Source organism: Thunnus thynnus, chromosome 18, assembly GCF_963924715.1.
Source record: "Thunnus thynnus chromosome 18, fThuThy2.1, whole genome shotgun sequence".
NCBI classification, from domain to species: Eukaryota; Metazoa; Chordata; class Actinopteri; order Scombriformes; family Scombridae; genus Thunnus; species Thunnus thynnus.
Window position 1 is genome coordinate 15,895,572 of NC_089534.1, and position 121,896 is coordinate 16,017,467.

The 121,896-nt window shown below is 39.2% G+C and overlaps 10 protein-coding genes and 1 long non-coding RNA gene across 21 annotated transcripts; 6 read left to right on the plus strand and 5 right to left on the minus strand.

The window, feature by feature from the left end:
* The first annotated feature begins 3,127 nt into the window (after positions 1-3,127).
* Positions 3,128-10,755, plus strand: zc3h14 (zinc finger CCCH-type containing 14). 3 transcript variants are annotated; one of them, XM_067572398.1, is made up of 17 exons: positions 3,128-3,272; positions 3,578-3,620; positions 5,947-6,061; positions 6,200-6,240; positions 6,375-6,543; positions 6,664-6,985; positions 7,070-7,233; positions 7,790-7,890; positions 7,981-8,139; positions 8,414-8,491; positions 8,657-8,813; positions 8,920-9,125; positions 9,248-9,386; positions 9,494-9,633; positions 9,912-9,994; positions 10,166-10,272; positions 10,536-10,755. In XM_067572398.1, exons 1-17 carry the CDS (start codon positions 3,237-3,239, stop codon positions 10,537-10,539), a joined length of 2,064 nt encoding a protein of 687 aa, XP_067428499.1. In that variant the 5' UTR covers positions 3,128-3,236; the 3' UTR covers positions 10,540-10,755. The 3 variants fall into 3 exon arrangements, with proteins under 3 accessions (XP_067428499.1, XP_067428501.1, XP_067428500.1); XM_067572400.1 differs by having other exon boundaries at positions 9,915-9,994; XM_067572399.1 differs by having other exon boundaries at positions 7,073-7,233.
* A 5,965-nt stretch (positions 10,756-16,720) lies between these two features.
* eif2b2 (eukaryotic translation initiation factor 2B, subunit 2 beta) lies at positions 16,721-19,752 on the minus strand. Its single transcript, XM_067571638.1, has 8 exons — positions 19,479-19,752; positions 18,848-18,968; positions 17,927-18,078; positions 17,617-17,780; positions 17,426-17,521; positions 17,211-17,348; positions 17,063-17,129; positions 16,721-16,926 (listed from the first exon to the last, which is right to left on the minus strand). Exons 1-8 carry the CDS (start codon positions 19,648-19,650, stop codon positions 16,769-16,771), a joined length of 1,068 nt encoding a protein of 355 aa, XP_067427739.1. The 5' UTR covers positions 19,651-19,752; the 3' UTR covers positions 16,721-16,768.
* Positions 19,753-19,856: 104 nt separating this feature from the next.
* Positions 19,857-21,898, plus strand: LOC137168837 (uncharacterized). The gene is made up of 2 exons (XR_010924347.1): positions 19,857-20,085; positions 21,589-21,898. It is a non-coding gene; the product is annotated as an uncharacterized lncRNA (long non-coding RNA).
* Positions 21,899-24,916: 3,018 nt separating this feature from the next.
* Positions 24,917-30,633, minus strand: tmed10 (transmembrane p24 trafficking protein 10). The gene is made up of 5 exons (XM_067571640.1): positions 30,407-30,633; positions 29,063-29,183; positions 28,531-28,604; positions 26,476-26,602; positions 24,917-26,327 (listed from the first exon to the last, which is right to left on the minus strand). Exons 1-5 carry the CDS (start codon positions 30,581-30,583, stop codon positions 26,206-26,208), a joined length of 621 nt encoding a protein of 206 aa, XP_067427741.1. The 5' UTR covers positions 30,584-30,633; the 3' UTR covers positions 24,917-26,205.
* A 6,598-nt stretch (positions 30,634-37,231) lies between these two features.
* On the minus strand, positions 37,232-40,412 carry fosab (v-fos FBJ murine osteosarcoma viral oncogene homolog Ab). Its single transcript, XM_067572713.1, has 4 exons — positions 40,120-40,412; positions 39,472-39,693; positions 39,242-39,349; positions 37,232-39,124 (listed from the first exon to the last, which is right to left on the minus strand). The coding sequence occupies exons 1-4, from the start codon at positions 40,249-40,251 to the stop codon at positions 38,468-38,470; spliced, it is 1,119 nt and encodes a 372-aa protein (XP_067428814.1). The 5' UTR covers positions 40,252-40,412; the 3' UTR covers positions 37,232-38,467.
* A 161-nt stretch (positions 40,413-40,573) lies between these two features.
* On the plus strand, positions 40,574-52,377 carry LOC137169487 (protein c-Fos-like). 4 transcript variants are annotated; one of them, XM_067572710.1, is made up of 6 exons: positions 40,574-40,862; positions 41,728-44,112; positions 44,930-45,066; positions 45,635-45,850; positions 46,470-46,577; positions 46,776-52,377. In XM_067572710.1, exons 2-6 carry the CDS (start codon positions 44,028-44,030, stop codon positions 47,481-47,483), a joined length of 1,254 nt encoding a protein of 417 aa, XP_067428811.1. In that variant the 5' UTR covers positions 40,574-40,862; positions 41,728-44,027; the 3' UTR covers positions 47,484-52,377. The 4 variants fall into 4 exon arrangements, with proteins under 4 accessions (XP_067428811.1, XP_067428810.1, XP_067428812.1 ...); XM_067572709.1 differs by having other exon boundaries at positions 40,574-44,112; XM_067572711.1 differs by having other exon boundaries at positions 40,574-42,610.
* A 5,467-nt stretch (positions 52,378-57,844) lies between these two features.
* On the plus strand, positions 57,845-68,836 carry LOC137169489 (jun dimerization protein 2-like). The gene is made up of 5 exons (XM_067572714.1): positions 57,845-58,003; positions 59,096-59,148; positions 66,324-66,541; positions 67,099-67,203; positions 67,718-68,836. The coding sequence occupies exons 3-5, from the start codon at positions 66,347-66,349 to the stop codon at positions 67,907-67,909; spliced, it is 492 nt and encodes a 163-aa protein (XP_067428815.1). The 5' UTR covers positions 57,845-58,003; positions 59,096-59,148; positions 66,324-66,346; the 3' UTR covers positions 67,910-68,836.
* An 835-nt stretch (positions 68,837-69,671) lies between these two features.
* Positions 69,672-74,771, plus strand: LOC137169114 (leucine-rich repeat-containing protein 74A-like). Of its 6 annotated transcripts, none has more exons than XM_067572106.1 (14): positions 69,672-69,878; positions 70,255-70,441; positions 70,636-70,811; positions 71,206-71,313; positions 71,464-71,557; positions 71,674-71,723; positions 71,864-71,945; positions 72,617-72,702; positions 72,805-72,999; positions 73,150-73,245; positions 73,396-73,524; positions 73,742-73,846; positions 74,006-74,091; positions 74,700-74,771. In XM_067572106.1, exons 2-14 carry the CDS (start codon positions 70,282-70,284, stop codon positions 74,713-74,715), a joined length of 1,383 nt encoding a protein of 460 aa, XP_067428207.1. In that variant the 5' UTR covers positions 69,672-69,878; positions 70,255-70,281; the 3' UTR covers positions 74,716-74,771. The 6 variants fall into 6 exon arrangements, with proteins under 6 accessions (XP_067428207.1, XP_067428208.1, XP_067428205.1 ...); XM_067572107.1 differs by having other exon boundaries at positions 69,672-69,869; XM_067572104.1 differs by having other exon boundaries at positions 69,673-69,878; positions 70,238-70,441.
* Positions 74,772-78,472: 3,701 nt separating this feature from the next.
* Positions 78,473-87,008, minus strand: LOC137169116 (dihydrolipoyllysine-residue succinyltransferase component of 2-oxoglutarate dehydrogenase complex, mitochondrial-like). The gene is made up of 15 exons (XM_067572109.1): positions 86,695-87,008; positions 83,750-83,783; positions 83,428-83,464; positions 83,134-83,198; positions 82,969-83,043; positions 82,829-82,884; positions 82,619-82,727; positions 81,619-81,777; positions 81,382-81,452; positions 81,117-81,214; positions 80,759-80,889; positions 80,508-80,581; positions 80,279-80,362; positions 80,003-80,170; positions 78,473-79,704 (listed from the first exon to the last, which is right to left on the minus strand). Exons 1-15 carry the CDS (start codon positions 86,755-86,757, stop codon positions 79,570-79,572), a joined length of 1,359 nt encoding a protein of 452 aa, XP_067428210.1. The 5' UTR covers positions 86,758-87,008; the 3' UTR covers positions 78,473-79,569.
* On the plus strand, positions 81,376-95,055 carry LOC137169902 (prospero homeobox protein 1-like). The gene is made up of 6 exons (XM_067573313.1): positions 81,376-81,512; positions 87,392-87,542; positions 87,932-89,302; positions 89,791-89,892; positions 90,459-90,653; positions 94,888-95,055. The coding sequence occupies exons 3-6, from the start codon at positions 87,953-87,955 to the stop codon at positions 95,053-95,055; spliced, it is 1,815 nt and encodes a 604-aa protein (XP_067429414.1). The 5' UTR covers positions 81,376-81,512; positions 87,392-87,542; positions 87,932-87,952.
* ylpm1 (YLP motif containing 1) lies at positions 93,831-119,856 on the minus strand. Its single transcript, XM_067572102.1, has 21 exons — positions 118,953-119,856; positions 117,506-117,724; positions 114,764-114,952; positions 113,935-114,449; positions 111,078-113,669; positions 110,701-110,824; positions 110,362-110,506; positions 110,172-110,261; positions 109,886-110,066; positions 109,455-109,645; positions 109,056-109,210; positions 108,899-108,961; positions 108,644-108,763; positions 108,351-108,527; positions 108,187-108,270; positions 107,988-108,071; positions 107,635-107,709; positions 99,736-99,787; positions 98,893-99,014; positions 98,527-98,713; positions 93,831-97,888 (listed from the first exon to the last, which is right to left on the minus strand). The coding sequence occupies exons 1-20, from the start codon at positions 119,523-119,525 to the stop codon at positions 98,567-98,569; spliced, it is 5,898 nt and encodes a 1,965-aa protein (XP_067428203.1). The 5' UTR covers positions 119,526-119,856; the 3' UTR covers positions 93,831-97,888; positions 98,527-98,566.
* Between the last annotated feature and the right edge of the window lie 2,040 nt (positions 119,857-121,896).

Consider the following 121,896-nt stretch of genomic DNA (forward strand, 5'->3'; position numbering starts at 1 on the left):
TAGATAGTATGCTGCCAGAGTGATAAATCACATGACATGATCTTTGAAGAGGTCACCTGTCAGAGCGTTGTTGTTTATGACACGTCTGCACCATCAACCTGCTGTTTTTGTGGCTACATGTACATCTTGTCACTGCACCAGCAGATAATCATTCAACTTTACTGCCAAAGTACATAGAATGAAAGTAAAATGTTGTGATCGTACAATGCAGTACGAGATATAGACATACATGGTCAAAAACTCCACATAGTACCTCTACTTTAACATTTTCACAAGATATATGTAATTTTCTTTGTTTTACTATGGCAGCAGCAAGAATGATGGCCATGTTGTTCAGTAATTTTAATGATATGCTGATACATTTGTATTGTTTGGATCTAATGTTCTTATTTGATCTCTTAAAGCTGCATCAATGTGTGTGGAGCTTTATAACGTCTTTCAGCACGTTATTTTTTGTTTCCTGGCCTGCAAACTCCGTTCTGACCAACCTCATTTCTAGGAAGCTGCTGTTATCAGCAAAAAAGTAATGATAAACCAACTGTGTGTTATGTGCCCGGCACCAAATGTACCAAATAGACATATTAGCATCTATTTAATGAACATAGTGGAGCATTTTGCAGCTACAGGAGTTGGTAGAGACTAAAACGGAAGTAAAACAAGAGTGAATACTGGACTTATATTTGACAGTTGGACAGAAAAACAACTCAAGTACATGTTGTGTCTGTTGGATAGGCAAACAGGCAACTATTTGCCTAAATGTCAGTCATAACAAGTTTTCATGAGTTGATATGGTATCAGTGCTGTTCTTCATTTTGTGTCCAAACAATCATTTAATGTAGCTTTACAGGTATATTTTATATCGTTTATGTTGTTATATTAAAATCTATAAACTAACTAGAGATAATAATGTCAAAGATGAATGTGGAAGCATGTTATTTGCAACTTTAGTAGCATGTTTATTAGTACACAGACATTTAGGTATTAATTGAGGTATCATGATAACATAACGGTACATATTTTTTTGACTGCATATGGTCTACATGTGGGCATCGGGTTTGTACAGGTCACACAATAAGGAAGTATACGTTCTGGATGTAAATACACTCCGCCTCAGAACATGTAACAGGGCAGACTGGCTGTGTGTGTGATGCTACAGGCACTGTTTTGGTTCTGCTTATGGATGTTGTTGCAACACTATTGTTGCAGGGTCACTGCACAAGTCCTGCCTCTCACTTGATCCAAGTAGGCAAATGAACAATGACATAGAGCACCTTTCTGCTCTGAGATGAAATGCTCCAAGGTTTCAGCTGGGGCCATTCAAGGTGCTCTGTCAGTCCCTTTTAAAGCAGATAGAGAAGGCCAACCTTGACCTTGATATACACATGTAAGGCCAAAAAAAAAACAAATCTTTTTATGTATAAATAAATGTGTTCCTCTATTATTATTTATGCTACAAACTCACATTCATTTTGACTGAACCTGACAGGAAAAGACTGACAATACTTGACACAAAACAGCATCCGGCCAAATGGTAAATTCTCATACAGATGTTTGATAAAGCTCAGTGGGCTGCAGTACAAGTGTCCTTCACCATGTAAATTTAAATAATGGTATGATAATAATGATAATAATACTGGGAATAATGTATGAGGATTGATAAGAAAAGTCAGTGAGATAACTGAGGCACAACATGAAGTGAAATGTGTGTTTTGACACATTAAACAATTTGTGCATCAGCTTTGATTAACACAGACAGTGTGAACAAAGCAGACAGTGAAATGCAGCAGACGGCCCTGGCTGAGAGTGTATTAGACGCTTGTCTAGACAGTGAGCAAGATCCTTCCCGTCATTGTTGGTTGGCATTGAAGTGCAGCAAAACAGGATATCATCTTTGAGAGAAAACATAAAGCTATGGATATTAGAGAGTGAAACACACATAGAATAATATACAGCAAATAAATGTGATTTTTGTCTTTTTAAATTAATTTAGGCTGCATTTGTGTAAGCAGGCAATGTCCTGAAATTTAATAGCAGATTTACTCTTCTTTATATCTTAACAATGGCATTCAGTATTTTAACAAAACATGGGCTGGGCTGATTACCTTGCAAGCCTTACATGTTTTATTGTCACATTGCTGTGGTCCATAAGATTCAAATGGCTCTTTTGGACATGAAGAAACTGATGATGACTTCAAAAAACTGATGATTACATCAGTTTAACATAATTAAGATTAGATGTAGTGGCCTAACTTTAATCCTTTACTTTGTGGGTCTATCTGTTTGCTTACTGACTTGTGCTTCAAACTGTGTGTCTTGACTGTCTGTCAGTTATCTCAGATTTAGGTTTATGAATCAGTTTACATTATTTACTGTAACTGAAACAATTAATCTGAGCCTTAGGGGGGGGGGGGGAAATCACAGTGGTGCATTGAATGGTCTCTTGTGCCATCTTGTGGAAAGAGCAGTCAGATTTGAATTAGTTTCTGTTCTTATTTTTCTTTTTGTCTATGCAAAAAATGTTAGAAATAAAAACAAGTTTGTTCTCCTGACTTAACCTGTTCACGGAGATACATGCGTCTCCACATCCTAGACAGACTCAGCAGAGATGTAATACTACGATCAAAGATTATTTCCTAATGATTACAGCGAGAATCTTGCGACAACATCAGTATTACAAAACTTTTGCACTGTTGGTCCATCACGTAAAAATTGAATCAAAAATTGTCCTGATTTAAGTTAAATCACTTCTACCTTCATGCATGACACCCTGTTATTGTATGAAGGAAGCAAAACAGGAGTAACATCAAGTCTTATACTATTTAAGACTGGCAATTGACAGATCTTCATCACACTCTCCCTTATCGGAATGTCTCTTTTTTGATAAAAAAAAAAAAAAAAAATCAATTATTCTTCATTACCTATCCAGTATTTCCATTTTTTATTTTTATTCAGCAAACAGTATTCATAAATACCGTTTGTCTAATTTTTTCTCATGTTTTAAACCATTATTGATGATATAATTCATATAATTGTCTCTGAAGTGTTTTTCAGCTCGTGGCTCTAGTGTAATGTTACTATTTTATATATTTGTGATTTTGAGGGTTTTTTCCACGGATTGTCCCTTTTCGGCTACCTTCATCGGTCACGTGATCATATTTGTCCGTGGTGGTTAGCGGGGGAGCTGGATAAACAGCTGCTTCTTTTACAACTTATTCGTTTGGAAAAACACGACAAGAATGGAAATCGGGACGGAGATCAGCAAGAAAATCAGAGTGAGTGACGTTACGTTGTGTGTTTGAGTGATTTTTCGGCGTTAAAGTCGCTGAAACAGACGTTGCTGGCTAATATTAGCCTGTTAGCCTGTTAGCTTAGTTTGTCATCAGTCGTGCAGAGTGGGAGCGAGGTTTCTGTTTACAAGGCCGACCAAGGCTAATATTACACTATCTGAGGAGTCAGCCAGCAGGCAGATTAACAGGCGTGCTAGCAGCTGTTTTTGTTAGATTTTAAGGTAAATTAGGTACTTTTTGCTACTGTATTATATCATTGTATTGTGTGCTGTGCTCCTGGTCTGTTGCAGGCTGCTATCAAGGGCAAGCTTCAGGAGCTCGGTGCCTATATCGGTAAGTTAATAAACTCACAACATTAGTGCTTATTATGAGCATTGACTGATACTTCAATCAAAACACGTCGCTGTTGTTAGCTCCCGATTCATTCGGGTTCAGGGGAAAGTTAAGGGAAACAAATATTGGTATTCAGCGACTGATTCTCCTTTTTTCACCACTTACACTTATGAAACAGTGTTAGACATCATGACAAGAAGCCTTAACGCAGTTTAAACCCAATGCCAGATTTGTGAAAGCTTTCATTTGTAAAAACTGAAAAAAGGGCGATTTCACGGATATTTCTCCATTCAGACCACATTGAACTAAGTCCAGATCAAAAATGACTACATTTAGACTAAATCTTAACAATAATAATAATAATCTAATCCAGATTTGACAAGTCTAATTTGGTGGTTTTTGATCTGGATCTATTATAATGTGGTCTTGATGGAGACGTATCAGTGAAATCGCACCTTTTTTGTGTTTTCACAAAGAGAATCAAGGTTTTACAAATCTGAAACTGGGTTTGAAAGGTAGAGTCAGTCATTCTGGAGAAACATTGTTGATATTTGAACCAAGCACTCAAACAAATACAGAAGCTCTGACCCTCAAATTCATGGACGCGCATTGCCGAGGCAAAAAGAGAAATATGGCGGAATCCAGAGCGATGCATCAGCTGTAGAGTCACTTCTGTTCCTCTCACACTTTATCACAAGAGAAGAAACAGTTTCGTCTCATGTGAGCACAACAGTCCATCCACACTCTCCGCCTCTCTGATGACTCCCCACTTGTCACTCCACCTGCGTTCAGTCCCTAATTCATAAATTAATTGAACACATGACTGAGGTTGGTTCAAACACTGCCACTATTCACATATCATATCATAATACTGAGGTTTGGAAGACATCACGCATTTAAGCCACAATTCAAAAAAGCAAGACTTTAGATAAGTTGTATTAGACACTGGTTTGTTATTACGATTTTAATAGTTAAGATTCCTTCATCCATCATCTCCCTCCCTCCAAAAAATACTGGAAAAAAACTGAAAGCTTTAACTTAACTGTTTGTCTAAATATATAATGACATTTTCTAAACCGTTAACATTCAGCATTCATGTAAATGTAGCTGCATTCACTGTCCTTAAACACATATTCACCTGTTGAGCAACATTAACACATAAAAATATGTGTGCTTACTGTAGTAACCTTACATTAGGTGTTACTTTAATGTCTGACATTAATATCACAAACACAATAACAACATCACTGTTGACTATAGTTAATGCAGCTCAGTTTGACACTAGAAACTCCGATTTATTTAGCTAACATTGAATGCACCTCACTGGCTGCTTGTTACAGAAGGAGGAAAACCTTAATTTTGTTGTATTTCTTAAGTGCATCATATCGTCACAACTTTATAATTAACTTAAACAAGTTGTTGCGTGAGTCATGACAGCATCCGTACCCGCTTTGCATGGGATGTGCAATGACAATAATAGTCACCCCCAAACCTTAGTTCTGGGCTACTGAGTTCCCTCACTTTACCTTGCTGTAATTGCAAACACTATTAACCCTAACATATACTAATATAAATTATCTGTCAGTTACATTCAGAAACAAGATATGAGGTACTGAGTATATTGTTGTGTCACACTGGATGTAGCTAGAATAACAGGAATTTATAAATTCCTGTTAAATAAATATATTTATTTAAAAAAAACAACCCAATAAAGGGAGACTTTCTCTCTTGGAGGCCGAACAGCAGGTGCTCGAGCCCCCTTTGAGGTCTATGTATGCACATTGCTAGTTCAGCGTCTCTGTCCACAGAAGCAGCCGGACAAACTGCCTTCACCAGCAGAAATTTACTGAACCAAAATGGTTTGCATGTCGGCTCCACAGGAAGAAAATGACAGTGTTTGTGTTTATTGATTCATTGATACAGTTAATAAGTTCAAAATACATATACAATGGATATTAATAATATTTAATATTTTGTCCACTCCATTAACATACATGAGGGGACGGCAAAATATTTGGAACACCATTCAATATAATAAACCCCAGTACACCACCCACAACAACTTCAATATAAACGTAAAGTAGAATTGTCACATTTCTGAAAATGTCAACAAAAACTGAACGTATAAGCCTCGTAAAAGTAGAATTCATGGCAGAGCTGTTGTATTGGAGGTGTTTCTAATGAAGTGGCCGGTGAATGTATGTGTAAGTGGTGAAAAAACAGAGAATCAGCTGCTAAATATCATTATTTATGTTTCCCTTAAGCCTGAATTGGAAGCTAACTTCAGCATCATAATTAAAACTGACATGGCGTTTCATCTTTTTAGATGAGGAGCTTCCTGACTACATCATGGTGATGGTGGCGAACAAGAAAACCTCTCAACAGATGGCTGACGACCTCTCCCTTTTCCTTGGAAACAACACTATCAAGTTTACAGCCTGGTATGACACAAAACAAAATGTCTTTTATGTCAAATCACATTTTCCACTCTCTTCTTCTTGTAGCGCCATCTGTCCTCAACACTTAAAATACAATTATTCTCAAGACTGCTCTAATCTGGTTTGTTGATTGATTTTTAGGCTGCAGGGCGTCCTGGAGAAGTTAAGATCTGTTGCAGTTGGTAAGTCTATCTCTACTGGACACATCCCTGGTATTCTTGCATTTTCCAATCTGCTGAAGGGGAAATTGTTTTATAATTATTGTCCCAGACGATCTCATGTTTTCTTCCTCTTCTTGTCTACGTGGTTGTTGAAGAGCCTGCATCTCTCAGACACCAGCTGCAGTCTGACAGTAGTACTGTGATGGGGAAGACTCCATCGTCAGTCAGTGAAGACAGCAGAGAAGAGTCAAAGGTGTTGACAGTGTCCAGCTCACGCTCTGATAGGACTGAAGCACGTGTGTCTAGTTCCGCTCATGAAAGCAGGTGACTAAAGCAGAAATGTCTTAATTCTGAATGTTTTTCCTTCCTTCACGTTTCATTGTCTAAGGCTCATGCCAACACTACACGAATGTAAAACACAAATATTCTGCTGCTTCTTATCAGGAGGGGGCCTATAGAGAAGAGTTCCTCTCGCCTTACCTCCACAGTTAAGCCCCTCATGGAGCCGCTCCCCTCAGAGGCCGTTATCGACATCAAACCAGAGATGGACGACGACCTCATCGCTGAGGACCCTGTAGAAATCAGCACCAACCCGGGACGATCGCGCGGGGCAGCTAGTAGACCAACAGCTGAAATCTACAGACCGTGTCAGAGCAGGTTTACATCGGTAAGCTCTGCAGACACGTGTCAGCCCACAGAAGGATCTTCTCACACCAGGCAACAGGACAGCAGAAGCAGCAGAACCTCTAGAAGTGGATCCAGTAAGGTAATGTTGACTGAGTGAAAGCGCTGCGGGTCTTCTGCTCAGAGCAGGATAATGTAACATTAATATTCTGTCTCCACCGTTCAGCAGGAGGAGTTTTCACGTAAACGTAAAGCACCAGTTGCGAGTTCAGTGGTGCGAGTGAATCGGGCGGCAGATGAGGACAGTGATGACGTTGAGGAGGACGATACAAGCTATGGAGGAAGAGGCCTGTCCAGCAGAGTGTCGCTTCCCTCCAAACCAGAACGCAAGTCAGTGTCAGCACCTCATATCATACTTTAAATAACTGTTTTGGTTATTGGGCTTTCTTAAAGTCTTCCTCTAGTCAAACTATGTTTTTCTTCTTGTTCCCTCACTTTGATGTTTGAGCTTCACTGTGCAGAAAGATGTGTGTGCAGAGTTTGACCCTAGAAGAAGTACCTATGAGTATGATTTGTGACATCACAACTACTTAAGAGCCAGTCATGGTCCAGTATGCAACTCACACGTGTGTGATGTGGAAACTTGAAGCCTCCAGTGCACAAACACTGAGAATGGACTTAACAATGAAGTAGGAGACATCTTGTGTCCAGCAGTTAAACCTCAAGATAAAAGATAAAGTATTTTTATATGTTTGAAGCAGATCTTTAACTGCTGTACTCAAAACTCAGGCCTTTTTTCCTCCAGTGGTGATAAACATGACATACAGTACCAGCCAAAACTAGACACAGTTTCTCATTCAAGTCAATGGGATGGCAGAAAAATATAAATATTTAAGAATACTCCAGTTTGTAGGATTTAACAGGATTGTAATTTCATTTGTTTCAGACCTTCTCTCCCACCAGCCAAGCAAGCTAACAGGAATCTGATACTGAAGGCCATCTCTGAGGCCCAGGACTCAATCACCAAAACTACAGCCTACCCGACAAGTATGTTGCACACCGCCGTGTTAGAAACATTATGTGGTTTTATTCTAGGCGGTCATCATCACTTTCTGATGTCGGCTGTTCCCCTCACAGTACCACAGAGGCAGACTGTTCCTGTTGCGCCTCGTACTCGCTTAGCCAGCAATGAGGAGATGACTGCAGCCATCCAGCTGGTCCAAGAACACCTCCATAGCCTGGCCCCCAGGGTGCGGACCTACACCTCTGCAGAGATACCTCCATCCAGATCTCTTGGTATGTACAAAGTTGAACCGCCGAACAACAACACCCAGCCACCCAAAGTATTACAGTTAACACACGACCTGTTTGTCACATAGATTTTGAATGTCCTTGCATAATCAATGTATGACAAGATATTTCACTATGTGCAGCGCTGACTAATGCTTTCCAATGATTTAACACCCAAAATAGTTAAGTTCTAGTGTTTCTTCAAGTGATAATTAAATTAGATATTTAGACTACAGGACAAAATTCAGTTTTTTATATTTTTTGTTATGTTTCCCATCAGCTCCAGCCAGATCTTTAGCTTCACGTCTTCAGTTGGACTTAGCAGAGAGCAATGATGGACGAGAACAGAGCGACTATGGTGAGTGTTTGATTTGTTTTGCTTCATTTTGTTTTTGTTGGGCAATTTCAGTAAAATGCTACATTATTTGTAGTTTGTTCTCCCAAACAAACGTTATCAATATCCCAGAAGATTCTTCAGTGATAACAACAAGATATCTGTGACCATATTTCTGTTTGTCTCTAGGTGTGGAGGTCGCCGCGAACAACGAGTCAAAGACATTCGATACCCGCTCCTTCATAATGAGTCGGCCACAACTGGAAGAACCTCAAATCAGAAGCCAGCAGCGTCTTCAAGCCAAAGATGAAGTCCTGCCTGCTTTACCACGCACCATCCAGGCCAGGTACACACAGATGTGCACTATACGAGTACATAAACTGAAGTGCGTGTCATTTGTCCTCACATATTTTGTTTTGTCCTCTCCTCACTGTGGATTTTCTCTACACTAGTAAGGAGAGAGTTGACTCTGGCAGCCCCAAGTTCATCGTGACATTAGACGGGGTACCGAGCCCGCTGGGGAACTTTGCAGAATGTGACATGGAGCTGGATGACGTGAGACCACCCACAAAGGTCACTGAGGCAACTGTTCATGTCAACAGGGAGTCTAAAGTTAGCGTCCTTCACAGACTACAAGGCGGAGTTACATCACTAGAAGGTACGGGGATAATACTGCAATAATGACAATATACCTTATTTAAATAGCATATTTCTAAACAGGGTTACAAAGTGCTTTAGTAAAGAGATAGTAAAAGTCTTGTTTTCTCCTTTTTTTAACAGAGGATGTGATGGATGTAGACATGGCAGAGGATGATGGCGCCCCGTTGAAGAAACAGAAAGTGATGGAGCGCTGCAAGTTCTGGCCAGTGTGTAAGAGTGGAGATGAGTGTCTGTACCATCACCCGACGACACAGTGCAAGTGAGTAGTTTTGTTGAACTGCAAAAACGACGGAGGAGTTTTCAATCGCTCAGCGCTGACTTATTAGTCGATATTCATGATTTAATGTGTTTTTGTTTTTTCCAAAGGACTTTTCCCAGCTGCAAGTTTGGGGATAAATGCCTTTTCGTCCATCCCAACTGTAAATATGACGCCAGGTGTACCAAACCAGAGTGTCCCTTCACTCATGTCAGCCGCAGAGGCCCAGCGGCTCCTCCGCCCCGGCCAGGTGCTCTCACTCTCATTACCTCCTGTGATTAACTCTGTTCTGCATGAAAAAATCTGCTAGGCTTTTTTTTTTTTATTCCTTTTTATATATTCTGTGTGAACATTTCAAACACAGAATAAAAGTGCAGTTAATCAGTAAGAGTTCATTCAGACTCCACAAAGAAAGTGTCTCCATGAACCCGGTTGTGTCTGTATTTTAGCCGTCATTGTAATTTCTTCAGGTTGGTGTTAAGATCTTCCAGTCTGTGTCTCTAACTTTTTGACTCTTTGTGTTTACAGCAGCGCAACCAATGCAAACCACTAGTGTGTGTCGCTTCTTCCCGGCGTGTAAGAAGATGGATTGTCCGTTTTATCATCCAAAGGTAAAACATCTGGAAGTATCTGGGAAGTGTTTCTTTTTTATGCACATAGGGTTTGGTAAAAGGGAACAGACTTCAGTTAAAATTAATTTCCACTCATGCTTTCATTGAGGACAGTATAAACAAGCCATGAAATGAAGTTTGATTTTTCTGAATTAATTTGTCTTTTCACAGCCTTGTCGCTTTGCGGGCCTCTGTAAACGATCTGGATGCACCTTTTACCACCCAAACACAGCTGTGCCTCCGAGACACGCTCTGAAATGGACAAAGACAAATAGCAGGTGAACAGAAGGGGGGAAATACAAAGTGAAATAATAATAATACCAAGTTTCTATATTGTTGGGAGCTGCTGTGATATACTGAGCAAGTAGAAAAAGAGGACTCAACCAATGTATGACAGAGAAGATTGTTAAAGTAATGTTTTAAATGTCATCATTACATCTGATTTGATCATGTACAGTATATAAGACATGTTAAGGCTGAAATGCATCTTTGTTATATTACTTTGCAGCCACTAATGGTTTTCTGTCTCTCTGTCTCGCAGCTAATAAAGTCCAGGGAGTCCGACTGAAGTCTGATGATGTGAAACTGTGGAAGATGCTCTGTAATGCTGTCTACGAACATTCATTTTTAGATTTAAATGTTTAATTCTCATTTCTGTTACTGTATTGTTTGGACCGGTTTTTAAGAAAAGTGTTTTGTAAGTTGTCAGGTTTTTGCTGATGTTCTGAGAACATTAAAATACATCATGATGATGAACTCAACGTTTATCTCCTCATTATTTGTCTTTTGTTCTTTGAAATGTAGCAGATGATAAAATGCAGAATATGGAAGTTCAAATATAAACAATGTACATTGAATGAAAAAGTTTTCATTCACCGTTAACATTTGGAAAAGAGGCAGTTGTTACCTACTGATAAACTATGAGATGCTGACACACAAATGAAGCCTTTTTTTTAATGAATATGCTGTATGATTGATGAGTTTTTATTCTACTAAAATGTGGAAGTCAGAGCTTAAAGTTCTCAAAGGCATCATGTCTGATTTCAGGTATAGAGCAGATTTAAATTCATATAATACTTAATTCAATACATTGTACACATTTCAGGCTCACAAATCTTTTCTTGCTTTAATTCCTGGTAAGTTAAGAAATTTATTAACAACTATTAAAATACAGTATCCAAACTTACTTTTCCACACCTGACAATTATATATCACATCAGGGTCACTATGTAGCATTTTCTTACATTTTTTCCATTTGTATCTTCCATATTGTGAAGGTTTGAGTGTGTGTGTCTCTCTGTAATCAAGATCAAGGTGTAAATGTGGGTTTTTTTCAATATTGTGTCTAATTTGTGGGATTTTTGTAATATAAGATGATTACAGAACTGTAAGTGAGTCTTTGGGAGGTAGTTAGATAGCCTTAGTTGGTGTTTCCTGCAAAGTGATATTTGAGAAGACTTGAAAGAACAGAAGGTATTCTCTTTACCTCACTTTATTAAAAGGTAAACATAATACATTTATGTTCAAAATGAAAACACAAGCATTAATTCATTTGTAGATTTCTCTGTGTAGCTACTCAAGACGGGCTGATGAAGGTAAACAGTTCAAACAGGCGAATCAGCACATTACAGATGCAGTAAATTATTATTCATATTATTCAAATTCACATAAACACATCAGCACATTTTAGTCAAGTTATCTCATAGTTTGAAGCTGCTCAGTCTTCATCACTGCAGCTGCAGTTTTGCTTCTCTCTCTTTTTTTAAGGCTTCAAAACTTCTTTATTGGACATTCTGAACATACAGACATTCAGCTTTAGATATTGTACAGTTTAAGATTTCAATGCTTGAAAATGGTAAATATCAATCAAATAAAATATGAGAAGGTTACAGATTGGGATATAATACATATATATTTGTAATAAATAAATGAATAAAAATCTAAACACAATAAACAAACAATAACATCGGTAAGTCAATATAACTTAATCAGGGGTTACAGAAGATAAGTCATTGAAGTACAGCAGCGTATATTCACTTTTTTTGTTCTTCATAAGAGTTAATGTATCTATGTACCATCCTCAAGTGTAAGATTTGTCATGTAACTCAAAGGTTTATTATTTGTTTAGAATTTAGTAATAATGTTTTTGGCGTAATTGTAGATATAGAAAGTCCAGTCTTATTATTAAAAAAACTTTTCTATGTGTTACTAGGGGCAGTAACAAAACATATACATAACTGTTTCTGGCTCATCGCCACAAATGGTCACACTTCACATCTATGTCAATAAATCTGGAAATTATTACGTTACATGGGTAAATGTGATGTAAGATTTTAAAATGAACTTCTCCAACCTTGTTTGAAATACAGAATTGTAAACATGTTTGTTCCAGTTTATGTTATCTACTTGTGAATTCCAACAAGATTTTCTTTTGGGTGAAATTTTATTATAATTTGATTTTCTTATGTGTTTGTTTGTACATTTTATGTCTGTTAATTTTATCCCACCAACTTTTAAGCAACTTGGACATGAATATTTTGATAACCTATTGACATTTCATTAAGTCAATTATACCCGTAGGAACATCCCTTATTACAGAAACCAATTCTTTGTATCCAACTAGAAAATATTTGCCTTTTAAGAAATTGCAGTTTAGCTTCCCGCCGCTGCAGCGTGCTTCCTGGTGACGTCACGTCAGCAATAGTCAAAAGCCCTGTGAGCGTATGAGCTGATCGCCGGGTGCGGTGGCGCGCGCCTGTAATCCAAGCTACCGGGAGGCTGAGGCTGGCGGATCGTTTGAGCTCAGGAGCTCTGAGCTGCAGCGGACTATGCCGATCGGGTGTCCGCACTAAGTTCGGTATCGATATGGTGCTCCTGGGGGAGCCCGGGACCACCAGGTCGTCTAAGGAGGGGTGCACCGGCCCAGGTCGGAAACGGAGCAGGTCAAAGCCCCCGTGCCGCTCAGTAGTGGGATCGCGCCTGTGAATAGACGCTGTAGTGCAGCCTGAGTAATACAGCGGGACCCAGTCTTTTTACACTCTGTACACTCACCCACAAACTGCTGTCACAACACACACACTCAAACATCACATCTTTACATCACACAGCAGCTTCATCACCGCTTCTTTACCTTCTTTATTCCCCTCAAACTGCTTCATAAAGCAGCTGCTCTGCTCGTCCTACACCACCTCCACCTGGAGGACAGGAGACACTACATCAACCACAGAAAATACTGCTGCTGCCCTGCAGGTGGAGGCAAACTAAAACTACAAACATTAAACAGCTTCCTGATCAGTTCATCATAAAAAACACTTTCCATTCACCTTTATCAGTGTGTTTGTGATAAAAGTTTCGTTCTAGTGAAATGTGAAACTATAACCAAGGTCATAAACCATCTGAAACCACAAATAACTCAACAACATATTTACTTTTTAGTAAAATATTACAGTAATTAAGGCCTGTTTTATTAAAGGTGTTGATACGACCTCCTTTATTCTGTGTAAGAATAAAATGTGAGTCAATTTGCTTTTGGTGGGTTTAAACACGACATCAAGGACTCAAGTGTTAAAAAAGAGCTGTTGACATGTTAGAGAAAGTGCTTCAACCTCACTTTGTTCTCATCATGTATACAAACCTTTCTTTCTTTACTTCTCTGTAGTTTATTTTATTAAAGGCTATAAAGACACTGAGGCCTTATATACTGAATCTGTACAGTATGATGTTCACAGCTGTGTCAAAATCCAGCAAACATGTTGACTGTTGTTTTGTCTCACAGTGTTAATAGATAAATAGATAGATAGATATTGACTTTACTGTCCACCTCAGCGGAAATTTTTCTTTGGCTTCTCCCAAAGTACAGTTTAAGTACATACACTACACATAGCACAACACACCATTAAAAAACATAAAACATATACAACATAACAACAGGCAGGTGGCAGCAGATAGGTATAAATAATACCAGAGAGCAAATCTGATATAATAACAAGTGTTCCCTGATGCAGTCACTCTTAGTTCAATGCCTGTATGTCAAAGGGAATAAAATACTTCTTTTATATGTTCCTGCTGGCCCTCGGGGCCCTGAATCAACAGCCAGACGGGAGCAGCTCAAACTCTGAGTGTAATGGTTGTGTGGTAACTCTAGTTATATGTTTACCCTTCCTGTTTACAGCACTTTCAAATATGTTAGAGTTGTTTTTGTGACTTGCCAATCACCCTCCCTGCAATGTTAACAATTTTGGAGAGCTTCCTTTTGCTCTTTACACTCAAGTTGCCGTTCCCAGCTCTTATGTTAAATGATAAGATGCTTTCAACATGGCCCCTGTATGTCAATTCTAGTACGTGTTGGCTAACGCCAAAGATCCTCAGCTTCCTGATTAAAAACAGTCGCTGATTGGCTCTCTTAAAAATACTCTCTGAGTTCTCATTAAAAGTCAGAGTCTGATTAATGATTGTGCCCAAGTACATAAAATGTTCTACTTCTTCTCCAGGCTGGTTATTGAGTATGACAGGGAGGATGTTACTGGTTCCCTTTGGTTTTGTTTGTATTATAAGTTATTTTGTTTTGGCCACATTAATTTCCAGTATTATTAATTTGCAATAGAGTGACCTGGCTGAAGTAAGCCTCCTCCTGTATAGAATTGTCTTTCAGGAGACCAACACTGCTTGATTTTTATTTGAAAGTAAAAGAAAAAATGTAGATAATGAGGTTTGATGACATAAAGGTCAAGACTCTGTCATAATTTCATTTCAGTCAAACATCTGTGTAAACTTTCAGGGGAAAAGTTCACAAAAATCATCAATCATGAGGTCAAAAGTCATTCAGTGTTTTAAGATGTGATCTAAAGTTTTTTCAAGTTGAACTGTCAATTTGTGACCATTTTGTGAACTCATCAAAACCCTCCTCATGTGTTTTTATTGTATTCATAATTTCTCCGGTCAGTTAATGTAGTTTTTGTGTCGACTCAGAGCAGAAATCAGGTTGTTTCATGTTGTGTTTTGTCTGTTTTACTTTGGTTTTGCTTTGTTGGTCTTTTCTTTCTGAAAATCTGACTGATATGAAGATGTTGTGACTTGTTTTGATTGTGTGTCTGGTTTCTGATCTGTACTCTGGTTACTGTTCCTCACAGCAGCTTGTTGAAGCAGGACAGTCTTTGACGAGAATATAATCACGTGCAGTTTGTTTCACTACAGAGAGTCTGATCAGTACAAACAGACACACTGATGTTTTATCAGTTTAGTAAATTATTCCAGTGCTGCTCAGTCTTCATCACTGCAGCTGCACTTTTTCTCTTCTTCCTGGTGACGTCACTTCAGTATCAGTCAAAAGCCCTGTGAGCGTGTGAATTGATCGCCGGGTGCGGTGGCGCGCGCCTGTAATCCAAGCTACCGGGAGGCTGAGGCTGGCGGATCGTTTGAGCTCAGGAGCTCTGAGCTGCAGCGGACTATGCCGATCGGGTGTCCGCACTAAGTTCGGTATCGATATGGTGCTCCTGGGGGAGCCCGGGACCACCAGGTCGTCTAAGGAGGGGTGCACCGGCCCAGGTCGGAAACGGAGCAGGTCAAAGCCCCCGTGCCGCTCAGTAGTGGGATCGCGCCTGTGAATAGACGCTGTAGTGCAGCCTGAGTAATACAGCGGGACCCAGTCTTTTTACACTCTGCACACTCACCAACAAACTGCTGTCACAACACACACACTCAAACATCACATCTTTACATCACACAGCAGCTTCATCACCGCTTCTTTACCTTCTTTATTCCCCTCAAACTGCTTCATAAAGCAGCTGCTCTGCTCGTCCTACACCACCTCCACCTGGAGGACAGAAGACACTACATCAACCACATCAAACACTGGAGACCAGCGGTTCTCAAACTTTTTCACGTCAAGGACCCCTAAACCGACACATATTAGACCACGGACCCCGATTTCCCGATTTTTTGCTTTTGTTCATTGCTTCATTACATCAAGTATATGAAACCCATGACCAAAATAGTTACATATTCTGTCATTGTGTTACTAATGGATGGAATTATAGTGAAATAAATTATTCCCCTTTTTGCTGGGGACCCCCTGGAGTCCCTCTCAAGAACCCCTGGGGGTCCCCGGACTCCACTTTGAGAGCCATTGCTGTAGTCAATGCAAAACATCTCTGCTGTGAAGCAATTACTCAGTTTTGTTCAGTCTGTGTTTATGTGGACTGAAGTGATATTTTCTTTTTATCTCACATTTATCTGTCGGTTTGTCCTGCATACAGACTGTATCAGTTATTCTGAGTGTTTCATCCCATTGCAATAACTATCACTATTTCATTTTATTTCTAAATGTAAAACATTGTGTTGTGTGGATACTGAGCTTTGATTACAGAGAAATAACTTACGCATTTTGCAAAACTTTAGTGTCAGAGGAGCTGTATGGAACTTAAAACACAAATCTAAATGTTATGCAAATTTGCACTTTCACAACTTTCTCACGTGAGATTTCTCACACTAGGAGTAATACCATTTTAGGTATTCTCCCAAAATTAAATTAAACACAAATAAAATAAAAACTTGAAGTGGTGCGTCATGTGACTGCTCATTGTGAGTTACATTAAACTGCACATCACACATTCATCTAAATCTTCAAGATTCTTTTTATACAAAATTATTTGTAAATTAAAGCCTACTCTAGTTGTTGAGGTTTCCAGCCACCAGAGACAACATATCACATTAAGAAAGACACCAAACGACACTGCATGGACCATTTTAATTTAATTTATCTGTTAATTACACTGGTTAAAGTTCATGATCTTCCGGGTGGTAGAGTTCGCTCATCAGTCGGTAGATGTATGACGGCGCATGTCCTCCGATGTTAGAGATGAACAGTGTGATGAGCTCAGGTGGGACGTAGTCAAACACTGGACAGTGCACGTTCACCTTTGAGAGAATCTCACCTAAAATACAAGCAGGAAATTTGTAAATGTTGGATATTATTGTGCAAAAGAGGAACATTTATTTTAAAGGCTTTAAAAGATGAAAATTTGGTTGAGTGGTCATTTACGAGCATTTTGTTCACGATATGAGAGTTACCTTCAGTGAAAGGAAGCACCTCATGTGGAGAGACAAACTTATGGAAGGTGTCCTCTTCATTTGGAAACTACAGACACAAAACAGTTTCATCGTCATCTATTGCCAGCGGAAATTATAATAACCTGACCTGACCTGAGTGTCTTCTTACCTGAGGTGAGAGCTTGAACATGGGAGCACAAACAATGAGAGGCGTCGAGTGGTGCTTGGCTGCGAGGGCTAGAGTGTGTGTCCCGTTGACGGCCCTCAGTCCTCCATTGGCAAGAACTGTCTGCGTACCGATGATGACCTGAAAAGAGACGACCGCACCAGTTCACCCACATGCTCTGACAGCACTGTTTCATAGTCTCCTGTGGTTGAAAATACCTTATTAACGCGAGACATGACTGCAAATATGGCGGCGTCTGCAATCACGGTTGTTTCTATGCCAGCTTCTGAGAGACTGGTTGCCATTTCGTGCCCCTGGTGAGAGGTGAACAAATAAGATGAAAGTTAAATCAAACGTCCCTGCATAAAAAAATAATTTCATCTGATATCTAATATGTTACTCCATCTACCTGGCAGAAGGGGGCGCACTCTGCTACGATGACATGGAACTTGCGTTTGCGAGCAGCGTCTTTGAGGAAGGCCTCCACGGTGCGAGAACGACCAATCGTCATGATGACCTCATTAGAGTGGATGTGCTCCAGGGCCTGCATTGCAATGTTGTCAGTTGTTCCCTCTGGAGAAAATAAAAACACCCACAAAACTGTTTAAAATCACAGAATAAATATCAACTTTTCTCAAGCTTAATTAATACAAATTTAATCTAACAGCAGAAGAAGAAATGAGTTGTAGCTAAAAAAACATTAAATAAGGATAATTTACCCAGCTCTGTCAGCAGCTCATTGATGGCCTCAATGACGTTGGCTTTAAGAGGAGCAAAATGCAGTCGGAAGTTGTCTTCGCTGAGTCCTCCTGAGGTCAGCAGCTTGTGCAGAGATTCCTGCTGGTCCGTCTCTTCGCTGCTTCCTCGAGATCTGAAGGGAACAAAGTGGAGCTAACAGGGAATTCAGCAAAGACATTTTTACACAAAAAGTAAATCTTTAAAAACAAATAGCAAACAATTCAAACTTAAACATTTTGTCAGGTATAATAAAAATAATTTTCAGATGCAGATTAATACACATTTAGAGAGCGAGTAAGTATTTACTGCAGCATGATGGTGTTTGAGGGATTGTGCAACAGTGTGAACAGTTTTTATAGTTTTTGTACAAATATAGAGGTTTCAACAAATTACTATTTGCTTTATTGATAAATTGATAAACTTTTCCCCCTGATAGATTAATTTTTCACTTTGTAAAATTTGTCTAAATCAGGACAAATGACCACTGGAAACCTCTAGAGGTGTCCTTTTAAATTAGCTTATTTTATCAAACCAAAGGGGTTTTTAGTTTATACAAACTACTCATTTTTGTGATTTTATATCAATTATTAAATGAGTAGTGAGTCCACTGACAAAAATAAGTTAGCAATCATTTTTATAATTGTTTAAATGGACTATATCAGGCATTGGCTACACAGCCAACAATGTTAGAAGGATAAATTCACTGTTGCTCTTAGTTTTTTTATAGGATTTCTTGACAATAAGAAAAACTTCCTCTTGATCTCTCAGCTGCTGGAATAGATTTTGATTACCAACTTGACAGCATACAAGGTGACACCCCAAAGAGTTTCCTGTGTACAAATGTAGATTAGATCTAAATCGGCAAACATAATCTTTAATGGGACATATGTGTGTATCATCACCTGGCATACTCCTCTCTGATGATCTTCAGCACTCGCCTGATCATGTTACCAACAGTGGTCTCTGAGGGCTGAGCGGCAGTCATCCTCCTCCCCTCTTTCCGGATGATTTCCATCAGATCACCTGAAACAGAAAGAAGAAATAAGATATCTGTAAATGCTAAAGATGGTGACACTATTTAAACTACTTTTCCCTATTGTCTTAATCACATTTTTACTTTGAAATCTCCATTTACCTAGATGTTTGCATATTTCCCCCCTTATAATTGATTGTATTTGTGTACTAAGCACCTAATTACATTTGAGATGATTAAAGCTGTATTTCCTTACTTTAGTGACTTGTCTCAGACAGTAAACACAGGCCTCCATGTCTGCTTGCTCACTCAGCAACTCACCAAAGTCATTTATTAGAAGCTGAGTCACATAATCAAAACCTCCTTTACTTCTAAAATGAGCTACTATCAAACTATTCCCACACATTTGGCAGCTGTTAGTCGCCACTTATTTGTAGTTTTAGCACTTTCAACATATTTTAGAAACTCCTACACTGTTGACAGCTTCCATACTGGTTCCCTGCACCGCTATACTGTCTGAGTTTGAGAGGTGAATTAAAGAAATGATCAGCATGAAGCACCTGCGCTGCTCCATCGAGCCTGGGCTGTGATTCTGCGGAGCAGGGCGGTCGTTTCTCGGGCTGTCTCCGCCGAGCCCCGCAGCGGTCCCGTCCCGCTGCCTCCTCGCTTCAGGTCGGACAGAAACGCTTCTATCCTCTCCGTCAGGTCCGTTTCTTTATCCGAGCCCGGCATTGTTGTTGTTAAAACGTCTCTCTGTCAGAGAAATAACTGGGCAGTTTATCTACCATGCAATTGTTTTGATGAGGAAGAACTTCAAGAGTACATCCGGGTTATTTTGACTGCGGCGTCATTTGATTGGATCGTGTCTGGATGGTAACCATAGACTGTTGGTAACCCTCGCGAAAGATCTCGCGAGAGTGATCATTTCAACTGAAACCATAATCTTTTTTTAACCCTAACCAAGCGTCTTTTTGTGCCTAAACCTAACCAGACCTTAACCATAGCTTTGTCACACCATAAAATATAATTAGTCTGTACAATGACAAACAACGCACGCAATGAAAGAACAACGTGTATGACTCTCGCGAGAGTTTAGCAAACGGTTACCGTCTAGACACGACCAGTCTATTGGAGGACCGCTTTACAAACTGTTGCATCAATTTCTCGGTGAGTCAGCTACAAATAAGCATGACTTTGGATAAACATGTAAGAAATTATTTTTACAGCAAAAGGAAAATTATTCTACGTGGGGACTTTGTGTGGAACTCCCATTTTTCTAACATTCAATGGGAAACAACATCTCCAACCTCCAACAAATTGAAAGAAGTACATTACAAAATTATGGATAACATCTATTTTATGAATGTCAGTTTGCGTCAGGATTCTGGAAAAAAAAGATGATCATTTTGACATTAAAACCAACCATTCAATTAAACTGGAAGTCAAGGATGTAGTACTATATTCTGAAAACAAAAACCAGAAAGTTCAGGACTGTCAGTTTATTAATTTCACTGGGAAAATTTCGCATCCATAAATCCAAGTTCTTGAGGTCTCGTCCATCATTTGAACTTTTCATGACTGTATTTAGAAAGTATTTTGAGTCTATCCAACTTATAAACAATAAGAGATCTGCATATACAGTTAAGAGAATATAATTTGTCGTGAATTTTCCTCAAACATTTTAGCTCAATCAGGTCAATCAAAATGTGGCACAGGTATATTGATAAATTCTGTATCTCCTGCAGAATGATAGAAAAATGTAAATAGCCAGATTATGTTTAAAATTTATTTCATACATACAGGAAAATACCAGATAAAGATTTTTATACCTAAGCAGGTATCATCTAAACTCATAACAATGTCAATTTATTGTAAATATATAGTGCATACAGTCACTAGAAATAAAAGAAAACAAGCATTCGATATGTAACAGCTCTGTAAACAAGTCAGATGCAAATATGCTGCAAGCATCCAAATCCTGTAGTTAGCACAGACTTGAGTTCAGAGTCATTGAAATGATGATTTCCATCCTTCTTCCCTAACTGTCTTTTCTTTAACCCTCTGATTTATAGTCCATGGTAGCTTGTAGACAGTCAGTATGAATCAGAATCATCTTTATTGGCCAAGTACGTTTACACATACAAGGAGTTTGACTCCAGTTTAGTTGCTCTAAATGTGCTTACAACACAACAATTTTCAGAAAGATACACAAGGAATGACTATACACAGGTGAAACTGTTTCTGTGAACTGTAAACAGGATACAAACAGTGTAAAGAAGTGAAGGGTGATGAGATAAATATTAAATGGTAAAAAAGAAAATGACATGTTACTTTATATACAGTACGTACACATTATACTTTATGTACAGTATATACAGCCTGTTCAAATATACAGTAATAAATGAAATGTATTGCACACTTTTAAACTAAAATAAATGTGTATAATGTGTAGGTTCAGTGGGTATTATAGTGTTCAGGGTTACTGCAGTGCCACAGTGAGTTAACATAAGTTCATAAGTGTGATGGCAAGGGTGAAGAAACTGTTCCTGTGTCTGGAGGTTTTGGTGAACAGTGATCTGTAGCACCTACCAGATGGGAGAAGGTGGAACAGGTTGTTTCCAGGGTGTGAGGGGTCTGCAGTGATTTTCTCTGCCCGTTTCCTGACTCTAGAGGTGTCCAGGTCCTGGATGGCGGGCAGATCGGCATCGATAATCTTTTCTGCAGACCTGACTGTCCGTTGTGGTCTGTTCCTGTCTTGTATGGTAGCCGACCCAAAGAAGACAGTGATGGATGTGCAGAGAACAGACTCAGTGACTACAGTGTAAAACTGGATATGAAATGGAACGCACAAAGCATCTCAAACACTGATTTCCAGAGTTGATGGTTTATTGGAAGTGTTGTCACAGTTGCTCCGAACTGGAGGAAACTCTGTCCAACTATTGTCTGGAAGTTTAGTAGATTACAATTCTCACCAACTACATCAATGCCTGTTGAGTGACAATTTCTATTTGTACTGGAATATTGAAGCTTTAGATGTGGAAATCTCAGACAGATCAACTACAGATGTTGTGGTTCAAAGCATTAATGCGTTTTGTTTGTGGGATCCTGTCTGTTTTTTCTTATTCCACAGGTTGACTGATATTTTTGTCGTTATAATAATATTGCCGTCCTTCCATCTCACAAAATGTTTTACTTTGTGTCAAAACAAAGTGACTTTTCAAAGTCTGTCATGGGTGTGGCGAGGTCATGAAACAAGCTGTTCTGATGTCATCCCACGACTGAGAGGCATTCACAAGGTTTTTGAACTCGCAGCCATGTGTGTACGTCTGTTTGATTTAAAAGGTCAAACACAAAGCTATACTCTATAATGTGGCTCAGCATGATATTTAAAATACACCTCAGAGCTTGAAACCAAAACAGACATGATTTCAATATGATGAATGATTTTCACCCATCAGTTTGAGTTGTTTACATTGTATGAGGTTCTTGGTGAAAGACGTGTAGCACTCATGTCACTGTATCACACAGAGCTGTGAGCTACTGGATCAGGTCTAGGTTCGAAGGAGAGGATGGGATGAATAAAATAAAGCAGAGACGAGAACCTTTAAATCAATAAGATGGCAGTTTACTAACAAATATTACGTAACACAACACCTACGATTATTAAAACATAGGTAAGTTTCATTCAACTCCTTTTATTCCTTATCTGTTTTAGAATAAATCCATTTTCCATCTTGTCAAATTAGTTTTGTGAATTACAGACGGGTGACAAATGAAAGGGAAAACCAATGTAAAGTATCTTAATAAGGTTTTAGGTCAACATGTGCTGCCAGAACAGATTCAGTGCACCTTGGCATTGATTCTTCAGTCTCTGAACTCTACTGGAGGGATGAACACCGTTCTTCAAAAAGATATTCCCTCATTTGGTGTTTTGATGATGGTGGTGGAGAGCGCTGTCTAACACGTCAGTCCAAAATCTCCCATAGGTGTTCAATTAGGTTGAGATCTGGTGACTGAAGGTCAAAGTATACGATTCACACCATTTTCATACTCATTAAACCATTCAGTGACCCCTCGTGCCCTGTGGATGGGGGCATTGTCATCCTGGAAGAGACCACTCCCATCAGGATAGAAATGTTTCATCACAGGATAAAGGTGATCACTCAGAACACCTTTGTATTGATTTGCAGTGACCCTTCCCTCTAAGGGGACAAGTGGACCCAAACCATACCAGCAAAATGCCCCTCACAGCATAACAGAGCCACCAGATCCCCTCACTGTAGGGGTCAAGCATTCAGGCCTGCACAGGTTTTTCCTTTGATTTGTCATCCGTCTGTATGTTTTCATTTAAGACTGGTCTGTATTCTTTTAATTTAATGGGTTAAACCTGTTTATTTTAGTCATTTCCCATTTGAGTAAACTATTTTCATGTGAACAGGTCATCTTTAATTCCTTGTTCCACTTAATCTGACCCATTCAATTATCCCTTTTCAAAAAAAAAGATACACAGTTCAACTCAAAATATATGAACAAAGTATGCAATAACAATTTAACACTAACACCATAACAATGTTGCAGTCTATGATTTTAATATATTTTTAAACAGATTATTTATTGCCATTAATTTCCATGTATCTGTTTTTAAATAGCTATCTATGCCTGATTATTGTTCTATTTGTCAACAGTTCATCAGTGGTCAGGTTGAGTTGCTTGTCCATGGTCTGAGTACTTTTCCACTGGATTTGACTTTTTCTCCTTGGAACATTTCACAGCAGTCAGTTCATAGACCACGTCATATGCTGGAATATTGCTTAACATTTGAATTCTTGGATAATTTGTAGCATTGCTCCCCCGGTTTTTATCTCATCTGAGATTTTGTTTTGACATCATATACGATAAGCGAGCTCCTCATCATGGTATTTATTAAATTTGTCTGTTGTCTCATATAGTGGTGTTGTAACATGTAAGGTGATGGGGGGTCTCATTCAAACTACAATTTTCCACCATCTGATAACTGTCTGGTCCGTCAAAAAGAAAAAGTTCAGCTGATGAAATGATAAGTTTCTCCATCATAGATGAGGTCTGAGCTGTTACAGTCAGAATAATAATAATAATTGAAATGGCATTTGTGTTTCAGTCTGGGGGATAATTGTAATGTTGCTGGTATCCTCTGAGTGCTCGTCTTTATCGAGGATGTCTCTAACCTCACTTTAAGCCAATTTGAATCAATGAAGAGAAACTGTAACAAGAATGAGTAACTAAAATGTTACTCCTATATTAAAGCTCCTATATTATCCCACTGGCCAACAAATGGGATTTTCCAAGATTTTATCAAACAAAACTATTTGTTGTGTCTAACTAATATGACGGATTGCTCACCTTCCGTTGTGGAGTTTTTTTTATGACGTGATGAGTTTCAGAATGATTCCTTGTACTGTAGCAACGTACACACTTTTAGTTTTTGTTCGTTTGGGAGGGATGATGACACTTTGTGCTTGTTGCTATGGAGTTTTAATGAACTTATTGTAAGTTGCTTTGGATAAAAGTGTCATCCAAATGAATGTAATGGCCCCATCCTCTCGTTAAAGTGAATGAGGATGTAAACAGACGTGGTCACGTCTGTTTACATCAAACAGGTGACACTGATCAAACCTCCTCAAGACAAGTTAAGATATTATACATGAACATTGCACATAATCCGTAGAAACTGAAAAATAGATTTTGTTGGTCAATATTGTGACCAGCCACACAATCTAAGCTTTGCTTCATTATAGTGAAGATAGAAAATATTTTAAATATTTCTACCTTTTCCGTTTCATGCTATACTGCTAGCAATCTTGTCCTTTACCGATTTAAGTACTAGTACTTATAATACTGTGATATGATTACAGCCTAAACCTGTAGCTCATTCAAATACTTTTTAAAGTCTGAAAGTATTTCAGAATCCATATTTTAACATCCTAAGTGGCAAAATTACACATTAGACTACACCAACATAAATGTAAATCCATCCAATATTTTATTGAATAAAAGCCCAACACAAATTTACAAAATTTATCAGTCAACATAAAAATCATTGATTGCGCACAAAGCGCATGTTCATTGTTAAAAATGTACCCATGACAGATGCCTTAATTAATCCCCATCAGAAACAATCTGAATATTTGCAACCACCCACATTCTCCTGTAACCCAAACCTCATAAGCATTTCTAAAGAAAACAAGCACGCTGGATGGATCTGCAAGTACTGTAATTGGGAAGTGATATTTTGATAAATTCAAAAGAATATATAATTTACCAGTGTGTGTGAAGAAAAGGGGCGAATGACTGAAAGGGAATACCAGAACATGTTTAGACAACCTACTGTACATTTCCCTTCGATACCTCCATCTGCTGCACATGAACTGTGATCTCACAGAAGTCAGGTGGTTAAGTTATTCGGGGCTGGAGCCACACATACATATGACGCTGCCTGTTTTGATTGGTGACTGTTCAGGTGTTTCAAAAACAAGACTAGAACGTGCAAGAGCTCATACACGTGACCTAATTTATAAACCAGAGAAAATCACTCTGACAACTCACAACCCCCCGCATCAAAAAAAAAAAAAAAAACCTGTAGAAGCAACTAAGTAGCATTTACAATATGAAAACAAACTAAAGACACGGTTAAATTTAGCTACCAAACATGAATGCAAATTAAGTGACTTAACACAGAAGTTCAGTGGTTGCCAATTTTTTCATCAAAGTATCAACAAGCCACCATTTCAAATAGCCTTCACTTGATAAAAAGGGCACCAAGGATCTAGTTTGCTTGGCATGGCAAAGAATGTGTACATCAACAGAAGGGCAAAAGACATTCTCTCATGGCACATCCATTCAAACTGAGCTCAAAATCAAACGTTACTGTTCAACAGATTTGAAGGAACAAGTTCTTATTCAGCAAGCTGCAACATTCAAAAAACAGTGCAGACAGAAACGTGAACTACTATGAGATGGACGTATCTCACCTATGCAGTGACATACGTCTCCCCATGTCTCACAGTGCATTTCTCCCTACAGCGCTTTTCATGTTTCAAACCACTAAATAAGCAGGTGAATCTTTTTTTTTTTTTTTTTCTCAGAGGACAACCTTGGTACTCTCTCTCGCTCACAGCCATGAAGAAATTAGAATTTGAGCCCCTCAACCCCACTTGCTGTTGTTTGCTGAAGCTAGTCCAAGGAGGGTGGATGTTGGGATGTGTTGGCTGACTGACAGCGTCCCCCTGAGGTACGGAGCCAGGGGCTGCTCTACTCGATCAGCTTCTTTGCCTTGAAGAAGCGCCGCAAGTAGAAGACCTGCCATGTGGCCAGCCCAATGAGACAGCACATGGAAAATATGCTGAAGTACAGCACACGTGTGTTGGTGGACTCTGTTAAGAGGGGGGAAAAAAAAGACGGTTGTTGTGTTATTTTTATAGAGATACTTTTTGATCATACAATGAACTAACCAACAAAAACAAACTTCCCCTTAAGAACTTTTCTATTATTCCCTCTATCTTCACTTCAATGTTTTCTTACCATTGGTGTCCCGCATCTCCTCCTCTCTCTTTTTCATGTAAGCAAAGTCATTGACGATGGACTCAGACAGGTCCTCCAGTCGTCTCAGTTCGACCTCCAGAGGCTTCAGCTTCTCCACTTTAGCAATCTGGAAAAAAACAAACAAAACAGAGGATACTCAACCACAGAGAAGTGATAGAAAAAGGTAAAACTTCAGTTTTTAAACAGTGTTCTTATATAGTTTGTCCAGTAGGTGTCACTCTCGGACTGTGTACATGCCTTGTGTGTGTCAGTTAAGTCGTGTTCATTTACTGCAGGCTGGTGATAAAGCTGCTGTTTAATCTTTGGTGTGAACCAAACAGCTGCACTGCAGGCGAAGGCGGCTTTTGATCTTGAACAAACTCTGGTGTGGTTGGTTTGTGGACCAGCCACATTATGTGTTATGTGACATGTGACAAATTCAACAGCTACATTTACATAATTTACCTGATAATAACGACAACAACAACATTAACAACAATCTTTTCCCCTCATGTTGTGGTGCAGGACACTTCCTTTACTCCCTCTCATTCACCTATTTACACACTAACACTCATGTGATGGTGGTGGAGATGCCCATAGAGTGCAACTAGGGTTCAATGTCTCGCTCGAGGACACTTCAGCACGTGGACAAGAGGAGCCTGAGGTTGTGAAACCGCCAACCTCGCGATTCGAGGACAAGCTGCTCTCTGTGCTGTGTTGTCAGTCCATGTGACCGACTTTTGGTTGACTTCTAATAAGTCTGTTAACCTTGAACTGATTAGAATTTAATGGCAACAACGGATCTATCTCTCTCTTAAGTGTGGACCACGGAAACCGAACTACAACACTACACTGTATAGCAGCACCTGATATGGACATTTTGACCATTAAGAACTTGCATCTGGCAAATAACATCAAATAAGTGCAGAATTTTGAAACACTAAAAGCTCCTGCTTGCATCTGCCAAGTACATATTCTCAACTATTGTGTAAAACACACAGGGACTCCGGCCAGCATATAACCAAATACTAATACACTGTGTACTGAACTGCTTGTAAATTTGTTCAAAGTGACACACCCGTCTATGTAGGTCAATACATGTGTCATTTCAGCTCCACCCACCAGTTCGCAAACGGGCATGCCCACAAGAGCTTTCCCTGAACGCCCACCTACACACCCACTCAGGATAACAGAACGTCATGTTCGTGCGCCATGTGTGGGAAGAGGGGTGATTCTCAGCTTTATCACTTCTGTGCTTATTATCGAGCGTTGCCTGAGGCAGCAGCAGTACCGAGCGCTAATCCACTCTGAAAGCCCTGAAAAGTAAGCGGTAAATGAAATAAAGTGGTGTAACGTAAGCAGTGATGCACAACACTGTGTCCCTATTTAGATAAATGTTAATCCTCCTCCACTGATTTCACCATAACGTTAATATTAGGCCATCTTTGGCATCATTATTGTGTTTCTACAGTGGACACTTATTGCCACGTAAACAGTAAAAGGCATCAGCATTGCTGCAATCAGAAAAATATTTACTGTGGCATGAATGTAAATAAGGTATTGAATAAGAAAGTTCCTGTTTTGACAGTTCAACTTGATTTGATAATTTGATGTTGTGCAATAGTTCCAGGGAGGTTTGTAAGAGTCATTTATCTCTTGAATCTGCATTCGTTTCTAAGATGTTTGATAAATAAGGGTATTTACTTTGTGGACGCGTGTACTTAATACATGTGTACATAATTAACCAAGTAGGTCAATCTCTCATTTTTCAGAGTCCAAGACCAATTTCAACCCAGAGTTTGGATTAAGTATTTTAGACATCTGGGTGTCTTCTAACTGACATTAGGCTCAAGAATGCTGGCAATCAAATTCATTTGTGGCTTTCTAGTTTTTCAAAGCAGAATAGTGAATATACATATTAAAAATCAAATTGCATTACCAATGTCCTTCATCCACTGACCTAGTCTGCAAGCTGCAGCCAGACATTCCTGATGTGCATGCAGTAGCCGCATCATTCAACAAAAGTGAGCCAACAGCTCGGACTCAGACATTTACCTCTTCATAGTTTTTAGCCTCCACACCATGCTTCATGTCCAGATTGACCAGCTGGTCAGGCACTCTTCCAGTTCCTGATTAAAAACAGCACAAATTTAACATGATTAATTGATATTTTCACATCATCTTGAGCATTGAAAAAAGTCTTCATTAATACAACTAACGCACTAAGATTTCTTCACTGTCATTCCAATCATAACCTCCCTGCATGTATCAACATTAGTTTTATCTCCTAACTCATAAATTATTGCTTTAAAATATATAAATAAATATTCATGTTTTCATACACAAACATTTTAGAATTGGGTTAAAATGTCATTGCCCATTTTATTTCTTGACATAAGAGCCAAATAACACCGATAATCTCTTTTTCCTTGCACAATGATAAAGATAAATTAATTGTATGTGTATGCTGATAACAGTAACATTGTATTTATTTATGTATCAGTAAACATGTGTGGCAGAGAAACGAGATCTTTTATATCACAACGCTCTGAATGTGTTGATTGGTTTTGGAGGTTAACACACTTACCCATGGGGGATTTGCTCTCAAAGCACACCTCAAACATATCATAGTCCTCTGTGGTGAATGCAAACTTTCCTTTTGTTGCATCTTCCTTGGAGTAAAGAGTGTGACTGGAGGAGTCTGTGATCTACAAAAAAAAAAAACAATTATAGAAATATTAACTTTGCTGAAGTGGTTAATCTACAGAAAATTAAATGTCAAGAATACTGAAAATCAATAACTTTAAAAGCCTTCTGCTCAGCTGCAGCACTGTAGCACTTTAGGATTCACTGCAAATGAAAAGTGCAGCACAAACTAAATGCATTATTATTACTATTATTAAATATATCAAATATTGTTCTTGCTCCAGATTCAGAAACATGAGTACTGGCTGCTTTTCTCTCTTTTACATTATTGTAAATAGTTTTGTTGTTGTTGTTGATGTTGATGATGTTTGTTTTAAAGTGTTGGTTGATAAAACATGTAATTTTAAAAATGTTTTTAAAATGAGTTCTGGGCAACTTTGACGTGCTTTTTTTTACAATTTCTGTCATTTTTTAAAAACAGATTTATCTTTAAATTGAAAAAATAAAACAACTTAAATGTGAAAAAATAACAGCTACTTGCAGCCCTAATTAACTGCATTAAAATTAATTCAAAACATTAATCGAGGATAATAATTAAGTTTCTTTTCCATAACCAGCAAACCAATTACTGTTATTAATGTGTCAGCTGTTAGAAGATGGAGACTGTTACACTAAACCTTATTAGTTATTATTGATGAGGATGCAAAGGGTTAATAACAACATCATGAGAAAAGACGTTCTTGTATGATATGTGGGGGGAATCAAGTCTGTTAAATTAAATTAAACTTGTATTCAAGAGGCCGTTGACGTGCCATTAGCTAAGTAGCTAATGTGCTAATGTGGCTAGCTTAAGTAAGACTGACGTGTAACAGCAGCAGAGCCCAAATGATGACACTGACGAGATTATTTCACACAATATAACATACAATAACCCAACAAACCACAGCAATCTGTTATATAACAGATGTCTATTAGTGTCAAAGTTGCTTTATTATGTGCCAAGATGCAAACAAATATATTCTGGACGTTAATTAGCTAACGCGACTAAAACCAGGAAGACGGGTTTTCAGGGCCTGAGTTAGCTACAGTCATAACAGTTGTCACTTATCTCAGCTGTATACAACCACTAGCTGAGATTGTTTTTTAACATTAAATATAATTTTCACCACCTCTTGCTTGGTTAAACACAGACATTAGCAGTCTGGAGGTATTTCGGCCTCCGTGAAAGCAGGCTGCGCTGGCTGCGCTGGCTGCAGCTAATAGTTAGCCGCGGCTCGGAGCTCACCTTCAGGTTAGTTTTGGTGTTCGCCTGTTCGCTTATTTCATATTCTCCCGTGACGAGAACGTCTTTATGGATCTCCTCCCGTAAACACTTTCTTGAGTTGACCGGTAAAAAGAAAGATATGGAAAAAACCGATTCAATAAGGACCGGTAACAGCACTAGCACAGCGAGTCGAGCCATGGCTACCCTCAACCGACCAGCCAACCAGCCCGTGCCAGCGAACCAGCTTAACGCCGAGCTCCGAGCTCAGGCAGCCGGCCTGCTGCGCACTCCAGTGCCGCCGCTGGCCTGGAGGGGGAATTACATCATGTCATATTCTCTATGTTGAAACAAGGGCCCAAACTGAAAAAAACAAGGGTCTTAGGTACACGTAAGCTCAAATGCATCTCTCTCTTTTGCTACCAAATGCTAATGAATAGGACTGCTTTCTAATTAAACCTGGGGTGTCATGTAATTAAAATCACATGACTTCATACATGTGATGCCATTAGATTTGGGCAATCTTTCACCAGAAAGTATTTGCTGTGAAGTCCAGTCTTAGGTCAGTGACAAAGGCTTTTGAGTAATTTAATGTTAAGGATACAAATTTGTCATAAATTGAAGCAATATTGCCAATTGTTGTGTTTACAATACATTCATGCCTCAAAATATATTATAATATGGTGAAAAGTTTTTTTTTTTTTCATTTTCATTTTTCATTGTCCCACTTTAGAAAATGTGGTTTGAAATGTCGGACAGCATGGGTTTACTAATATGGTACAGTCATATATGTTGTTAATTTGGTGAAATATGCATTTAAACACATTATCAATACTATTACTAATATTAATACATAATACATAATATAACACAATACAATACTATCTGTAACAGCAAAAACATTGGAATTACTGAAATGATCAAATTTGGGCATACACTTTGGCCTTAGGTGTTACTGACCAGAGTTTTTATTTTATGAATTAAGGTGATTTAGACCTTTCAGCCTCCCAATGAGTGTCCCATATTTCAGCCTGAACTGTCCCACACTAGTAAATGCACATAATCTGGGACAATTTGGCTTTTCTGATATGATTAGAAAACACCTTAGGGATTAGATGAACATAATATATTGGCTTCATATCCAAATATATTGCTGAAGTGCCAATTGCATAAATTTTCCCACATTACTCTAATTCACCCTATCTGTTGTAAAAAAAAAAAAAAAAAAAAGTACTGGAAGGCTATTTACAATTTTAGGGTGAACAACACTAGGATTCCCAGGGTCACTGGAAGATATAAAGCGCTGGATAGAAATCACAGGATCTGCAACCTTTGTAATGACAACCGTCTGGGAGACGAGTATCATATTTTGTTTGAATGTAAGAATGTAAGCATAGTAAATTATAGAGAAAGGTATTTGCCAAAGTATCATTAGAGATAAAAGTAATAATAATAAATACATAGATAGAAAAAGAATAGAAAAAGAATACAATAAAATCAGATTTATTTTAAAAACTCTTAGAGCATACTAACTGTATGTGCACATGTCTTATTGTTTATAAGTTGGATAGACTCAAAATACTTTCTAAACTCAATCATGAAAAGTTCAAAAAATGGGCGAGACCTGGAGAACTGGGATTTATGGATGTGAGATTTTCCCAGTAAAATCAATAAATTGACAGTCTGTTGAACTTTCTGTTTTTTTGTTTTCATAGTGTAATATTACATCCTTGGCTCCAGGCTTAATTGAATGGTTGGTTTTAGTGTCAAAATAATCTTTTTTTCCTAGAATCCAGATGTATACTGACATTCACAAAATAAATGTTTAGTTGTGTTTTCCTCATTTCTTTTTCCAATGATTGTTAGAAAAATAGGAGTTGCTCCAACTAACGCCTGTCTTTCCCCATGAGGTTAGGGTGAGGTCAACCTGACTGTGCAGGGCCGGATAAACCTGTTTGTGCCCCTGGGAGTAGTCCACCATGCCTTAATAACATTAGAAAAACATAGAGATGGAAACATAAGTTCATAATAATGAACTATGGGCATGAAAGCTCTTTACGTGGGAACAAAACAGTGGGTAGAGCTGCAACGATTAGTCTATTAATCTATTAGCTGTCAACTATTAAATTATAGCCAACTATTTTGATAATTGATTAGTCGCTTGGAGTCAATTTTAAGACAAAAATGTCCTAATTCTCATTCTTTCTTTCTTTATTAGGATCCCCATTAGCACCAGCATAATCCCTGGAAAACTAGACCAAAACCAGTAACAGCATCAACTGACCAGGAGTTAAACCTCCCTCCATATACCTGCACAACCACCTGTTATGATTGAAACTCCACACACCTGATCCAGTTCCTTTCACCAAAGAAGATGCATGAGATGCAATTGAAAGTTCTGAAAATAAGTAAGCTGATCTGAGCTTGGAGTATTTTGTGACATATAGTTGCATGTTTTCATCATTCAAGGGGGACAGTATGAGACAAACAATAGATGGTGGACTATAAATGGCACACAATGAGCTGCAGCCAAAGGTGAAAATATAGGATGTGCTTTGTGCTTTGTACAGACTGGATATGTTTCCTGAACTGCCCACAGAGCGAGTCAGATCCCAGTCCTTGCAGGGTCCTGTAGCCTAGTAATTTTTTTGAGCTCGGGCCCCCTAGTGGGTCAAAATGGCCATGATCCAGAGTCTGATGCTATTGGCAGAGTACAGGAGGACTTCTGCCAAAATGTGAGTTTGTGGTTGAGGAAACCACAGTTGATTGATTTGGGGATTTCACTCATTTTACAGAATAACAAATAATAATCTTAGATGGGAGTTTGTGGCTCTTAAATATTTTTTTAATGGAGTTTAATGGATGAGGTCCCCCTTGCAGGTCCTTGATACCAGTCAGGAAGCCAGAGTTTCGTCTGTTGTGGTGACAGTGTTGCTGAAGTGAAACTGTTTCAGAACCTGTGAACATTTTTAAGGCTGTAGAAATGTGCTTTAGGTTTTTATGTTGATACTGCCTAAGATCAGGAATCAGCTCTTTTCATTTTATTGTACTATAGTCTTCCAGCGGTTCACAATTAGCTTACTAATATTTATAGATTTACACTCAAAAGTGTCTTTAATATTACCCCAATTGCATAATAATCCATCCAGTGTACGTGATCGGTAAATCCGGATTACAAAACAGACATATCATGCTCAGTGTTGGCTGGGGTATTTTTTCAAAATCCCAAAAGCTATTATTTTTCTGTCAGCAGCTCAGGGATTACCCAATTACATATGATAGAGCTGTCCAGTTTCCAGGGAAACATCCTTGTTACTGATCCCACGAGAAGAGAGGAGGACACGCTGCTGAGTGGGGAGTCTGGCACTAAATGAACAGTAATTACTGGCCAGAGAAATCCCACCAGTATTGTAGCTTATTGTGTCAAATAACCTCTAAGAATAGCATGTCATACACTCCTCCGTGCTATGAAGCTTTTCGGCAAGAGAGGAAATTAACAAAACTTTATATTCATATACCTGTGACTAATCTACTGTATAATTTACATGTTTTGACTATACTAAAAGTACATTTGGGTCCATGTTTATTGTGGATTAAATATTTCTTGAGGGTGAGATGCTGCCTTTATCTGGAAAGCTATAACGCAAATCTCTCTATTGATTGACTAACCTTTTATCACCTCTGGGCACAGTTTCATCGTTGCATGTCATAATGAAAGCCCTGTTTTACAGAGTAGAGAACTTCCTTAAATGAGCGTGTATGCTGACGCAAGTGTATACACACCCTAAGACTAATTGCTGTCGTGCTTGTTATCACTTATAGATACTGAAAATACAAACAAAAGGCAGACATTTGCTGATAAGAGCACAGTAGAGACTGAGCTTCATTCTAGATTTGATTTGTCATACACTACCAAAAATGAGCAAACAGGCTGTGCCACAGAAACTTCACTTCACTGAATATCTGCAATGTGAGAGTAAAGAAAGAGACACATCAGAGATATCAAATTCTTCTTCATTTGCTTCTGTAAATGTATTTTTTGGCGTCATTCTATACACACTACTGTATCCCTTTATCATTTCAGACAGACACGGCTGCAGGGGGAAGATGATCCTCTCTGGAGAACACAAAGGCATCAGAGGATAGGTTTCTGTGCATGTGGAGCCGAGCCAAACTGAGCTCTTGTCGTCGTGGCATGGAGGCGTACCTGGCTGTTTCATCATCACTTCAGCTCTCACAATTACACCCAGGCAGGGTTCTCTGTCTGTCCGTCTCCCTCTCACTGCCATCCTCTCTACCTCATATCCTCATCATCTTCTGCTCTCCTCCGCCTCCCCTCGCCTCGTTCTTACTTTCCTCCTCTGGTTCCTCCCCTGGGTTGCAGCACCGACGCAGGTTGGCGTCATAGTGGTCTAATTTTACTGCTGTTGATGCTGATGTTAAAAGAAGCAATAGGCACCTGCTATTTCTGCTGCCACCCCATCTCCCTGGGGCTGGCAAAGAGGTATTAATAGACAGAGTTATTAGGCAATGCATGGTCGCACATAGAGCTTTTATTGAGGAAAAGGAGGCTCTGCTTAAGTGCAAAGGAAAACAGATAGGCACTCAGGAATTCGGCTGTTATGCAACAGCACGGTGTTAATAGAACAAGAGGCTGTGTAAAAACACAGGTTCAATCCATGCAATTTAAAAGTGTAACACAAGAAAGACGGAAGGAGGTACTTTTGCAATTTTAGAATCTTTAAACTGTATTATTCATCTTAATCTTCCGATTTATTTCAGGCTGTACTTTGGAGGAGCAGGCCTGTGTCCATACAGGAAGTAGAGTAACAGCTGCTGATAACTTGGCTGTGTTGCACAAAAGGGTGTGTTCATATTGGAAGGCCTCAAACGTCAGAGTAAGTTACTTATTATGCACTTGTAGTCTTCCGCCGAACATGTCCCTCACGCGCACACGACAACGCATTTCCTGTGTTTAAATCATTAAGCAATCTGCCTTCCGATGATTCTTTGCATGGTGAAATATTGATAAAAGATTGATTGAGCAAGTCAGCTGAAAGAATGATAAGTAGAAGGGAGAAGTAAGGGTTTGGTTTGATGACAGATTGTGTAACAATAAGCCCTATTTTTGACAAAGCTGCCAAGTGTTGTAAAAATCCTGAGACTAAACTAATAAATCATCACCACCTGATATGATAATGGGAAAAACATGATGTTTGACTGAATTCAGCAGTAAAAATAGCACAAAAGTGTCAAATTATGATCACTCACCTACTTTAATTTCAAATTAAATTGATCTCTGACCATTATGTCAGTGATAATTTATGGTCTTTATGCTTATAAATTGGCCTTCTGAATAACAACTTTCTGTTTAGGGATAATGGGAGAGACATCATTTAATTATCCAGAGCCAGACACATGTATATAACTACATACTCCTGCACCATAAAGGCATGAGTTGAAATTAAGTACCCAAATGTCCTAAAGATGTAAAAACCATACAGAAAACCAAAAAAGATAAGAAAGTAATAGTGAGGTAAGATCAATCTTCTTTAAGAATTCACTGTTCACTCTATTTTTTTAAATACCTCAAACATAACAGAAGCAAATAATCACTTTGCCCCTTTATGTGAATTCTCCTATATAAAATAATGTAATTCAATCAGTTACAAGAAGCAATCTAATGTGTCTGTGGATTTAAAGAATACCTACAGTAAGTAGGTCTATGCTGTATATCGCCAGGTGTTTGCTTGCAGACCTTCAGTTTGATGTGTATTGCTTCAAAGGAACTAATGGTGAAATATACTATTTGTGAATAAAGTTCCTTGGTCACCATCTTTCAAATCAAGTATTTATATGTGACCTTTTCATCAAACAAGACTTGAGGAGATGTTGGCACACAATATGAACCCTGTGGCCCAGCTGTCCTTCCAGAAGAGGTGGATTTAGAGTCTGTCTGGTGGAAAAGAACAGCTGGAACAAATTAAAAACACATCTATTTTTTTTTTTTTTACAGACATCCACTTTACACGTCGTGTCCAGCTGTCTGCATGCCCCAGTCCATTAGCACTACAAGAACAGCTAAAGAAGGCAGGTTAAGTCCAAACTGCTGTCTGCGCCTTTATAAATTATTTGAGGGCTCTCGGGTCGCATATTGTGCTTTATTTAAAACAATGCGCATTTGAAAGTGGGAGTGCCAGGGCTTCTGAGGGAACAGCATAAATGAAACCAACGTAGATGGTTGTTAAAAATGTTGCTTTCGGATCCTCTTGCGATGTCTCTTGTATAACCGTATGTGTGTGTGCTGCGGTTGTCTTGCAACGACCACGTATCGCATCTGTTAGGGAAGCACTGCATCACCTTTTTCATCTTTCCCACAGACACGCGACGAGTCAAATCAACTTTCTCTGTAGAGAAACGGAGACACAAATATCTAAATCGGAGTGTTTTTAGCGGAGAAAGTGCTTTAATTGTGCAGCCCGTCTACTTTCTCCGGGTAGACAGCGACAGCGTCCTCATACACTTCTATATTTGGGCATGGAAGTACGACGTCATCGCGCTAGGCTTGCAAATTAAAAAAATGGAAAGAACGCACTGACGTCAGAGCCCTGACGTATAGTTAACCTTGGCAACAGACGGAACAATAAATAGAGCCAGTTGAGGTGCAGGAAAAATACTGCTATCCCGTATAGAGGCTAATTTTAGACTTTATTTTAATTGTCAGTTGAATATCACTAGTGCTGCTATTCTGTAACTCCATATGAGTATTGATTATACATTTATAGAGACGTGTGTGTGTGTGTGTGTGTACTGACAGGAGAAAGACAGATCTCACCAGACAAAAATAAGTGAATTTAAATATCACTATCTTTTATTTACATATCTTACAAACAACATTCATCTTTACTCTCTCTGTAAAAAAATAAATTGAAATTTCATAAATTAAAAACACTGACGTTTTCACAGAAAACTTCATACTGAGATAGTAGACCACTCAGACCATGGTTAAGACAAAGCACGTCAGTTTTTAAGTTTTCACAAATAGTTCACAATTACTCTCACATTCCATCAACCAGAAAAACAAACTGAATCTATAATAACTATTGCTCTGATCACATAACACTAAACAACTTTTTTTTTTTTTTGTTATCTAGCACCATAAAAATCTTATATGAACTCATAAAACGACTAGGTGGTATTAGTTGAAACATGCTTTAACTTGCTACAATGGTGTAATAGGCAAGTACAGACGGGTGACAAATCAAAGGAAAAACCTGAATAAACCAGTGGAGAAACATAACGGATGCAGATGCCTCCACACAGCTGCACTGCATGGCACAGTTAAGCAATTAACATGCAGTCGTGCTCTGTGGCCTGTATAAAAATGCTGAGCAGCTGATTCTGATTTTGTATTAAGATGGCAAGAGGAAAAAAACTAAGTGACTTTGAAAGAGGGTTCATTGTTTGGGCACGGATGGCAGGAGCTGCTCAACCGGCTAGTGTCTCAATAGGGAGGGTGACTTAAGTGACATCTGCATTTAGATCTATAGGAAAGACGTCAGCAAATAGGGTCGGAAATTGTGGTCGACAGTGCATATTTGCTGACCATGATGCTCATGCATTAGTGCGATATTTAAGGGAAAAATAGAAGAGCAACCTTTCCTCAGGTGACTGAGAATGTCAATGAGAGAGGGATGTTATAGTAGGAGTGGTCTCTTCCAGGATGACAATGCCCCCATCCGTAGGGCAGAAGGGGTCACTGAAAGGTTTGGCCTTCTCAGTCACCAGATCTGAATCCAATTGAACACCTATAGGAGATTTTGGACTAGTGCTCTCCACCGCCATCATTAAAACATCAAATGAGGGACTATCTTTCTCCAGAAGAGTTCCAACACCTTACTCAGACACTTTGTCGTTTTTTTCCTTTAATTTGTCACCTGTCTGTATATATAAAAGGCAAATAAACTCATAAATAAATTTGCTTTCCGGTACAAGTCCATTCCATAGCCCTGTGATCTGCACATTTATCTCACACATCAAGAAAATGTGCTTGATAGGAAGTATTATTGTTTTTTGGAAGAGTCTTTAAAGGGCCAGCAGGGTTGGTGAGCTGAGGGAGTCAGAGGACTGGTCGTTGCTGTTGCTTCCTCTCCTGTGTGCAACGCCACAGGTGGGGAAGGTCTCCGCCTCTGGGAAGGTAAACACGAATGAAGAAGTATAGGTGGTGCACGCCGGGGTGCAGGTCACCACTGGCGTGCACAGGGGCTCAAAGTCAGTGTTGTTGGCTGAGACATGGAGAGGCTCCCAGTCCTGAGTTGTGTAGAGGGAGTTGGACAGGTCGACCTCTGGCACTGACCTCGCCGTCTCCATCTCTGTCTTTGCCAGCAGATCCAGAGACTCCTCCAGGACGGAGGCGTCCAGGTCTGTCATCTTCATCGTGCTGCTGGAGATGGTGGCGGTGGAGAGGACGGAGCTGCTGCTAATGCTGCTTGTGGAGAAGATGGAGTTGGAGGTGGAGGTGAAGGTTGGCTGGCTGGAAGGGATGGTGGACACCACTGTGTTGGTGGTCTGCGGCTGGGCAGGAGAAATGGACACCATGGGGAAATCTGTGTCAAGCTCTGAGGGGATTTTGCAGATAGGCTGGTGCGCCGCCAGAATGAACTCCAGTCTCTCCTTCTCCTTTAAAAGGTTAGCGATATCATTCTGAAGGCTGGACTTCTCATCCTCCAGCATATCAGTTTCCTGCAAGGGAGGGGGAAACACAGGAAGTGGCGTTAATTTGGCTGTTTGATAACACTGTTATCAGCTATGGCGAGAAAAGCATTCTGATGAATGACGGTAAATCTGTGGGATACTTACAGCTTGCAGAGTGTCGGTAAGCTCTCGCCTCCTGTTGCGGCATTTTGCTGCTGCCTGCTTGTTTCTCTCTCTGCGAATTCTCCTCTTCTCTTCCTCCTCAGCAGAAACCTGCACATAACACACAAGAAAAGGTTAAGACTCCAGCACTGTGATGATCAATACACTGTAACACAGAGGTTACTACTTGTTATATATATATCACTTGAAATCTATGGTAATTTAATAATTACCTGATCTGCTCTGCTCCTCTTGGGAGAGTTGTGAGCCTTGGATGCTGCAGACCTCATGGCTGGTCTGGAGTAGGCGGGGCTGGGGCTGTAGGGGTGAACTCTGTGAGAAGGGGCCACTGAGGAGATCAAAGGCTGGACCATCCACTGCAGGTCCGGGCTTGTCGAGATGGCTGTGACAGTTGGGATGAAGGAGGCACTTGATGCTGTCAGGTCAGTGAAATCCTGGAAAGAATAAAGCAATGGGATCATCAGTACATCTGGTATACTTTCACTAGAGTGGGGGCATTGCAGGATGGCTATGAATGAAGCACAGGGTCTATAAAAAGCTGGATGGTTTAAAAATATCCATATGATGTCAACAATGACGTTACAGTCTCTCTATGGAGTTTCCAGGCGGATGAATGAAGATTGCCTTGCACTGTGTGCAGCGCAGGTCAATAGGCTATTTCAGGAACAACTCAGTAAAAACCATATATGTTTGTCAGTCAGCTTATAGTCACTATTTACACACTATGTTTAAATGACGATATGAAATCCAGTAGCCTAAATAATAAAAGTTGTTATTTAAAAAGCATGCCCAGCAGCAGTACATTCAGTTACATAATACTACAGTGTAACAGCAGTTTAGTGATGTTTAACTGGACATACCTGAGACTGGGGGGATCCCATGCTGGAGTAAGATCCCGCTGGTGACGGATAATATCCCAGATTGTCACCGGACGGGGAAGCGGTGGTGCAACGGGAGGAAGAGTCGCACTCCGTGTTGAAAGCGGTGAACATGATCGTTTTCCAAAAAAAGAAGAAAAACCCAAGTAGGAAGATCCAAACAAACTCTACCGGTGCGGGGGATGTAGAGATGAGGAGGAAATCCCTTTCAGTAGGTTTGTGAGGAACTCTAAAGTACTGCTCCCGATGTGTTTCCTAGAGTCGTTGTTCAGCTGCTGAAAGTTTGAATGCCAACTCTGTGAGCTCGGAGCCCTTTTATAGCCTGAGCCCGGAGCAGACGAATGACGTCGGCAGAGGGGCGCACACCTCTCCCGACACCGCGAGGAGGAAGACATCGAAAAACCGACAAAAAACGCATAAATCATGCCAATTATTGCTCAGAAATGCTTTAAATACTCTAAACGTTTACTGCGCAATGATTATTTGAGCAGTTTTAATGTAAAAAGTAGCATTTAGAAATATTTTTTCAACTCACCCTCTAAAAATGGAAGATTCCAGACTCGGGATCCCCAATACGTAATTTTCCTAATATGGTGCATCCTGTAACAGGGGCGGACCTTGCTGGGAAATACACCAGCCGACTTTGGCCGACACGACCTTACGTAAAAAAAAAAACACAACAAACAAACAGAGACTGTTGTGAACGCTGGAGAACTGGGCTAATGGTAAGTACACTCTGCACACACATACACACACACACACAAAGTACATCAAACATATATTTGAACACGCAGATTTGTCTGTTCTGAACTGAGTGTATCAAACAAATTGGTCAAAATAACCTCCCCACACACACACACGCACACACTGCTGGTGTATTTTTAACTCTGCCCTGTTAAAAAGTTCATTCAAATATTGTTATTTGTACTAAGATATGAACATACCAGGGCTACAGCTGTCTTGTTTTTTAACCTACTTGCTTAGATGGACTTTAATGCAAAAATACATTTTACACTTTCACTACTTTTTTACTTTGATAAGTTGTGGTTTCAGAAATTCTTGCAGGATAAATCAGGGACACACGGCTAATATACTGCTGTGCTTGAAGATTTTTAGCATCAAAAATTCAAAGTTTTTTAATTGGCTTAATGATGTGCAATGTGGCATATATCCTACTTTTGGGTATAGACTAGTATGCAAGTATTCATTTGATGGAGAAATATAAAGATTCATATTTTAAGATAAATATTCATAAATAGCCTATATTTGATCTAAGTATTAAAAATCTCAGACCTTTTTATTATTATTATATGAAGGAATCTCTCTAGCTTATCTGACATGCAAAGAAATTTATTTATTGGCAAATTTGAATCAAGAAATGTGTGGAAAATCCTTTGAAAACATTTCATAACAACTCAATGTAAACTTGCAACCTAAGCACTATAAAGTCATGTCAGAGCAGAAGCTGTTACGTGTGTGTCACGCCCTCAGGCAGTGTTTGTTCCTTTTGTGTGTGTGATTTATGCAAGGGTGTGTTGAGTTGCAGAGCGAGTTGAGAACTGGTTTGTTATGTGTACTTTTCCACGACAGCTTTTTCTCAGGGATGCCCGAGCATGTCTATAAAGGTCTTCCCTGCTCCCTTTGGGATTTGCATGAGGAGCTACTACTGAAATGCAAGTTTGACACTGAACCAGCCTCTATACTTTATATTGCTCTTAGAATTTAAAGTTTAATGGAGTCACTCTGTTGCTTTACATTATTTCTTTCATTCCCATGAAACCTAATCAAGATTATCAAACACTTTTTTTTCTGTTAACCAGCCCTTAATGGATAACTAGCACCGTGACCCCAATCCAGATTTATATAATAGTGTCAGCAGCATTTTGCTGAGTTTTTTTTATTTTTTATTTGGTGCATATAAAAGTTATAAATGGGCAGAAAACAGTGAGCAAAGCAAATTTCTAGCCAACACCATTTTAACAATAGTAGGATTTATGTTTTTTTTTGTTTTCCTGGCATCCCAAGGACCTTTGAGGGGTCCTCCAGGAATGCCTCTCTTTATTTAGCAGTCCAGTAAACAGTGTGCAGGCAACAAGTTTATTTATTGTCCAAATAAAATAGTTGTCATAAGCGTCAAAATTGCATTAAATAACGTGTGAAGTGTGAATAATAGTGTTATTATGCCAAAGTTCATCAATTTAGGTGAAAAAGATTGTGTTTTGTTTCCCGCGCTTGTGTTTTGTTGAACATTCCTGGTTGTCATAGCAACACTCCACCCCTTCGCGTCAGTGACGACCTCGTTTTTTTTTTTTTTTTTAACTGCATAGCAACGAAGATTGTTTGTGTTATGATGAGGTATCACTCAACAAGGAAAAACAAAACCCGGCTCTTTTTTTCGGTTTTGCCAGCGGTGAAGCCACGTACGATACGTCGATACGTCAGATAACGTGCGGTTCCAGGAAACAGCTGCAGAGTGAGTGTTCTGTCTGAGTCGCAGCTCTCTGTCTGTGGAGCAGCGGAATGAAACAGGACACCAAACAACACATTTACCTTCAGGCTTGTTTGAGTATTTTGTTTGAGAGCAGCAGCTTGCAAATCAACCATGCTGATCTAGACTATTTGTTTTGAACAATGTTTTTAAGAAGGTAAAACCAATGTAATAATAGAGATGAAAGATGTGTTTAATAAGAGGCATGTTGGCTATTTGGGGACCATAATAATTAAGTTAATGACCATAATAATAATTGAAAAAATTATTACGCCAAATCAATTAACTTGCAGCAACACAGAGGAGAGTTAAATTAACAAATAAGATAATCTACACAAGTATTTTGCAAGAGGTAATTTTAGTTGAGTTTAATCCAAGTTGCCCCATTTTTATTTTAATATAAATCCTTTAAATAGGCTTAAGTTGTGTAATTAGGGAGTTATTTTTAGCCCAAGTTTAATTGCATACTAGTGGCGTTTTTCACAGGAGCAACTTCAATGATCTATTTGCCTAATTTACATGAACTTTGAAGGCTGATGTCACTGAACCTAAAAATAAACTCCGCTGGCCTGTGCACATTCACGCTCAAGTCGCTTTGATGAAAACAAGTGTTTGAGCTGTTGTGAATGGTGTCTGCAGTTACGTCCGACCTTTGAACCCCATCTGCTCTTGATCCTCCGGCGGACTGAATAGGCCGACCACCTAATGATGTGCCGGTAAACGAGCCCGGAGGGGCCGTGGCTGCCGGGAAGCAGCCGGGAGCCGCAGCCCCCTCTTAGATGGGAGAGGCCCCCTTCTATTCAGAAGGCATCCCATTCACTTCAGTGGATCTGTGAGGTCATCTGAAATCTAAATATAGCGTATCCAGCCTATACAAGCTTCTTCTTATAGGCACTGAATGCGGGAATAACGCTTAGCTTACATAATTGATGCCTGTAAATTGCATCAACACAACTAATTGGCCTTTAAAATGGGAGGAAAAAACTGTGGAAAGCCAACAAACCACTTAATCAGTAACATTTTTAGAAAAGCATGGGCATGATATTAAAAATCTCTGCAATAACCCACCAGTATGATGTTATTATGTGTAAATTCTAATCTATGGGTCAAGTGCAGGTGTTTACCCTCCTCGTCATGTCCTAAAAGAAACGCCTGAGGTCATCGAAGGCGCAACTAATGACGCTGTTATCAGGTACAATGCATGACGGGTGAGCCTTTTTGGTGCATGTTTCACTTTCTTTTGTGACTGGTGAGTGAGTGGGCCACACACGGCCACACGTCCGTCTGTGCTCTCTCTCTCTCTCTCTCTCTCTCTCTCTCTCTCTCTCTCTCTCTCTCTCTCTCTCTCTCTCCCCCTCTCTTGTGCGCCACAGCGAGCCACTGCTCACCGGAAACGCTATATATGGCTCGACCGGTCCATTCGGCGATTGGCTGCTTAAAGAGAGCGACAAATCTGTTGCTGGAGCTCTATTCATATGCAGAGACAGGTGAAAGGCAGTGTGATGTATGGATGACACTTAATTTAGCAGCTCATAAATAATCAGCCAGTATGTTAGAGGCTTTGTGCGTTAATTAAATCATGTGTGCTTCCGTAATTTTGGCCCGAACGCTAAGTTGGGGACATATTTTACTGCATTATAGTCTCCTAAAGAGTAAAATAGCATTGCTTCAATGTGAGACACTCAGAGGGAACATCAAATCCTTAATATATCAGGCTCACTGTTATAAATTGTTAATTAATATGATGCATTTACCATCATTTGCTGGCATTTGTAAGGTCCTTTGTGTTGCCAAGAATGCGCCAATATAATAAACGTGCCACAGTGAATGTAGACATGAAGGGAACATAATGTATAATGCAGATGCTGCACATGAAATGACGTAGTTCATTCATGGTGATGTGCACCTCTTGCAGGCGGGGGTGTCACTTCATACATGCTCGCCATTTTTCAAAATTTAAATATTTGAATAAACCAAATAAGTTTAAATGAAAATCTTGCTCAATCTTGCCGTTTTGGTTATTTCGTGAATTTAATTGTTCAATTGAAGAACATCTGCTCGCGATTTTCACCTCACCTTTCCCTCTGTGAAATGGTTCAGTCTCACCACACAGATTTCATTCATAAAATTCCAGCTCACTATAAAAGGCGGGCCTCTCCACTATCTGCACAGTTACCATTTATGAGTCCGGCAAATGGGACATAAGTAGGCGTGTGGGCGTCAGTTTTCTACTTAGAATAGATACACTACTCTATATTTTTATGCAGTGATTTTTTTTTAAATTAATTAATTTATTTATTTTAGATGAGAACATGCATCCAGACTCCAGCGCTGAGTTCGACTCATCGTCCAGCTGTAGCACAGCATCGCCTGGCGGGGACACCCCTGGGTGCAGCCAGCATCCTCCTGACTCGCTTTCATCATCAGTGGACAACACCAAGGTAGAAGCGGATCTGATCATCCCCCCCAAAATAATTATCATCTCAAAACGAAATCTTGCAGGATCATTAATGCACAAGTTGCCTTTCTCAAATTCTTCACACACATATCCAACTAAATGTCACTGCAGCCTTTTAAAAAAAAAAAAAAAAAAAAAAAAAAAGCAGGATTACTGTCTGACCCGCTTAAAATGATTCTATGCAAAAACATAAGCAACCTCTACAGGCAATAATGTTCAGTCTTATATCAGGGGAATGTTTTTTAATGTACTTTACGCGTGTCTTGGTCGTGACCTTTCATTTTTGAATGATGACGATGATGGTGATGATGGAAAAGAGTGATAAGGATGTCATGATGCGTGTGGCTGTTTTTGATGGATTCATAGACAGTACTGATTTTGTCTTTTTTGTGTGTACGTGCATTCCTCAGCTATATGATTGATGTACCATTTATGCACATCTAAAGGTCAGCCATAAACGTGGCTGCTCATTCATCAGATAAGCTAAATTAGTGTTTGACTGCATGCATTTGCATGTCTCTGTGATGTGGCTTGTTTTTTTTTTTTTTCAGGATGTTGAGACCAGTGCAGCAGACTCCTTTGTTCCGACTGTGACTGCAATCTCAAGCTCGCCGGATCTAAGGTGGATGGTGCAGCCGACAGTCATCACATCTGTCTCTCCGTCATCCAGCCGTGCAAAGCCCAAAACTCATGGTGCGAACCAGTCGTCTTCCCCGGCAGGTGCAAACAAGGCGAAGCCCTCCAACAGGAAAGGGCAAAAAGCGCAGGTATGCAATAAGGCAACAGGGTGGGGAGGGGTGGAGGTGATCAAATAGCCTAACGTTACAAGTTATCAGCCAATTAATCAATAAGTGAACCAATTAAGCAACCAAAGAGTCAGTATTGTTCTTCAATAATATCCCTTCCTATACCTTCCCACGACTCCTCACCACTGAATATGAAAATTGAGTTATCGCGATAGTTTAAAAGGGACGCGAAAAAGGATGCTTTTTTCTTTGCTGTTACAGGAAAATTAACGTGTCAATACATTTCTGCAGGGAGTAGCACATAAAGTGATTGGATTATGTTTAATTGGCGCAGCGAGTATACTTTTAGAGTGACGAGCACAGCGCTCTTTATGAATGAATGAGATGGGGGGAAATTGCATAAAATGCGCGTTCACGTGGCTGGCTAGACCGAGCCAGTGGTGCAGCATTTTAACGCCTGAACTGAAAGAGAGTCTGCGCCGACCAGATCAGTATTCTCAGCATACACTACAACCTATATGCTTTATTTTCTTTCTCTCTTTTTTTGGCAAGTGAAATAGTGTTGAATGGCCAACTGCTGGTATGGCGACACTTCTCAGTATTTGGCGCATTTAAATGGGCTATTTCTGATTGATTTTAGCCTTCCAAGGAGGAGGAGGAAAGGAGGAGGATCAGGAGGGAGAGGAACAAAATTGCTGCAGCAAAGTGTCGTAACAGGCGGAGGGAGCTGATAGACACTCTGCAAGCTGTAAGTATGCTGTTTTATGAAATCATATAGAGACATATGCACTCCTCCAGAGCTGAGGGCATTAAGTGTAAGATGTCACTTGTCATTAAAGATCACAGGAGCAAAGATGTACTGCAGAGCACCATGGGGGCAAAACTGTTTTCATGCTTCTCTCATGCCATTTCTCTCATTTTCTGATTTTGTCCTTCCTCACCTCAGGAGACTGACATGCTCGAAGAAGAGAAATCCGGTCTCCAGACGGAGATCGCCGAGCTCCTGAAGGAGAAGGAGAGACTGGAGCAGGTCTTAGCCTCCCACAAACCCTCCTGCAAACTCCCTGCAAATGGTAGTGATGATGATGATGATGATGATGATGAGGATAATGATGTGAACACAATGCTGCAGGACCCTCCGGCTTCCCCACAGCTGCTGTCCATCTTAGAGAATGGAAAAACCCCAGAGAGCAACACAACAATCGGAGAAGCCGCCATTGGTCAAGACATGGACAGCATCCCTTGTATCCCTGCTGCAGCCATTTTGGGGAACTCCAACATCCTGCTGTGTTCCAGTGCAGAAGAAGAGGTTCTGGAGGACTTAAAAGGAGACGACCTGGATGACTTGGTGCCCAGCCTTGAGATGGCGGTGACGGCTGAGACGGCCGCCTCCGTCCCCGACATAGACCTGAGCGGCCCCTTCGGCCTCTCAGACTGGGAAACGTTGTACAAATCTGTGGCAAACGACCTTGAATCTTTGAGCACACCAGTCATGTCTTCCAGTCCCACTTGTAGCAATTATCGCACAGTGTTTTCCTTTAATTACTCCGAGATTGATTCCCTGGCTGAGGGCTGCGAGAGCCTCAAAGGCATCCTCGGTGCATCTGAGTTCAAGAAAGATAGTCTCAACTCTCCAACACTTCTGGCCTTGTGAATGCAAAGAAGTTATGCAATGATACTGTAATTGTATTCTAACCAGCCAGCAAGCAAGCTATGATCTCTATCAAATAATCTTTTGTAGTGTGAGTTTTTGGATGTTGTGTATAGATGAAGTGTTTTCTGTGGCTGTAACAGGGTTGACTTCTTCAATACTGCTGGTGCAACTCTCTTGAGACTTGAGATTTTCGTGCTGGTATCTAAAAATGCATGCAAATACAAAGTCATCCGTAATCCAAGAAGAGATGATATCTTGTGTTTTAGAAAATCCCTAATGTGATGTGAAGTTAGATCATGCTCAATAGCCTACTGTGCGTGCGTGTGTGTGTGTGTGTATACTACTGTTGTGCTGTAACAAGTGAAAATAACAGGGTTACTAATGTGTAGCGTATAGGTGTTAACATCTTGCTGTAAGGTGCCCCCCCCCCAACCCCCTGACTTGACTTTTCCTTTCGAGTTTTTTCCATGAAAAGATCGTGTCATGTATTTTATCAAGATGTATTTTATGACATAGTTTATTTTTTTACTTATCAAAACTTATCAGATGCAAAAACATATATATATATAACGCTGGAAATAAAAAAAAAGAGACTACCACACTAGAAATGTCTTGCCGTTGTTGTTATTCAGTGTATAGAACCTCACCACAAGCTCCATTTAGCAACTGTTTTGGAGCTCTCGAGCATATCACTTGATCTTCCTCAGCAGATGCAGTTAGTCCAGTTGTAATGGAATTTAAACCGGTCAAAATTTCCATTGTTTTTACTGAGCACTAAAGAGCTAAAAGTGGTGTTTAACTTGTCTCCCCATCTGCTGAGGAAGATCATGTAATTGATTAAAAGCTCCAGGACAGCTACTAAATGGGCCTTGCAGTGAGATTCGTATTGAAGGTCATGAATGAACTCTGAACCGCAGCTTTTAATGATCAAAAAGTGATAAAAATATTTAGAAAAACGGGAAATTCCCCCACAACTGCACAACTGATGAAGATCAGGATTAGAAGCTCTAAAGCAGCGACTAAATGGACCTTGTTTCTCCTGTGCTGCAAGGTCAAGAATCAACTTCAAAAAACATTCACGCAAAAAAACAAAAAAAAACCTCCATGCAGATGTCAATGTGACTATTTTTGGATTCAGGATTACATAAAGCTCGATCATTGGGGGCTGAATCGTGTTCAAAAACGCGAGTGGGAGCAGCAGAAACGGCAGGTTAATTGTTCATTCACAGCTCGTTCTCCACTATTGTCACGGTCAAGGGAATCCGACACCACAGCGCCACGCTGCGTGCTCGCGTGACGTCAGCACGCGACTGGCACGTTGTTTCACTTCCTTGGCCATATATGGGTAATTGCGGTTGTTTTGTCTCCATGGCGACGGGTGGCTGGACCCGGGAGGACGTTACCGGAAAAAGTCGAAGCAGGAGTGTTGCTGAGCGTAAACAGACGAAACTTTCTCTCCAGTTACGGAGCGGGCATCAAGTGTAGGATGATAATTAGTCTAGTTTGTTTTTTAATAGAGTCAGAGCCTTTCTCGGAATAGCTAACGGGGTATTATGATGATGATAATAATAATAATAAGTTTATTAAGAATAGCACCTTTCACAGAAATGAAATTCACAAAGTGCAGAACAAAAGAAACACACACACACACACACTCACAAAAACAATGACCACAGCAGAATGACATTTCATGGGTGCAATAAAGAGAAGAGAGAACTCCCGCACACTGTCCTTTTACTTGCAATAAACTTATCAATAAAGTTTATGTCCTTTCACTTGCAATAAACTCATCAATAAAGTTTATGTCCTCTCACTGGCAATCAGCCTATAAATAAAGTTTATTGCCAGTTGAAGGACAGTGTGCGGGAGTTTTCTCTTCTCTTGCCAATTAATGGACGTTTCCTCCTACGCACCTGTCTACAAGAAACTTAAGGTGTGCATGAGACTTAACAGATTTAAGGCTGCAATAAAACCATAATGGATGCACTTAATGTAACCACATTCAACATTTTATTAATTTACTGATGCCAGAAAGCCTTTGTTACAGCTGATCTTCCATGTCTCCATGTGTCTGGGCTGTGCAGTGTTTTCTACCATCAGTAGGGGGAGCTACAGTGTGAGCAGTGGCGAGCCCCAAACTGACCACATCCTCATTTTTATTAAACCGCTCCTGTGTGTGATGTCTTTGTGACTGGCTATTTCATATTTTTAGACTGATGATGGATGTGCCTGTCAACTACTCTGATGTCTTCTGACTCACACGCTGTCCACTCCACTTGTTCCATCAAACTCTGTGTGTGTGTGTGTGTGTGTGTGTGTGAGATGCTTCTCACATCCATAACCACAGTTGTAAAATATCACATCTATCAAGAGGTGAATAAATCATCGCAAACATCTAAGGACAAATGAAAAATGCAGTGAAATAAATGCATTTGTTTTTCGTTTAGTTTTCACTTTTTCTTTTGCAAGAATAACAAAAGCAGCTGAAAATAATAATAAACGTTTCAGCTGCATGTGAATTTGTGTGAGGAAAGCAGCACTGGTTGTCTCTTACAGGCTCATAAACATGTGTAATTTGCCCCAATGGGAATAAACCTCTAAATCAATGAATGAATGCATTTATTTTTCAGTTCTACACTTTTCGTTTGGAAGAATAAGAAAAGCGGCACTCAGCTTTATCCTTTCGAAAGGTAGAAATAGCAAGGGATTAAACAGGAAGTGCTGACTCTTTTCTTTGTTGGGAGCTAATAACTTAACATATGTCACCACTAAAACATTTATACCCCAAATGTTTAATTTGCAAAAGAATTATACAGTAGCTGTTAAATTAATCGTTTTTGTCACTTGCACTCAGCTATAGGTTTAGTATATTTCAGTTTTCAGTACTTAAAACAGTCAATTGATGACAGGACCCGCCATTGAGGCCTTACTTATTTTAATTACTTTTTCTTGGGTTTTACAGTCATTTAATGTGTTAAATATCTTCTGAAAGTGTAATTAGGCACTTAGATATGTCCAGCCTTGGGGTACTCTGACCTGAATATGATTTAAATGTAACTTAACTAACTCGCTTAATTCTGCAGTGTGATGCTTCTCACCTCCATAACCTGTTGGTAAAATATCACATAGAGTTGCTCACAACCAACCATCAGGCTGTAATAAACACCAAAACATACAGAAATAGTAAAGAAAACTTGAGCTAAAGGTGTGATTTCCATACATTTAACATGGTTTGGCATAAGAAGCATAAACTGAGTAAAGGTATGAGACGAAGGGGGAGAGTTTGTATTTTAAGGTTGGGAGTGAAGCTGTTCACTGCTGTTAGAAAAAGTATTTAGATCCTTCAGTTTTTAGGCTAAGTAACTAGCAATGAAACAATGTAAAGTTACTGCATGCATTCAGATTCTTAGTAAAGTAAAAACATCGGCAAAATTTATTTTAAAGTACACATTATGCAGCATGATCCCTGTTTCTGTTATAAGAATATATATTATTATTATTTGATTATTATTACAGATGCATTAAAATGTAAGCAGTGTTTTAACGTTGTACTGGGCCAACAGGGAGCTTATTCAGAACTTTAACCTCACAGAAACCTTACAGTGTTAAAACTGTGATAATTACATCATATTTTATAAAACTGATTACATTTTTCTGAAAGCGCAATGTTTTACCCATAACTGTCAAATAAATTAAATGGAGTAAATGTTACATTATGATCATCTGAATTGTAGTTATGTAGAAAGCAGCATAAAGTGGAAATACATGTAAAAATAGCCTACAACTACCTCTTTAGTGCAACACTTGAGTAAGTCTACTCCAGCAGAAGTTACTCAAGAGTAAGACTGAGTGTATTTATATAGCAGTGGAATTCAGAAGAATTCAGATACTAAGAAAAAGTAGCAAAACAACAATGTAAAACTACTTCATAGGAAGTAAAAATCCTGCATTCATAATTTCATAAGCAGCAAAATGTAGATTATTTATTACTATCATGTTATTATTATTATTATTATTGGATTGTTAGCTTATTATTATTGATACATTATTGTCTAGGTTGCATTTAAATATTGTAGCTGGCTGAAGTGGAGCTAATTTTGATTAATTTGTGTAATGTTGTTTTTTTAAAAACTCATCATATGCTAACATGTAAAATTTTATTGTACTCTGCAATGTAATTGTAAGTATAACTGTCAAATAAATGTACTGTAGTGGAGTTAAAGGTAAAACATTTACACACACCCATGCTGCACCCACACAGGTGTTTTTAATTGTCTTGCCTGATTAGACCTCTTCTCAGGAGTGCGTGAGCGTGTACAGACAGCTTGATTGTCTCTTGCTCCCCTGTTATACATTCGTTGACAACTTTTACCTTAAAGTTTCATGACCTCACATTACTCCTATCACAACTCTGCCCAACTTCAACCTGAGCAGAGGTTTTAATCAGCCAGAACAACAGAAAACACCCTGATTACACCTTGATTAGTGGATTGTAATAGGCTGTTTTCACAGAAGACATTCTGACTGGTTATGGTCGGAAAAACACAGGTGTTACTAATAACATTAACGACGGCTGTGTACTGTTTGCTGTCTGAGTAAATTATGAGAGTGTGACCGTGACCCAATGTGCATGATACCAGGACACTGAAACCTAAGCAGCTTAGCCATCATTAATTTCTGTTATTTACACCTGTGCTTTTCCTGTTTTGACATGTCAAAATGTCCTCTATGAAAAAAGGTCAATTTGTATATGGAGCTTGTTTTTAATTGATGTGACCTAGAATCAGGTTAGTTATTAATAGTGATATGATAACATATTCCAAAATCTAGACATATCACAGTTTATATGGTTTGATTACACAACTGTAAGCTTGCTATTTGTTTCCATTTGGTAGTACTTAGCCTCTTTACAGATTTTCTTTCTCTTTTAACTGGACCCAACTAGTTAATAAAAAAGAAAACAAAGCAGTAATGTTAAGTAATGTTTCAGGATGAGATTACTCCAAGCAACATCAGCCCCCTGTAGTATGTCTCACATTGCCTGGTTACGGATCTCTATCTTTCTATTATTTGTCGTGCACTCACTATTTCCACCTCTGTTATCTCATCTTGATACACCTCCTGACTACTGCTTTCCTGCTTGCTGTTATATTCCCGGGGAAGTACTATATTTACAAGGATAAATCAATGTCATACGGATTTGGGAGTACTGGGTCACTTGGCATGAGTAACGCTATGAGAGAGCAACCTTGCACCATGTGCTAAAGATGGCGTTGATGTGTACGTGAGCTGAGACAACACTGGTTCCAACTGGAGATGGCGCATTGGGTGTAGGAAGAAACAAAACACGCTGATTTGGTGCTTTACTCACTTGTTTGATCACGACAACCATGCCGTTAAACTTGCATTGGCATGTATAATATTGCAAAGATTTTATAAAGAATGTACTTTATACAGACTTTGATACTTTATATGACACCGTGGATAAACATCGAATGACAAATCATGTCTAATAGCACTATTACAGTTAACACTGGGAGCTTTTACTCAAATGGAAACAGGATCAGCTGACAGCCATGTTGTTGTGAGAGGGAGATGAAGATGAAGAGGGTAAGGGCTTAAATTCAGCGCCAGCGTGAAATTGGTGCTTGATTTGATTTCTGTGAATGGAGTCAGTGGGGTTCTGCTGCAGCATCACAGTTAAATCCATTACAAAGGGCCTGAATATGTCTGTGTATCTCTGTGTTGGATACACAAAGGTATGCTGTCATGTTATGGTCATGAATATGAAAACAAAAGGATATTTTAAACATATAAAATATATTTGTTTCAGTTGAGACACTGATTGTACAGATCAGTGGTTCTCAAAGTGGGTTCCGGGGAGCCCCGGGGGTCCTTAGGGAGGTTCCGGGGAGTCCTGAGCAAAAAGGGGAATAATTTATTTTCTCTATAATTCCATCCATAAGTAACACAATGACAGAGTGTTTGACTATTCTGGTCATTGATCTCATACACTTTCTGTAATAAAACATCTAAAAGCAAAAATCCTATCTGATGGGGGTCTGTGGTCTAATTTGTGTCAGTTTAGGGGTCCTTGATGTGAAAAAGTTTGAGAACCACTAGTATTGATCGTGCATAGTTACTAGTTTAACATGTTGGTGTGTATGCATGCATAGATGCAAGCTTCTGCACGGATCTAATCTGCACCTCATAACTGAAGATTTTGACGTTTCAATTCAAAATTTCCGTTCACCCTTGTTAAAAAATGGGAAATATCACTCTGTGGTAATACAATATTTCCAAATTCGACTCCCAAAATGGCAAAATGCAGGACATCTGCCGTACAGTTTTAAATAACCTGACTGAAAATGTGTGTCTTTTACGCATTACTAGACATATATTGACGTGATCTACAACTGTCTGAGATTATTTTGAAGGATGAAAACAGGAAGGAAGGAAGGATTCAATGTACTAGTGGTAAAAATAAAGTTTGTCTATCGTGTCTGGAGTGTGGTGGATGATGAGTCAGGATAGTGTCTGGAGATGTCTGGCTGTCAGGGTATTTCCCAGTGATGTGATGTTGGATAATATAACGACACCTTTGATAATATAACCCACTACTTTTAATCACATGCAGATAAGGTTGAGTCTTTGAAGGAGATAGGAAAATATAAGTGGCTTATTTATGTCTTAACCGGTCACCAGAAATGCACCATGCAAAGAAGTTCATGTTTTGGAATTAAACATTATTAAGAATGTTTCTCTAAAAAAAAAAGCGAATAAAGAGACAGAAAACATTGTGCTTGCCTGACTACTGACGCCCACACAGCAAGAACTCTGCATGAGTTTGGCAAAGCTGCAAAACCACAAACTGCACTCGCTCTCCATTCATCATTTGGGCAGCTGCTGGAAAGTGCACCCAAGATTATTTTTAAATGCAAAGACTTACTGGAAGATTTGAATAGAACGAGATAAAGATCTTGATACGTATGATGAGTTATGATTTTGAACTTTCTACCTGGTCAAAGGACCTACAAGTTGTAAACATTGTCAGTGTGAAACATAAGTGGTCTCTGTAAGGCAATTTTTAAAAAAAAAAAAACAATTTTTGTTAACTTTTTGTTGAACAAATTAACATGCTCTGCATTCCTGGTCTGCATATCCAGACTAGTGTTTTTCCCGACAGTGTCACTATCATGGCTTATGATTCTTGGCAGGGACAATTCCCCTCTTAAAGGCTTAAAATGCCCAATGAGCCTGCACCATGTGTGTTCATGTACTGAGTGACATCTCTGGCTGCGTTCCTGCAGAGGAATTCAGTTGAAAGTTCACATCTGTGACAGGAGAATCTCCGTCGCGTCTTGACTTCTGTACAGACGTCCAGGACCCTCCTGTTTTATGAAATCTGTGGTTTTTTTGGTTTAGTTCTGCTTTAACCCCAAATGCACCCCCCCTCCTAAAATTTGTCATCTATGTTAAGAGCGAAAGAGCGACAGTGACGCATAGTCGCCCCCGACCTCCCCTCAGATGCGAGACATAAATCACAGCAGAACCAAATTAGAATCTAAAAAAAGGAACAGAGTGGGGTATTTTGGTGAGCCTCTAATAACTCAGCTGCTTGTTCTAGGTGGAACAGTTGAGATGGCATCGTGTGGAACCCGACTGAGACCCACATAATGATTTAAAAATGTATTTAATATATTGAAAAGGTGCACAGGATGAGTTGTTCTTGATTAAAATATTAAAACTGCATATTTAATATCTAACATTTATATCATCAGGGAATCAAACGATGCATTCTAGTTATGCACAACTAATGATTTTGGGGAAGAAAAAAAAAGAGTAAGGAGACAGCAAAAAGGGATGCTTTCAGTCTTTTAAGACTATAACTATCCCAATATACTCCAGTGGTATGCAGTTACAACTGCCCACACTAGAGGGAAGCAGCAGGAAGAGGCATTCAGATTAAGTTTCTTTTTTTTTTTCTGGAACTTTCTGGAACCTCCATCAGAAATACTTAGTTGTCATTTTATGGATGTATCATGTTTCCTAAAACAATATTGGATTATGAATTAAATATCATATTAATGAAGGAGAATTTAAAGAAAATAAAACCGGTATTCACAGCAGCTAAAGCTACACGTGCAAATACCCTGCAAGATTTACGGCATTGCTCAGGCATCACATCACTGTCTGTGAATTTCTGTGAGGAAAACGATACCGGTTGTCTCTTACAGGCTCATAAACATGTGTAATTTGCCCCAGTGGGAATAAATCTCTAAATCAATGAATGAATGCATGGATTTTTTAGTTCTACACTTTCTGTTTTGCAAGAATAACAAAAGCAGCACTCTGTTTTACCTGTTGAAAGGTAGAAATAGCAATGATTTGCAATAGAATTATACAGTCAATTAGTTGTTTTTGTCACTTGCACTTAGCTATAGGTTTAGTTTTTTTCAGTTTTCAGTATTTAAAACAGTCAGTTGATGACAGGACCCACCATTAGGGCCTTACTTATTTTAATTACTTTTCTTGGGTTTTTACAGTTATTTAATGTGTTAAATATGATTTAGATATGATAAAAACAATGAATAATAGCATGTGCTGCAGAGTGCATTGACCCAGTGTGATGAAATATATCATCCATAAGTCCAAATAACTCTAACTCAATAGATCAATAACTCAAAAATAACAATAACTCCAAATATTCATATAATTGCTTGCACCTGCATACATGCACGCATGCATGGATATATTATATATTAAATTTTTCTTGCATGGAACCATCTGTCAGGCTGGGCTTTGACCACCCTCACAATACTACATACTCATTTTGTTACAAAGTTCCTGTCTATCAATAATCTAACTAATCTATTAATAAGGGTTGCAAGTAATGATTATTTTCATTATCGATTAATCTGTTTATTATTTTCTTCATTAATCAATTAGTTGTTTGGTGTAAAAGATGATAGAAAATGTTGATCATTGCTCCCAAAACCCAAGTTGCAACCTAAAAAATCTTGTTTTGTCTTGATCAACAGTCCACGAACCAAAGATATTCAGTTTACTATCATAGAAGACCAAAGAAACCAGAAAATGTTCACATTTAAGAAACTGGAATGAGAGAATTAGGGATTTTTTACTTTAAAAAATGACTCAAACTGATTGATTGATAATCAAATAGTTGCCAATTAATTTTCTGTTGATCAGTTGACTAATCGTCTCAGCTCTACTGAAGGTTTTTTATCTCTGTAGTCTTTCTGATTATCTGATATACTACGGCGTGATAATGAGGTCACTGATGTAATCAGTGTTATCATTTTTCTTGTAGTCGTTGTCAGATATGTGTGTCAGTTGAATGTTTTGTCAAGTGTATTGAGAAGGGAGGCGATTACTTTAGAGGAAGAAAAAATATAATTTTTCTCTCTTTGCAGAGTTGCTCTTTACTGTAGGCCTATGTATTATTCAATCCGTAATTAAGATGTATTGCAGAGTAAATGACATTACATTACACTGGACTGATAGGCTTTAATCACCATGACCGTCTATCAGATCATAAAACACCTGCAACTGAGACGAGAGTATGTGTGTTTACAACCATAACTTTGTTCATTGAGTCGTCTATGGCAGTGATTCCCAACCTTTGTGGCCTGAGACCCCTTAAAATAAAGCAAAGTCTACCTGGGACCCCTCGTCACATGTTGCATTGTCTACGAGATCATCGGTTAATCGTTTTGTCCATAAATGTCAGAAAATAGTGAAAAATATCTGCTGAAGTCCCCACAGTCCAAGGTCACATCTTTAAATGTCTGGTTTTGTCTGACAAACAGTCCAAAACATAAAGATATTCAGTTTATCATCATGTTCGACAAAGAAAAGCAACAAATCGTCACATTTGAGACGCTGACACTAGCTTATTGTTCACATTTTTGCATAAAAAAATGACTAAAACGATTATTCATTTAGTTGCTGATTAATCTTTCGATTGAGTAATAGATTAGTCAACTAACCTTGCAGCTCTAGAGCTCGTTTTATTTGAATAACATACAGAAATCCACAAGAAGTAAAGCAAAAGATTCGAAGAAAGCTGGAGGAAAAATCACAACTTTGTGTCCAAAACATGTTTGTTTTTCCTGTATCGTATCTTATCCTATCGTCTCGTCACCTCTCGAGGGGGTCCCCCTCCCGTCCCCGACCTGTAGTTTGGAAACCACTTCCAAACCACTGTCCCTCAGATGAAACTTTCCTCTCTCTGCTCTGTGTATGTTTTTTTGGTTGCTAGGGGTGGAGCAAACAAACCTGTGTGTGTATGTGTGTGTGTGTGTGACTTCAGCACCTCCTCTTACATTATTTTCATCCATGCTTACGTCTGGCACAGCAGTTCCGCATTCCTCCGCTCTCTCAGACCTGATCAGTACTTAAACGGGCTGATGCAACGACTTCACATAGTCCCCAAACCTACATCCGACTCATCGCCCGCACCGTCACATTGTTATCTGCGGATTTTGGACGCACAACAGGTTAGTGTCTGAACCGTTGTCGACTTATATGCTGCTATTGTTTCCTGCTGTCTTCATTTTTTTTTGGCACACTCTGGACATATTTGCATCATTTTTCTTGCACTTTTCCCACCACGTTGTAGAAGCAAAACATACTGAATTTTCTTTGTTGTATTATATATGTTTTTAAGCGGCATTTTATGTTTGTTTTTGTTACTATATGCGGATTCATGCTGTTAAAAAGTCAGCGGGTTAATTAGTTTTAAAGTTTTCCGTGCTCCTCACCGCACAATCAGTTAACTTAGCCGCTGCCACAACCGTTAAGTACGTTGTTGTAGCAACTGTCGCTTTATACAGATCGTTATTTACAGACTCGTTAAGCTAAATTACAGCTTGTGTCCGACTGAAGGTATTTTCATCTCGGGATTCTTCCTTTCAGTGTTGCTAAACAGGAGAAGTGTCGGTTAGCCCGCTAGTGGAGACAGTTATGTAACGCTATACACGCCACACATTGTGGGTTTCACAGTAAGTGCTAGCTAAGCTAACTTGGTCTGCTGCACCCGAACTACACGGTTAAAAGAAACGTGAAGTGAGCCTCAGCTTTGTTGTACAGTCATGTCATCTGTCTAGACTGCTGTATTCATCAGAGTCCGCTAGTTTATTTATTTAGATAACGTTAGATTGATAGCAGCTATCATAAATCGCAAAAAGCACTCAATGAGGTTTGTGTGAATTAACAAATATCTGTGTATATATACAAAAGGTGCTATACTAAATACAAATACAAAACTTTAAGGCACGATATTGCTATTAATGTGCATATTAAATGTAAAAATGTGCATTGCAAGTTAAATAAATCTACATTATTATTACATTAGTCCAACTCCTCACTGAAAGTGAAACACATGCCACTAGTTACATAATACTTGCAATACCAAATTTGCAGATTAGATAAAGGGGGTTTCCTCTAAAACACACACAAAAGGACAACTGATGATTGACTTGAACTATTAACCAATTACAACATTATGCCACATGTTGGTGGTTTCTGCTCTTATAACAATACTAACACTTCTGCTACTAATGCCAGTAAATCTTTCTACTTTTCTGCAGCGTCCAAACACAGTTGCATCATTGACAGAAGACGACTGACAGGTTTCCTCTGAGTAAGTATCATTTTTAAAAAGAGTTTTTAGATCTAATAAATCAGGAATAGATTGTGTGTAGCCTATCACCTTCTGCTACATTTAAATAGATAAATCAATAAATAAAAACATCTTGGCATAGCTATTTGACCTTAAAACAAATGTGATGCAAATGAAGTGTGAAGTTTACTTGGCAGCAGGTGAGTACAGCCAAGGACTCAAATTGGCTTGTATTTGGAGTCTTTGCTTTGGCCCATCATAGTGCACACATGCGCTGTATGTTCACCTGCACTGGATAAGAGAACTATTTATGTGTGTGCAGGCCGCACAAGGGGGGATTTGCATACTACCTGATAAACAGACTCCCAATATTTAACGCTTCCTGGTCACCACAGCAATGCTTTGTTTTCTCTGCAGTGTTCTGATGAGCCAGTAAAGATTATCTTCATCTTGGTGTCTTTACTGTGTAACAGTAACTCTATCTAGGCCAGGGGTAGCTTCAGTTATCTGCCCTGGTTGGCCTGAAGGTTAAAGGCCGATCATGGAATTGGAAATATGATGGATAGGGGTAGGTGTGTGTGACTTGCAAGTTCAGAGGTTCAGTGTTTTCCTATATAGCGAGTGCGCCGCTTGCTCGTACAACTGCATGCCATGCAGGGGAAACATATCTGTGTGCTCTTGATGTATGTGTTTCCTCTGTGTCTGTATTTGTGTTTTGCGTGTGTCTAAGTGAACAAGTGTGTGTTGCAGAGGGTTTAAATGCCCCAGCGCCTGCCCGGGCACATCCGTAGGATGGTTTCCGCATAAATGGAACGCTGCAGTGGATTAATGGGGAAGGGCTGACGAGCCGACAAGCAGCGCAGGGCCGACAGGGCTGAGAGGCTGGACGTGGGCGCACAGGGTTTATTTTAAGTAGAAATGCCTTCCAGTGCGTCTCTGGAGAGCAGGAATTGCCAAGCTGCACCTCAGCGCGCTGAATAGACAGCAGACGCATTGCAGGCGAGCGAGCCAACTATGCAACAGCTAGACTCAATGATACTAATACTAATGCTGGGGGAGCAGCTATTCACTGCTGTGGGTATCACATTATCAGTATCACATTGTAGTCCCCATAAGCCTTTCCACATGGTTTGTAAAAACAGTGTGTCAAGACAGCCTAGACGTACACTGTGGAGGAAAACACCCACATGTCCAAAAGTGTAACTGAGAGAAGAGACATTAAAGCCAGTGTTTTTTTTTTGTTTTTTTAAGAGCACAGCAAAAGCTTTTTATTAAAGGTCTTTTCAAAGTTATACTTTCCAGATTTCCTGAATTTCTTTAGGAATTAAAGCCAGTTTTCCACAAAAAGCAGTCTTTTCACCAAATGTCAACCTAAACATTGACCATTAACTCACAGTCTTTTAGAGCAACTAAAGGATTGAACACATTGTACAGTGCAGACATGGGGGGTTGTTTAACCAGAGCAAGCGCCTGCTTGACGTGGGGCAGATGAGGAAATATCAGAGGACAAAGTATGAAACAGCATTAAAGTGACAACCACATGTTACATAATCATGGTGATTGCTTCAACAGGCTGCATTAAATCTAATTTTCTGGACTTGTTTGCCAATATCTTATTGTCAGGGATTGCACATAACTCTGGAGCCCTGGATTTGTCATAGACGTGAACTCCATACATTTGAAATGGATTTTGTCTGCACCTCGTATTTTGCTTCATTTAATCCATGTCTGAGCCAAGCCAAAGCTGTGCCATGCAAAGTCTTAATCCTGACTTACAACGTGGAGGAAAATAGTAACATTATAATAATTCAACCAGGACCACCCAGATGCAGAATATAGATGTGTGACTGTTTGAATGGCATGAAGGCCAAGCAGGAATCCAGCCAACGATCACATAGTAATGTTTGAGTGAAGGCAGCCACAGTTCTCATGCTTTGTGCATATCTGCAGGTGCTTTGTGTTTGGCTTTGTATAAAAAAAAAAAGTTCATTCTTAGGCTGAAGTCTACAATAAATACAATAGTTGAACTTCTCTTCTGCTGCCTTGTGTAATTTTCATTGTGAACAAAAGATAACCTCTGGATGCACTGTACTCCAGCCAGCTCACTGCTGAGACATCCAGACTGTAATTGTGAGGGGGGGAAAATTAAGCTTGCTTATTACTGCTGCAGCTGAGGGTCTCATCATTGACAATCTTGCATGATTACTTTGAATTGCTTTTGGGAAGGTTTGGTTATCTTCATAAGAGGAATTTTAAAGGTTCCTTCTATCTGTCACAGCTGTTTAGCCCTTAGGAACGGCCAAACGAGAAATGAAAGCTGAAATGAAAAGGGATCCTATTTTCTGTTGTCATAAACACTTCCACTCCCCCGCACACGATCACCACCTCGAGTTTAATGACCAGAAATGACCGCAGCATGATCAGAACAACAGCCATTATTGTTATTATTATTATTACGGTGTCTTGTCTTGTCCCTCCAATGAAAATATAATGAAGGGTTGGAGGAATGTTGATATTGTATATTTGGACTGTCCTGTCCTCGAGGACAGATGGTGCCAAATTCCCTGGTTTCCTCAGAGGATTGCGAAAGGCTGTAACTCAACACATAGCCTGACTGAGTGCAGACGGTAATGATGATCGCTGAGACCTTGGCCAGAGATTGAGAGAGCGTGCCTTGGCCGGAGCCTCTGTACTCATTGTTCGTTCTGTGCGCTCGCGTGGAGTTAGAGCCATTGAAGCTGTTTTGCGAGAGTTTTGCAAGATGCTGGTGTGTGGGCCGCGCGACGCCTTATTAGTCCAAAATTAGACTTAAAGTACCCTGACAAAAAAAAGTGGTCAAACAGCATCTTGAAACGTGTACGTGTCTTAACCGTAATGCCGCAATCTGGTGATTTAAACCAGTAATCTGGCAGCACAACAATGCAGCTTTGTCTCAGGCAAGATAAATTAGCCAGAAAATAATGACTCCTGCTTCAGTCACCAAAACGACTGTGCTGGTAGAGTTTAACCTCCTTTTTTAAAAAAGCAATAGTATATGAAGGTAATGAGTGGCCTTTGAAACTCCCCTTTATCCCTCCCCCTCACCCCCACCACCTTTCTCCTTCACCATCTCTATAGGGGATGAGGATAATAAGGCCTCCAGTCGTGCTGCTGGCTATTGGTAAGGGGCTGAATTCCTCAGCACTGCTAATTGCTCTCAGGAATGACTCAGGAAATGGACACATTTGGCTGAGCTGAAGACAGAGTACATACATATAGACATACATACATACATACATGGCACGCTGCCTGCACATTCACTTACAGGAACCCTCACATGCACACTTTGACACACACTCTTCACACACACCTTCAGCTATCCACGGCTCACATGCAGCCAGATTGGTTTTGGGCTGAAGCCAGAACTGGCCTTATATTTCATAACTAATACATGACATTTCCGCTCCCCGCCCTTGGCTTCAGCTCGTCTCCTCTCAGTTAGCCCTGAGAGGCAGCAGTGCCCACACTGCTGCAGGGCTGTGTAGGTGTCTTTGTTTGAGGCCGGTGTGGTCCTAAAAGCTGTGGCACTGGCTTTTCTGCTCGACTGCAAAAGCACAGTAACGGCGTTGCATCATCAAACACTGGCCACTAATCCTTGGCTGCAGGCTGCTGCTGACAGAAAAAAAAAAAAAAAAGAGAAAAATACCCGTCTTTTGAAAAATGTAAAATCACTTTGACTCATGCTTTTGGGTATAATTGTGCACTGCGAGACATGCATCCGCAAAGTTTCCCTGTGTTGTACAGATGAGACTTCTTTAGGGTTTCATGTCTCGAGGCTTGAATGGGTGTTGAATTTTGCGAGGGGGATTTTCAGACACTTGTGTGGCAGGTTGAAAGAGACGGAACAGATTAAACATAAAAAAACCGTTCTACTCAACTTAAAAGTCACATTTAACTAAAAAGCCAGGAACTTCAGGAGTCTGTTATGTGTTGTACTTTACAGCCGCACTATAAATTTTTTGGTATGGCGTATAACTCACTTTTATGTCTCATAATTGAGAGGTGTCTCGCTTCACACGTCATTTCACCTTTGTTTTGGAGCCCGCTGGCAAAACCCCTGTGGGTTTTTTTTAATTTGAGTGATCTGATGTCATGCAGACAAATATGAGGTTTATGTATGATTATATACTGAAAGTGTATGTCTGTGTGTGTGGGGCAAGGGGTGGCCTCAACTGCATGTTTCAACAAGCCATAGCAAGGAATGGGGGCTTTCCTCGCAATATGTCTGACTGAGCACACATACCATACAGTGGGTTGCATTACAACGCGCTGCACGAGAGCCAGTCCAATAGACATAAAATAAGATTAGACCTGAATTGAATTATATTTTCAGTGTCAGTTTCCATTGAAAAATCATGTTTGCCCAGGTCGGAGCCTGATCCATCCGAGTCTGTAAACCCCGTCCTGAGTGTCTGGCCAACTTGGATGCTGGACTCCATTTTTTTGGCTCTGAAAGCGATTTGCTCAGTCATTCCTAATGGGCTCTTCAGTTCCTGTGGCTGTTCTCTCAGCACAGGGGTTTACTTCGGATTGCATCTCTTGAGTTCCAGCCCAGTTATTGGTCAGCAACGAGCAATGTAAGAAAGAAGAAGAAAAAACAAAAAAAAAAACATGGTATACTCTCGAATCACGTGTCGGGGCCATCTGCTCATGTTTGCTCGACTTGTTAAAGAGTTAAGTTACAGACGTGCACTTCAGAAAAGATCTGAAATTTAGACGTAGCATTTTAGGCTGCGCTGTCCAAAAATCTCAAATATGTTCATTGTTTTTGCGAGTTCACAGAGGTCTCTATCAAACACTTTATAGTAAAAGTTATTAAGTCCCTTCAGCCCAGTGATTCATACCATTGTCTGGCTATTTTTTAACAGCCCTCTCTCTCTCTCTCACTCAACCCTGGATTAGCTGCCATATGGTTTGCCTTGTTCTTACACAGCGTCTCTGCAGAATGAGAAGGCCTTGGCACCTTCCATTCCTACTCCTCTCCCGGGAGTTTCACAGAGAGGGAATTTTGTCTGCGAGAGATTTTTACCAGGGCTGTCTTGTTCTTTTCCTCTCCAGCAAAAACAACAGGCTGCTGCCAAGTGCAGTGTAAATGGGAGTATACATACAGTGGGAGAGAGAGGGAGAGAGAGAGAGGGAGGGGGAAGCAGAAAAAAAAAAAAGGAAAGCGAGGGAGGGGGCAGCAAGGAATTAAATAATAAAATGCCTCATTGGACACTGGCTCCACACACTGACTTGTCCTTGGAGCGAATAAATCATGCAGACTGAAGGTGGTGAACAGGTCAAAAGTAGTATGAACAGAAAGGTTTTAAAGCACAGATGCATCATATCTTCCGCTGAACTTTAACATCTTAGAATAAGTTTTAGGTAGTTAATACAGGAAATTTAGATGTTACATGCAGATGAAGATCGATGAAACGAGTTGTGAGTCAAACAAATACTTTTTTAAGAAATTTGGGACAGGTATATCTCCAAGCTTGCGTCACTTATCAGAGAAACAACATTTCAGAATTGATTTCCTCTTTTTAAAAGTGAACCGATTTGGTTTCTGCCATGCTCAACAGTAAACTCCAGCCCAACTGTAAAAACACTTAAAGACCAGCCCATAAGCAGGGTGGAGTACATTAGAATAGAGTTACATAACCCTGCTTTTTTCATTACCTCCTCTATGGCTTTTGTAATAGAACAAGTCTTTCAGCCCCTGCAAAAAAAAAAAAAAAAAAAAAAAAAAAAAGTAGCAAAGAAGTAAAAACTTGGTATAACTTACAATACAGTCAGCTTGTCAGCTAGTTACCCACCAGCAAAGTCAGCTGTTTTTCGCAGCACCTCACAATACACGTCTTTGTTGGTTCCATATGAGAGGGGCTTTGTTCGGTTTGCGCCCAACCTGTGGAGGTTCAGCTCTGGCCGAGAGCTTGTGTAGAAGTCACACTGATATATCATCAATCTTTTTTTAAAACTCGCTTTGGGTTTGGCCTGTAATATGAGCTGCCATCTTGTCAGCGTGCTAAAGGTTATTAGAGTATCATTTGTTCAGTTGTATCAGTGGTGCAGTGTGGGGGGGGTTGTTGAAAAATAATTTGATCCATCTATTTTGTTTCTATTCATTGAAATATGTCATCAGCAGAAAGTTGTGCACATTTACTTGCTGGATTTAGCATTTTGAGAAAGGAAAAAAAAAAAAAAATTCTTTTACATAAATACCCGACAGTTTGAGTGAAACAATTTCTTTTTAGACTTTTCTAAAAGTTCCTGTGCCTCTCCTCAGAGATTGCAGGGATGGGCTGGGTAGAGTCGGCTCATATTACTCTGTTCCCATCTGTAACATTTGTTTTTTATTTGGCCATCAGAAGTTTTCCAACTCTTGGTCTTACAGTAATTAGAGAGACGTCTTAATTCTCCAGCCACTTCCTTTAGGCCTGCACAAGTTCTCCTTTTTCTCCTCTCTGTCCCTCATTCCTTCGTGATTACATTAAAAAAGTGCTGCGGTCAAACCCTCTAAACTACCCAAAATTGTTGAAAGAGGGTGGCGGTGGAATGTGTGCGTGTGTGCGTGTGTGTGTGTTACCCGCTCTGTTTTGACACAAATGCTTTTGATATCCTCCGAATCCTCATTACGAAAAACCAAATGAACATTCAAGATGAAAAACCACTCTGTAAATGATCGGAAGCATGAGTGTAGAAGATAGTCCTCGGCTTTATGTGATCGTGGCTTCCCTTTGCGTGTGAAGCTACAGAGATGAGTATGTAGCTGCTGACAGCGTGAAGTTTGTTTTTTCACTGGCTGCTGACTAAGAAGATAACACAGCTGTCAAAGCTGTCAACGTTCGAATGCATTCTTGGAAACAGCAACCTGTATTTAGAAAGATGTTTTAACGACAAGGACAAAAGACATTAAATTCATCTTTTTTGTGGATTGAATGCCAACACTGTAAGATCAATAGAGATGCACTCAGATGAGTAGTCAGATGGCTGGAACATGATAATGGATGAAGGATACAAATGCATGACTCATATTATGACTTGGTAGTAGAAGAATGAGAAATGAATATACAGTATACAACCCCCCCCCCCCCCCCCCCCGAAATGACAAAATATATAAAACGATGAAGTTAAACAAATCTCTCCTCTCTCTCCCTTCTTCTCTGTCCCCACAGCGGCGGTGGTGGCCGTGTCGGACATGATGCCGGGACAAATACCTGACCCTTCGCTGGCGGCGGGCTCCCTGCCCAGCCTGGGCCCGCTGGCGGGCATCTCGGCCACCACGCTCACTGATCAGCTGAAGCTGACGGACTTCCGTCAGCTGGGCACCATGCTCTCCCCGCTGCATTTCCTGGGGAGGCTGGGGAAGAGGCCGCTGGCCATCAAGACAGAGGTGAGGAGGAGGAGGAGGAGGAAGAGGAGAGAAGAGGAAATAGTGCAGAAGTAGGGTGTATGACAGAGGAGAGGAGGAACAAGAAGAAGGTTATCAGAGCCCTCTACCGGTCTGCAGCTACCATATGTCTGTGCGCCATTGTGGTGCCAGTTGCGTAGAAACAAACACCTGCTTAAAAATGTTTAAATGTCTTGAGAGCAGGTCAGAAAAATATAAAATGTTGTGGGTGCAGCGCTCTGAACTCATTATGAGACCTTGTAGTTTTAACTTAAACTAATTAAAAAGTACAAGTATACAATATATATGTATATAGGGGTGTGATATTAAAACTGAGTGAGCATACAAGACATCGCATTACATATTGATTTCTAATTATAAATTTAGCCCCCTCTAGTGCTCGATACAAGAATTACTTTAAAGTTGCACAAGGTGATCACTACTTTTTGTTTTTAGGTTTATGTAATTCAGAAAGTTATTATCTGATTCTTTTTTATACAATACAATAATATAAAACCTGTTTCTTATATTAACAATACTATATAATATTGTGTTTACAGATGGACGAAGATGAAGAAAGGAGGAAACGAAGAAGAGAGAAAAACAAGGTAGCAGCAGCACGATGCCGAAACAAAAAGAAGGAACGGACTGACTTCCTTCAAAGGGTGGGTTCATGACACAGCATACTGACCAGCAGAAGCAGAGCAACAAAGGGCAGTAGCCAAGAATAGCCTGACTTCTTAGTTAACCTGAACAACTCATTCACATTGAAGCCATTAAACTCAACTCAGAGCTAACACGATCAGGTTAATTCAATCCTGGTTTAAAGTATCTGAATTACTACACATGCATGACTTAATGACACAGATCAGAGATGTAAAGTGCAGACTGCACAGCTGCAATGCATTTATAACTTAACACATTGTATGAAAAGTTAAAATAAAGTAAGGAATACAACAAAAACCACTGTCAAAAATATTACAATACTGAATAGCAGTGTGTGGTGGATCAGGAGTGTGCAGAAGAACATCAACATACTGTTCTTCTCATTTCATGTTTCTGTTATTGGTCTCAGATCATTTTTAGAGGTGGTAAAAACTAACTCACACACAAATTACTACTTTGAAGTACTCTGAACAAGCGCCCTGCAGTACCTTAAAATTCAACCTATTTGTCCAGGAATCGGAGCGTCTGGAGATGGTGAACTCAGAGTTGAAGGCGCAGATCGAGGAGCTCCGTATGGAGAGGCAGCAGCTAATGGTGATGCTCAATCTTCACCGGCCCACCTGCATTGTGAGGACCGACAGCGTCAAAACACCCGAGAGCGAGGCCAACCCCCTTCTGGAGCAGCTGTCCGCTGAAACCAAGTGAAACCAGGAAACAAGGGACGCGGAGTCCCTGAAGCCCAAACTAGCACCATCGTGGCAGCCATTTAAAATGAAAACATTACTGGCAATACATTTCTAAGTAAGCACTTGAGCTCCAAGCTGGAGACTTTTGGAGACTCTGCCCAAAGACCTGCGGTTGTAGGGCTTCCTCAGTACTGCTACATGAGCTGGCTCTGTCCATTGGAAGACTGGAAATACCCAGTTTCATCTCTGCATTAAGTGTTGTTGTTGACACCCACTGTGCCTAGTTGTTACTTCAACCATCTCTACATAAAGGGACCAATGGCAACAGTAGAGTACGACTGGAAACAACGCTGAGGAAACACACTAATATCAATATGGTGCTCTGTTACAAAAGCCCTGAGTAGACTGTGTGGCATTGTTTCAATGCAGAGGCCCCACAAAGGCTTAGTGTTCTGCAGTTTTCCTTTGTATGCTAGCTGAAATATACAGGTGTAGAGTTTTTAGGATACAATACTCAGTACAAGTACACCAGACGGAGTAGAGGTTTTTTTTGTTTGTTTTTTGTAATAATGATGATTTCTATACCCTGCCTCGACGATGGCAGTTACCGGTTGATCCGATTTGTGGTGACGCTGGCGTCATGAAAAGCACATATACACAAAATGTTTACACCCTTGTTTTTTGGACTTGTTGTCTGTCCATTATTGTACTTGTTTTATACTGCTTTGTATACATAAACATATATGAAATGCTTGTTAATCACTTGATGTGATTTGTCTTTTCAATCTTTACGGTCTGTCTCTTATCATGTTGCGCTGTTAAACAGCTGTGAAAACAAGCAGATTTCTTTTCAGCTGAGCAGTATTTCAATGTCTGTTCTGGACCTGTATCTGCTATGTATGACTCTGTTACCCTGAATAGATTAAAATTTATTTTCTAACTACAAGTAAGAACAAGTCTTGTTTTGGTTTGTTTTTTTTATCTCCATCAGACATGTAATATTTCACGCCTGTCTGGGTTTTCACCATTGAAATTAATCTTGTCTTTGTTCCTCCTAGTCATGACACCAGAAGTATCAAGTGACAAAAAGTTGTGCAATCATGTTTTCTTCAGCTGAGGCAAAGAGCCAAAATCAGAGCTTTGCTTTCATTTGCAAAACTCAAAAAGGTAATTCATGCTTCTATTTCCTCTAGGCTTGATGGTATCGGGTCCCTTTTGTTCAAAGCTCAGCATGAGAAATATCTGCCATCTGCAGGGAGAACAGAAACTTGCTGACTGGGTTTTAACAAACTATGAAGAGTTGAGACCATATTTTTCTTCAGAGCTTTATATGGTCAGCCTTCTTCCTCCATCTTTGAGTGTTCTCCCATAAATCCCTCCTCAAAATTCATCTTTATCTCAATGTCTTTCCCTAATTGTTTTTTTTTAACTTTCTTTTACACCCTTACATTAAAGTGTTTATATAATAATTATTGTCAAGTAACAAACTGTTGCTGAAGGATTATTAACAGAGCCTCACTTTCGCTACAATAGTATTATTTCATATTTTGTTTCGGGCAGCAGGGAAAGGTCACCATAGACACAGGTCATGTCCTTGAAAATCATTTTCTCTGTCTCACATTCACACTTCATACTTAAGTGGAAAAAAGAAACCTCTTGCAGATTCCCACTCATGGTCCTCTAATTCATATATTCAGTAAATCTTTATGCCAAGAAGACTTTGCGGTCAACCGCGCCATCTAGTGGATGTTTTGTGAACTCAACTGACATCAAATTTAGCTTTAAGACATATTTAAGACAAATGCAATGTTTATTTTTTATTGAACGTATTTATTTTTATTTATTATCTTCTGGTTGTTTTTGTCAATCCCCATCAACTGGATTTTTCCTTGGGAACTTGAACGCCCCATCATCAGCCGTTAGTTTTCTGCCAGTCAACGGTTTTTAACGTTTTTACATTTCAAAAGGGACACACTCAGGTAAGCTAGGTGAGTTATTGTTTAACATTTTCTTTTCTTTGTACAAAATTCTGCATGCCATTAGGCTATAACACTTTTTTTTTTAAAACTCTGGACCATTATAAAAGTTTCTTCCTTTGAGACGTTAGTCTGTAGCATCGTCGTCAGTTTGGGGTTAGCGAGATATGAAAAGGCAGTTTCTTTTTTTTAGTTTGTGCTGTGCTCACATTGTGTTTTTCCAAATAATTACATTGACTTTCTTCAAATTACATCAAACTAACAGAAAAACATAATATCTGGCCATGACCTCTTTAATGTTTCAGGCTCACACTACTACAAAATGTAGGAGTTAAACCCACCTCTCTCCACATCTTTTGGGGTTTGTGCAGGTGTATCAAAGGTACAGGTGAGGGTCTCGGCTTCTTGTATTGTGATGGATCCGTGTGAGGAAGACAGTGTGGTCCTCCAGCCCAGTGAGGAACAGCAAGAGGACGGCTCAGTCCCTCCCACAGGAAGCCAGGATCAGGTGGAGTCCACCCAGGGCCAAGAGGAGGACAGTGGGGCTGAGTGGGACACAGATCTGGAAACAGATAGTAGGTTACGGTGACCACACAGTTTAATAATGACAAATTAATAATGATAATAATAATAATAATAATAATAATAATAAGCTGTGTTCCCAGATAACTACTCCTTACATATTTCCTCCTCAACCCGGTGTCTTCTCACCTCTTCTCTCTTCTTTTGTCTTTGTCATTTTCCTCTGTTTTGTCCCACTTCCTTCCAGGTGGCACCAATCAGACACAGAGCTTATCTGATGCAGAGCTGTACCTGCAGGCCTGTGAGCGGGTAGGGACCGTTCCTGTTTCCCTCATCCTCCATCACTTGGGTGAAGCCAATCTCAACCTGAACCACTATGGTTTGGGACCTCTGGGGGCCAAGGCTCTGGCCATAGTTCTGCAAGTAAGCATCTAGATATTCACTTAAATGAAAAAGTACAATGATCACAAAAATCCAATTACATTCGTTTTTTTTATGAAGTAAGGTTATGGTTGGGGTTGGGGTAAATCCATATGTATGAATTGTGGGGTGAGTTTGTTTTTTTTTGTTTTCTTTTTTACTAAATTTCTCCCCTCTGTACATCCTTAAGATAATTATGGCAAGATGACAGATGACATCTTGCTTCTGTATGAAATGTGGGCAATAATTTCCCTTTTTCTAAATATTCTATGCAGTTTATGAATGTAGACAGAGAAAGAGAGATATAGAGAGAAATGGGATATAGCCTATACCTCTCAAATGTTCAGTATTTTCTGTTATTAATTCAAATTTTAACTTTTTTTTTTTCGTGTTTTAGAATAACAATCATGTCACCCACCTTGAGCTGGAGGACAACTCACTTCAGACAGAGGGGATACGTTATCTGATGGAGATGCTTCAAACAAACATCAGCATTCAGAGTCTAGTAACTTCTCTAAAACGATCACGTTGAATACATCAGTTCTGCAAAATCTGAACTGCAAGAGAAACAATTTATATTTTTAACATTATTAATTCTATTGCGATCACATCAATGTTTTTTCATCTTGAGAATGATTTGATGTCTTTACTTCAGAATCTTTCCAACAATCATCTGCACATTGAAGGAGCCGACATCATCTCCAAAATGCTGTTGGACAATTATTACATCAAATCCATCAAACTCTCAGGTACCCTCCCCCCAAAAAAACACCTCTCTGGATCACTGTAATACAGAAACAATTAAAAAAGGACAAGTGAGCTCTTTTTTATTAGTATTTTAATTAATTTGCCCTTTTTCACTTAGGAAATGACTTTGATGATTCTGCTGTTAAATACTTTGCTGATGCTTTAAAGGTTAGTCTAAAGTATCGACTGTTGAATCCAGGTGGCAAAAGAGCATTTATAATGTTCACATCCTAACTAAAGAATCAAGCATCTGTCATATCTAAATTTGCATTAAGCTGCAATCTAGCATTTTCTTTCTTCTCTAACAGGGTGACTATGTGGTTAAAGAGTTGGACCTCAGTCACAACAAGTTCTGTGATGCAGGAGGAGTACACCTGGGTCATATGTTAGGTACAGTAGAGAATATTAACTGTAATGCTAGAGCTATTGTGCATATTTTTCCATTTTAGAGGATATAAAAGTAACATACAGAGTCACAGAGAAACGTACAGAGTGCTGAAATCACAGATGTGATTGAGTGGCAGCTAACAACTATCCTTCTAGCTGGTTAACTGCCAGTGTGGCCATGATTGAAATTGAAGAAATTTTTGTTTTGTGCCTGCTGACACAGATAATGTAGCAATCAAATGCTACATTATCATACAGTGCAAACATTGTCAGTCAGTGACCCCTGGAGAACACTACTGGAGGGCGCTATCCCTGGAGAAAAATACATATAATTTCAAGTCACAATGAAACAAAAGTTAAATCATCTTCTGTAATGTGACGTATTTCTGAGTGCAACAGAATTAGAGGGCAGGATTTAATCATTTAAATAAAATTTCAAACGTGACTGGAAGAACTTGAAAATGTTTTTATTTAACTATCTCTTTAAATGTCTTCTTTTTGTTAAGTACAATTTTGGACAAAGAAATACACAAGTCAAAAAAACCCTCTCTGGACATTTACTGATTGTAAATTATTTTTATGTCAGTAAGACTTAAAAAGACTTCATGTGTATTTTGTGGGTTAAAGTTTCAAACTTATTGTGACTTTTTAAATTGGCTTTCCCTTCCTCAAAGCTTCAAATGTAGGTATTGAGGTCCTAAATCTGAGCTGGAATCACCTTTCTAGGAGTGGTGCAGTGGCTGTGTGTGCAGGGCTGAAGGTGACCAGCATAACACACTCAAGCACAAAAGCCTTTGGTGTATATTTTTAATGGTTTGTTTTCTATCACAGCTGCTTGACACTCGTATTTTCCCTCTCTCAGGTTAACTCGACTCTGAAGCAGCTCCAGCTGTCGTGGAACGGTTTCAGCCACATGGAGTCAGAGTCACTGGGTCAAGCACTGAGGCAAAATAGCACACTTGTGGTGCTGGATCTGAGGAGCAACCGTATAGACAATCAGGCTGTGACACTGCTCTGCCAGGGTCTGGCCACCAATGACACCCTCAGAGTCCTCAAGGTGAGCCGCCGGAAGGCTGAATCCTGGAGCACTGGTAGTTTATATTCTCTTTGTTCATCATCATGGTGATATGCAGCTTTTTTCACTCTGAGAAACTGTGGATTCACCAAATGTTAAATGTAAAGTTTGTTGTGTGCATATTTTATTCAGCTCGCCAATAACCCCCTGACAAATATTGGAGCTCTGACGCTGCTCAAGACAGTTACACACAACACACAATCAGCAGTGGAAGAGATCGATATCTCTGTAAGTGCAGCAAAATAGTTTTAGAGTGTTTAAATATGAATCTTGTGTGTATGTGAATATGTGTACAGCATGCATGTATATGTACATCTCTGCCTGCAGTACCACTACTATGCTATGAACGTGCCTGTGTGTGTGTGTGTGTGAGTACAGACAGTGTTTGTGTGTGAGGCCTTTATGGAGCTGCTGGAAGAAGCCCGTCAGAGGCGTCCTGCTCTGGATGTCCGATACAGCGTCATGAGCTCCGTCACCAGGAACTTATCTGCCTTCCACATCTTTCAGGTCAGTAATCAGGGCTGGGGTATTAAGAAAATATTAAATTTATTTTTCCCACTCATGACCTTACAAAAATTGTGCCAAGTATTCTAAAGAGGTAATTACTTTACATGTGTGCTCCTAAGACAGCACCAGCTTTCCAATTTGTGCCACTGAAAAACAGTTTAATGAAAAAGAATTGAAATGTTTACAAATTTGAAACATGATCTGGATTCTTCCATAGAAATTCCTTGAAGAGCGAAATGAGAGTATCCTGGATTTCTTTCAGGCTTTGGATAAAGAAGGAACGTTGCAGGTCTCCACCCATGACTTTAGAAAGGCTGTAAAGGTCAGGCTACACACTACACTAACAACATCATATATCAATACGCGTTATTATGGAATACAACAAATCGATCACAGAAAATTACTTAACTTAGCTCCAGTATTCAGATATTCACACATGCCTGGACAAGCATTGGAGAACATGAAGTTGTCATGTCTGCAGGAAGCTAAAATACTGCTGGATCAGCAACAGCTTGAGTGGTTGATCGGGAAGTTTGACAAGAACTGCACAGCCACCATAAACTACAGGTTAGTCTTATTAGGATTATTATAATGATGCTTTCATCCAGTTTTTACCGGATCCAGTTGCTGTCAATCAAAGTACTTGTTGGAAAAACTCATCTGGCTTATAGACATGAAGTCAGGTCAGTTCAGACTGCGATTTGTGGTTTGTCAAGAAAAAAAAAATGTCAGTGAATACTCTCATAGTTACAAGAAAAGAAGAGAAATAAAAGGTTTACAGTAGACCAAAGTTATTAGCCTTAAAGGGTCAGTTCACCCAAATAAACCACTTACCCTTGTGATGTCACACCATGTAACACTGAGTTTTCAAAAACACTAGGATTAGGTGGGAAAACATGCATGAAAGTGAATTCTTGACCCTAGAAAAATAATTTGAACTCAAGGTCCACTTGCTAACTTTTTCTGCAACTTTGATTTGCATCTAAGTGTGGATCAAGTTAGATAATTTGTTATAGAGAGATTTTTTTTTGTTTTTGTGACCCTATTAGTGTTTGTTGCTTTAGTTGCTCGGTGTTTTTACTCAAGTCAGCCATTGTCAGTTTCAGAAGTTGTGTTGGATGTCAGACATGGACGTAATCAAGCTTTCTTTTTGAGTTGTCTCTCTTTTCTTGCAGACAGTTTTCAGATTGAGAATTATGGATGACAGATCTTCAAATAAAAGTTAATAAAATTTGTTTATTGAATAATTCTGCAGCTCATACTGAATTGGACACTGCTGGTTCTATATAGAATGTACCAACTTTACATGTTATACGTTGTCTAGTTTTCAGCGGTCAAATGTCCAACAGTGCTAGTGTGTTGTGTGGCATTTGTTCAGTTTTGGTTAATTGTGCATGCTAGGAAGTGATTGTACAAAACTAATCACTATATGGAATCACTGTACTTAAAGCAACACATTATGGCTAATAATTCTGGTTAGGGCTGATAAAACTATTCAAATTGGATGGTCAATGTGCATCAGAATCAATTTACATAACAGATTCCTTACACTGTACTACTGGAAAAATGTTTCTGGTTTTATATGTTAAAAATCTGAGAAAGGCACAATGGAACATTTAGCAAAATATAGCGATGCTTATGAGAAGGAGGAATTGACATTGCAAAGCCAATGGTATTGTCCACCAGGTGTACCCAAATAGCAACTTCCTGTGACATCATTGACAACCCCCCCCCCCCCACTGTGGTTCTTAGCTCAACCCAAATCTGTCCAGTGTGAATACTTGAACCTCTGACACCAACCACCTGCACCCACCTCAGCGCTAACAGCTGTGCCCGCGACTAGGACACAGGGTCCTCTGCCTCATTCTCTCCATCCAAAAATAATCTTCTGGTATGACAACAGAACAAGAGCAGGAAGAAAAAGAGAGCTGGCATCCATATCAAAGGACGGAGAGGAGAGAAAGAATAGGGCCAGATGCAGAGGTAGTTGTTTTAGCACACTGGTTTGCTTTGAATGAAATGGCCTGTGGAGAATTATGAATATGCATGCGTAGCATTACTTATGCAAGCTCTGCAGAGTAGGATTATTAAGGCTGTGCTCATGAATTGTCTCAAGGTGTGATATCCAACAGAGCAATCTGTTTCTGTCCGGTGGCTCCGGTTCTGACCACAAAGGAGACAATAATACGACACACCGTCTCACCTGCATCTCTTCTTTGTTTCTTGTGTAAACGGATTGACACGGTTATATCGCGGGTCATTAGGACACGCAATAAGCTGACATCACATGTCAGGTATAAGCATTTATTTGTTTTTATTTTAACCTCCAAGACCTCAGTGGAGCTTCATATCACCAGTAGGTCTGTAAAGAGACTTAAGAAGACTTACTAGGTACAGGTGTTGCTGCTGTGTGGAAGCATACAGTGTTTGACTCCGCACATGTTGGCGTTTGTTGTGAAACAGTTTGTTTCAAGTAGAAATGGATCAATATGCAGCAAAAAGAGCTCCTTATCTGTAAAATAACTTTGTTAATGATTCACAAGGGCATGTGTCAAAAAAACACCCCCAGTAGCAGCAAAACAGCTTCTTTCATGCTCTTCATCACTGTCACTGTTCCCCTCTTCTTGGATCCTCCAAGTAGTCTTCTTCAACATGGTGGTTGACTTCCATGTCAGCAACAGCGTCTTCATATTGATCTTCATTATTGTCAATACTGTCAATATCTCAGTCTGAAGAGCTGTGATGTTCTTTGAAGTCACTGGATGCAAACTCTTTTTCTTTTGAGTCTCTTGGTGCAACTCTTTTCGTCTTCGTCATCTTCCTCCCTGGTCCTCTTAGTGCATTTTCCAGGCAGTAGGTCCCCCTTCCACATGCTGATTTAATGTCCATGTTAACCTCGGCAAGGGCAGCAGTAACCTGGTCATCACTGTCTTCAATATGGTTACTGTTGTACTCGTCATTGTGGTCAAAGCCATTTGTTTCCTCCTCGTCATCCAAAATTTGTCTCAGAGGGACGACAGTGTCCTCCAGTCTGACATAAGTCATCTGACAATTATGTCACCATTACCATTTATAAAAGTAAAAATGACTGTATTCTCAGTTTTTCTATGAAGGCTTTTACAAAGACACGTCTTGCTTTATTAAAATAACGGACCATGTTCTTATTCTGAGGTTCACCAATGTGTTCAAACTAGCAAAATGTGCAGAATTGGCCAGACGGACATAAACCTTGTAGGTCTGTTCATGTTTTTATTTCAGTATCTGTTTAGACAACCAAGATTGATTGTTTGCTGGAATACTATTGGGATTTTAACACTTAGCCAACATAATTCATTTGATTCCATAAATGCAGTCACATTTATGCTTGTGTGTAACAAGACAACATTATGTAATACACCAAAAACCACAAGTGCAATGCATTTGACACAGTGTGTTCAGATGTTTGGCAAAAAGATAAGTATTTAAAAGCCTTTTCATACTCAGACTTTCTAGGGTGTACTCAACAATCTTAAAGTAAAAGTGTGAAACAAAAAATATCAATGTTAAGTTTAGGCTGTTAATATTGATCACCTTAAACTCAAAACACTCTTTTTTTCAGTTGGACTAAAATATAATTCTTTATATAATGATATTGATGTAATTAGCTTATTTAAAAGATAGAAAAAATAACAGAATAATTTAGGTAAATTATCCCTCTGATGTTGCTTAATGAAAACAAACAGCTAGCTGCCAATGTCTAATGGGCCATCTTTCATGTGAATCAACACAAAGACTTAAAACCCACATCTTATTGTGCCATCCAATTGGAAATTCACAGATTTGGCCAAATTTTGAAGACTAAACAAAAAACCTGCCAACAAACCCTTCAGATATCTATGCACCCACTGGCACACGCTGCCAATTAGCATGATCTCGAAAGCGCTAATGGAATCTTGAGCAGTAATAAAAGTAAATAATTAAATTAAAGGAACCCTTGTATCATTGTTTGCTGTATTCAGGTCCATTAGGACCTCCAGTATTCTCATGGTAATCTAATGTTTGGGTTTTTTGTGCTCTCATAATGAATTCTGTGTTTTTCCTCCAAACAGTGTTGTTCAGACATTTGTGTAGGTGCTGGCAGAGAAACAAAGACGTACATTAGGACCCATTGTCCGCTGTGATTATTAAAGTAAACAGAAATACTGAAGGGGTATCATACACAGCTGCACACACTTGAGCTTGTGTTTGTTAAGTGGGAGAAAGGGCCAAGCAACCCTCAAGACTTTGTCAGAGATGATCCCATTATTTGGAGCTTCTCAAGAGCAGAGCGGTAAGCTGGCTAATGAGGCTTTGAAGATCTGTCTTTGGCACAGAATTCATCTGCAGCGGAGAATCCAAGAGCAAAATAGATTTGGCACAAGATAAAATGCTCCGGGCAAGATCTGCCATGAAGACGTTCGCTGCCTGAGCCTCGTGTTTTTATTTTGCTGTTGTCATATTTGTAAGATATTCTCAAAAAGACAACAGTCAACAGTTTCTCCGATGCAGTGTACGGTTGGCATTACATAAACCATCATCAGTGTGGTCAATACTTGTCAGATACTCGATTGTTTGGTCTATACAACTACAGAGAATAGTTCTGAAATGCCTGTCACAAGTTTCCAGAGAACAATATTACATCTTCAAATGTGTTTTGTCTGAACAGTTGCTCAAAATCAAGAGATTCAATTTACTATCATACAAGACAAAGTCAAGTGGGAAATTTTAACATTTGAGAGTTTGGAACCAGCAAAGTTTGGCATATGTGCTTGAAACTTTATTTTATGACTTTATGATAATGATATTTGCCAGAATAATTAGTTGATCAATGGAAGATTATTCACCTTCTTGTTTAAGCTCTAGACCATAATTGGTGGACTAAGGGAAATACAGGAAATATATAGTTTATAAAGAAAATAAGTGAGACAGGTTTCAGTACATAAAACTCTTGAGATGTTTAATGTTTAAAATAGCTTTGTTAAATAGATACAAGTATTTTATATATAGGATAGCACAAAGAAAATCTCTTCCATCATTTGCTGCCAAATTGTGCGTTTTGAACATTACCCCCAACAATCTGCCCATAAAGTGTACAAGTGTGTGTGTTGTGTATGAAAGTATAACAAATAGTGTCTGGTCTTGTGTTTTGTACCTTTTCTATTTAAGAACAGTAAATTCATGTCTGTTCCTCTAAAAGCTCCTTAGAGTTTGATCAACATTTTTGAGATTTTGATGGTCAATGAATCTGCAAACAACAGCAAAGCAGGTTTTAAACAAAACCAAAAAGACGACAGAACGTGGATGAGTGTGCAAAGCAGAAATATAACTGAACCGACCTCCAAACACAAGTTCCTCAGACAGTCGACGTGGATTTAAAGGCATGGCAGTGGTATACGTGGTTTCTTGGTCACTGATTCTTTTTTCCAGATTGTTGCTAGTAACTGTGACAAGCAGTAAACCAATGAATTCTTCCAATCCTCTGTTAACATTAAAACATCTTGAACTAATTTGGGAGAGCTCCGCTTGGCCCTGCTGTGGAAAAAGTGGCTCAGCAGCACCAACTAACGAGCAGGGGAGAATGTCATGCAGCCAATTGTTGCGTGGAAAAACCCTTTTGGTTCATGACACAAGTGAGAAGGTTGCAGTGAAAGCTAATTTTTGTCGTAAGAGGTGTAAATTGCATGTTGTAAATGTGACTTGTCTCCTTACAAAATTAATTTGTCGCAAAACGATTATGATTAACGATTGATGGCAAGCAATCTTTTTGCTCTGTTGACTTAGCCAAAGCCCACATATAGCACTTTCCTTGGACTGAGGATATTTCAAGTAACTCCCTTCAGATAATACCACATATTTAAGCTCCACAAGTGTAAGAACACAACCTTAATACCCCACGACAATCTGAATGAACAATTAAAAAGACAACAGTAGTTTGGTAGTGATTTTGTGCGTTTTCTGTGAGGTGGAGTTCACTTTTATGCAGCTGAGCTATTCTTTAAATGGAGTATAGTGGTAAAGGGAAAAAAATCACATGTCCAGAAGCAGTGTTCGTGGATCTTCTACAACCGCTTTGATCTTGCGTAAGAAAGTGACCGCCTCTCTGCCGTCAACGAGTCGGTGGTCGTATGTCAGAGCCACGTACATCATGGGTCGGATCTCAGCCTGCAAAAGCAGAAAACCATTTCTCTGTTTACTCACGTTTAAGCGCATCGGATTTGGAAAACAGTCCTTTGACATCACTTTTGCTTGAGACTCGGGGCAGAATAACTACATCTTTCCTTACCGTTTTTAAATTATAATTTTGTACAGACATATAATATTTTTGGTTTAGTAAAGAAAATCACACAAACTTGCTAACTACGTAGATAGCCGTAGATTTGTTTTGTTATTTCTTTTCAAACAGAAGATACTTTATGGTTTGCCCCAGTGTATCTATGAACAGGTATCATTTATTGCTTACCTTGCCGTTGATGGCCACAGGTCGGTCAAAAATGCCATGCATGCCCAGGATGGCAGACTGCGGGGGGTTGATGATGGGTGTGCCAAACATGGAGCCAAACACGCCGCCATTGCTGATGGTGAACGTGCCTCCATCCATATCTTCAACAGCGAGCTCGTTTTTACGAGCCTGAGGCACAAAACACAATTTTCTCATTTTTGCAATTATAAAGGTGAAATAGAAAGGCTAGATATTGGTTAAATAAATAAATAAATTCAAGCTGTTAATGTTTTTGACCTTCTCTCCCAATGCATTGATGGCTTTCTCGATGTCAGCAAAGTTCATGGTCTCCACATTACGGATCACTGGTACAACAAGTCCCTGAACAGACGTAACAGAAAGAACAGATGAGGCTCGTTAAACAAACGTGACTTACGGGTCCTCAGTGTCTATTTATTTACAAAGCATTAGGAGTGGACATCCACCATAAATATAATATAACGTTTTATAGAGCCAGAAGTCATACCTTTGGAGTTGCCACAGCGACACTAATGTCTACATAGTCCCTGTAGACAATCTCTTTCGTTGTATCATCAATAACTGAAAAACATTTAGGAAATAAAATTTAGTGAAAAAGATGAAATGTTTTTCATGCTCAGTATCCTTGACAAAGTAAATATGAGACAAATATAGTGACATGGTAAAAGAGTAAAGCTCCTTTGTGGTTTAAGAAAGCTCCATTTGAAGTAAAATATAACTGGAAGTCAGTTGTCTTACCAGCATTCACAGCAGGCTGATCATTCAGAGCATGAGCTGCAGCCTTCACAAATGCTGACATAAAACCCAGTTTGATGTTATGCTTCTTTAAGAAAGCATCCTTATGGATTTTTCTCATCTCTTGAATGTTGCTGCAGAAAAAACGAGGACATGCCAGAGAGTTTGTGAAGTGAGGAAACATCTCGACAATCAGCAAATGTTCTGTGTGTTGAATATATCTTATGAGATACAACATAACATTGGCGTGCAGATCTCACATTGCTGCCATGAAAACTGACTCATGTTCTTTTGTACTGAGGCCAAACTGACTGGGGATTAGACCAGTGTAAACACTACGAAGACAGCTGCTGTGGCTCACCTCATGTCCACCTCGTTGAAGGTGGTCAGCATGGCGCAGGTGTTCTGAGCCTCCTTCAGCCTCTGGGCGATTCTCAACCTCATACGATTCATCTTCACCTGGACAGCAGGGAGGGAGAACCAAAGGATATGACTGAAAGTTCACATTTTTCGCTGGCCATCATAGGAAACTTCATTATTATTACTTAATTGTTTCCAGTATTAATGTAATAGAAGAGACAAAACACACTGATGAAACATAAGTGTGTCATCATTGTGTGTGTTACCCTGTTCTCTCCTCTTGCTCCTGCTGCCGCTGGAGGAGCTGAAGCTGCAGCAGTCGGCTGGACAGCAGAAACTACGTGAAGAGAGAGAGGGAATGACAGATGGCGGCCTTAGTAGAAAATCTACATCTATTGTAAGTATGTATGAGTTAACAAGGTGTCATAAGAACCAATACAGCTACACACATACATGTATAATAATCATAAATCAATGCAATCTGTAACATAGAGGAAACACACCAGGTTTGGCGTGGACAGCCTGTGCTGGCACTGGGGGCACTGGAGGCATGGCAGTGGGGATTGAAGCTGGAGGAGGAGGAGGTGGTGGTGGTGGAGGGGCTGCAGCAGCAGCAGCGGGTGCTTCTGCGGCCGGGGAGGGAGCAGCTTTGGCGGCGGCAGCTGAGGAGACAGAAGCAAAGAAAGATTGTACAGATGTCAAGATTCACAAAACTGACATTTTGCTTTAATATGTTTCAGTGCTGTTGTGATTCAACACATTTTCAATCCCTGATTTTTAAAAATTTTTTAAGCACACGTATTTAACACAAAAAAGATGAAAAAAAAGATATCACTACTAAATTCAACTTGTATTGCAATGATGACATCGATATTGATTATAGCCTTGTAATGAAAAGTACATTGTTACACTCAAGATCTAGTTTGTCATTTTCTTGTGTATTTGCATACACAAAAAAAATGAAATACTGTTCCTCTCAGCCCACAGCAGTGCAACAATAAAAGAAAGTATAAAGATATACAGTATATCTAAAAATTCCCTTTAAAAGAATGATAAAAACATATAAAAGAAGAGAAAAAAAACAAAAAAAGAACAAGCAGTCAGCAGAACGGCCCATTAAAGTGCATTTAGAGAGAATGTCTCAGTTGGATGTAGACAGCTCTTGCATGTCAACAAGTAACCAGCACTGATGGGGGAGTTATATAATCCATTTTGCTGTCCAGAGAACATTATGCAACATGATTGTTGGAACAGCCGCTTTGTATGCGTTAACTAAAAGGTCTTTGACGGTTGAAGGTAATGACGAATAAACATTTACCAACTGATTTGTGTCTGAAGCACCAAACATTGCACGCAAGATGCATCTCATTAGCTTGGCTCACATTAAGGTATGAGAACAGTCTTTGTAATGGTGCTGCACCAGGATAGAAAAACCTGACACACTATCCAGTCCTACTAGTGCGTTTGGTTTACTTATGATGTTCAAAGTGAGGAAGTACACACCTCCTTTCCGGAGTTTGAAGAGTGGCGTTCCTCCTTCTACCTTCCCTCCATCTGGCACCAGCAGTTCCTCAATTACACCAGCTGCTGGAGCAGGGACTTGTACTGAGGTCTGTAAGCACAAAATACAAGTTTGCATAATTTTCTTTTACTCTGTTTAGGTAAAAAAAAAAAAGTAATATTTGTGATTTTAGGTTGTTGTCTTGTTCATACCTTGTCAGTTTCAATTTCACAAACCACCTCATCTTCTGTTACCGAGTCACCCACAGCTGAAACAAAGCAGAAATATTACTGTCAACATTTGTAACACAATGTGGGACATTCACACTAGTGAAATGTTGACAAATACCGACCTTTCTCCCACCTCACATCCCCCTCTGTTACAGATTCTGCAAACGCAGGAGTTTTGACTGTGACAACTTCATCCCCTGTACAAACACAAAAAAACAAGTACAGTTACTGAGAGTTAAACACTGAGCAGAGTTCAACACATAATGCCGAGAACTGCTGCGACATACTGTGAACAGCAGATGTCTTGAAGTATCTGATGTGGAAGACACTCGCTGATGATGGAAATTCACATCTAAATGTCAAGAAAAAAAAAAGCAAACCAAACTTATTAAAAGACACACAAACACATACATTATAATAAATTACATGCAGAATTTTGAAGGTTTACTCTACACCACATAAAGCTATTTTAAGACAATATTTATTCAGTTTATGGTACATAAATAAAACAGACAAGAAAGACTGACATTGTGCTGAAGGGCATTTGGAGACAGATAACAGATTGGGAGAAAAACACTTACGGCTGAGAATAAACTAGGCGGCTGCAGACAGAGAGGCCTTGAAGAAAAGAAAAAGAAAAAATCAACAACTACTGCTGCAGCTGCTTCTCCTGAAGCTCTAACATGATGAGTGGATTTCTCCGAAAGCTGCAGTTATCCACTTGTGAGCTCCTCAGGCATCTGAGCTGTTCAACGAGCATTACAAATTCTGCTTTGGATGATCCACTCATAAAGCTTGTTTATTCATGAGCAATAAGATAAAGACAGTAGTCTTAGATACTGAATGAGTGCTGAGAGTCTCAAATCCTGCTTAAGGATTAAACATCTTTACAAGCACACTTACCTGATACACTTTGTCGAACCAGCACATTATTGGCCTGAAAAAGAAAAAGAAAAATCACTTTGATGTACATATATCTGTTTTTTAAATGCACTGTGACTTTGCACACAGTCATTATTTTTCTATTATTCAAGTATTAACAAATCTTTACCATAAAAGAGTATGTGTGCTAAAGAAATAAAAGATAATCACATTAATTCAGTTTTTTTCATGTCGTCCTTGCAGTTCATTTTTCTGAATGAAAGAGCAGATTCTGTACATGACTGATTTTAGTAACTATATCTCATGGCTACTTTCTTATGCACCACTTAATGAATATATGAAAAGAGTCACTACAATCGCATGTGTTCAACTTGAACAACTTTGAAACAACTTCTCTTGCAGAAATGCAGGACTGGGAGCATCCAGTGTTGAATCTCTCTTCTCCTCAGCCCAAATTTCCTGTTTGGATCTCTAGTCTCACCATCAAATAAAGAAAACATGCCAACATCAAAGCATGATCCATCACATGATTCTCCTCCTCAATTGGAAACTAAGAGTCAAAAACATTTCATAGCAAGACTGTTCTGTTAAAACTGGATTTTTCAGTGCTGATTAAAACAGGCTGCTGTAAGTCTGACTTTTCTGCATCACTTGTATGTTATGAGTCATATGTGTAGGTCTTTAGAGGGCAGAGTCTCTAGTGGAGGAACTAACGTAGTTCTGTCTTTTTTTTATGCTGATGTTTGTCTGGTGAAGTCTGAGCCTTAACGTACTGATGTAGGATGTCAGAGGAGGGTGGAGTCGTCAGAAACAGACCAAATCATCCACAGATTAAAACTTGTGCAGACATGAGATCCAACGAAACCACTTTTCTGTTATCATCGTTTTTACTCTCGAGAACAACTGGAGTTGATTATATGGCATGAAGGGCCGAGATTACAACATTACACTGACTGATTAGATCAATTGTGAACTCGAGTCGTTGTGCATGAACTTTTTCAGTCTGTCCCACTTGTTTTCTTAGTCAGAGCTCTTGACAGATTCTTTCTCAAGATCTTCTGTGCCACTACATAAACTCAATTTCCAGTTTATCATGTATACTTAGCTAAAATTAATACAGTCTAAAAAGGGGCTGCAACTTATGATTTTTTTGATAATCGATTAATCTGCCGATTGTTTGATTTGTCTATAAAAACAGTCAAAAAAGCCTATTATAATGTCTTAGAGTGCAAAGTGACGTCTTCAAATGTCTTGTTTTGTGTGATCAACACTCTAAAACGCAAATATATTAGTTTACTATCATGTATGATATATAAAAGTTTAAAATCCTCACATGTGAGAAACTGCAATCAGCAAATGTTCGGCTTTTTTCTGTAAAAAATGACTAAAACGATTATTTGATTATCAAAATAGTTGCTGATTAATTATCTGTTGATTGACTAGTCAATTAATCAACTTCATCATTAGCTTTAATCTAACAGCCGTGCAGTAAATCCTTTTGATAAATAATACTTTCATGAAGCTTGTATTTAAAACTGAAACAATTAATTAATTAGTTGATCAACAGGAAATTAATCTGTAACAAAAACTGGAGAACATTATAACCTTCATGAAGGTAGGATTTATTGCAGGGCTGTTAAATTCTGTTTATATTTAACCAGGTGAACCTAATAAACTAATAACTGAGTTTATTTCTCATGATACCTACTGCGTGCAGCTCAAAGCTCATTGATCTGAGAAGACACTCAAGTTATTCACCTTCATGATCATGTCGTAGTAACGTGCTCAAAGCACTGAACAGACAGTTTAACTTGTGTGTGTGTGTGTTTTCTTCGCAGAGCACATACTGAACATGTGTAACGTGACATGAGCTATTTCTGTCAGGTCAGGCGCACACACACCTGTCTGACAACCAACCCGACCACAACATGCAAGCACATTAAACCTTTTAAGGCTGCTTCTGTTAGTGTCAAGCCATTTGTAAAGAAAAAGACAGAGGACAGGACAGAGGTTATAGTCTCTCATAGTTTGTTAGCTAGCTGGTTTGTTGGTCTGCAGAGAATAGTGAAAACTGCATAAAGGATCATATGTGTCTCTCTCTCCACCATAGCTGACTTCTACAAAGCTTGGTGTGTCCGAAAGGCCTCTAACATAGTAACTGACTCCCCTCACACCATCTCTTTGCACTCCTGACATCTGAAAGGAGGTTTCAGAGCATCTGTGCCAGGTCTACATGACTATGTAAAAGCTTCTTCCCCCAAGCCATCAGGACTCTGAACACTCAGGAATAACACAGCATCCTGTAGAGCCACTTTCTTTCTTTGGGACTGATTTTGCATTATTTTAAGACCATAATCTATATCCTGTAATCATTTATTATATTTATTATCACTCCTACATGGCACACAGCGCTCATCCCATACTGTAAATAAACTTTATTTACTGGAAACACCACAAAAATGTCCAGTACAGTATGCAGGATGCAGGAAAGGATTATTACTGCACCCACACATATTCAGCAGTACTAACACAGGACATGACTATGCCTGACCAGTCCATATCTGCTTTTAGTGACTGTACATCTGTTTTTTTAGTGGTGTCTCGTCTGTCGAGATGTTGCACTGCGGTGAATGATATTTTGTTCTTATTAATGCAGAGTGTGAACTACGGAAGTAACAATAAAAACCTTGAACTAAAACTGACGATACACACGGCTATTCGACATCTATGTTGAAAATAAAAACACGTTGTCAATATTTTTCTTAGTTATTTTACACACTAGAGCTCACTGTCGCCTCCGGAGCTGTCAGTCAGTCTGCCCTTGGTAAGTTACGTTAGGTGAGGCCCTGCTAGACGAGCTAACGGCCGATGTAAGCTAGCTAACAGCTAAATGTGCCTTCATTTAATCAGTCTGAACAGTTTTACAGTCAAAGCACGGTGTCAGTCCACCGTCTCCTCCGACCTACCTGGCTCACCGCTGACAGGGAGCGGCCGAGCGTCCGGTAAACACATCGGGATCGTGATAGCATGACGCTAGCTGGAGGCTGAGTCCGCTGATGGCGGCAGCTGCAGGTCCGAGTGACGACGCTGAAGTCCGCTTCTGGTTCGAAGTTCAGGGGAACGTTAAGGGAAACATAAAAATTGATATTTAGCGGCTGATTTTCCGTTTTTGTTTAATCGTTTATACTTATGAAAGAGATTTAGACATGGTAACAAAAGGCTTAACGCTGTTTAAACCCACTTTCAGATTTAACTTTCCCTTAACTTTTCCCTGACAGTAACTCCGAATCAGAAACTAACTTCAACCTCGTGTACGAGCGGGAGGAACCACTACGGCTGACCGGGAGGGGGACCCGGTACCGGGGGAGCTGTGGGCTGGATAAACATCACACTGTAATACACTCATCATGTGTACATCATGCACTTTAACCTGGATTGAGTTAAATAAAGTACATGTTTCTGGTGATAAAATGTATTTTAAATATTACAGGATTGTACCATTACCTACATTAAGTAGCACTTTTCCAATATTTTCAACTTAATCTGATGACAACCAGGCTGATAAACACAAAACGGATAAGAAATTGAGCATTTATTCCTCATTTATTACATTATATGTGTGTGGTCCTGTTAAATAATAGACTTTGTGTTGTTATTGGGCAGGTTGGGATCGAATAGATGAGCATGTTTGACCACACCTCCTTGTTATCTGAAGGGGCTCTCACATGCGCCAGCAGTACAAATATTTAAGTCTCCCCCTCCTCCAGCGAGCTGCAGTCCCGCAGCTTCCTCAGGTCTCTGCACAGGGCAACAGGTGGGTCATCAGTTATACTTTATGTCTTTTATATATAAGCTGCATGTTTTACTTTCATTCTGTGATAGCAAACTAGACTGTAAGATGTTTTTTATTAATCTAAATTTGATAAAACTTTGATATAACTAACTAAAAAGATGCAACTGAGATGCAGAAGGGATACAGAAAAGTCTCAGCTAGTTGTGCAAAAAACAAAAATCTGCTAAGTGCAGTTAAATGTATTTAAAATAAGTCCCAAATGCAAATCTAAAAGTACATTTATTTTGAGTTTAATAATGAATTAATCAATGTTTGTATATAAAACTGCAGCTTTTTATTGGAATTTGTTACCGTGACATCTCTGAGAGTTCCTGGAAGCACTAATAATTCATTTTGGTGTTTTTCCTCAGTGCCACCTTAGTCCAACAAGCATGAATCAAAGTGCGTGGAGCAAAGACCTCTATTCTTCCAGCAACATCTGCCTTGACAGCTGCACTGCTGAGCATCTCCCTTCCTTTCAACCTGACCCCATGCTGTCAAATCCAGATGTATCCGGTGCTTCTGCGCTCTTACACAAAGACAGCGAGAAGAAGTCGCCACCGGAGAGTGATTATTATAGCAGCAGTGATGCCGGTTCTAGTTTGATGTGTTCAAGCCAGCTGGAGCTCAACCCACCCGGAGACAGCACGAGAAGGCAGCACCCATCTCCTGCAACCAGGTCTTGCGGTCACTTTGAGTGGAACTTAAACAGCGGCCATCAAGCAAAGCGTGCCAGAGTAGAAAATATCATCAAAGGCATGACCGGCTCTCCTGGTGCGCACTGCACAGATGTGATGATGAATCAGCACGAGGAGACAGACGGCATGCAGGGAGATGAGAAGATGCAGGAGCTGCCTTTACATCAGGACCACATGCAGACAAGAAAGCAACCTCAAAGCCAGAATCAGCACCTCAGACAGCTCAGAACAAGGTTTACTCACATGGACGGGGTGAGTGACAGTATGGATTTTAGTAAGGAAAGTCTTGCAGAAGAGAAATATCCCACTTGGAACAATTCACCTGACGCATGTACAGATTCATACAGTGAGTTCGAAAGCGGCTCGAGCAGGAAATACCAAGGATGGAAAAGGGTGAAGCTGATGAACTACTTTCAATCCAAACCTGAAAAAATAAAGTTGATGGCAGATGTTTTAAAGTACGAATTGTCCAGAGCTGTCAGCAGGAGCGTTGACTCCATTTTCAAAAGCATGCCGCTTTTACAGGCGCCACTAAACGACGAGGGGAACATAGAGACTGATTTGTCTTTTCTAAACCTTCATAAGCAGCCATCAGTTTGTAAAGATAATAAATTAGGATTTTTATGTTGTGGGAGTGCAGAGGTGCAAGTCCCAGATGTTCAAACTGAAGCGCTCTCCCTTGTGGTACAAAAGCCTCAACTGGAAACACCCGACAAGTTTATTCTCCAGTCCAGATCAAGAGCTCAACATCGTCCCAAACTTCCAACATCCTCCTTCTGTCTGCGTGAAGACCAGGAGCCACAACAGATTCATAACGTCGCCCATCAAAACACCCTCAGATGCTTGCGAGGAGGATGTTCAGAGGTGAAGTTTGATACATCTTGGAACTCAGACAGAATAAGATCAAAGGTCAACTCCAGATCTATAAGGAGCCCACAGACTCACACTGTGCCTGTGGATCCAATGACTTTGGAAAGCCTTTGTCTCCCTGATGTCAAGATTGAGTCCGATAGCCTCCTAAAGCATAACCTGTATATGCTGAATGTATCCTTTACAAGTTTCTAATATTGCTGCACTTTTTTTTTTTTTAAATTATCTGAGCACAAGATGCTCATTTGTTCCTCTTGTACCTTCTTTCCTGGAAAAAAAAACCAAAACTTATTGCAGCTTCTGAAGCAGCTGCTTTTAGATGCCAGTAATAATTCTAGCTCTGCCTATTTCAGGCTCAAATAACAACCTATTGTGTGTCACAAACCTTGTCAGCACCCCAGGTATGAGCTGTAAATCAACAATGTTCCTTCTCTTTTTAAAAGGTGCAACAACTTGGCACCTTACAGAATCCAACAAGTGTCCCTTTGATCTTCAGATCTTTGAAGAAAATTGCAGTGTCTCCATTTGTCCTGTGTCCTAATGATTTGTGGGAGAGAAAAAGGTTTCCAGAGAAAGCTGGGCTCATTAAGAAAGAAAAGCCACACTGTTTTCCAGTGTTTACGATGTGTATGTGTTTTCATCCTTAACACTGGTGCATTCAGGAGGGTCTGACCACAAACCACCTCAAGAAAGCGAAGCTCATGTTCTTCTTCACCCGCTACCCGAGTTCACTGGTGCTGAAGATGTGTTTCCATGACGTGCAGGTGAGAGAAAGTGAACACAGCACAAAGAAGCAGCACAATTCTTGCATATGTTTGTGTCATTTTATTAGAATATAGTCATTGAGTAAAGAGCCTGAAAACATGAGAAACTACAGATTTATAGCGTTCATCAAAACTTAGAAAAACAGCAATTATGTTTCTTGCTGTTGCTGAGAGAAAATCTTAAACCCAAACAAAACAAACTGAACATTTTCAGTCATGAATGTGCTGCATGTTTATGATCCTATAAAAGCTTTTATTGACAGTAAATGCTTTCAAAATGCATCTGTCACAACAGAATTAATGATTAGTTCACTTCAGTTAACTTTATATCACTGTTGCATACTGTAAAACACAATCTGTAAAAATGACAACACAACAATGTGGTAAAAAAAAACAAATTTATTGAAATTTTATTTGCTTTATATTTTTAAATATACACTGTAAAACAAACATTTAGTGTATTTTCTCTCACACTGTGTATATACATTATATGAAATACCTGTCAACAGTCAATCACCTGCATGATTCATCAGCTCACTTACCTTTTTTTTCTGTTTCCTCCTCAGTTCACGCGCTGCATCACCTCTCAGCTCATCAAGTGGTTCAGTAACTTCAGGGAGTTTTATTACATCCAGATGGAGAAGTTTGCCCGCCACGCCGTCATGGAAGGAGCATCTGACATGAGGGGTCTGGCTGTGGGGAGAGAATCGGAACTTTTCAGAGCTCTCAACATGCACTACAACAAAGCCAACGACTTCCAGGTGAGGTGGAAATTAAACTGCGCTGTAAGTCTTATTGGTCTGCACTGAATGTACAAAACACTGACAGTTTACTTCTGATGATGAGCTGCAGAACATCTGTAAATAGTCTGACGAAGAGCAGGAAGCTTCAAGTGTCACTCAGTTATTACTGATGGATTTTTTTTTTTGCTTTGGGAGCTTTCAGTGAGCTGATTTTACTGTCGTTTTTGATCATGGTCAGTCCAGCACATGATGTTTCTGTAGGATGTGTGTGTTTTTGTATTTCTCATTAGAGTCAAAGCTTGGAAATAATTTTATTTGTAATAGTATAGATAGAAAAACAATCAACAAGCAACAGTATCTTCACAAGATTCATTTAATGCAAGTATAGGTTATATAATACACCCACGTGATTGTAAATTGCTTTAGTAATTGATGTTAACAGTAGTTTTAAAAAATATATATATATTTTTTTAAAGGCATGCTCCATTAGAGGTCCTGCATGTGTCATCATGTCTACTATTGGCTATATTAGGTGTGTTAATATGTACAGATAATTCCAAAATTCAGTTGCGCTGGGTCAATATTTGAAATTGATCAATTTTTTAAAAAGATATTTCAGTTCTTGAAATAAAATAAATAAAATAAATAAAAAATAAATAAAATCCTTAATAAACTTTTCCAAAATCTGAAATTAAACACATTACAAAATGACCGAGATCACCGTACTTAACACCAGAACTACCATAAAGAAAATATACCAAACTCACCGATAATGAAAAAGCTGAGACTGGCAGATACACTGAGAAGGAGGGGAGTTTAGGGAAACCTATGTTTTCATGATAAGATTCATTTTTGGCTCAAAGTGATAAAGGAACAGCTTTTAGACTTTAAGCAATCTCGGCTGGTTGAGTCCCGTGTTTAGTATTGAAAGATTTTCAAGATTTCCCTTCTTTTAAAGTGCAGATTTCATCATATCACATTTTCTAACATTAGTGAACCAACATTCATATTAATATGTAGAAACACTTCTCTCTAATGTTTCTACAAAATAAATCATCACCATGAAGAAAATAACCTAATGTTATATCTCATGAGATGTTGCATTAACACTGGAGAACACACAAAGTGTTCCGATTAAAGATTTATTATAGTGACAGTAATTAGCATCAGTGTAGCCTATATGTTGACTGTTAATATGCACAGTGACCACAGCTGGCCTGTGAAAATATTAACCATATGTGTATTATTTCATGTAGACAGTTACATATTAAGTATTGCTACGATACCATAACACAGCAGTGACTAGTGTGACAGAAGATTCTTTTGGTAGAAGAAAAAGAAACCAAACTTTTATACAGAGCGCATTTAAAATGACATTATGTTATTTCGTTAGATCATTAATATTTATATATTCCATAACTTAATATAAATCAGCTGATAATCTATAGAAGCATATAGTGTATATTGTGATGTTCACATCTCAATGAGAACTTTAAATTAGTTAAACAGGGTTTCTACTACTTTCAGCATCTGAGAAATAAACAGCAGAAGTTGAGGTGTTATCCTGTTTTATCGAGTGTATAATTTAAATTATTAACACAATTTGAATTTTGGATATAATATTCTGAATAAAAAAATTAAAAAGTAAGTGTTTTGTTGGTCATTTTCAAACTTTTTCATGAACTTTAAGAACATTTGGCAACTTATATTTTGTGCACAGTATATTAATTACGGCATATAAACAGTGAAGGATTTCTAACTGGCTGCAGCTTTGAGACAAATTTTTACATATGAGCCATGAAAATGGCAATGTTATGGTCCATGGGTATACTTTAAAAAATTTTTATTTATGAAAATTACAAACCATGTACAATTTAATCAGCAATGATAAAAATACAAAATATGACTTGAATATGATCCTAGTTCATTAAAATACAATCTCATTTTAAATAATCATATGGTAATTTTTGATATATTTTTAAAAAAAAAAATACTTGTGACAAACCCGTCACATTTAGTAGGGATTCACTTCAGTTCATTTTGGGGGGAAAAAAAAAACTTAACCAGGCAAAAATGAAAATTGCTTTGATTAGACTCGGCATGATTCAAGGATTCCAGAAACAAACAACCTAAAGTTCAAAAGCAACAGGCCAAAACATGAAGTTGGGAGTAACATCACCTCCATTTGGCTGCTTGGTATTTGTTTCCTGATTAGTGGACGAGACATTGAACCTGCAAGTCTGTTTCTGGACGAAGTCAGTAGAAAAGAGGCGCAAAGAGAAGGCAGGACTGACACAGAGAGGACAGGAGGGAGGTGAATGACTGAATGGAAAAAAGTAAAATTGGGTTATTGATTTCTTAAAGAGAGAGATTATGGAGTCCTGAGTTTTGTCTCATGAAGCACTATTGATGAAGTTAGCGGCTGCACTGAGTTAACCCTTAAACAACAGCCTTTTTTTTTTTTTTTTTTTTTTTTTTTTTACCTCAGTCCATGTTCCAGGTTTTACTCAGCAGACTCACTGTAAGTATTAAATACCACATTAATAGTCTTGCACTATATACGTTTTGTGACAGGATATACTGCAGTGCAGTGCCATCACTGTTTGGTCTCAGGTCAAAAACACATAAAACTGACTACCAGCAGTAATATTGGGTGTGGTCATATGAGAGCAAGCAAGTCAAACACGTTATATGAAATGAAAATGTAGTCTGTCCTTTTTGTCTCGAACCGGTTTCTGTCAGCTGTAACAGTTTGTCATGTCATCTGAGAACAGGAACTGACATCCATGACATTTTTTCATGTATGACACACATACGTAGCATTTTACCAGTGATTTAATATCCAGAACAGAAAAAGTTCATCCTCTGAGGAGCATGAATGTGCTTCCAGGTTTCGTGGATATCTACTTATTATATTTTGATATTTGAGTAAAAGGGATCAGATTGTGGCAAAGGACAAAATGGCAGAGGTCTGTAAAAACTGTAAAATTATCCTCTGAAGACCATGAACATCTGCACCAAGTTCCATGGCAATATGGGGCTGCAACAAACGATTATTTTCGTAGCTGATTAAACTGTTTAACTGATTAAACACTTATTTTCTCGATTAATCAATGACTTGAGCAGCCCATAATAAGTCAGAAAATAGTGAAAAATGAACATAATTTGTGTTAAGTCTTAGGCGATGTCTACAAATTGCTTGTTTTGTGTATTCAATAGTCCAACATCTAAAGATATTCAATTCACAATCAAACAAGCAGCTAATCCTCGGAAATTTAAAGCTGGAACTGGGGACTATTTGGAATTTTTACTTGAAAATTGTAATAATTAAAAGATCTAAGCAGTTGCATTTTATTTTTCTGTCAATCAACTGATTGTTTTGGATTTACTTGGTTGAAAAACTTTTAATGGACAGATAGACTGATGTACATTGTCTTCTTTAGGCCACTCTGCCAGTGTAAAAATTATGACCACAGCAAACTTTATTTAAAAAATACAGGTAAGGGGACTCGGGATGGTTTTCTGGGAAAATGGACACCATGTTTAGTTAACATCACTGTAACTTTCATACAATCATTGAGGTGTAAAACACATAATTACAAAACACGGACTATGTCGTTCACATCATGTTATTCATGATGCGAACATGTTTAAGGGATACTTTAAGGATCTGCAAATGAACAAATCATAAAATCAAATGAACAATGAGCCACGTTTGGCCTCACCAGAAGATTTTTTTTTTTTTTTTTTTTACTTAAAGATCCTGTTTATCGTTACCAAACCAGTGTTTCCAGTTGAACATCACTATTCTGCGAAAGCCAACAAGCTGGCAAGTGGAGGATTAAATCTGAACCACACTAAAGCAACGTCTCCTTTAAAGAGCACTTTGAGGCTTTTTTTACTTGTCAATGCTGTATCAGTCCAACAATATTACAGCAGTATGAAACAAATGTGTGAATGACTGGTACGATACATGAAATCACAGTAAAAAAAAAAAAAAAAAAAGAGAGACAAGTAATGACAGTAAGGTATAAGCACTGTTATATACTGTAGTAAATGCAATTTATTACAATTTGTTGAGTATTGTTCTCACTTAAAAATAATCTGTTACGTTTCAACTCCTTACTTACCTTGATTCCCCAGGACCAGTTCTGAATATCAAGAACATGTTATATACATCCCCCTTTTGTCAAAGACACAGATGGAATATGAACAGTATCTTTTTTTATTATTACCTCCTGTGGATTCACAGGTGCCTGACCGATTCCTTGAAGTTGCCGAGATTACACTGAGAGAGTTTTACATAGCCATCTCAATGGGCAAAGATCGTGATCCATCCTGGAAGAAAGCGATCTACAAGGTCATCTGTAAACTGGACAGTGACGTTCCAGCTGAATTCAAGAGTCATCACTCTGGATAAGAACCAACCAGAAGACATCATGTGCCACAGGAGTCAATGTCACAATGTGGACTTACTCATGCCTTGATGTATGCTGTATGCTGTAAATTAGATCTTTACCATCCATACATGTGGCAAACTGACAGCCTGTATTGATCACAAGCATCATCATAATAAACAATATGTATTTTGCTATATCAGCCATTTTATATAGCAATAATACATATTTTGTATAATTAACTGTTATGTCTGTCTTCTAGACACACAAAAAACACATTTTCTGAGTCTTGAGGAGCACATTGTTCTTTAATAAATACAAAATACAGTCCACACCACATTAGAAAACATTTTTAATATATTCAAAGGTGTATTATTTTAATTCTGTATGCACGTATGATATAACAAAATATATACATGGTTTCTAAAATGACTGAATCAGTAAATTATGCACCATCTCACCCACCCCTTACAAACTCTGTTGATAAAATAGTATTGTAGTGTTTCTTTGTTTCTTCCATACTCACCATGAAGATCCAGCCATTACCTTGATAGGACTCACTCCCCAGGAACAAATTAAACATGGTCTTCATCAGTAGTGCCATGTGTTCGGTCATGACTGATGATCCTCGTTTTGTCTTCAGATGTCTCAGTAACATGATAAACAAGATGCAAATTTCTGATGTGCGAAAAATTCAGAATCCTTTGGTTCTCAAGTTAGTAAATGCTTTTTTTTTTCTTTTAAAAAGTGACCTGATCATCTTTAAATTTCACTTAATATTCATGATGATGAATTAAACTCAGTAAGTTTGACAGACTGAATTTTGTTTATGTGAATACTACAAATATAGATTTGCTTTTTTTTTTTTTAATTGAGCTGTTTGCTTAGATAGGAAAATGGAATGACATGTCACAAACTCAAATAACTACTTCAGACTGTGATGTTTACTTTTTGCCATCAGCACCAAGAACAACACTTAAAAAAACACCAATTTTGGGGTATTTAAGAAGTTTTTTCTTAATACACAAGTTTGTCACCATACATTTACAAAACGATGTACCAAGAAGTCATAAAAGATATTTTTAAAAGGACATGTAACTCATCTTTTTGACTTGCAGATTGTCCACAAGTAAATGCAGCCAGTTGTTCTTAGTTTGCTTAAAATTGGCGAGTCAGATTTTTTTTTTCCAATATACATGTAAACAAAAACAAAGGCATTTGCATTGTACTTGTTTAATTGCACTAATGTTATGTTATAGTTGCTTGTGGGTTATGATCCGGTGCAGTAGTGATGTGCTAACACTTGTTTCAATGTAAAAATGTGCTACAACAAAGATGAGACTCTTGAGTGGAATCCAAATAAGAAACTTTGTCGTAAATTATTTTTGAAAACAGGTACGAATGTGCTTCACTAAACTAATTGGGGACAACTGCTGAGCAACGCTGTCAACAAAGATTTTGACTTGATCTACACCCTCTGTAAAAAAAAAATGGATGACGCCATTGTCTTGGTCCCCATTTCCATTCTCCATAAATGTTCAAGTAACTTTATAATTGGTCATTGATAGAGCTTGTCATCCAGTTCTTTAAAAATGAAGTGGGTGTCCTTGAAGAAACCACAATCCCAATGTGATTTAACAAATCATTTGCATTCTCCATTGCTTTGCCTTCTGTGTATCAAGCTACTGTGATAAAACACATGTAACTTTCAGAAGTATTGCACAACATTCAAGTGGATCCCTTCCTCTCAACACTATTGGTGAATTATGTACCTTTCCAGATTATTTGGGGGCTGTAGCAACTTTAGCTTCACAAAAGCACTGTGAGATTAGTGCTATGTTTTATATGTGCAGCATCATTTTTGTATTACCATAAGTATAGGCTACAAAGACAGGGGCTCTTCTCTGTCCTATACTTGAGCTGTTACATTAGACCACATCTTTTGAACCAAACTCACATTTAAGGCGACAGTTGAGCCAAACAAAATGCTGCAACAAACACATGCTTGCCATGAAAATTAAACAAAAATCAAATGTTTGAGCTATTAGGTCCACCAAATGGGCATATTTTTCATAACTGGAAGTACCTTGCAGTACTCATTGCTTACTTTAAATTTAAACTTAAACTTAAAAAACGACACCACCAGTAAGGAAAAGCTGAAATATACAGTGGTGTAAAACTTTTGAGGTATGCAAGAAATCAGCATCTAAAAACTCCTCTAGGAAACTGACGTGTATTATCTAAGAGGACATTTTACATGTACTGGAAAGCACTTTACATCACTAATATTTCTAATATTACCATTTTCTCTCTAATTCTCTCTAAGTAAACAATATGCGGTGATTAACCTTTTTACAGTCAGAACATCTTATTGACTCTTAGGAATGAAAAATATTGTACAGTCATCCAGATCAAAGGGGCTAAAACACATTAAGTCACATGATGCAACAAAATTAAAGTTAACAGTTGACTGTTCGTTAAGCCCAAATGACAACTCCAGTGAGACTCTCCAAATTGGTATTTTTGTGAAACTTTTATTGTTGGTTTTTCAAGTATGCATGGACCGATAAACAGTGCTACAAGTATACAGTACATAAAGCATGAAGAGTATAAAACAGCAAAACACATGACTGAATACAGAATACATGACCAGAAGAAGTACAGAATTGTAACCTACAAATTTACTGGTGAATAGCCAGTAGTGAGTGTCCGTTTAAAACTAATAATAATAATAATAAAAAATATTGTATGCTTATTAATGAAGCAACTAAGAATTTGATAACTAATGGTGATATCAGCTCGATGAGTCTCATCTTTAACCGCAAGAAGGCTTCAGTATTTTCACATTCTGGACACCTGCGGGGAAGAAATTTGACAGGTATTAATACAATAAATTAATCCTTTATATGTAATAAAATATGATAATTGGAGAACTTCATCTAAACAAATTTAAGTACTGTAAATTCATGTACATTCACACAGTCTGTTAGTTCTATTAAGTATTTTTCAATTGTAATTGTATTGTTATTGAAGTGTTTAATCAATAAAAGTGTGCCCCCAGTCAAATTTAGTGAGGTTACTTTTGAATAATTCATATTATTTTATTCACCATTTACTGCACTTAAGCTTGGAAATGTAAGAAGCCTTTTGGGGGAAATGTCTTGCTGAACAACAGTGAGATACGACTTGATTAACCAAATATTTTGCAAAATATTTTTTGTCATAGATCTGAAATAACTCAAATTTTCTTGCATTTAAGAAACTATTGACCCACAGAGAACTGTATATATTATTGCCATTTTGATAACAGCAGAACATTTAAAAAGATGAAATCAAATATATTTTAAGTCATTGAAATGTATCATTACAAAAACATTCAGAAACCAATGATCACTTTTATTTCACATTATATGTTTACTCTTCTACCTTTTGGTAGCCATCAGTTATATCTACAGCTGTCCTAACAACATTATATAGAAGAGTAATACACATACCTTTCAATGAAGGAAAAAAGAAGGGGTTAAGATTATCTTCTTAGAAATATTTTGTACGATTGAGAGCTTTCTGTGCCAGTTGCCCGCTCTCATCCGTTATTCTCTCCCAGTCTGTTTGACCCACCACAAAGCCGATAGCGCGTTTTCTATCTGCATCCTTCTGCTCTTCAAGATCAGCCCATCGAACCTTAACAAAAAGGAGAACATCAGGATTTTCTGTTATGAGCAGGAAATGGATGAATATTGTTTTAGTTATATTAAATCACATTACTTGTGGTAAATGTTGTCTTGCAGTACTTAAATAAAAATCGAATCCATTTTAAGACGACCAAAGCAACAGCTTTGTAGTACAGCACGTCAGTTTACCCTTTTCTTTCCTGGTTCGGACATGCGTGTAGCATAGTCATCTGGCAGCTGAAGGTAGTCCTCCAGGCCTGCCATGTCTTCACGTTTCCTCTTCCCACTGCTCCCCAGACCATCCAGCCTGTCTGTATAAATTAAACATCGCTGTTCAGGTCTCCTTTGCATCCCCAGAAAAACTTTAACCTCATCGTCCTAACATTCATTTATTAAGCCAACTAGTTAATCAGCATTATTAGTTTTAGCAATGTTCTGCTTCACATTCAACAACATTTGGCAATGGTCAAAGTATAAACACAATCTTCCGCCTTTGACCATCGATCAGTTCTGTTAGAGAAGTTTGGACTCGGTGCCTTTCTCATAACACTACAAGGAGGGTCGTGTTTCTAATTCACATTCTCCCTTCATTTGTCTGGCTTTGGATATGTAGAAATTATTACTGATATTGGCTTGAAAAATAATACGGCAAAGGAGGTGCACCAGCCTTATATGCAGAGTTTTTTGTTCTCTCAGTACATTCATCCACATATTAAGACATGTTTTATTAAGTTAAATGGAAATGTTTAAAGCACTGATATCACCTGACAAAAGTAGGCTTCATTTAATCAGGTTAAATCTGAAGCATCTTTACATCTACGATCACAACATGAATAGTTTAAGTTGCTGTTTGGTGTGTGCACAGAGACAGAGAGTAAAGAATGGCAAGAGGAATCACCATGTGATTCACTGACTGACCATTTCTCCTCATGGACGTGTTCATCACACACATAATTCACATACATACACAATTAGATAAAATAGATTGGGTAATGAGTCATAAAATAAATACAATCAAATGTGAATACCTACCAAGCTTTGCCTCAGACGTGTCCATCTCCCATTTGCTTTTTGGAATGTAGCCCTATATTATATAAAGAAACACTGCAATAGTTAAACATCTGGGGGGTTCAGGGATAAGGGGAGGAAAGAGAAAGGGAAAAGGGGGTTGGCTGAAAAGAGGAGAGACTGGTTTATCAGCGGTTAATAGACAAACAACAAGATGAAACTGCACGGGAGATTATCTAACAAATAAATATAATGTAACACAGACATGCAAACATTTTGATGTAGTGTTGCAAGCTGAGAGAAACTAATGTGTTCACACTAAGCCTTTGTTCTCAGCTACATGCAAAATAAAAGTAAGAATGGACAACGGCTACGTTCTGCTTTGGAGAACACAGATTCTGAGTGGCCTTCCTGAAAATAATCTGTCAAGCAGACATCTGTCTGCTCTCATTTCAGAGGATTAAAAAACAATGTTGTAGTTTGCGCGTGTGAATTAATGATCATGTGATCAACACAGTTAACTTTTATTTCCCTCAAATCTTCCCAATTACAATCATAGTGATAAACTGATACCTAACAATACAAAAAATGAAGGAACTTGTATCTTATCCTGATTCTGCAGTTCTGTTTCCCTTAAAAATATTGGTGCAAACTGATCTGCTTTTTGATTGTCAAACATCACTGTTTTACTAAAAAATCCCCAGCTGTCATTTTTTGTCAAGAAGCAGTTTGGCTGGCTAGATAACAGCAAACTGTTGACACTCCACTATCAGCGCTAACCAGTTCCTACGTAAAGACAAACCTATGTATGCTTTTGAGACATTTTACCCTTGGGACTGCCTGAATGGAGCGAAGTTGGAAAATTAGAGAGAACAGACAAATACTTTTGGTTTGATTAACATTAAGTGTCATTTTTGAGGGGAGGAAAATATATTTAAAATGTTTAAGGACAGTTTGTTAATCTTATTATCTTGGAAACCTTGGCGCTCATACAGTATGATTGGCATGGTACATCATTTAAAGAGATGGCACCTTTTTACTCTGGTAAAGCTGATGTTCATTTAAAGCAATTGGTAAATTGTTTTATGCAAGATAACCTTAAATATGAAAAGAAACTTTGGCCAAACCTTTAACACCAAGAGATGAAGTTAAATGAGTACGGCTGATACACTATTACAACTTTTACACAATTATTGTCCATCTTCTTCAAAATGTTAAGATTTAATACATGATTTTTAGTTCCCATAACCAACTGACGCAAAGTCAGTTCATTTATTTTTGCTCAAGTTTTGTATTAACATTGTTTGTAATGTCTTCTCCTCTTTACTCCTTTGTTAAGTGTTTCCATTGAAAACATGCGTCTTTCCAACCACAAAGGATCATAGTAATTTCTCAGTAGGTTGAGCATCCTGTTCTGAACACCTTTCCAATTATAACAATGTTGATTTACCAATACCTCTCTAAAAATGAGCACTGGTATTTAAAAATCAGTTTACAGAAGGTGTTAATGATCCTAAACTGTTAAATTTGAGCTTGAGGTCTTGTTGCTTTGACAACAGCTCTGGATAAGTTTTTAACTAGCTGAAAAATCCAGGCTTATGTCAAACAGACAACAATCAAATCAAGCGACCTTTTTTATGTGCAAAGAATATCGCTACATGCTACATTTGTACTTGTGCATTTATTTATTGACTTTTTTTTCCTAAATCTATTTTTGGGTTTGGTTTTCTTTAACTTTTAGGATGAAATCCATTTCAGTCAAAATGTTTTACCTCTTAATTTTTGTGCAAAAACCCACACAGATGTTTTCCATTATTCTTCCTAATTAGACCTCTGCTCAGGTTGAAGATGGGCGGACCACGCTGGGACATACGTCAATCATAAAGATGTCGATCAAAGTCTGTAAAAGCCCACACAGTCCAGAGTCCAGACAGGAAGTCTAATTGGGCATAATGAGTGAAAACACCTGTGTGGGTGGTTTTTGGGGTGTGTAGGGGCTTTGAATCAGTCGCTATTTTTATTTGGCATTTTTAAAAGGTGCATACTGGAATGTTTTTTATAACAATGTTCAAAGTCTGTAAAACTATACAGAATATACCAGGTGTGCTCTGTTGGTTGAGAGCATGTGTACACAGAGCGAAAAACAAAAACAAATAAGGATGACAAAGATACACTGCTGGAAATTCAATTTCCTGCAGCAACTGCTCAGGTTTAATCAAAGGCATTCAGGCATTCTGATTTCAGAGTTTAAAATACAAACCAAAGGTTGATGACTAAAGCAGTTTGTAAGCATGTAGTCTGTCTTGGCAAAGTAATGCAGTGAGGTGAATATGACGAACGCATGGGCGCATTTTGCTGGACAACACATGCAATTAAATGTGGAGGAAGTAAGGAGGTAACCTGTTGCTTTACCGGACAACAGACTCGAAGGTCTGTTCTGATTGTTCATAAATACATTAAGATAAGATATACTTCATTGTTCCTGAGGGGAAATTTGACTTGGGCAATAGTGCTAAATACAGCTGCAATCAACCTAAATACAATATGTAACCAATGAAGTACAGTGGTCCATCAAAGACACATCATACATCAAAGATTAAACACATAGAGGACACACTGTCTCTCTGCAGACTTTCAATGAAAGTATGCTGATTTTTATGGGGTAAATACATTCACGCAGGATATTCAGCTTGTGCTGCCATGTGGTGGATGCTGAATGTTCTGTCCACAATGTGTGCAGTAAAGCACTTTACGATATATGTTATTGTGCAACACAACATCACAGTTAGGAGCGGACACAAGGTTAACAGACTGAACCTTACCACAACTAACTGTGATGTCGGCTGCAGTAACATCTACTCCCAAAACATCCTGTTTTAGGAATGGTATGATGGTGCAGTAAGACTACTACTTTCATCAAGAGGAAATATAAAAATTGTGTTTTTCAATATGTTTAACATCTAATTATATAAATATGTTAATTAATAAAGTGTTTATTGGCTATATCCACCATAACACATATCATTAAGTAACATATTTATTCCAATAGTAACATATTTTTCGGGTAACACACCAGTCATATAAATAATGTCAATTAGCTCCAAGCCAGCATGTAGTGGCCCGAACAAAGTTTCCTCCCCTATAAGGAAGATTAATGAAGCATTCAGGCTCAAGGGTACAGGTACACCCTTTAGACAAAGTTTTTCTTGTCTGCTGCCCCTCAATATAGATGTTCTGTAGACAAAAATGAAGCTGTCAATCATGAACTTTATGTTCTTGTTGTAACTGTTACGAGACAATTTTATATGATTCTATTTATGATCATCTAAAGCAAATCATCCCTCTTTCCAGGGGAGGAACATTTATTTTGTATTTATACTTTTAATATAATTGTGGAAATGTGTTGAAGTAATTTTGCTGCAGTGTCTTTGAATCCCTCTAAAAGACTTCTGAGGGACACAGGACCCTGACATTTGCAAGGATATTTTCAATTTGACAAGACATCTAAATCTGTATAATTTAGAGGTTTTCTTTTTCTTGTTTTGATGAAGCTCGCTGAAAGTGTGTCTATTCATTCTATTCTTCATTCCCATCATCAAAATATGATTGAAGCTATGATATGACGTCTTGATGTAAGACCATACTGTACAAAGGAATTTATTCACATCTCTCAATCCCGCATCCTCCTTTTGTTGTAAATATTTCTAGATGCTATACTCAACAATTTGTCTGAAATATCATGAAAGATTTACAACAAAAGGAGATTTTTTTTTAGAAAAATTTTACATAATCTTAAGCAGCCAGTTATTCTATGGCAAGTGAAATAATTAATTTATGTTGATATGATTGTTTAAATTGTTTGTTTGTTCATCAAATAATCCATTTGGGAGCTGGTCTGTAAATACACATTCCAAATACAGGTTAACACAGTTTTCAGTAATGGAAGAAAACATGATCTGACCACGTTTCACATTTTAAAATTGGTTTGGCTTTAAGGAGGCCATTTTTGACCCACTCCTGGCAGTGATGAGCACAGCTGGCAACGACAAATTAACACTTTGCCTTTCACTTGTTTTCACAGTTTAGAGTTTAGAACTTCATCTTAACCCTTGACAATGGACCATAAGACCTTTCATAGTATCGGGATATAACTGCAATGGCTTCAGCAATAAAACTTAGACTTCAGAGTCTCATTTTAGTGTCATTCAGGCACAGAGGCACAATGCAGTAGGTTTAGACCTACAGTTCAGACAGATTTACATTTAAGGTTTGCGTGGACGTGACCTCAGCTTTAAACCTGCTGCTAAAATCAAACTGAAACGTTGTGATGGGAGACGACATGTATATGCTGTGTGGAACTGCAGGTCTTACCTCACTACATTTTTTAATTTTAAGGAGGAAGAAATTGAACTTTATTTGTGGAGCTGTGGATACAAACTATTAGTTGAAGCAGAGTATTTTATGTGTCTTCAAACATGTTCAGAAGGGATCTTTCGGTAAATAAAATAAAGATTAAAAATTATAACTTAAATAATAAATATAATAAAACACTGAAAATCTACCTACATGAAACTTTTTCAAGATGCTCAACAATAAATTATTCTGAAACACTAAACATACAGTCATCAAACATGAATAGTATATTTTTGTAAGAAAATGTATCAATAACATATAATATGTTTGATTGTTCACTCTAACACTTAAGACATTAAGAACCTTTATAAAAATGCTGAATTGTTAAAAAGGTATCATGGAAATTTTTGTAGAGAAACATATTTTTTCCTCTTTTGTCCAGAGACAGATTAAACGCATGTGTATTCTTACCTCAAGTTTTTTAATGAAGATCCTTTGTAAATTAATGCAGCAGCTTAACTGTTTGTAGATGAGTCACTGCCCATTAATGTGGGCTGACTGGGAGGGCTGGGAAGTTTTTATGATGTCATGTGGGGAAACTGTTCTACTATTTATGTTTTTAATTTACACTTAATTTGGAAGACATGAAACTAGGGTATCAAGAGTAATTTTCATTTTATTAATTAGCCTGCCTAAATAATCTCTGAGTCTTCTGCATAAAAAAGCTAGCAAGAAAATAAAATGTAAGGAACTGGTTGCTCCTGGCATGTTCAAAACATTTGTAAGGACACACAAACACAAAACTAGTATTCACTTAGTAAAAGGTCTTTCGGTAAAGCAGATTTTTTTGTAGGTGTTTGATTATTAGGCAACTACGCACGACCGGTGGCCTTTTGATTTTGCTCCAATTTATTACCCGATTTATAAACCGATAATGCAGAAGAAGAGGGATGTGTGGTGTAAATGTCAGGAAATGTTCTGTGGATTTGCTGTAGTTTGTGGTTGTGCCACTAGGTGGAGCCTCTTACGGTTTAATAATGTTGGGTTACAGGTGTGTTTGGTGACCACTGGTAAGGGCCACACTAAAACAAAGACACTTCCCTGTCCTCCAAGGAAGAAAAAAGTCACAGTGTGCCTCGATCTGCTCACTGTGTCGTGTTGATGAACCCTGCAACCCTGAAATTTTCTGGACATTATCCAGATGAGCTGTATGTGTGAACACAAATGTCTGAATCACTTGGATCGGACATTAAACGGACTTTACCCTGCCAGCTCCCTAGCACAAAGTCCGTGTAATGTCTGATTGAGCCCATGAATACAGCAGGTCATTTTTTTGTAGAATACACAGCGAGCAAGTGGGCATGTTGATGACATTTCTATCATGTGGCCAGCACTGGATAAACGCAGCAGGCCAGCTAAGCTACATTATTTTGACTGGACCTGAACGTTCTGCTGTGAAGCTAGCACTAATAGGAGAGAGGACTTCCTGCATTTTATTTCTGGTGAAAAGCTTAAAAATGCCAAATTACAGCTGCAGCGCACTTTTTGCGTCATGTCCTGCCTCCTGCACGCTCTACCCAGGTGCCACCCCTCACCTAAACCAGATGGAGTATTTCCAGTGGGTGAGAACACATCTGACACGGAAAATCTCGGAAAATTGTGTGCTACATGTGTGAAAGGGCAACTCCGGACAATGTCTGGTGTTGATTCTCTGGACATTATCCGGAATTCATATGTGAAAATGACTTGAGGCTCATGCTATTGCTAAACTGGAATCTTGAACAGAAGCAGCTGTTTGGTTAATGCAGGCTGAGAGCTGAGTGTCAGACAGCAGAAAGCCACACTATGATGCTAACATCCAGGACATGCAGGACTGTAATTACACGTTTCCAACTAAATCAACACAAAAGTGATGAACTGTATATGCGACACTCGCCTTCTCTGAGTATAAATGCATTTTAGCAGAGGCAGTAAAGGGACAGATAAAGTTGGAACGAAAGTATTTGTATGTCTGTTGCATCTGAGCAGCTGTTTCCAGCAGCTGGACTAACGTTAGCTACAGTAAACGGACACATCACTTGATCATGTAGATCAGGTACGCAGATCATTTTATATAAAACCAGGGGTAACCTGTTTTATATTTATACAATAATGTTACAAGTTAGTTACTATTGAAAGCTGCAGCCATTTTGATTAAATGTTAATTGTTAGATACGTCCAACGCATCTAGTCTGATCTAATTATGTCCTCTAATGAAGCTGGAAGTTGTGCAACTGTTTGCTATGTTTAATACTTTGGATTTTGTCAATTGTTGAACAGACGGAAACAGACCACAGTGGGAGCTCCGTAATTTTTAATTATCATTCAAGTGAAATGGTTTTTACTTTATCTGTTCTTTGAACTAATTACTAATGTTACCAACTCTGATTTTGTGTTGAAATAGGTCATGTCAATGGTAAACATGGTTTTATAATGGAAAAATGATTAACCAATAATAACACTATTGATTAAGGAAATTACTTAAAAATTGTATAAAATTTTAAACCTTTCTATAGTTTGTTCAAATTTCACCAGTAAAGTTGTAAAACATCTTTAGAGCTGGATATTTAATTCAATTAAATGCTTCAAAAACGTGTCAAAATCTGAATCTGAAACACTCAAGTGTCCCCTTGTAAAGATTTCATATTAAAAGGCGATATTTACTTCATCTCATCGCAGACAAGCAAATGTCACACATTCATTTATTTTGAAATATTGTAAGTATTATGAAACTGATTATGTAATGGAAATCAATGGAAAATAAATTATGCATGAGAACTTTTCATACAAGAAATTTTAAAATGAATTAAATAGAAATGAATGAATTTTGTTTTTGTTTCTCAAAATACTGGTTCTTGATTAAATTATCCTACATTTTATTTTGTATTAATTTATTTTATGTCTTTCTTTGAATAAAAATCTGTCTTACAATAAATGAAAACCCAAACTTGATCAAACAGGACTGGTCTTAAGTCAAAAAGTGGCAACACTTTTCCTGATGGTGGCATACTTGCAACCATCTGAATTTTATCTATTTTCTTAAACTCTATATGAAGATGATTTGTTTAAAAAAAAAAAAAAAATTACAACAAAATCTGAGTAAGTGTTCAACAGGAATTCCTCTTCTTCAGTATAAAGGCTGTTGGTGCTGTAATTTTATTTTAGGATAACTTCACTTAAGTATTTTGATTAGTTTCTAATCTGGTTCTCTATAGTTTTGCTCTCGTCTTCCTTGTAAATTTGATAATTAACACATAAGCATATTATACAGCTACATAAAATATAAAAAATAAATCATCATAAAATTAGTAAAAGCCTAAAAATGGACTGGAATTAATTCATGACTTTCAATTACTTTTTACCTATTTCGTCAATCTCATCTGTTTAAACTTCACTTTACTAATCAAGCAAAACAATAATATAGTTAAAAGACTAAAAACTAATATTAGATTAGTGGAGATGGGAATACAAATAAGTGGATAATGATTCTGACAACTATATGACAATAAATTTAAGCTTTTCATGTCCTACCAGATCACCCTCTTCTTCCTCTTCTCTCTTGGGTTCCTTGGGCTCATCATCGGGATTGAAGTCTTCCATTTCAACCTAATAACATAAGCATGTTAGTTTACGTCAATTAATGATAGGGTCGCCCTACAGCCTAGGCATTTCGATACCAACCATGAACCCCAGCATCCCTGGTTTGAGACCAACCGCGATCCTTTAATGCATATCAACCCCCCTCCCCTTCTCTCCCTTAATTTCCTGTCATCTCTCTATAGTCATCTCTAATGAAGGTATAAAAATGCCCAAACAATATTAAAAAAACAAACAAAAAAGACAGGAGGACTATAATATTTTGAATCAAGTCTTGACGTACTCACCTCCTCTATAGCAGCATCCTGTAGCAGGGACCGGACATCTAAGCGCACCATATGACGTGGGGAGGGCTCCCAGTTGTTGGACATCTGTGTACAGAATGCACCATCAAGAGGTGTACATGACATTTATGAACTTCGGTCGATATTATTATTATTATCCTTCCGACAAATGCATGTGAGATAGCAAACTCATCTTACAGACCTTCAGTATATCCTTAAGGGTGCGCCCGTGGACATTTCTCTTTGCACAAGTCTGAGTGTCCGCAGTGATTTCAGCGAGATACACCTTGAAACAAGAAAAGACAAACTCTTTAGCACCAGGCAGACTGGAACAACATTTGTTTGTCTCATGAACAAACAACTCACCTCAAAGCCTTTCGTTTTGGCTGCGCTCCAGAACTGATCAAAATGTTTAACCCTGTCATTAATGGTGTCTAAAATGATGAAGGGGAAAAAGCCGTCATCCAGAGTTTTCTTAAATGTTTTAAGCATGCTACTCCTGTACGTATCCTCCATCTCTGGCTCGTACTCATACTCAAGTACCTACAAGAGATATGGGTTTTTTTGTTAGACAAATGCCTGTTAATGCTGTTCACTGATGTTTTGTTTTCAACTGTACATTTAAGCCACACTTTGCTATTGTTGTATTTCAGACTAACCTTGGTTTTAACCCTCTTCCCTGTGTCTGGATCTTTCTCAACTTTCTCAACCTCTGTCATGAAATAGTCATCCAAAACAAGAACTCTTGGTGGGGCACCGCCACAGTCCACTTCTTTATCCTTAATATTGTAAACAAGATTGAAAAGCAACATTATCATATTACTATTTGCTTTGTTACAAAAGGCAATTAAGACATATAAAACAGACTCTTTCATTGGGACTACACTATGATTTGCTGGTATGACATCACTTACCCGTATTAGCTTTGCAACATGGCTCTTTCCGCTCCCTGGAAGCCCTCTCATTATGATGACAATCTGTTATAACATATTACTCAAATTAGAGCTCAATATTATACCACTTACAATGTGATATTGTTTCACCAAGAAAAACTGCAGTGACAATTAGTACCCTCTCAGGCCGAGTTAATCTCCCCGGTGGTTTGAGGATATCGTCAATGTTCTTAATTTCTGGCTTCCTCTCGACTCGTGGGGGTGGCTGAGGTGGAGGTGGAAGAGGTGGTGCAGCAGGTGGCCCTCGGTCCTCTGGATAACTTCTTCTGTCCACTGTATGATATTATTTGTAATTGAAGTATTTCTCTAAATAGCATTATTTTTTCCTTTATAGATTTACTTCTACTAGTTATACATTGTTTTATCCCATATCATCCATCATGCAACAAAGCTCATTTTAGTATCTGAGAAATAAACTAGTGATTTAAGTGTGAGGACTTTCAGGAAAATTCTACCAATTTCTAGTAGATGTGGTATGTGAATAAACATCTGATAACTGATATAAGACTGAACATACTGTAAGGTGAAGAGCTATGGCCGTAACGCTCAGGCCCACCACGGTCGAGTCCAGTGCGCTCGTATGGAAGTCTATCATAAGCAGGCCTCCCATAATGATCATCTCGGTCACGACTGCCACTTCGTTCCTTCTCTCGGAGATCCCGCTCTCTTTCCCTGTATCCTGAGCGTAGAGGAGGTGCCAGTGGGGATCTACAAAGAGGAAGAGGATAATTTAGTTTCATTTCAACAGAATTTCTTGTTTCAAATTGGCACACACTGATGACTAATCACAATGTATGACACAATGTGATATAGTACCTTTCTTCAACCATGGAATGTGTGCTTTAATCAAAAACAGACACATAGAAAACAATATTACATATGTACAGAAGCAGAGAACTTCCCAATAGTTTGGAAAAAAGGGTGTCATAACCACCAAGGACATGTTACCTGTCATCTCTGTCTCTTGGGGGATAGCGTTCCCTCTCAAATCTCTCTCTTTCATATTCAGGTGGAGGCTTTTCTCTGTATAAGTCCCTGTCTCTGCTGTACTCTCGTCGGTCCATGTAAGGGTCTGATCGTCTTTCATAATATGAATCTCTGCTATAAGGATCTCTGAGACCAAGAGGTTCTAGGATGAGAATTGAATAATTCATCAATAAACATTGGTTAGAAAATTGCAAAAGCAAGCTCTGTTTGAGTAGAGAAATATAAGCTTTACAGTGTTGAAACTCACCTTTTTCATAGCCCCTGTCTGATGGTAGCGGGTCAGGCCTCAACACAATTCTCTCACCATAAGAGATCCGCTCAACAGTGGCACCAGGCTCTACAAATGAGTGTTACTGTTACCAATAATGTCTAGAAACTTGTGATGAAACATTTCATCTGTTAAAATGATCAAATGTGTTCCTCTTTGCTGCTCATACCATGTCCATGCCCATAATCCACAGTCTTGGGAATCACTGAAGGAGTGGGCACCGCAGGAAGAGATGGTTGGTAATCTGTGGTAGCAGGTTTGGTATCCCAAGGCAGTGTTTCAGCTGGGGTGGTCTGTGCAGCTGCAGTCATGCCCTAAGAATCAGATTTGATGTCAAAGCAAAAACAGAATATGAGTAAGTATGTGTAAATGTATGGAAAATAACTCCTTACATGCCACCAAACCAACATGCTTTCAACCAACTTAGATAAGCAATGATTTTGCCATTCTTATAACAATGCAGTCTTTCTAATGAGGATAAAATTGTGACATATTAGTAATTATTTACCTTCAGAACATTTCTGACTTCTGGTGGTATCTCCAAACCAAGAAGACCAGCAGGAAGCTCGGTTAAGGTATCAGCTGGTGCAGGCTGAGGATCAGTACCAGGGGTCTTCCCCTCCTGCATTTCTCTGTAGGCACAAAAGACTGCAAGTTAAATTCCCTTAAATTAAGTAGACTATAAGGAAAAGTAGTTAGCATTCTAGAAAAAATGGAAGAGTTGCAACAAAAACAAAGCATAGAAAGAAAGAAACAAGAAAGAAACAAAGACTAGGTGGATATGACAGAACCTAGGCAGCTGAAAACAACACACTCACAACACTACAACTAAGTCAGTATGTAGTTTGGGCGATGCATTAATCAGTGATCAAAATCTAGAATTACCTTATCAGTTTGAGCTCTTGAGCAGCTTTCAAGATGATTTCATGCTGACGTTGGGAGAGAGCAAGCACATTGGCTCCAGTTGCTTCTTGTGTTGCTGGTTCAACTGAGCTTTCTGGCAAGTTTGTAACAGGTGCAGCATGGGGTGGAGGTATATCCAAAGGGGGCTCTTCCCTGAGGCCCTCATAGCGTGGTCTGCGGTCCTGATAGTCTGGAGGATACCCTCTTTCTGGTGGTGGAGAAAGTCTTGAAGGCCTATCCCATTCTGTAGGGGGGGGTGGTGGTGGGTATGGTGATTCTTCCTGTCGGTACGGCGGCTCATCCTTGTACTCACGGATTCTAAGTTCTCCTCTTCCTCTTTCATGCTCATCATATGGATAAGGATGACCTCTTTCTCTTTCATCTAGCCAACGACCATCTCTGTAGGGCTCTGGTGGTGGCATACGGGGGGGATAGTCCCTTTCAGGAAGAGCATGCTCTCTATCTCGTTCAGACTCGTAGTACTTGGCCTCATGCCGATAGTCATCAGGAGGATAGTCCCGCGGTGGCCGCCAGCGATACCCATCTTCCCCATGATCATAATCCTCAATGTAACGCTCATTATATTCCTCTTCAAATCCCTCATGTGTTGGACCTGCCCGCCACATGCCTCTAGCCATTCCTCGACCCATAGGTGCCCTCCTCATTCCTCCCCTATCTATTACCTCATGTGGAGGCCTAGGAGGGCCTCTGCCATGGGGTGGCTGCCACCCTAATTCTCTCTCCATTCCTTCATCATACAATGGCTCCCCCATAGGATCCATCAATTCGTGAGGTGGTGGTGGTCGCCTGCCTCTTCCTACATCAGGATGCATTGGATGGTTATGAGGGTCATGTCCATGGTACATGGGGTGCCCTTCTGGATCTCTTTCAGTATCGTCAGTGTCCACTGCATGGCCTAATGGCTCATGATCCATCGGTCCATACGCTGGGTGAGGGGGGCGCCCTCGTCCTGGGTGCATGAAACCAGGATGTCCACGTGGTGGACGACCCCGGCCAGGCATAAACGGGGGTCTCATGCCTCTCATTGGAGGTCTTCTTTCTCCCCAGTAAGGGTCTCCATCCTCTGAGTACTCCACTGGCTCAGGTTCTTCCCAATGCCTGTCCATTGGTTCTCCTCTTCCAATAGGCGGTCCCCCCCTTCCCATGGGTGGTCCTCCTCTTCCCATAGGGGGACCACCTCTACCCATAGGTGGACCTCCTCTGCCCAAAGGCGGCCCCCCTCTACTCATAGGTGGACCTCCTCTGTTCAAAGGTGGTCCCCCTCTACCCATAGGTGGACCTCCTCTTCCCAAAGGCAGTCCCCCTCTACTCATTGGTGGACCTCCTCGTCCCCTAGGAGGCCCTCCTCTCATCATTGGGTGCCCTCCTCTGCCCATAGGGAGTCCTCCTACTGGCTCTTCATAGTACTCTTCCTCTGTTGGGAAATGGTGATCCTCCGGCATCCACATTTCTTCAGGGGGCACTTCAGAATCATCACCACCAAACTCCTCGTATGAAGTATCTTGCCAGTGATATTCTTCCTGCTCTTCTGGCATCCTCAAGTCCTCTTCAGGTGGCATGTAGTCATAAGACATTTCACCCATGTCCTCCCCAAATGGTACAGTGTTTGGTTTCCTAAAGTCTCCACGCCCCCTCTGCCCACGTCCTCGTCCATGCACTTGGACAGGTACCGGAGGCTGGCCTCTTCCCCTACCAGGAGGTGGCCTTGGAAGCTCTGGTCTTGACTGCATTTGTCCAGAGCCTTGTGGCTCCTTTTGGATTCCAGGGGGCTTTGGAATCACTGGGGGTTTGTTGGTATTTGTCAATTGCCCATCTGGTTTAATAGAATTTTGTGCCGCAGTATTTTTTGATGCCACAAGAGAAGGCGCAGTAAAGGACGGCTTATTGTTGGGTTTAGCGCTATTGTCAGAAGCATCATTACAACCCGATTCCTCGGGCTCTGTGTTTGTTTGCAATGTTTGCGGAATGGGGTCACTTTGAACAAAAAAGCCATCAGCTCCCAGCACGTTGTCATCTGTCATGTCTTCGGCATTGGCCTTATCTGATTCAGATCCAGTTTTTTCTTTTTCAGACTGTGGCTGCCCGGCTGGTTTTCCTGGAGCCTTGGAATCCATATTGGCAGGTTGTTTAGTGGCTGGTTCTGCCTTAGGTTGGGGACCTTGCTGTTGTTTTTGCGGGGGCACAGGTGGGCGTTCAAAACGAGGCGGAGGGCCAGGATGCCTTGGAGGCTGTTCAAACCTAGGCTGCTGCCCAAATCGAGGTTGGTTTCCTCTTAGAGGTTGATCAAATTGTGGTGGGTCAAATCTAGGGGGACCATCAAAGCGCTGCCTTGGTTGGTCAAATCTGGGGGGACCATCAAAGCGCTGCCTTGGTTGGTCAAATTTGGGGGGACCATCAAAGCGGTGTCTTGGTTGGTCAAATCGAGGGGGACCATCAAAGCGCTGCGGTGGTTGGTCAAATCTGGGAGGACCATCAAAGCGCTGTTGTGGCTGGTCAAATCGTGGTGGCCCATCAAAACCTTGTTGTGGCTGGTCAAATCTGGGGTTGTTTCCTCTGGGACCAGTAAGACAAGAGAAATTGTAGAAACACATTATTAAGATATGCTTTCTTTTTGAGACATCCAACAGTAGCCCAAGCAATACTCTACATATTCACTATACACATGGGATATTGTAATTCATTTCAATAGCCCACATGAATGCAAATAATTCAACAGTTTTTATCAAACATTTGTCAAAGCCATTCTCAAATGAAATTATTTTTTAGTTAAAAAATATTTAAATGCTAATCACAGTAGCTTGTAACAATCCCTACTGACCTTGGACCTCTGACATTGTTGAAACTTGGTGGCTGAACAGGAGGGGGACCTGGGGGTCTAACTCCTATACCTGCAGGGCCACCTCCTCTCACTGGGGGTCCAGCAGGTGATTCTGAATGAGGCCCAAAGCCAGTGGGCGGTGGACCTTGGGGTCTGGGACCAACAGCAGCAGGGGAATGCTGCATACCTGGGTTTACTGGCTGCTGCTGCATTTGCACATCTTGTCCAGGGTACTGGCCATACTGTCCCATCATCCCACTATTATACTGGGTTGAAGCATACGGCACCATGGTAGTAAGAGTGGCCAGCCGTTCTTGAAGGTGGGCATTAGTGGCATTCATCTGCTCCTGCCACTGCTTCCATTGGTGCTCATATTCCTGCAGTTGGTCTTTGTGGGGATATGTCCGGAACTGCTCAAACCATAGCATGAAGGAGCGCTCCCAGTCTTGGAATAAAGGAGTGAACTGTTGCTGCTGCATTTCGTAGTGCCTCAGCTGCATTTCAGCAGACATTGTCTGCAACAAAGGGCATAAGGAGAAGATGCCATAAAGTTTTGGATTAAGTTTTATAGGTGCAGAACAAAGAAACTGAGACATTACATATAAAAATTAAAACTTATAGGCCTCAAAATGCTGCTGGGTTGCATATCCTTCAAACTCTTATACAGTCCTTTTGGGTCTACGAAAAATATTATGATTTCCATTCACTTCCTGTACAAGTCATGTCAAGACAATGGAAAATAACCAGCTATACAGGAGCTGCAAATATAGTTTCTTTGCTGCTGTAGTTTTCTTTGACAGCTGCTGTGCAATTGATTATTTTTACCTACCTGTAGGTTTGCAGGTTGTTGAATCAGCTGCTGGTACTTTTCCAAGATCTGCTGAAGCTTTTCGTGCTGTTGCATGAGAGCCTGGTATTGTATGCTTGCTCTCTGCTGCTGCACCTGCTGCCACTGTGCTGCTGCAGCTTGTAACTGCTGGAGGCGGGCTGCCTCCTCTGGGTCTTGTGGGATCTCAGGCTTTAAAACACAAACAAGGCAATAATGAAGCAAAGCAACTCACAAAGAATATTTCTGACATGATGTAGGGTGGTTTATGATGGAATGGCTGACAAAATTATTGAAATGGTGGGAAGGCACTATTGATACCTTGTTACACAAACAATCAACGTGTAACTTTGATCTAACAGGCCTGGGTAACAAACCTCATACTTTTTGAGTACTGCTCACATTGTTTCTGGAGAACAAAGTAATGCAAACTGTCAAGTCCAGAAAGTTGGCATGAAATGATCATATATTGTCTTAAAACAATGAACAATAAAAAATTTAATATCGACGCCGAAACTCAGGTATCATATTGATACTGATGTAGAAGACATTTCAAGCGATTCCCAGTCCTATAGACACATAAGACCTACCTAAAGGAAGTAGAGGACCTGACCCGCTGTTGTCAGGAACAATCTACTCCTGAATATCAGCAAGACTAAGGAGCTGATAGTGGACTTTGGGAAGAAGCAGGGAAGGAACTACAGCCCCTTTATATCAATGGGTCCTCGATAGAAAGGGTGGACAGCTTCAAGTTCCTTGGTGTCCACATCACCAAGGGCCTGACCGGGGTGCTGCTAACTGACTCAGTGGTGAGAAAGGCAAGGCAGAGACTGTTTCACCTCAGACACTTGGGGAAATTCTGGGTATCCCCTCAAATACTAAGGAATTTCTACTCTTGCACCATCAAGAGTGTCCTGACGGGGAACATCACTGCCTAGTATGGAAACAGCACTGTACAGGACTCCAATGCCCTGCAAAGAGAGGTTTGTTTGGCTGAAAATACAATAGGCGGTGCTTTACCCTGCCCAAAGGATATTTACACCAGGCGCTGCAAGAATAAGGCTAGGAGAATCATTGAAGATCCCAACCACCCGGATAATGGCCTTTTCTCCCAGCTGCAGTTGGGAAGAAAGTACCAGATACACCATGCCAGCACTGAGAGACTCAGGAAGAGCTTCTACCCTCAGGCTACTAGGATCCTAAATGAGGTCACTGCCTAAGACTGCCTCCCCTCCAGTCATACACATATATTTATTACTATTCCTATTCTATTTAAACTCTTTTAATGCACAAATTGAAGGAACTGGTGTGATTACATTTCACTGTAATTTTACCTTATATTATTACATGTGACAAATAAACTTGATAGGAGGAGGGGAAAAATACATGAATATCTATAAACATGACGATGATGATGGGAGAGCGGGTGGTGGGACTTACTCTGTTTGTCAATGTAGGTGAACAGACCTGCCAACACTCCTGTTTTTCCCAGGTTTCTCATATATTTTCACCCTCTCTCCTGCTGTGCTCCTGTTTTGTTGTTTCTCCTGGTAAACTCCCCTATTTTGCCTGGCCCTCAACCTTTATTATGAATAATCTTCATACACATGGATTCATAAGTTTTGTATGTTTGACATTACCCAAGTTGCCAGATCATCAATGAAACACAATCTACACACACAATCCACACACGACATACAGTTTCAACCCCTGTAATACCACAACCTGATTCAATAGGTGTGTGCACAGCTGCTCTCTGCACAGGCAGTATTTCCTCCTGTCCTCTGTCCTCCTCCCTCTTCCTGCTTATGTGAGAGGAGGGGCTGGTTCGTCTCAGCCAGCAGCTAAGTTTACAAGAATTTGCCAAATTTTAAGATACGTGGCAAACTCAGATAAACAGTTAGGCTATATATAGACAGCTTTCATGTTATTAGCTCAACTCGCTCGCTGTGGTTGTGTAAAACATACCCACAGTGGATGGGACACTGCGGGCAAAGTAGTTGAAAATATTGCTTTTCTACATGTTTATGCTTGTTGAACAGGTGGTTTGATTAAGATTTGATGAAGTACTTATTGACTTTTTACTTGTGACAGTTTTGTTGCACTTAGGGTTAGGGTTAGAGTGTAGTTGTCATCAATGCGAGTAAAATGTTATCTTTCTCCACCCGTGCCTAAAAACCTCTTGTGATTTGAAACCTAAATATTGGCAGGTATGGATGATTTTCCTAAATTTTCACTCTGTAAATTCATGCAAAAAATACAAACAAGATTTAGATTGAGTGATAATCAAATATCTCTGGGATACTCTGGTACATGGCACTGGGTGCAAATACAACAGGATTCTTCTTGGTGTCATAATTTAATTTTATAATTTACCCAATGTGGGAATAATATACAACAACTAAACAACAGGTTAACTTGAGTGTAGAGGTTTAACACATATCTGTGATAAAATATTCTAAACGCAAGGTCCACTTACTGGCTAGACCAGTTAACTGGTAAAATGTACATCTAACTCACAACTACAATGTGCAACTAATATCACAACATTTTTAACCAGTTGTTGTTGACAATGCATTGAAACAGTGAACATGGCTGTTAAATCAAAACAATTCTGACAAAATTTCAAACTCTCATGACAGTAATCAAAGCCCAACACAGAATATTTCTGTCCCAAACTTGCCATTCAGCCCTTTAGTACACAAATCCTAAAATCCACACGTCTAAAATTTTAGGCATGCTTACCTCTGTGGGTGGTGGAGGTGGTGCTGGTGGCTCCTCTTTTGGAGGGGGTGGAGGTGGTGTGCTTTTCGGTGGTTCCGATGGGGGAAGAGGGGGAACAGTTTGGCCCATGGGTGGTGGTGGCATAGGACCATCACCATCTTTTTGACTCTGTTTGGCTTTCTCTTGCTTTAACTTCTGCAGATTCTGAAGATGTTGTTTGTACCAAAGTTGCTGTTGCTCCTGGGTGAAACAATTATAAGGACATTGGTCAGAGAAAGCACACGAGGAACCTTGTTCTATTAACTTCCTACAGAACGCTCACATTCTTAGTTCAGTAACCTGCAGAGCTAAGATATATTTATAAAAAACAAGCAGTTTGACGAATGGCCTGTACATACTCTGACAAAGGTAACATGCCATAACTTGGTTACACAAACAAATCTCTGTTTTTATTTTCATGCTGCAAATGTTTATGGAATCTTGCTTCCCCTTTGTTACCCACCCATTCCTTGTTCAATATTACGGGATAAGACTGTGAGTTGGCTTGAAAATTTTAATTTATATGGTCTCATTTAATGTACAGCAAACACAAGACATAAGCGTCATTATAAATGCACATCTCTTTAAAACTGTTGCCCAATGAAGATTGAAACACTGAACAATAAATTAGTAAAAGACAACTCAGTCATAAAGTGATCTTCAACCTGCACATACATATCTTTTACAAAACCACACATATAAAAAAAACAGTAAACCATAATCAGGGCCTTGTTGTTAGGCCCTGATTATGGTTTACTGTTTTGTGGTTACTCGTTACAGCAGCACATACCACACATAGCTTTAAGCAAGTCAGCAATAAAATTTGTAGCACAATTCAGATATGTTTGACAGCTGAATAGCTCTGCACATTTTATCAAAAGCTTGTATACAGAGATTATGGACAGTCTTCATCATCAGCAGAAAACAAAATATTTAAGTTCAAATGTAGCTTTCAGTCACAGTACACTGTGGTAGTGTACTATGACTGAACTGTGGTGGTACATATCATGTGTTTAAAAGAGAAAATTGGGGACGTTTTTTACAAGTGGCTTAGAATGAGCATCATGGGTTCAATAACAAATCAAGTTTTCATGAGCTGATACCAATCCATTAAAAAAGGGCCTTTATCTGCCCCGGTCCAGTCAATGTGGATAGGTGAGGGGCATCCCTGCATCCCACTGCCAGTGATTCAATGATCAATGATTAGATGTTGGCCTATAAAATTGACTAGTTGACAAGCAGCAGGAGCCTACAAAAACATTATCTCTGTTATTTGGATTGCATTATCATGTTATTTTTGTACTTATATGAATTCTATAGAAAACTGAAATATATTAGTTGTACTAGCTGAAATATTACAGGGTCTTGCAATCAAAGTGGTGTTATTTTGCACCAAAACAGCTCAAACCAAACAGACACAAGACATTACCTGCAATGGTAAGGCTTTGTCGTCTTCTGCCGTGGATGCATCCTTCTTATTCGGCTCTTTGGAGACAGCGTTGTTCTCCGGCGCCTTGGATGATTGGGGATCCGGGGGAGGAGGGACAGGTTGTGGCTCCTTGGGGTGCGGTTGTGGTGGCGGCGGAGGAGGTTGCGAATGATCTTGAGGAGCCGGGGGACCCCTCGCCGGCTGAGAAGCAGGGTCGTCAGGTGGTTTGTAATAGGACTGAGGTCCAACACTGCCGTCTAAATGTCCTGATCCCTCTGATTGCCACGCTGACCCTGGATACCCACTTGAGTGTCCACCACCGTAACCACTAGCAACGTTGCCGTGATGTAACACGGACTGCAGCTGTTTCTGGTGGAGCATCTGTAGCTGCTGCATCTGCTGGAGGTGCTGCTCCTGCAGGCTGGAAATCAGGGAGCCGCCGGATGAGGCCTCGAAGCCGCCGTACCCCGCCGCCGGTTGGCCGGCGTGGCTGCCAGGCAGCTGCTTACGGGGCCCAGGCCCTCCATAGTTCTGTGACTGGGGTGCACCATAATTTCCCCAAGAAGGATACATTGTCAAAAAGTGAGGCGGGGTACACGGCCTTGATGCTCACGTTTAGCCGGGCCCTCAATGGCTAATAAAGCTAACCGCTAACGTCGACCTACCTATCATAAAGGAACTAGCTACATTTTCATTTCCCGACTAGGCTGGACTGTATTAAATAAAGATGAATGTCACCTCTATAGTAAGTTAACAGCTATCCGCTAGAGACAGAAATGTGCACGTTTAGTCTTATAAAAGTATGTTAGAAAAACACTGTTGAATGGCAGCTGGCGTGCTGGCTGCTTTAGCTGGTACAGTAAAACTGATAACGGAGTTACGTCACGCGTCAGCAGGTGACCGCTTCCGGTAAAAATAAAGCTTAGCGATCGTGTTATTTTTTTCTCACCCGCATTCTGCGAAGACCCGCCCCTACTCGGTCTCTGATTGGCTATGATCATGATATTCTTAGCCTAAACCAATCATCTCACTCTTCGTGCCTAAACCTAACCAATCTAACCAACGAAGGCAACGAGTACTAGCCAACCAGAGGCAGAGTAGGGCGGGTCTTAACGCTTAGCGACCTTCTGCGGAAACTGAAAAAAAAAAAACCCAAACAATTCATCTGTTCTTTGTATGTAAGAAAAACATGATATTATGGAATGATATTAGTCCTCACTTGTTTGCTTAAGTCAAGTCCACATACTTTTTTTGTTAATTTAGCAACATTTGTCAAACAAAACCTATTGTGATCATATCTTGAGTTTTCATGGAATGTAACACAATATAACACAGTAATACAGAATAAGCAAAGAAAAGAACAGAAAAAAAATATGAACACACACAAGAGGTTTACCTTTAGTATTATGCCCGATAAGGTAAACCTCTTGTGTGTGTGTTCATTATTTTTTCTGTTCTTTTCTTTGCTTAAAATGTATTACTGTGTTATACTTTGTTACATTCCATGAAAACTCAAGATATGATCACAATATGTATTGTTTGACAAATGTTACTCAATTAAAGATGTATATAATAACAATAATAATAATAATAAAAGTATGTGGAGCAACTCCACATACTCCAACCTTAGAGGCATTTTTGTAAACTTGACACAGCATCAAACAGTGTATATGCCTACGAATTAAATTTATTTGTCCTGATAACCACCCATCTTTCTGCACCAACCAATACTAGCCTACTGAAAGGTGTACAAGTATTCCTATTTTCTCATCAGAAATAGACTCCTTACCTACATCTGTTAAACTGCTTCAATCCATAAAACAGCTTCATTTTCTCCACAAACAACTAATGTATTATTATGCTTTATTAGATTTTTCCCTCATGTGCATGTCTTTTCTTTTCTTACTGTTATTATTGAGTTTGTTTTTTTTTAACTGTTTGATAAATTCTCCAGTGCAATTAAAATTTGCAATTAAAAACAAGAAAAAAACCCCATCATCGCACATATTATTAAATTACAAATTAATTAAAACATTCATTTAAGGTACACTTACGAGCTATTTAATATTAAGACATATTAAATCTGAATGTTAAAATTGGGCACTATGATAAGGCAACACACAAAATGGAGCTTTAAAACAAATAAAAACATTTGATTGGTCAAAACGTGTTCAGAAGTGATTCACTGATTTTGTCACTTTTTTTTTTTTATCCTTGTGATGTTTTTAAGGCTGCTCACAGAAATACGAGATCTGTCAGCTGACCCTGGGTCTGTGTGTCTACCACAAGAGGGAGACATTTACAAAGACATTTCTACTCAAGAAGGAACCACAGACAGGGAAAAATAAATCAGCAACGGTCTCAACTTCAGATGAAACGACAACAGTAATAATAATGACAATAATAATTATTATTCAAATTACTCATGGCAGCTTATTCTCATCTATAAAAATATGTAATGCACATGGACTGATAATATATACAATCATTTTTGATATTGGAATAATATATTTGTATGTTTGTTTCTACGTGATAGTAATAGATTTCACGTGAAAAATTAAATCAAAATAGATAAAACATATCGGAGACTTAAAAAAAAAAAAAAGGCAGACAGTCCTGTGTATCCATAACATCGACAGTGGTTTGTCGTCAGAGACCCAGAAACCAACTGTGTGAGTTCACATTGTGAGAGAAGACTTTGTGTTTGGAAACAGAGAGGGTAGGATGGGAGGGAGAGCAGTGGGAGGTAAAAGACCAGTGACTTTAGGTTGCCCTTGAGGTCTGATACACATAAGAATATTTTTTTCTTAAGATCACCAGTAAATCTGTATTAATTTTGACCAGAACCACTTAAAAAGAATCGTTAAAGCGGATTAATCAAGCCCGTCCTGTTTAATGTCTCCCGTTAATTAGTTTGTCAGCAGTGTTTTAATATCGCCTAATG

Coding starts and splice junctions, on each gene's coding strand:
- zc3h14 (XM_067572398.1), top strand. CDS start 3,237: ATGGAAATCGGGACGGAGATCAGCAAGAAAATCAGA. Junction 3,273..3,577: donor AGATCAGCAAGAAAATCAGA/GTGAGTGACGTT, acceptor GGTCTGTTGCAG/GCTGCTATCAAGGGCAAGCT. Junction 6,986..7,069: donor CTAGAAGTGGATCCAGTAAG/GTAATGTTGACT, acceptor TCCACCGTTCAG/CAGGAGGAGTTTTCACGTAA.
- LOC137169487 (XM_067572709.1), top strand. CDS start 44,028: ATGGCTCGACCGGTCCATTCGGCGATTGGCTGCTTAAAGAGAGCGACA. Junction 44,113..44,929: donor CTATTCATATGCAGAGACAG/GTGAAAGGCAGT, acceptor TATTTATTTTAG/ATGAGAACATGCATCCAGAC. Junction 45,851..46,469: donor GGAAAGGGCAAAAAGCGCAG/GTATGCAATAAG, acceptor GATTGATTTTAG/CCTTCCAAGGAGGAGGAGGA.
- LOC137169114 (XM_067572106.1), top strand. CDS start 70,282: ATGGATCCGTGTGAGGAAGACAGTGTGGTCCTCCAGCCCAGTGAGGAA. Junction 71,946..72,616: donor ACACCTGGGTCATATGTTAG/GTACAGTAGAGA, acceptor CCTTCCTCAAAG/CTTCAAATGTAGGTATTGAG. Junction 73,246..73,395: donor TGGAAGAGATCGATATCTCT/GTAAGTGCAGCA, acceptor GTGTGAGTACAG/ACAGTGTTTGTGTGTGAGGC.
- tmed10 (XM_067571640.1), bottom strand. CDS start 30,583: ATGGCTCGACTCGCTGTGCTAGTGCTGTTACCGGTCCTTATTGAATCG. Junction 28,605..29,062: donor TGAGAGCAAATCCCCCATGG/GTAAGTGTGTTA, acceptor GTTTTTAATCAG/GAACTGGAAGAGTGCCTGAC. Junction 26,328..26,475: donor GGAGATGCGGGACACCAATG/GTAAGAAAACAT, acceptor CCCTCTTAACAG/AGTCCACCAACACACGTGTG.
- eif2b2 (XM_067571638.1), bottom strand. CDS start 19,650: ATGCCGGGCTCGGATAAAGAAACGGACCTGACGGAGAGGATAGAAGCG. Junction 18,969..19,478: donor GGCTCGATGGAGCAGCGCAG/GTGCTTCATGCT, acceptor TTTCTGTTTCAG/GTGATCTGATGGAAATCATC. Junction 17,349..17,425: donor TCATGTCTCGCGTTAATAAG/GTATTTTCAACC, acceptor GTCTCTTTTCAG/GTCATCATCGGTACGCAGAC.
- LOC137169489 (XM_067572714.1), top strand. CDS start 66,347: ATGATGCCGGGACAAATACCTGACCCTTCGCTGGCGGCGGGCTCCCTG. Junction 66,542..67,098: donor CGCTGGCCATCAAGACAGAG/GTGAGGAGGAGG, acceptor TTGTGTTTACAG/ATGGACGAAGATGAAGAAAG. Junction 67,204..67,717: donor GGACTGACTTCCTTCAAAGG/GTGGGTTCATGA, acceptor CTATTTGTCCAG/GAATCGGAGCGTCTGGAGAT.
- LOC137169116 (XM_067572109.1), bottom strand. CDS start 86,757: ATGCTATCACGATCCCGATGTGTTTACCGGACGCTCGGCCGCTCCCTG. Junction 80,890..81,116: donor TTCAACGAGGTGGACATGAG/GTGAGCCACAGC, acceptor TTTTTTCTGCAG/CAACATTCAAGAGATGAGAA. Junction 80,171..80,278: donor TCAATGCATTGGGAGAGAAG/GTCAAAAACATT, acceptor TTTGTGCCTCAG/GCTCGTAAAAACGAGCTCGC.
- fosab (XM_067572713.1), bottom strand. CDS start 40,251: ATGTTCACCGCTTTCAACACGGAGTGCGACTCTTCCTCCCGTTGCACC. Junction 39,350..39,471: donor AGAGGAGCAGAGCAGATCAG/GTAATTATTAAA, acceptor TGTTATGTGCAG/GTTTCTGCTGAGGAGGAAGA. Junction 39,125..39,241: donor TTACCGACACTCTGCAAGCT/GTAAGTATCCCA, acceptor CCTCCCTTGCAG/GAAACTGATATGCTGGAGGA.
- LOC137169902 (XM_067573313.1), top strand. CDS start 87,953: ATGAATCAAAGTGCGTGGAGCAAAGACCTCTATTCTTCCAGCAACATC. Junction 89,303..89,790: donor ATAACCTGTATATGCTGAAT/GTATCCTTTACA, acceptor TGGTGCATTCAG/GAGGGTCTGACCACAAACCA. Junction 90,654..94,887: donor ACAAAGCCAACGACTTCCAG/GTGAGGTGGAAA, acceptor GTGGATTCACAG/GTGCCTGACCGATTCCTTGA.
- ylpm1 (XM_067572102.1), bottom strand. CDS start 119,525: ATGTATCCTTCTTGGGGAAATTATGGTGCACCCCAGTCACAGAACTAT. Junction 108,528..108,643: donor GGAAGAGGGTTAAAACCAAG/GTTAGTCTGAAA, acceptor TATCTCTTGTAG/GTACTTGAGTATGAGTACGA. Junction 98,714..98,892: donor CCGAACCAGGAAAGAAAAGG/GTAAACTGACGT, acceptor CTTTTTGTTAAG/GTTCGATGGGCTGATCTTGA.